We start from the raw sequence: 144179 nt of genomic DNA, 5'->3' as shown, positions 1-144179 counted from the left end.
CTGTTTTAGTTTATTGTGCACAATAGGGTACAACGGTGCCTGCATTATTGCCATTGTATGCTTTGCCTTCTGGCATGACTTACAAATAGACAACGCTCTCTGAACTCTTCTCTCTATATAATTCAAATAACAAAGTGCCCTCAGTTTTAAGAGGTACTTATGGCTCTGAAACGACTGTAGATAAGATGTAGTTGATTAAATCGTCAGGTATACATATGTTCCAATTCGAATGTTTTACATTGGTGCTGAGGTATATACACAGATGCCAGAACGAATCTCCCACATTGCTGCAACAGGTAAAACGGCCAAGTGGCTGCATTGCTTCGGTCTTTCCACTTACATTCGCAAGAACTGCCGGATCCCTGTCCTGCTCTCTACCGATGTCTTTCATAGTGGTGATCACATAATTTTCAAACGCGACTTAACACATGTAAAATAAGCTGAAATTATTTCTCTCTGTGATGGTGTTAACTTTTACTTGTGCATGTAAAGTGAAATTCAAAATGTAAGGTATCCACCTCGCTAGTCTCTTAAGCGTCAGTTTTGCTGTTAATAGGAACTCCAGTGCTTCGTCATCTGTGAAAATCCTCATCTTTCTTCCAAGCAAAACAAAAAACCTAAACCTCAGAAGCCCCCACACCTCAACCAGAACCTCCATCTCCGTGACTGAGTACTTCTTCATGCACTTTTTTAAAACTCAGCTACCAAAAGCAATCTTTTATGTACCACACTCCCATTTCCTTCGTTTTGCTACGAAATCATAACACCCAATACATCACAGGCACTGTAAGTGGCCATACAGATAAGTCCTGCGATAAAGTGGAGTGTGACTGTATTGGCGCCCTTATTAGTGCTGACTTCAGAGATTGGAGCGCATGTTCTGCCATAGAGTCCCTAACCGTCTTACATGAAAGTTGGCAGAATCGAGGTGTAGCCAGCGTGTCTACTTTTATAAATCTTTTATAAAGATTAATTATTCCAAGAAATCCTCTTAATTGTGTCTTTGTGGTCGGCATCACAAGTTCCGCATTGGTCTCCATCTTATATGGATTCTGAGATATTCCGTCCGACGTGTTTATGTGCCCCAGAAATTTTAATTTTATTACAGAGGCCCCAAAGCATGATTTTCCGATGTTACCTGTGACACTGTGTACTTCGAAAGTTCACAGAAATTAATTATGTTCCTCCCAAGACTTCTCCATTATTAGTAGTCTACTTACATGCATTTGAGAGTATCACTCAATATATTGTCTAATTTGCGTATAAAGGTAGATGACGATATATTCAAACCAAAAGGTAGCCATTTAAATTTGCGACTACTACCAAACTCCAGGATTTCTGTGTACTTCTGCACTCTCGATACAGTTCTATCTCCAAGAGACTGAATCGTAGATCGATAGATGAGAAGATACCGACTCCCTGAAAATTTTGCAAAGGTTCTTCAAGTTCTTCAGGTCTATCTGTTTCCGGATGTATTATTGTATTTATATGCTGTGAGTCTAAGACAAAAGAACTGAACCATCCTTTTCTCAGTTACCCTGAATGGACCATTACATGTCGACCTGGCAGGTTCTATTACACCATCGTCTAACGTCTTACGGATCTCGAGGCACAACTTGTACCCGTGGGCTAGTGGAGTGGCGTACGTTGGTACAAAGATTTTGTTGTGCTTTCGCCCTCTGAATAGGTATTGAAAGTTCTTTATGGTTCTAGACATAAATACGTCCGGTAATGTGCAGATGACATGATGTCATCCTCGCAGAAAAGTAGATCCTCGTTCAACAATTCACGCAGCAAAATGAAACAGATAGTGACGTCATCTTCAGTAGACAAAAAGAGCCCTGTTACCGTGAACAAGTCATGCACTGCTCGCACTGGCTTTTAAAAATCACGCTCTGTAAGCAAAGAGGGATAGATTGTGTTTATTGAAGTCTTCCCGGAGATATTTATGGAATTCATTGTCAGTGTGGCAAAAGCTCCGTAACACAATCTGCATTAAACCAAAACGTTGCATCGCATACTAGGGCACATTCACTGTGTACAGCTCGAGAAACCTATAGTAGCTAAACACTGTACTTCCACTGCCCACTCCATGGATCAAGGAAAGTCGAGATGATGAGCGCAGGCTCATCGTATTGCGATTCCACGGTCAAGGAAGCTGTGAAAATACAATCAGCATAGAATCTGCTCAGCCCCGACGAAGGTTTCCAACTCGACAAGTCATGGGAACTTTGAATTCTTCTGGACCTGCAGCGCTCTACGTGTCATGGCAGGACATTGTGTGTTTAGTAAGCCGAAACGCTGCTACGACCTTTTATAACGGTATATTTCATGCTATCAGCGTATTTCGGTTCCACTGCTATTGTCAAGCTAAATAGAAACATATAGAGCTGTTAGTGCATACACAGGCTGCGGCGCTTAAATCCGGCCAATTGAAACTTTTTAAAAAGCAACTTTTATTAAAACAAAATACAGATGAAAATGAAAATCCTTTTATATATACAGGGTGTTTCAAAAATGACCGGTATATTTGAAACGGCAATAAAAACTAAACGAGCAGCGATAGAAATACACCGTTTGTTGCAATATGCTTGGGACAACAGTACATTTTCAGGCGGACAGACTTTCGAAATTACAGTAGTTACAATTTTCAACAACAAATGGCGCTGCAAGTGATGTGAAAGATATAGAAGACAACGCAGTCTGTGGGTGCGCCATTCTGTACGTCGTCTTTCTGCTGTAAGCGTGTGCTGTTCACAACGTGCAAGTGTGCTGTAGACAACATGGTTTATTCCTTAGAACAGAGGATTTTTCTGGTGTTGGAATTCCACCGCCTAGAACACAGTGTTGTTGCAACAAGACGAAGTTTTCAATGGAGGTTTAATGTGACCAAAGGACCGAAAAGCGATACAATAAAGGATCTGTTTGAAAAATTGCAACGGACTGGGAACGTGACGGATGAACGTGCTGGAAAGGTAGGGCGACCGCGTATGGCAACCACAGAGGGCAACGCGCAGCTAGTGCAGCAGGTGATCCGACAGCGGCCTCGGGTTTCCGTTCGCCGTGTTGCAGCTGCGGTCCAAATGACGCCAACGTCCACGTATCGTCTCATGCGCCAGAGTTTACACCTCTATCCATACAAAATTCGAACGCGGCAACCCCTCAGCGCCGCTACCATTGCTGCACGAGAGACATTCGCTAACGATATAGTGCACAGGATTGATGACGGCGATATGCATGTGGGCAGCATTTTGTTTACTGACGAAGCTTATTTTTACCTGGATGGCTTCGTCAATAATCAGAACTGGCGCATATGGGGAACCGAAAAGCCCCATGTTGCAGTCCCATCGTCCCTGCATCCTCAAAAAGTACTGGTCTGGGCCGCCATTTCTTCCAAAGGAATCATTGGCCCATTTTTCAGATCCGAAACGATTACTGCATCACGCTATCTGGACATTCTTTGTGAATTTGTGGCGGTACAAACTGCCTTAGACGACACTGCGAACACCTCGTGGTTTATGCAAGATGGTGCCTGGCCACATCGCACGGCCGACGTCTTTAATTTCCTGAAAGAATATTTCGATGATCGTGTGATTGCTTTGGGCTATCCGAAACATACAGGAGGCGGTGTGGATTGTCCTCCCTATTCGCCAGACATGAACCCCTGTGACTTCTTTCTGTGGGGACACTTGAAAGACCAGGTGTACCGCCAGAATCCAGAAACAATTGAACAGCTGAAGCAGTACATCTCATCTGCATGTGAAGCCATTCCGCCAGACACGTTGTCAAAGGTTTCGGGTAATTTCATTCAGAGACTACGCCATATTATTGCTACGCATGGTGGATATGTGGAAAATATCGTACTATAGAGTTTCCCAGACCGCAGCGCCATCTGTTGTTGAAAATTGTAACTACTGTAATTTCGAAAGTTTGTCTGCCTGAAAATGTACTGTTGTCCCAAGCATATTGCAACAAACGGTGTATTTCTATCGCTGCTCGTTTAGTTTTTATTGCCGTTTCAAATATACCGGTCATTTTTGAAACACCCTGTAAGTCGTGGTATGTTTCAAGAGTAACATGTCCGCAACCCGTGGTCTAATGGCTAGAGGTGCTGCCTCTGGATCACGGGGTCCCGTGCTCGATTCCCGATCGGTTTGGGGATTATCTCTGCCGGGATACTGGGTGTTTGTGTTGTCCTCATCATTTCATCATCATTCGTACAAGTGGCTAGACTGGACTGTGGCGAGATTAAGACTCTGTACGGGAGCTGATGAAACCGCATTTGAGCGCTCCACATCGTCATCAAACATCAAGAGTAACATTACTCGATGTAATCCCCTTCAGCCGCAATGACCGCCTCCGATCTTGCCCTGAAGAGATCGCACGCACTCTTTAAAACAGCGCTTCCATATTTCCGAATGCTGCCTCTATAGCAGTGCGTAGAGATGCGACATTAGCATGCCTCGTAACTCTTTCGACTATGCTCCAAACATTATAGTCGACGGGATTCAAATCCGTGCTATTCTGGGACCAGAACTCCTTGCCCAGAACATGTCAACTTTATCCGAGAGCCAGTTAAGGACGAAATGGTTAGTATGAGATCCTCCTCTTCCACACGACGTATTGTTCGCTCGCTAACATTCAATACTGACGCCAATTTCCTCAGCAATTGCCCCCGCTCCTTCGAAATCAGGGCCTGAGCCTTTTCGGTGACCGCCGCAGTTCGTGACATGCGTTTCCTCGAATGAGGTTTCCTCGTTGGGTTAGCGGAAACTTCCCCAGACTTCTCCGAAGCATTATACTTGCCCACTGTATCGTAAACAGTTGATCTCGGGTACCCAAAGAATCCAACTATTTCATAGAGCGATCGCCCAGCGCGAAGACTTTCCATAATCGCGGCTCTTCGGTTGTACTCCGCACTTGTTTGTAACACCTCGGTCATTCTGAGGTTCTGATAGTTTACTAGATACCTATGGCCGTCAAGAACGCCAATTGCGACTCCGGCGGAACTACGATACGGCGGGAAATTCAAATTGAAATTTGTCTGGATTTAAGCGCCGCACCCTGTATCTGTGTGTCTTTGTAATTAATAGCAATATTGTGTACATTCGTCCCGGTGCTTATTCCTATAACACGTCGTTAAAATGGATAAAATAAATTTACAGGCAAAGACAGCGCCAGCGAACACCAGCAAAGAATTTACTACTACCACATGCAACTCCATAGATAAGTGAGCCAGTTATGTAACCACATAAAATCATTGAATTAGCCGTCTTTTTAAGCTATCAAACTTACAAAATATATTAATAGGTCTTAACGAACCCCACTGCTAAAACATTACATGTCTACAATTTTCTATGCGCCAAACCCACGAAACGCAGCAGTACAAGGTATCAGACAGTGACGGCGTTAACGATGTGTTGTGGAAGTAAGTACCATGGCACGTATATACAAAATTGTTTTAAGTGCAGACAGACACACATATATGCTCCAAAAACTCCATATGTTTACAGTAGCTTGATAATGGACGTGCAGTCGAAATAAACTTTTAGCGTGAAAAAATAACATCATTATAAAAAGCCTCTGAATATAGCAACGTTTTGACTTACTAAACGTATAATGTCCATAAAAGTAATGAGAACCATTCATTATACATCAGCGCTATCAGAGGGATTATTGATGTGAATCTTCGTTGCTTGGCATTGCAACACATGCTATCCATTTTTGTAATTAACCACGTTATTCGTAAGCACTGTAGATTTGGTGACTCTGCCCTTGCTATGTTTTCATCTTAGACGCAATAAGCTCTAGCTATGACTAACGCTCTTCTGACAACTATCTTATCTCTGACGCACGCTCATTTACTCTACAGTATATTTGCGTCAAGAGGCTTAAATTGAGTTACCGGCCGACCTTGGAGATGGTTGAGCAGTTATCAGCCGAAATATCGAGAGAAGAAATAATTACAGGGTGTCCAGCGAAGAAGTCTCTGATCTTAGAAATAAATAACTCGATAACTAAGATCGATAGGCCAGTCCAACAAATGTATGTTTACTCTGAAAGCTGTAAGAATGTCATACAGAAGTTTCGAAATAGTTCGGAAAGCTGTTAATAGATGGCACTGTAATCGCAATAAGTAGCGCCTATAAATACTGCGCCACAGCTCAGAGAAATCAGGTTCACCGTTGAAACTCGAAACGAGGTTAGCGCACCGAAGAAAGAAGTTGAAATCTTGTATTCCATTGAGCAACATGTTTTTCTGATGCCCGAATACCACAGGTTAGAACACAGCCCTATAGCAACAAGGCGCAGTTTTTCAACACGATGTACTCTTCCAAAATGACCTGATGCGGAAACCTTTCACAAGCTCTTCGCCAAATTCCAAATTATACAGTAAAATCCTAGGAAATCCGTCTGGGAACGACAGCAGAGCCTTCCAGCACGCAGAATTCGCTTGCACAGAGACGTACACATGTTCCATTCAATACCCAAAGTCACCAGGCCATACCTGTACGAGCTGTGAGACGGGAAGCTGACTTTTCGAACCAGATTCTCACAGTGATTGATACTGAAGAATTTGATGTTGGTTGCATCTTGTTCTCAAATGAAGCACACACTCATCTGAATGGAGTGGAATAAACACAACTGACGATTTTGGAGTTCCTAAAATTCCGATTCGTGTGAAGCGAAACGATTGCATTCTCCGCCAGTTACAGTTTCTGTTGCGGTATGCAGCAGAGGCGTTACTAGCTGTTTTTTCATGAGAGAAACGATCACTAGTGAACCTTACGTTGCAATTGTGGAGCAATTCTGTCGATACACGGCTAGTGTTGGAGTATCGACCTGGCACCGAATGGTTCGCGCAATAAGAGGCGAAACCACACCACACCAAACAGGTGTTTATCTTTATTGAGGAATAGTTTGGGAACAGAGTCATTGAGCTGAGAATTTGCAAATTTACTGGTGCAGGGACGCACTGGCCTCCATATTCCCCCGATTTGGCTACTTGTCACTACTTTTGGTGTGTGCATTGAAAGACACTATATACTGCAACTGTTCCATCACGCTGGACGAGTTTATATTGGCGATCTGCGTGACATTTGAATCCATTTCCGTTGAGACACTGCAGGATGTGATGGCAAATTTCATTGTTTGTTTGTGCCACCTCCGTATTTCAGGTGGCAGACATTTCGAAAAGATTATGATGTGATTGCAAAGAGTGTTTGCAGAGGATGTAATCCATTCTGCAGGCTGATACCGTACGAGCTGCGCAGCATGCAGCACCATCTGTTAGCAATTTTCTATTTCGAAACGTCTGGGCAACTTCTGCATAAACTTGGCATAAATTTGTTACAGCTTTCACAGTAAATATACCTTTTATTGCACTCATCTATCGATCTCAGTTTTCGACAGATTTAATTTTGAAATCTGGGACTCCTTTGCTGCATACCTGTGTGTTCTGAATGCACGCCGGAAAGATGATGGAACAAACTGGACACACACAACACATCCAATCCCTGGTAGCATGTTACACAAAAACTGGATAGGCAGCCCCATTGTCTATCATGTTTGACCTCCACAACGCCTACAACCATGTCTGGCATCCCGGGCTCCTCTTCAAACTCCAGATCTATGCTCTCCCTATCAATTTCGTCTGTCTCGTAGCTCCCTTCCTCTCCCGTCGTCCCTCCTATGTCACTATCCACAATTCCAACTCCCGTGCCTTCCATCCCTCTGCTGGCGTGCCCCAAGGCTCCATCCTTTCCCGTCTCCTCTATCTCCTGTTCACTGTTGATATGCCCAAACCTCCCCACCTGTTCATCTCCTCCAATTTGGTGATGACACCGCCTTGCTAGTAGCCCTTTATCCTACCGTTCAACAGACCCAGCGTACCCTCCAAACCCACCTTGACCACTTCACCACTTGGTGCAACCAGTGGTTCCTTCGTATCAACCCCGCCAAGACCCAGGCAATCATCACAGCCCGCAACACCAATTCCTTCCACCTCCATGACTTCTACTCAACCATTTATGGCCGTCCTATCCACCTCACTTCTACCCTCAAATACCTTGGCCTCACCCTCGATCGCCACCTCACCTGGACTCTACATCTCCTTACAGTCCAACACAAAGCCTACAACAGACTCTGCCTCCTGAAACTCCTGTCCAGCCAGACATGGGGACTGCATCCTTCCACCATCCTTCACACCTACTAGTCCTTGATCTGCCAGTGTTGCTTGGATTTCCGCCCCTCCCAGGTTCTATGACGCCCTCCAAATTCTCGAGCGCCATGCACTCCACCTCGCCTTCCGTATCCACCTTCCATCCCCCATGCACATCCTCTATGACTTCATACCCTTCCCCCACCTTCTTCATTTCTTTGAACCCATCTGCAGCCTGTATATTGCCCACCGACTCGATCCCCCTCCAATCCCATGCTGTCCCCCTTCCTCTCCACCCCCAGCCCATTGCCATGTCCTTACCGTTACGTCCCACCTTCTCTCCATCTCCTTTCCCAACGCCACTTCCAGCACCTACCCCTCCCAGATGATGAACCTCGCCCTGACTTCTACCCCTCCTACCAACTCTAACCCCACCTTCCTCCTGCCTCCTGCTTCGGGCTCCCTTTCCTCCCCCTCCCTTGTCCTGAGCTGCTTTTCCCCTCCTACACCCCCTCCCTCTCCCATGTTCCCCTTTAGTGTCTCTTTCCTGTCTTGTCTTCCCTCTTCATCCCCCACCCTGCCTGTCTCTTGACTCTTGATGCGCCCTCTGTTCCCCCCTTTTTCCTCTTCCTCCCATCCCCCATACTCCCTCCCCTCTTTTTCCCTCCTCTCCGACCTCCAGTCCCTTGACAGGTCCCTACCAGTGGTTTTTGATTCTTATGAGTGTTTCATCGTTTCCAGTGGTTTTGTTTTTTAAGTGTTCACTCTGTGTGAATTTGATACCGTGGCTGACTTTTACCTTGTGTTTGACTCCAGTGATTTTAAGTACGCAACGAACTGCCAGCTGTGTTCTTTTAACTTTATGTCGATTTTTTAATTGTCCCCCAATGTCCCCATATTAGTGCATATTTTAACTCCCATCATCTCCATTTATTGTGTTTTTATGTTCCTCTTTTTACCCCCGTTTTCTATGTAAGAGTTCCGCTTGTATTTTCTGTTAAAGCCATTTGGCTGAAGGGCAGTGTACTGTGCCACTGCCAGCCCTCCCCTGCCCATACGGGGCAGGGGAATGAATTTACAATAAAGAAAAAAAATCTATCAAATTCAATGCAGTCTTTCTAACGACGACCACACACATTTCTGAAATTGGTTTGGGCTTTTCGTAGTCCTCTAGTGCATTAACAAAGATATTTTCGCCAGAAGTATGTACAGAATTTTATCAACTGTTACAGTTTCTTTGAGTAAAGCCTTGTTCAGGGCCTCTGAGGCAGTCGACATGTCTCTGCCAATATTCATGCCTGCAACAGAATGCCCGCTGTGCAATAAGCAGTACTATTTCTTTATGGCAAGTTACATGGAGGAAGAATCCCTCCACCGTTCCAAATCTTTTTATACCAATGAGCTTTTCAGCAGCCACAGGTATCCCAGCTTAACCACTGACAAAATGGAGCCAGATTGGAATGTTCGTCGAATATTCCTGCTTTCAGGGGTCAGATGCTCCTGCCTGGATGTCATCTACCTACCTAGAGGTTCCAACAACAGAGAAATTACACAAGAGCGCTGCAACATCAAACACTGTGCCTGTCTGCAAGTGTGTCAGTTACAGTATTCCCTCATGTGTATATTAATTTGTTTTAACCAAAATGAAATTTCGTGGTGGAAGGGAAAAAATTGGCTTTAATTACCAGAACGAAATGCACAATTACATGTTTTAATGTCATTCTGCAGCGGACTGGCTATGTTCCCAGAAATCAAACACTAGTCGTATCTTGGTATGTGGCTAATATCACCCATTTTACGATAGCCACAACTCCTCTACATCTGCCTCTACATCTGCATAGATACTCCGCAGGCCACCATACGGTGCATGGCGGGAAGTATATGAGGCAACAAGCTATAAATCATTTTATTCCGATGGTTTGTTGTCCTTTCTGTTATTAAACATAGAGTGCTATTAATTTTGTGGGATTTTTGGATAGCACTGTCTTTTACAGGTGTATGAAAATTATTTGTACAGGCAGCTAGGAAGTGATGGTGAATCTTTGATCATAATGCACAGTAACTCTACAACAAAGCTCGCTGAAAGTGAAGTAAGACGTTCTAATTTTCGATTTATAAGAGAGGGGAGTCAGGTACTACAAGTCTGTACATTCAATAAAAGTTCACATGTACGAGTGATATTTTTGTAATTCATTAAAATTTCCCTATCGCGATCAGCACTCGACGTGGTTCAGAGACTACTTCTACTCAAAGTTCCAAGTATTTCTAATTATCGCCCCATCTGTTAATTTTGTATAGTTAATTGATCGCTTACAAATGGCAAACGAGCTGCACCATTTGCCTCACGGTTTCCTACATCACTACGGGCGGCACACGATACAAAACATCGATAACGAAACCCTGACTTTCCAATAAATTATTAATCCACAAAAGTTCGCTTTTACACATTTACACAGAATATGCGCTATAACTGATTCGACTGAAAACATTCAAGTAGGATGTCTTGAAAGCATGATGCACACAGTTGCAGATAGAATTCACGCTCATTCTGAAGCCTAGCGAGATACGAGTGGCCTGAAATAAGTAATGCAAAACATTTTCTCGACTAGTTTCAGTTGAAAAATGCATAATTTGTTGAGAGACATGGTGGAATATTCCCGCTTCAGCCCCTACAGTTTCCGGAAGTTCCGGTAGGCGGCGGTGCTATAGATACCCCTCAAAATGGCGTCTGTAATGGAGGTGTGTACCAAGCAGAGGGCTGTCATTGAGTTTGTCTGGGAGGAAAACCAGAATATTGAAAATATCCATAGTCTTTATACAATGTGTACGGAGATCTGAGAACGAACAGAAGCACAGCGACTCACTGGGCGAGGCGTCTGTCATCATCGCAGCAAGGTCGCACAGAACTAGTCGATCTCCCACGTGTTGGCTGGCCGCACACAGCTGGGCCTCTTACAGTACTGGAACATGTGGACAGCCTCATTCGTGGTGATTGACTGATCACAATCAAACATCTCTTTCTCTACCGGTAGTGCTCACACACTCGTCCACTGCTTACAGTACTCAAAGGTGTGTGCCAGCTGAGTTCCTAGCCACCTAACAGAAGACCATAAGGAACAACGAAGGACCACCTGTGCGCAATTGCTTGCTCGTTACAAAGCTGATCATGACAATTTTCTGTCGAACATCTTCGCATGTTATGAACCATGGGTCCATCACATCGAACCGGAAACAAAACGACAACCCATGGAGTGGAGTTCCAACTGTTTGGTCCAACGAAGGAGGCATTCCACGGAAAGCTGTACTCGGATGACTGGAGGTTGTTAATGCACCAAGACGCTGGCTGAGATGTCGACAAGCAGGGTAATACTATTCAGGCATACAGGCCCTCCCAGTACAGTAGCGAGAGGCCATCGCACTGGAGTTTATGTTGCAAAACAGTGTTTTTTAGCCAAAAGAATGGGGTATAATATAGTTTATTGGAATCCTGAATAAAACCAACCTACTTTCAGAAAAAAAGTGTTGCATTGCTTATTGAATCCCCTCATACATCATGGGTGACTGGCGATGATTGACTCACCTCCAATACATCACTACAGTGTTCCTTTTATGGCCTCAGAAAAGAGAACACATGTCCCTATTCCAATTTTTCTATGAACAAAATTGTACTCTGTTTATGTTCTATAAAACTTTGAATTATATAACTCTTAAATTACGACTCCTAGAATTTTTACAATGAAACAATGTACATTGTAACATCTGAACTGTAGTTACTCTACCATCTGTACCTCTGCAAAGTTACATGATTGTCTCGTAGTTGGGTACATTACATCATTACTTTGTACAAACGTGGTCCTGTAGTTTCATCATTGTAACTTATTTTTAAAGGCTGTTTAATATATAAACGTTTACCACTTTTAGCACAGAAATGAGGGTTTACTGAATAACTTGAAAATCAGAAGCGGTAACTCCACAGAAACATCCACACTATGTTTTTGTGTTAAATAGAGCCCAATTCCTAAAGTACAACTTTCTACATTGAATACTACACACTTTTGAAAATTCGTAAAAAAGGTGTTTTGTGAAAACAAATGAGCAGATCATGATGGAACTCAAAATTCTTCACACTTGTGTACATTTACATCATCTGGCAAATAATTGTGACATTATTTAAACATGTAATTTCACTTTAAATTTTTGTGGAAAGCTTCGTGTGGCTGCCCATGCACCTGTGGAACGCAGCCAGCTTGGCCTTGGGCCTGGTGATGAGGATGTCGCGATTTCACTTGCCCGCTACCATTAATATGGAATCACAGCAGTTACTTCCCCACATAATTCCCAAATTTATTTTGCGATTCAAGTTTTTTTCCTTGTTATTCAGTTAGTTTTAGTCACTATTCCACAAAGAGAAGAAACACACACTTCACACATGCCAGTAGTCATTTATTTCTTTAACGAGTGTAAGCACTTAAGAGAATGTCATAACGCGCTTTCATTCACTACTTACATTGGGTAGAGGGTGGCGGGGCGGACCGACACTCGAACTCAGGACTTTTGCCTTTCGTGGGCAAGTGCTCTACCAACTAAGCTCGGTCCGGCACACAGTTTTAATCTGCTAGGAAGTTTCATATCAGTGCACACTCCGCTGTAGAGTGAAAATTCCATTCTAGAAACATCCCCCAAGCTGTGACTAAGCCATGTCTCCGCAATATCCTTACTTCCAGGAGTACTAGTTCTGCAAGGTTCGCAGGAGAGGTTCTGTAAAGTTAGGAAGGTAGGAGACGAGGTACTGGCGGAATTAAAGCTGTGAGGACGGGGCATGAGCCGTGCCTGGGTAGCTCACTTGGTAGACCACTTGCCTGCGAAAGGCAAAGGTCCCGAGTTCGAGTCTCGGTCCAGCACACAGTTTTAATCTGCCAAGAAGTTTCATATCAGCGCACACTCCGCTGTAGAGTGAAAATTTCATTCTATCCCTCTAATACACTCCTGGAAATGGAAAAAAGAACACATTGACACCAGTGTGTCAGACCCACCATACTTGCTCCGGACACTGCGAGAGGGCTGTACAAGCAATGATCACACGCACGGCACAGCGGACACACCAGGAACCGCGGTGTTGGCCGTCGAATGGCGCTAGCTGCGCAGCATTTGTGCACCGCCGCCGTCAGTGTCAGCCAGTTTGCCGTGGCATACGGAGCTTCATCGCTGTCTTTAACACCGGTAGCATCACGCGACAGCGTGGACGTGAACCGTATGTGCAGTTGACGGACTTTGAGCGAGGGCGTATAGTGGGCATGCGGGAGGCCGGGTGGACGTACCGCCGAATTGCTCAACACGTGGGGCGTGAGGTCTCCACAGTACATCGATGTTGTCGCCAGTGGTCGGCGGAAGGTGCACGTGCCCGTCGACCTGGGACCGGACCGCAGCGACGCACGGATGCACGCCAAGACCATAGGATCCTACGCAGTGCCTTAGGGGACCGCACCGCCACTTCCCAGCAAATTAGGGACACTGTTGCTCCTGGGGTATCGGCGAGGACCATTCGCAACCGTCTCCATGAAGCTGGGCTACGGTCCCGCACACCGTTAGGCCGTCTTCCGCTCACGCCCCAACATCGTGCAGCCCGCCTCCAGTGGTGTCGCGACAGGCGTGAATGGAGGGACGAATGGAGACGTGTCGTCTTCAGCGATGAGAGTCGCTTCTGCCTTGGTGCCAATGATGGTCGTATGCGTGTTTGGCGCCGTGCAGGTGAGCGCCACAATCAGGACTGCATACGACCGAGGCACACAGGGCCAACACCCGGCATCATGGTGTGGGGAGCGATCTCCTACACTGGCCGTACACCACTGGTGATCGTCGAGGGGACACTGAATAGTGCACGGTACATCCAAACCGTCATCGAACCCATCGTTCTACCATTCCTAGACCGGCAAGGGAACTTGCTGTTCCAACAGGACAATGCACGTCCGCATGTATCCCGTGCCACCCAACGTGCTCTAGAAGGTGTAAGTCAACTACCCTGGCCAGCAAGATCTCCGGATCTGTCCCCCATTGAGCATGTTTGGGACTGGATGAAGTGTCGTCTCACGCGGTCTGCACGTCCAGCACGAACGCTGGTCCAACTGAGGCGCCAGGTGGAAATGGCATGGCAAGCCGTTCCACAGGACTACATCCAGCATCTCTACGATCGTCTCCATGGGAGAATAGCAGCCTGCATTGCTGCGAAAGGTGGATATACACTGTACTAGTGCCGACATTGTGCATGCTCTGTTGCCTGTGTCTATGTGCCTGTGGTTCTGTCAGTGTGATCATGTGATGTATCTGACCCCAGGAATGTGTAAATAAAGTTTCCCCTTCCTGGGACAATGAATTCACGGTGTTCTTATTTCAATTTCCAGGAGTGTATATAGGACATTTCATTTTACTTTTCACAAGGTTCGCATGAAATCAACCGAGCAAATTTTTCTCAGTCTGCCTCCATCTAAATAAGTGTCTTTAAATTGCAATTCCATTTACATATATACCCATAGAGTTATCAGTATTCACATTTGCAGTTGTCTTTCATAGCCTGTCCACCAATTTCAGACAAAAGCAGTTGATGAATTCTTCTGCCATCATTTGCTGCATGATAGCAAAACGTTTTGAGCAATGGCATACCTTCACACCACTGCTATTTAAATCATCATCATTTGCCTCAACTCCATTTGACAAGCTAGCACAAATCATAGGTCCTTTGATGTTATTACATTTGCAACCTCATTCATATGCTAACTCTTCCTCCTCAAAATTTTGCAATACTGAGTTTACTCCCTCCAGAGGGAATTTAGTATGCAGATTTTCATCGCTATCGTAAGTGTAAGCCTTTATTTCACCTTCGTTACCATCTGTTGCATTTAAACTATTTGACTCTTCTTTATGGGATATGCAATCAAATTTATAATCCACAGTAAAGAAAAAATCCATTGTAAGTAGTTTGTCCTCAGAAATGCATACCTAACAGTGGGAAGCACAGATCTATTTAAACACAGTTTCCATAACAAAGGCGAGTAATGGGTGGTGAATTTAATAAGAGGCTGTCAGAAAAGGATTTCCGGATTAATGAAAAACTAAATACAGAGTTACTTGATATTAACACCAAATAGTTCACAGAACATGTTAGGAGAAATCGGAATATGGAGACTTTTAAAGCAGAATGGCACCAGATTAAACAAGATTTACCACAGTGGCAGGAGCACATGAATAATAGAATGACAGAGGTACAATACGAACTAAAAGATGTTAGGAATATGGCACAGCCTAATATACACTCATATACTCACATGACTAACACATATCACACAAGCAATCTGCATGAATCGTCGGATTGGCAATAAATAGAGCAGAGTAATGTAGCTCGCCTGATGTTGTGAGAGTAATGAGTTCCATCTCGATAATATTAGCTGAGGAGGACCTAATAAGGAACCAACATTTTCAAGCTTTTATCCCAGAGAAGGAAAAACCCACATTCAATTGTGTTCATAAAAGGATTTAGAGATGCCTTGCCACAAAACTGGACAGAGTAACAGAGTTCGCAGTAGCATATTTTCAGGGAGACACTGCTTATTGGGCTATCAAGGTAGCTGAACGATGTTACACATTTACGTAGTTCAAGAAGCAAGAAGACTTTTCAAGCCAAATATTGGTAGACCTGCACACAAGAAGTAATACGAAAAGAAGTGTACAACTCAGAACAATACAACCAAACACAGGAAAACACCAAGCAAATATTTCGGAAACTACATAAATAAAACAAAGTAATTGAATGAACCTATCTTGTACAGAGGTGTACTAAGAATTCTGAAGGAGAAAAAACTACTTAATTTTAAAGAGAAGTTAATTAATGTATCTGAAACAAATTTGGAAAATTACTGTTCATACTGGATTCCATAGACTTACTACACAATGGTAGTGAGCAACACCATCATAATAGTAATCGTTATTTGCAGTCTTCAAGTTACAACAACGACAATCGTAAGAAGAAAAGAAACCAACATTATAGTAATAACAAATCAAACATGGACCAGGCTAGATGGTAACACCTTGCGTCTCACTTTAACAACAATTATTCGCCTAATGCAAACCACAGGCGAGGAAATGGCAATAAATAGCACCCCAGTTACAGTCCACATTACAATAACGGTAATGGTAATCGAAACTCTTACAAAAACCCATGGCAACATCAAGGTTCATAACAATGGTGACAAAATATTGGTGCATCACCCATGTAGAATGAACCTATGCAGAACCTGAATTGCAAACAAGTTGAAGTCGAGGATGACAGCTGCCAAATACATCAGCACAAACTAGATGTGATAGAATTGTGTACTGCAATGTTGGTCGTGGACTAAGTTAGGGATCACGTCCACACACATAAATCTACACAGAAAAACATTTGTGAGAATAAGAACACTAATAAAAGCTGTTTGGACAACATAGTTGTGGAGTGACAGCGATTAATATAAATTAACTTTGTATTAAGCTGCAGTCGGGGCTAGTACATGTGGTATGCCTTGGCACAATTATACTCGACACAGGAGCTACTATAAACGTAATGTATGATGTGTTTTATGAAAATATAAGTAGTGGGAATAATACACCTAACTTGTCGGTACACAATTGTAATGTGACTGGTGCTATTGGTGCCAGGTCACAGCGTGCTAAGGAGCAGACACAGGTAGAACTTAGAATGGGAAGTGGAGCCTATATGTGCACTTTCCTGGTAGAAATAAAATTATCTGTAACCTAGGTCTTGAGCACCTTATGAGAAAAGGCCAAGACTCGAATTTGTTAAGGGTAAATGTTTCATTAGAGACAGAGGTGAAGAGGCAGTTCTGGATTTGATCAAAACGCCTTTGATTTGATTAGAATGTATTCTCAGGGAACTCATTTGATTTGTTAAGACTTAATGCTGCACATAAATAGATTAAATGAGTGTAATACTAGAAACCATATGAACAGATTGTTAATCTTTTTCCATATTTTTCAACAACATATTCACTTGCAGAATTTCTGTTAAAACAGAGAGAACCAAATGATTGGTTAAACCCACTACCAAAAATACACAGAGAGCAAAATCACTGAAAAGACAAAAAGTACGAAAAGTACTTACTGAGAGGGCTAAATCTAGGAAAGTATGATATGACAGAAAACTATGTAACATTCAAACATACAAGATAAAGAGAAAGGTACTATTAAAAGCTTACCCCAAATCTTCACAGCTCAAGTATAAGTACAAGAAATGGATTTGTATACAGAACATTTTCAATTACCAATATATTGCACAATGGAAGTTATTTTCTTGTACATCCTAGAACTTTGAAGTATAAGGGGCTATACCATCACAATGACTTGAAAAAAATATTCATTAGTAATTTTTGTTAGTAGTTCTAAGGTTTTTTCATTGAGTTGAATCATTTACTTAACTAGCTAAGAGAAGTTTTTGCATTAGATATTAATATTTTTCTGAAGATAACATAGGTCAATGACCTATGATTCGAGAGAACATTTGAAAAGACAATGGAGATTTTTGTCTTGAGCAAATTAAGTTGTATGTATGTATATACTAGCTACAAAGTAGTATTTCAATGTTTCCATTTCTGGGAATTAGTGTGTTAGTTCAGGCTCATAAGTGTGCTTAAGTTTAATTCAGAAAATTATTGTGAAAGAATTTACCTAGCACAACTCATATTACAAAAATACGGTAGATACGTGCTTTATCCTCCTCAAGCTGAAGACTGATTTATAACAGAATACTGCAAGACGTATCTTAAATGAAAAACTTATGATATTTCTTTCATATTTAACTGATTAATGATGTGATGTCTATTTTTGAAGTAAAGGTCATCGACATGATTCACTGTGTTTAAGCAATGATAATGAGTTGTGATTAACTGTACTGAATTTCATAGGTACTTAGGAAACAGAAACTTGAACCATGGATTGTCTGGATCACAGCTTAATTTTGTCAAGAACACATTTATTTGGTCATTTTTGGTTCAGAGTATTATTTTCTGCTTTACTACAGAGCTCCCATAACGTGAGACTCCAACCATTTAGGGCTTTTTCCCCTCTATCAGAAGCGTGAACATTGATGCCCAGAATATCTTAAAACGATATTCATGACATAAAACAGACATTGCTCATTTGAAGGTCTTAAGCTCAAGCCAAAGTTCACGACACATGGCCAATGTCAAACCAGTCTTATACGAATACAAAATTTTGTAATGAGATTGTAATCAAGACACGAACTTTACGAAAAAGGTGTATTAATGCTTCATTTTTATAGTGATGTTTGACTGACACTCATGAATGCAGACAATTTCCATCGAAAGGGGCGATGTGAACTTTTGTGGAAGGGGACACTTGGCTGAAAGAATCCCCTATCTTTGATTGGAGCTGCCACGTTCAGGCACATGTACATTATCTATACGACAGGTAGAGACTTGGGGTGAGCATCGCTTGTAGCTTGCAGCGCAAATTCGTCACTGAAGTAAAGTAGCGTGAAAGACATTGAGTGGACTTTAAGGTGCTCATGCAACAATAGGAACAACGCTGGACTAACAGTTGCACAGGAATAGAGTGCCCATTGGTAAATTGTATAAAAATGAAAGTAATGGCGTTTCATGGATAAAGTGACTGTACAAGGACACAGGTAAGTGCATGTTCCCTCTGTAACAGTATAAAATATTTATGAGCTTGCAGAACGAATCATGAAATACATACAATAATCACACACTTGAAATTACTACATTTTTCTTGCAAAACTCAGTGTTATATCTATATATGACAAATACTAATGCACCCCATTACACACAGCTATAAACTAAACTATTAACAATGTTATTCTGCATTTTATAATGCGATAGGAGAAAAACCTCCCTACACAATGTAGATGTTTTTTGCCCAAAAGCAATCTGATATTGCTGTATGGTTTGGATGTTCACAAATCTCAGCGAGCTGCCTGTCAACCCTGATGCTGCCAACACGCCACTACTGCGAAACCTTCTTCGCTAGTGGCTGGCAGGCTGAGACGTCGCAAGGTTGTCGCCGCATCAGAGGTTCGGACGTCACACCTATGTCATGCATGTTCCATCGTACGCTCGCCAGTCCAACCAGCAACACAATGATCTACATTGAAAAAAAAACCATGTAACAATGGCAAAGCATTATCCACACATAATTGACATTGGTGTCAAAATCATTCTATGAACATTTTACTGAATAACATAACCAGAAACTAAAAGAAAATAGAATTACACTCGCAGACTCTTGAGCTGTGAGTGGCTCATCTTCCCGCCATCATGTATTTTACACCCTATTTTAACGTATTTCCACCTCATTACGTTAATTTAAATTACTACTGTCACTGAGTTGCTACTTTGCCTGACCATGACCGGCGCTAGTAGCGCGTATCGATATATCCCCTCTCGTAGTATCTTTGCTCGAGTGCTATTACTTCCCAGTCATTGTCTATCGTAAGCAAGTTTGGGTCGCGAGTTCGGGCTGCCAGTCAGTTGGAACTCTTCTGGAACACAGCCCAGACCTGCCAGTCGGGGAGTTGCAATGTGGCACTAGTGCAGTCAGGTTGGAGCAGCAGTGAGGTCTGCGTCGACATGGCTAGCCCGACCATTGCCGCCACACATCACTTGTGCTAGGCCATGGTCTTGGTAGATTGTCAGTCGGTCGTCTTACAGGAGGACGCATTTTGGGTCGCCGATCGTTCATGAGTCGGCCGTGTGTGTGTGTGTGTGCATCGACTCCAGATTTGTCTTCGTGTGTGCTTAGTTACTGTTGGGTATCAGGCCTTCGTGCAAGTGTTTGTCAGGTTGTGTGTGTAGTTGGCGTTATTTCGACTGACGACTGTTTTAGATGTTGTCGGCATTCTGCGGCGAGTCGGGAAGTTACCTCTGAGCGGTGCAGTCGGCTGGGTCCGCTGGCAGTCCCTGTGCAGTGTCAGAGCATGTGTGGAGCAGTCCAATTGCTATGAGCTTCGTGGTTCACCGACCCAGGACGTCAAAGCTGAGTAGTGGTTTCAGCTACCCAAGCTATGTACATTCATGTTGTGTGGTTCGTTTCGGTGGTTCACTGTTGCGGAGGTTTTCCTGTGAGCAACACCAAGCGTTTCTATTGCTGAAATTTAGCCGCCATGTGGTGCAATTAATTATATGGGTTCACTACAATGCGAGTGCGACAGAGGGAATTCCTGCCTTGTGGCCGTTAGTGTTCGGTTATCTGCCCTGGATATTGACATAAGTTCAGGCAGTGTTCCTTTTGGGTGAAGTTAACTATATTACTGTATTTCAAATTCAAGATTACCAGCGGAATTTTCTGCCTTGTGGGCGTTAGTGCTTCGGTTACCTGCCCTGGCCACTAACGTAATTTCAGGCAGCTTCCTTTCCTCAACTGATGTCACTGTCCAACATGGTGTATAATTTTGACAGCTAATACATATTTCATTGTGGATAATCACGTTCGTAACCTTTTGTGTTTGAATTCTCATGTACTGATTGGTGGCAAGCAAGTCGTTGTGTCAGTCGGTCCATGAGTGCCCCCTGGTTGGGTTCTGATGGATCAAGTGTAGTTGGGCTCACCACTTGTCTCACCTAAGAGAATGAGGGCAGACCAATCTCCCTGGATGCTTTTGAGTGCCATTTTCTTTATTGTCCTTCTCACTGGTGTTTAATTCTCTGTTAATAATCTATCATAGCCAATGATGTAAAATGTCTTGTTTTTACTGGACTGTATGTATTTTGAATTTTGAAAAATCAATTGTGGGCCTTAGGCCACTTGTAACTTTATTCTTGAAATTACCCTTTAAGCAACAACATTTTGGCCTTCTGCCTTAAAAGATTATGGTAATATATTTTAAAATTTTAAAATTTTATTGTGGCCCTCTGCCGCTTGAATTGCACCTTGCATATGTTGATTCTATCTACTTTGCCTTGAAGCTTATCAGCCTAGCTGTGATACCATATGTACACTCCTGGAAATTGAAATAAGAACACCGTGAATTCATTGTCCCAGGAAGGGGAAACTTTATTGACACATTCCTGGGGTCAGATACATCACATGATCACACTGACAGAACCACAGGCACATAGACACAGGCAACAGAGCATGCACAATGTCGGCACTAGTACAGTGTATATCCACCTTTCGCAGCAATGCAGGCTGCTATTCTCCCATGGAGACGATCGTAGAGATGCTGGATGTAGTCCTGTGGAACGGCTTGCCATGCCATTTCCACCTGGCGCCTCAGTTGGACCAGCGTTCGTGCTGGACGTGCAGACCGCGTGAGACGACACTTCATCCAGTCCCAAACATGCTCAATGGGGGACAGATCCGGAGATCTTGCTGGCCAGGGTAGTTGACTTACACCTTCTAGAGCACGTTGGGTGGCACGGGATACATGCGGACGTGCATTGTCCTGTTGGAACAGCAAGTTCCCTTGCCGGTCTAGGAATGGTAGAACGATGGGTTCGATGACGGTTTGGATGTACCGTGCACTATTCAGTGTCCCCTCGACGATCACCAGTGGTGTACGGCCAGTGTAGGAGATCGCTCCCCACACCGTGATGCCGGGTGTTGGCCCTGTGTGCCTCGGTCGTATGTAGTCCTGATTGTGGCGCTCACCTGCACGGCGCCAAACACGCATACGACCATCATTGGCACCAAGGCAGAAGCGACTCTCATCGCTGAAGACGACACGTCTCCATTCGTCCCTCCATTCACGCCTGTCGCGACACCACTGGAGGCGGGCTGCACGATGTTGGGGCGTGAGCGGAAGACGGCCTAACGGTGTGCGGGACCGTAGCCCAGCTTCATGGAGACGGTTGCGAATGATCCTCGCCGATACCCCAGGAGCAACAGTGTCCCTAATTTGCTGGGAAGTGGCGGTGCGGTCCCCTAAGGCACTGCGTAGGATCCTACGGTCTTGGCGTGCATCCGTGCGTCGCTGCGGTCCGGTCCCAGGTCGACGGGCACGTGCACCTTCCGCCGACCACTGGCGACAACATCGATGTACTGTGGAGACCTCACGCCCCACGTGTTGAGCAATTCGGCGGTACGTCCACCCGGCCTCCCGCATGCCCACTATACGCCCTCGCTCAAAGTCCGTCAACTGCACATACGGTTCACGTCCACGCTGTCGCGGCATGCTACCGGTGTTAAAGACAGCGATGGAGCTCCGTATGCCACGGCAAACTGGCTGACACTGACGGCGGCGCTGCACAAATGCTGCGCAGCTAGCGCCATTCGATGGCCAACACCGCGGTTCCTGGTGTGTCCGCTGTGCCGTGCGTGTGATCATTGCTTGTACAGCCCTCTCACAGTGTCCGGAGCAAGTATGGTGGGTCTGACACACCAGTGTCAATATGTTCTTTTTTCCATTTCCAGGAGTGTATTTTAATTATTTTATTTGCTATTTTAACTGCATTTTTATTTTGTTGACTTCATGATTTCATGTTTGGAGGCCCTCAGCCATGAAATAATTGCCTTTTTGAAACTCGTAGTTCTAAAGATTCGGCTATGTGCCGTTGTGGTTTAAAGGTGTTACTAATTTATAATAAATTACAATTTTGAGTGAACCTGACTGACACCTTATTTGGCCCTTCCCACAATCCTAATCAACTGTTCTGCCCTGTGGGTTTAGTGGGCGTTTCAACTCTTATGAAAAAATATCTACTATGCAATTTAATGAAAATCAAATTGAACTGTATTTTAAAATCAACTTTTCGATGAAAGATGCACTTTTAAAGCTAATTTTTCTGAAAATAATTAATATCATTGAAAAATTCATCACGTATTTCATGAAATATTGTGAATTAAATGCGGTGGGTAAAGGCTTATACCTCCATCGTGATACTTAGCTCAGGTTTTTGCAGGGACCATGCTCAAATGGGGGAATTTCTTTCTCAATCGATTTTCCTAACCAGTGTAAATATTTTTTTTACACTACCCTTCAGGCCTGGTAGTGTAATGCAGGCACATGTCGAGAAGTATATTACATGTACCTATGTATGTCTCATAAAGAGTAAATACACACATAAAATTTTGAAAAGTGAAGGGATAAATCCCAATGTGAATGACTAGTGAAGTCGACCCATAATCCAAACTTTAGCAGAGGATGCTACAGATGAGACTGATTCACAACAACGTACAAAAATATTCTTGACACATGTCAAAAAGACTGTTCACTCAAGTGCCGGCCGGAGTGGCCGAGCGGTTCTAGGCGCTACAGTCTGGAACTGCACTACCGCTACAGTCGCAGGTTCGAATCCTGCCTTGGGTATGGATGTGTGTGATGTCCTTAGGTTAGTTAGGTTTAAGTAGTTCTAAGTTCTCGGAGACTGATGACCTCAGAAGTTAAGTCCCATAGTACTCAGAGCCATTTGAACCATTTTGAACTGTTCACACAAGTATAAGTATATCATGTGCCTAAAGAAACTGAACATGTAGCAGAAGACTACAAAGCAAAGCATAATACGTGTGGAAAGACAATAATGATTAAACTTAAAATACCTCAGTCACCCAGTTTTAAAGAATTATTTATCAGTGCTTTTCAAAAATACTGTACATAATTCATTTTGGTTTGAATATTGATAGCAAGGTGTTTCATACTAATGCTTTCGTCTTTCAAGGGAGTTTTGTGGCGCATCTTGTTCAGATTTAAGTTATTTTTCGTATTTTTATTCGTGTTTCCCTCCTTATAAGTAAAAATATGTACAAACAATCTTGTTGGAGGAACATCCGCAACCAAGCATTATACCAGAGGTTGAAAATACCACTTCAGTTGTAAAGCTCTTTTGTTATCACACGACCGGTTTCGGGCTCTATACGCCCACCTTCAGGTCTCAAACTGAAATAACAAGAAACGGGAAATAATTTTTACGCACAGCAATACACATAAAAAACAAAACAGATTATAAAAATTTTAAAAACATTTCAAAACCGCTAGGTTCTGTGAAACATATGTCAGTGCGAAAGTGACACCAGACAGTACTACGGATGACTGCCTGGGTAGAGAAAGTCGACAGCTAATCGAGGCTTACATAAGATAAGAACTGAGATGCATGTTACATCACGAAAGACAGGTAAATTTTAAATTAGTGAGGACACAGATAATAATGCAGCACAATCATGCACCATAATCATAGGATAAAATGAAAATGATGCAACTTCTATTAAGAGAGGACAATTTTACAACTACGTAAAATGAACGAATGTATGGCATATGCCTGTTTCCTGAAGTGAGGTCTACAAGGTCCACCCAATTCATTTTACATACCTGTAAAATTGTCCTCTCTTAATAGAAATTACAGCTTTATCATTTTATCCTATGACTATGGTGCATTATGATGCTGTGTCATTGCCTGTGTCCTCACTAATTTAAAATTTAGCTGTTTTTCATGAGGTAGCATGTGTCTCAGGTCTTATCTTATGTAAGCCTTGTACATGTCTACCACGCATTCAGGGGCCACAGCACCAAGTGTAAGTATCCTAATATTCTTTGTATATTTCTCTACTGAGACAGTTGTCCGTAGTACTGCCTGGTGTCACTTTCGCATTGGCATAGGTTTCACAGCACCTAATGCGATTGGCAGTTTTGAAATGTTTTTAAAAATTATTATGAAATGTTATGTTCTCTTGCTGTTTCAGTATGACACCTGAAGATGGGCGTATAGAGCCCAAAACCCATCGTCTGATAATAAAAGAACTTTACAACTTAAGCGGTATTTTCTAACTTTGCTAAGAAATTGTAATTAATAATGAGCCAAAGTGCCTGACATTGTAAATTTACAGAGTAAAGAATTATTAGTTAACCAGAGACATGATGTATGATATGTCATAACAGGCTGAAATTGTTTCTTTTGTAGAAGTATAAATGTCATGAAACAATTTAAAATCATTCATCTCTCTCGAGATTTCTATTAAGACTGCTGTTGTTATGGTTCATTGTTGATTCATGTAGTATATTCAAGTTGAAAATATAATTTCAAAGTAAATTATTTCTGTAAGTCATGTGCATTAGTTAGATATCATTAGTCACGTTTTATTTTCAAATAATTACTAAAAATTGGAAGGAACACATAGAAAATGTTGTGGGGAAGGCTAACCAAACACTGCTTTTAATTGGCAGGACACTTAGAAACGTAACAGATCTATTAAGAAGACTGCCTACACTACACTTGTCCATCAAAGCAATATAAATTCCCTGGATCTGATACCGCATTGCCTTTATAAATATGTTATACAAAAATTTAACAGATTTAAGTGAAAAACAGTAAATATTTTACACAAATTGGTTATACATTAAATGACACAAATTCTTCCGTTGCAAAAATACTATATATTTTACACAGGTTTTTTGCAGTTAATGATAAGGAATTATCCCTTCTAGTAATTTGTTTGGGCTATCAAACACATAATTGTCAACACTTTCTCCATAGTAAATCACAAGAAACAATTATTTAACCTATCTCAGTTACTACTTTACTGTGCCACCTTTTCAGCAGTTCTTTTGCCATCTGCGCTATCATCACTGTTTCACTTAACCTCTTTCAGCTACCCCTTTCATGGACCATCCTTTCAGCAGGTCTATTGCTGTCCATACTAATACCACAATTTTGCCTCACTTACACCACACAAGAAAGGTATAGAGAAAATACTTCACAGTAATGGCTATTCTATTCTTATCTTTAAACAAAGTCTTAACATGAAACATATTTGGGAACAATAACTTTAATACAACAGATTATACAAATAATTGACAATGCTATAATTGCTATTAAATCGCTAATATACAAATCTGAAACTAATGTGATTGTCAAGAAATAAGTTTTCAGGAGGAACGGATATTTATTATACCATAGACTGTATTTATGTATTTTAGCAACTATTTTGCAAATAAGATGAAGATACCTGGCCATTAAAATTGCTACACCAAGAAGAAATGCAGATGATAAACGGGTATTCATTGGACAAATATATTATACTAGAACTGACATGTGATTACATTTTCACGCAATTTGGGTGCATAGATCCTGAGAAACCAGTACCCAGAACAACCACCTCTGACCATAATAACAGCCTTGATACACCTGGGCGTTGAGTCAAACAGAGCTTGGATGGCTAGTACAGGTACAGCTGCCCATGCAGCTTCAACACGATACCACAGTTCATCAAGAGTAGTGGCTGGCATGTTGTGACGAGCCTGTTGCTCGGCCACCAATGATCAGACGTTTTCAATTGGTGAGGGATCTGGAGAATGTGACCAAGAGATGAATACACTAAACAGATTCAGAAGGATGTACGTTGCAGTAGGTACTGGGAGATGAAGCAGCTTGCACAGGATAGAGTAGCATGGAGAGCTGTATCAAACCAGTCTCAGAACTGAAGACCACAACAACAACAACTGGAGAATGTGCTGGCCAGGGCAGCAGTCGAACATTTTCTGTATTCAGAAAGGCCCGTACAGGACCTGAAACATGCGGTCGTGCATTATCCTGCTGAAATGTAGGGTTTCTCAGTGATCGAATGAAGGGTAGAGCCACGGGTCATAACACATCTGAAATGTAACATCCACTGTTCAAAGTTCCGTCAATGCGAACAAGAGGTGACTGAGAGGTATAACCAATGGCACCCCATACCATCACGCCGGGTGATACGCCAATATGGCGATGACGAATACACGCTTCCAATGTGCGTTCACCGCGATATCGCCAAACACGGATGCGATCATTATGATGCTGGACACAGAACCAGGAGTCATCCGAAAAAATGACGTTTTGCCATTCGTGCGCCCAGGTTCGTCACTGAGTACACCATCGCAGGCGCTCCTGTCTGTGATGCAGCGTCAAGGTTCAAATGGTTCAAATGGCTCTGAGCACTATGGGACTCAACATCTTAGGTCATAAGTCCCCTAGAACTTAGAACTACTTAAACCTAACTAACCTAAGGACATCACACACACCCATTCCCGAGGCAGGATTCGAACCTGCGACCGTAGCAGTCCCGCGGTTCCGGACTGCAGCGCCAGAACCGCTAGACCACCGCGGCCGGCAGCGTCAAGGGTAATCGCAGCCATGGTCTCCGAGCTGATAGTCCATGCTGGTGCAAACGTCATCGAACGGTTCGTGCAAATGGTTGTTGTCTTGCAAACGTCCCCATCTGTTGACTCAGGGATCGAGACGTGGCTGCACTATCCGTTACAGCCATGCGGATAAGATGCCTGTAATCTCGACTGCTAGTGATACGAGGCCGTTGGGATTCAGCACGGCGTTCCATGTCATTGGATCTCGACCAACGTGAGCAGCAATGTCGCGATACGATAAACCGCAATCGCGATAGGCTACAATCCGACCTTTATCAAAGTCGGAAACGTGATGGTATGCATTTCTTCTCCTTACACGAGGCTGCACAACAACGTTTCACCAGGCAACGCCGGTCAACTGCTGTTTGTATATGAGAAATCGGTTGGCGACTTTCCTCACGTCAGCATGTTGTAGGTGTCGCCACAGGCGCCAACCTTGTGTGAATGCTCTGAAAAGCTAATCATTTGCATATCACAGCATCTTCTTCCTGTCGGTTAAATTTCGCGTCTGTAACACGTCATCATCGTGGTGTAGCAATTTTAATGGCCAGTAGTGTAATTATTGTGACCAGTCCTCATGCTGTTAGTTGAAACTATGAAATGGTGGAATGGCTGATAGAGGCTGTGGCTGAGGCTGCTGTGCTGCTTGTAGATTCTGCCGTTGTTGTATTAGCTGCATTATGGCTTGCAGGAAGTTGTGGATTTTCTTGCTCTGTAACTGAATAACATTGCATTAGAGTACTGTCCTGTGACACAGAAGCCATGCCTATAAGGAATTTGGATTAGACGTCACATACAAAATTACACAATCGTCTCAGTAATAGTGTCTGAGTCAAACACCCACACATTAATGTGCTGGACAAATAAAAAGAAATAGCAAGAAACAAACAACAAGTAAAATGGGTGGGTGGGTAGCCAAAAGCTAAAATTAAACCTGTAACTTGGCCAGATCCTTTCCCTCCTTGGTGCCAGTTGTTGCATTGTACTTTGGATACAATCACAGAAGGAGGCTTTACTTGTCACTACACTCAAATATTTACTGTGCGCAGAGGGAAAAACTATGAGAGGAGAAGGACACTGAAACACTGATAATGATTAGTGACAAGAACACACACATTTATTGGCGAGTACTCAACTTTGTACAAATTGCCTCAGGCAGCAGATCCTGATGTTCAATTACTATTTGAGAAACTAAGGATGGATAGTAAACAGTTCTTGCCCCACTAGAATGTTCGGTGAAGACAGGCTCGCGTGGACTCGCCAGAATCAGATTATGTGGTGAGAAATACACAACCAGAAGGTGGTCTTCTCGGTAGGCAAGCTGACTTGGAACTCCCCGCTCTGCTGTGACGCCGGTAGATATCGCTTCTCTAGGGGCGCCACTGTTGCAACTTCTTCTTGCACCAATGGTTGGCTGGACTAAACACCGTCTCTGGAGTGGGTTGTCGACCTACCGACCCCTGTGATTGTGCTTGCTGTGCTTACTATACTACATATGGCAAATAAATAAAATATTGCTTTCTGTAGTCTATCTTCACCGAAAATCATACCTTAGATGGTGAGGCAAGATGAAACGTTATTGTGCCAAAATATTTCTGCTCCTGTGATGCTTGCATCTGTCATTTCACACGTCGCTAGACGAAACTCGCCAACTATATGAAGTACTGTATCCTGTCTATTGTTAATCTAAGATTGCCATAGTCTTCTCACAGTGAGCCAAGATGAAGCACCCCCAATTAATATAATGTCATTTGTTATTAATCAAAATAGCAGCCTAGTTTTAATTTTGATGCGATCATTACCTAATGGTTAAGTGCTCATCGGATTTAACTGCTTCAGGAATTGTTTCTAATTAGGATGAGGCTGCTCAACAATTATTTTCATCATGGCAGAGACAACAGCAACCGTTATGAAATTGTCTCGACTGCTCAACAGTGTTTACACAATGATCAAGTGTGTTTCAGTAACCAATCCCAGGATGTTTTACGCTATTTGACTGAAGTATTTTGATTAAACACAATTTTGAGTCAGACACTAATTTTGTCTCACACTTATAATTTCGGTTAGTCTCACCACAGGTCAATATTTCTGACATTGCAACACACAATATCACAATGGTTAACACACACTGCAATCCAATTTGTGCCAGTGCAATTGATGTGAACTTCGATATTTGCCTCACTGTAAGCATTTAAGACGCTTATCAAAAAACATAATTTGTTGTAAATATCATCTGTCACGAATTGGTAATGTTTTGCTGAAGGTCGACCCACAGCAGCGGAGACTCTCTCAGCTAGAACGACACTATGTGTAGGTCATGCTTCAACTTGGACTCGATGAACTCCAAACTCAAACTCCACTGACACCACACACACTTAATGCTAGTAGCACTTGACAATCACTTTTACCTGTAATCGACCTGTGTGAGGCAAAAACATTTTTATCACTGGGAAGGGATAATGGACCCTTACATAAGTCATGAGTCAGGTGGGGTTTTTAAGTCTGGCCATGCTATTCAAAAGGAGTAGTCTATGTGCTGGCACAGGGTTTCACACTCTCCTTTCTGTAATCCTCATTATAGATCACAAACATAACACTACACTATTAATGCCTCCATTACACTCACCTGCACTCTAAAAATATACATGTGGGACACCTCCCTCATATCCAGCAGGGAATGGGCCAGGAGAAGAACAGTATTTCCAGCAGGCAGCTGAACCCATCCCATGAGATATCCAAGCCAACAATAGCATACAGCACTTAGGGGAGTACAGTGTCAACCCCATACCATTTCATGCTGTGTCTGAATGACACCATATGGCAGACGATGATGTGTGAAATGGTCAGAATTGTGTGGTCCTCTGGGCTGATCATGGTGTTATTTAGTTCGTTAAATACTGAATTTATTAAGTTTACTGGTTTTTCAAACTAAGATTGAGTCTTAACTATTAACATCAGGATGTAAATGTATTGTGAGACCGTTTAAAGTTAAAGTGCTTTCCTCTCTAAATAAGAGCTACCCAGATTATGACACCAGACTTAAATGAATGACAATGGGGAAAGTAAGTCAGCTGTTTGAAATTTTCATCTCTAAATTCTGTTACTATCTGTAATATGTCTTACTGAGCTCAGGCATTTGAGAAAAATCTGTAACATGTGACTTCCAGTTCAGGTTCTTGTCAATATAAAAACATCTGACATTTATGAATAATCCATTTCGTTTGTTGATTTACCCTCATACATTCTTTCAAATAATTTGGTAAAGTACAGAATTGCATGTATTGTGTTTTATATACTGTAAGTTAAGTGACAGTCCACTTGCAGGCAAGCACTTATAATTTTCAAGAAATAATAGTTATACTTGTAATTCATAAACCTTATTCATTAGGCTTGATTATAATACTTCCATCATCAATTGCGATAACTGTTTTGGCTTCTCAGGTACTTGATTGAAGATTATTTATCTGTACTACCATATAAAGGCAAGGAGTTGGTTAATGTGTTAAAACAAGTCGTCATTTAACGTTGTTACCAAAATTTCTAAAAGTTGTAGCCCAATTTACTTCACAATTTTACACAACACTCTAATAAACGTTTGAACAGACATATCAACACACTTCTTTAACGTATATGGCACACAAATACACACACACACACACACACACACACACACACACACACACACACACACACACACACATATATATATATATTTCTGACATTATTGACAGATTTACTTCAAATTTTACATGATACTCTAATAAACATTTGGAGGAACATAGGCCAAAGTTATACATATATATAAAGAGGAAAGTGCTGTTAGCAAAAATATCAGCACATTATTGACCAATTTACTTCGAATTTTTGCTAGATACTCAATTACACATATGAATGGAGATAGGCTACACACATTCAATATATATATATCTATAGCTACACACATTCTTTATATATATATATATATATATATATATATATATATATATATATATATATATATATATATATATATGGATATAATGGAGGGAAACATTCCACATGGGAAAAATATATCTAAAAACAAAGATGATGTGACTTACCAAACGAAAGTGATGGCAGGTCGATAGACAAACAAACAAATACAAACATACAAACAAAATTCAAGCTTTCGCAACCAACAATTGCTTCATCAGGAAAGAGGGAAGGAGAGGGAAAGACGAAAGGATGTGGTTTTTAAGGGAGAGGGTAAGGAGTCTTCCAATCCCGGGAGCGGAAAGACTTACCTTAGGGGGAAAAAAGGACAGGTATACACTCGCACACACACCCATATCCAACCGCAAATACACAGACACAAGCAGACATTTGTAAAGGCAAAGAGTTTCGGCAGAGAAGTCAGTTGAGGCAGAAGTACAGAGGCAAAGATGTTGTTGAAAGACAGGTGAGGTATGAGTGGCGGCAACTTGAAATTAGCAGAGGTTGAGGCCTGGTGGATAACGAGAAGAGAGGATGTACTGAAGGGCAAGTTCCCATCTCCGGAGTTCTGACAGGTTGGTGTTAGTGGGAAGTATCCAGATAACCCGGACGGTGTAACACTGTTCCAAGACGCGCTGGCCGTGCACCAAGGCAGGTTTAGCCACAGGGTGATCCTCATTACCAACAAACACTGTCTGCCTGTATCCATTCATGCGAATGGAAATTTTTTTCTGGTCATTCCCACATAGAAAGCTTCACAGTGTAGGCAGGTCAGTTGGTAAATCACGTGGGTGCTTTCACATGTGGCTCTGCCTTTGATCGTGTACACCTTCTAGGTTACAGGACTGGAGTAGGTGGTGGTGGGAGGGTGCATGGGACAGGTTTTACACTGGGGGCGGTTACAAGGGTAGTAGCCAGAGGGTTCATTCCATGAAATCCCCAAACCACCGCCCCACCCGGGTTATCTGGATACTTCCCACTAACACCAACCCATCAGAACTCTGGAGATGGGAACTTGCCCTTCAGTATATCCTCTCTTCTCGCTATCTGCCAGGCCTCAACCTCCGCTAATTTCAAGTTGCCGCCGCTCATACCTCACCTGTCTTTCAACAACATCTTTGCCTCTGTACTTCTGCCTCGACTGACATCTCTGCCGAAACTCTTTGCCTTTACAAATGTCTGCTTGTGTCTGTGTATGTGCGGTTGGATATGGGTGTGTGTGCGAGTGAATACCTGTCCTTTTTCCCCCTAAGGTAAGTCTTTCCACTCCCTGGATTGGGATGACTCCTTACCCTCTCCCTTAAAATCCACGTCCCTTCGTCTTTCCCTCTCCTTCCCTCTTTCCTGATGAAACAACCGTTGGTTACGAAAGCTTGAATTTTGTGTCTATGTTTGTGTTTGTTTATATATATATATATATATATATAGGATGTTACAAAACGGCACGGCAAAACTTTCAGGAAACATTCCTCACACACAAAAAAAGAAGAGATGTTATGTGGACATGTGTCTGGAAACGCTTAATTTCCATGTTAGAGCTCATTTTAGTTTCGTCAGTATGTACTGTACTTCCTCGATTCACCGCGACTTGGCCCAATTGAAGGAAGGTAATGTTGACTTCGGTGCTTATCTTGACATGCGACTCATTGCTCTACAGTACTAGCATCAAGCACATCAGTACGTAGCATCAACATGTTAGTGTTCATCACGAATGTGGTTTTGCAGTCAGTGCAATGTTTACAAATGGGGAGTTGGCAGATGCCCATTTAATGTATGGATTAGCACGGAGCAATAGCCGTGGCGCCGTACGTTTGTATCGAGACAGATTTCCAGAACGAAGGTGTCCCAACAGGAAGACGTTCGAAGCAATTGATCGGCGTCTTATGGAGCATGGAACTTTCCAGCCTATGACTCGCGACTGGGGAAGACCTAGAACTACGAGGACACTTGCAATGGACGAGGCAATTCTTCGTGCAGTTGACAATAACCCTAATGTCAGCGTCAGAGAAGTTGTACTGCACAAGGTAACGTTGACCACGTCACTGTATGGAGAGTGCTACGGGAGAACCAGTTGTTTCCGTACCATGCACAGCGTGTGCAGGCATTATCAGCAGCTGATTGGCCTCCACGGGTACACTTCTGCGAATGGTTCATCCAACAATGTGTCAATCCTCATTTCAATGGAAATGTTCTCTTTACAGATGAGGCTTCATTCCAATGTGATCAAATTGTAAATTTTCACAATCAACATGTGTGGGCTGACGATAATCCGCACGCAATTGTGCAATCACGTCATCAAGACAGATTTTCTGTGAACGTTTGGGCAAGCATTGTTAGTGATGTCTTGATTGGGCCCCATGTTCTTCCACCTATGCTCAATGGGGCACGTTATCATGATTTCACACGGGATACTCTACCTGTGCTGCTAGAACATGTGCCTTTACAAGTACGACAAAACATGTGGTTCATGCACAATGGAGCTCCTGCACATTTCAGTCGAAGTGTTCATACGCTTCTCAACAACAGATTTGGTGACCAATGGATTGGTAGAGGCGGACCAATTCCATGGACTCCATGCTCTCCTGACCTCAACCCACTTAACTTTCATGTATGGGGGCATTTGAAAGCTCTTGTCTACGCAACTCCGGTACTAAATGTAGAGACTCTTCGTGCTCGTATTATGGACGGTTGTGATACAATACAGGGCTGCATCAGCGCATCAGCACATCAGGGATTCCATGCGACAGAGGGTGGATGCATATATTCTCGCTAACGGAGGACATTTTGAACATTTCCTGTAACAAAGTGTTTGAAGTCACGCTGGTACGTTCTGTTGCTGTGTGTTTCCATTCCATGATTAATGTGGTTTGAAGAGAACTAATAAAATGAGGTCTGACAAGGAAAATAAGCGTTTCCAGACACATGTCCACATAACATATTTTCTTTCTTTGTGTGGGAGGAATGTTTCCTGAAAGTTTGGCCGTACCTTTTTGTAACACCCTGTATATATATATATTTATATATATTGCGTGCATTTCCACCGAATGTTTGAAACATGGTCCTATTGCACTAACTCAAGTCGTTCTGTTTCTGCACGTTTTGCAGAAGGTGCTGGATATGGATTTCTTCAACTTATATATATATATATATATATATATATATATATATATATATATATATATAGAGAGAGAGAGAGAGAGAGAGAGAGAGAGAGAGAGAGAGAGAGAGAGAGAGAGAGAGAGAGAGGGGGGGGGAGGGTACAGATAGGTTACACACATATGGCTATGGCTATGGCAAGGAAAGTGTTTCTGAAGAGAAGAAATTTGTTAACAGAAAGTATAGATTTAAGTGTCAGGAAGTCTTTTCTGGAAGTATTTTGATGGAGTGTAGCCATGTATGGAAGTGAAACATTGATGATAACTAGTTTAGACAAGAAGAGAACAGAAGCTTTCAAACTGTTGTGTTACAGGAGAATGCTGCAGATTAGATGGATAGATCACGTAACTAATGAGGAATTACGGAGTACATTTGGGGAGAAGAGGAATTTGTGGCACAACTTGATTACAAGAAGGGATTCGTGGTAGGACACAATCTAAGGAATTAAGGGATCACCTATTGGATGGAAGAGTGGAGTGTATAAATCGTAGAAGGAGACGAAGAGATTAATACACTAAGCAGATTCAGAAGTATGTATGTTGCAATAGTTATTCAGAAATGAGATGAGGAGACTTGCACAGGATAGGACATGTTCAGACACACATCATTTAAACATTTATTTAATCTATATTGTATATAAGAACACATATACATAAAAATGCATATGATTTTGCAAAAAATGTTAGAAACTTCCTGACAGAATTACTTCAGAGTTTTAAATGACACTCTGATAAATGTGCAGAGGGACTTAAGTTACATTTTTATTGTATATGTGTATATAAAATACAATGTTAGTAAAAATATAAATAAGTTCCTGATCACTCTACAACAAATTAGTACATGAAATGGTCAGATAGGCATAGGCTACAAGCTTCTGTAATATATATAGCATAGAAATATATATGGATATACTACAAAAAGGGGAAAGGTTAAAGTAAAAACTTTTTGATCGGTTTAATCGAACTCTTTATACACTCCTGGAAATGGAAAAAAGAACACATTGACATCGGTGTGTCAGACCCACCATACTTGCTCCGGACACTGCGAGAGAGCTGTACAAGCAATGATCACACGCACGGCACAGCGGACACACCAGGAACCGCGGTGTTGGCCGTCGAATGGCGCTAGCTGTGCAGCATTTGTGCACCGCCGCCGTCAGTGTCAGCCAGTGTGCCGTGGCATACGGAGCTCCATCGCAGTCTTTAACACTGGTAGCATGCCGCGACAGCGTGGACGTGAACCGTATGTGCAGTTGACGGACTTTGAGCGAGGGCGTATAGTGGGCATGCGGGAGGCCGGGTGGACGTACCGCCGAATTGCTCAACACGTGGGGCGTGAGGTCTCCACAGTACATCGATGTTGTCGCCAGTGGTCGGCGGAAGGTGCACGTGCCCGTCGACCTGGGACCGGACCGCAGCGACGCACGGATGCACGCCAAGATCGTAGGATCCTACGCAGTGCCGTAGGGGACCGCACCGCCACTTCCCAGCAAATTAGGGACACTGTTGCTCCTGGGGTATCGGCGAGGACCATTCGCAACCGTCTCCATGAAGCTGGGCTACGGTCCCACACACCGTTAGGCCGTCTTCCGCTCACGCCCCAACATCGTGCAGCCCGCCTCCAGTGGTGTCGCGACAGGCGTGAATGGAGGGACGAATGGAGACGTGTCGTCTTCAGCGATGAGAGTCGCTTCTGCCTTGGTGCCAATGATGGTCGTATGCGTGTTTGGCGCCGTGCAGGTGAGCGCCACAATCAGGACTGCATACGACCGAGGCACACAGGGCCAACACCCGGCATCATGGTGTGGGGAGCGATCTCCTACACTGGCCGTACACCACTGGTGATCGTCGAGGGGACACTGAATAGTGCACGGTACATCCAAACCGTCATCGAACCCATCGTTCTACCATTCCTAGACCGGCAAGGGAACTTGCTGTTCCAACAGGACAATGCACGTCCGCATGTATCCCGTGCCACCCAACGTGCTCTAGAAGGTGTAAGTCAACTACCCTGGCCAGCAAGATCTCCGGATCTGTCCCCCATTGAGCATGTTTGGGACTGGATGAAGTGTCGTCTCACGCGGTCTGCACGTCCAGCACGAACGCTGGTCCAACTGAGGCGCCAGGTGGAAATGGCATGGCAAGCCGTTCCACAGGACTACATCCAGCATCTCTACGATCGTCTCCATGGGAGAATAGCAGCCTGCATTGCTGCGAAAGGTGGATATACACTGTACTAGTGCCGACATTGTGCATGCTCTGTTGCCTGTGTCTATGTGCCTGTGGTTCTGTCAGTGTGATCATGTGATGTATCTGACCCCAGGAATGTGTCAATAAAGTTTCCCCTTCCTGGGACAATGAATTCACGGTGTTCTTATTTCAATTTCCAGGAGTGTATTACGACAAGTCATTGTTTAATAGTGTTACCAATATTTTGATAAGTTCACAACTATTTACTCCAAAATTTTACACAATACTCTAATTAGTGTTCAGGCTGACATAGGTTGAATATTTTTAAATGTTTGTGGTATAATAACATGTATGTACCATATAATGGTAAAAGATCGTTAGCCAAAATATCTCAAAGTTCTTAAAAAAAATTGCTTCAGTATTTAGTCAATGCTCTAACAAACATGCAGACAGATATAGCTGACACAATTCTTTTATATATATATATATATATATATATATATATATATATATATATATATATATATATATATATATATATATATATATTACTATTTAATTTGGATAGATTGTAAGCAAAAACCTTGAGAAGTTCTCAATCAATTTATTTCAAATATTTAGATGATAATAAACACATGGGCAGTCGAAGGCTGTATATATACATTGTGCCCCACCTAAACTTTTCACCACCAATTCCTCTGGAATCACTACAGATACTGACAACAGTGTTCACGGGATGAATGTATGGCAGGGACTCACGAAAGTAAATACCATGAGAGATTCTAAACTGTGTTTTCCTTTTTTATATAGAAACCCACATTATTCCATATGCAATCAATAATATGAGTAATCACGACAATAATGGCGCCAGTTGCATCACAATACATCAATTACATCCTAATAAAATTAGAATGCAAAGTTTCTGTGTGAAGTGAATGAAACACACTGCTCTTGCACTTCCTGCGATGCAAGCATGACCCACACTTTGCTTGTAATCATGATATGACTGATGTACTATGATGCAATGTTGTACTTACATATTGCTATGTACAATGTTCCCCCCCATGAACCATGGACCTTGCCGTCGGTGGGGAGGCTTGCGTGCCTCAGCGATACAGATGGCCGTACCGTAGGTGCAACCACAACGGAGGGGTATCTGTTGAGAGGCCAGACAAACATGTGGTTCCTGAAGAGGGGCAGCAGCCTTTTCAGTAGTTGCAGGGGCAACAGTCTGGATGATTGACTGATCTGGCCTTGTAACATTAACCAAAACGGCCTTGCTGTGCTGGTACTGCGAACGGCTGAAAGCAAGGGGAAACTACAGCCGTAATTTTTCCCGAGGACATGCAGCTCTACTGTGTGATTAAATGATGATGGCGTCCTCTTGGGTAAAATATTCCGGAGGTAAAATAGTCCCCCATTCGGATCTCCGGGCGGGGACTACTCAGGAGGACGTCGTTATCAGGAGAAAGAAAACTGGCGTTCTACGGATCGGAGCGTGGAATGTCAGATCCCTTAATCGGGCAGGTAGGTTAGAAAATTTAAAAAGGGAGATGGATAGGTTAAAGTTAGATATAGTGGGAATTAGCGAAGTTCGGTGGCAGGAGGAACAAGACTTTTGGTCAGGTGATTACAGGGTTATAAATACAAAATCAAATAGGGGTAATGCAGGAGTAGGTTTAATAATGAATAAAAAAATAGGAGTGCGGGTAAGCTACTACAAACAGCATAGTGAACGCATTATTGTGGCCAAGATAGACACAAAGCCCATGCCTACTACAGTAGTACAAGTTTATATGCCAACTAGCTCTGCAGATGATGAAGAAATAGATGAAATGTATGACGAGATAAAAGAAATTATTCAGGTAGTGAAGGGAGACGAAAATTTAATAGTCATGGGTGACTGGAATTCGTCAGTAGGAAAAGGGAGAGAAGGAAACATAGTAGGTGAATATGGATTGGGGGGAAGGAATGAAAGAGGAAGCCGCCTTGTAGAATTTTGCACAGAGCATAACTTAATCATAGCTAACACTTGGTTCAAGAATCATGAAAGGAGGCTGTATACATGGAAGAAGCCTGGAGATACTGACAGGTTTCAGATAGATTATATAATGGTAAGACAGAGATTTAGGAACCAGGTTTTAAATTGTAAGACATTTCCTGGGGCAGATGTAGATTCTGACCACAATCTATTGGTTATGAACTGCAGATTGAAACTGAAGAAACTGCAAAAAGGTGGGAATTTAAGGAGATGGGACCTGGATAAACTGAAAGAACCAGAGGTTGTAGAGAGTTTCAGGGAGAGCATTAGGGAACAATTGACAGGAATGGGGGAAAGAAATACAGTAGAAGAAGAATGGGTAGCTCTGAGGGATGAAGTGGTGAAGGCAGCAGACGATCAAGTAGGTAAAAAGACGCGGGCTAATAGAAATCCTTGGGTAACAGAAGAAATATTGAATTTAATTGATGAAAGGAGAAAATATAAAAATGCAGTAAATGAAGCAGGCGAAAAGGAATACAAACGTCTCAAAAATGAAATCGACAGGAAGTGCAAAATGGCTAAGCAGGGATGGCTAGAGGACAAATGTAAAGATGTAGAGGCTTGTCTCACTAGGGGCAAGATAGATACTGCCTACAGGAAAATTAAAGAGACCTTTGGAGAGAAGAGAACCACTTGTATGAATATCAAGAGCTCAGATGGCAACCCAGTTCTAAGCAAAGAAGGGAAAGCAGAAAGGTGGAAGGAGTATATAGAGGGTCTATACAAGGGCGATGTACTTGAGGACAATATTATGGAAATGGAAGAGGATGTAGATGAAGATGAAATGGGAGATAAGATACTGCGTGAAGAGTTTGACAGAGCACTGAAAGACCTGAGTCAAAACAAGGCCCCGGGAGTAGACAACATTCCTTTAGAACTACTGATGGCCTCGGGAGAGCCAGTCATGACAAAACTCTACCATCTGGTGAGCACTATGTATGAGACAGGCGAAATACCCTCAGACTTCAAGAAGAATATAATAATTCCAATCCCAAAGAAAGCAGGTGTTGACAGATGTGAAAATTACCGAACAATCAGTCTAATAAGTCACAGCTGCAAAATACTAACACGAATTCTTTACAGACGAATGGAAAAACTGGTAGAAGCCGACCTCGGGGAAGATCAGTTTGGATTCCGTAGAAATGTTGGAACACGTGAGGCAATACTGACCTTACGACTTATCTTGGAAGAAAGATTAAGAAAAGGCAAACCTACGTTTCTAGCATTTGTAGACTTAGAGAAAGCTTTTGACAATGTTGACTGGAATACTCTCTTTCAAATTCTGAAGGTGGCAGGGGTAAAATACAGGGAGCGAAAGGCTATTTACAATTTGTACAGAAACCAGATGGCAGTTATAAGAGTCGAGGGGCATGAAAGGGAAGCAGTGGTTGGGAAAGGAGTGAGACAGGGTTGTAGCCTCTCCCCGATGTTATTCAATCTGTATATTGAGCAAGCAGTAAAGGAAACAAAAGAAAAATTCGGAGTAGGTATTAAAATTCATGGAGAAGAAGTAAAAACTTTGAGGTTCGCCGATGTCATTGTAATTCTGTCAGAGACAGCAAAGGACTTGGAAGAGCAGTTGAACGGAATGGACTGTGTCTTGAAAGGAGGATATAACATGAACATCAACAAAAGCAAAACGAGGGTAATGGAATGTAGTCAAATTAAGTCAGGTGATGCTGAGGGAATTAGATTAGGAAATGAGACACTTAAAGTAGTAAAGGAGTTTTGCTATTTAGGGAGTAAAATAACCGATGATGGTCGAAGTAGAGAGGATATAAAATGTAGACTGGCAATGGCAAGGAAAGCGTTTCTCAAGAAGCGAAATTTGTTAACATCAAATATAGATTTAGGGGTCAGGAAGTCGTTTCTGAAAGTATTTGTATGGAGTGTAGCCATGTATGGAAGTGAGACATGGACGATAACTAGTTTGGACAAGAAGAGAATAGAAGCTTTCGAAATGTGGTGCTACAGAAGAATGCTGAAGATAAGGTGGGTAGATCACGTCACTAATGAGGAGGTATTGAATAGGATTGGGGAGAAGAGAAGTTTGTGGCACAACTTGACTAGAAGAAGGGATCGGTTGGTAGGACATGTTCTGAGGCATCGAGGGATCACAATTTTAGCATTGGAGGGCAGTGTGGAGGGTAAAAATCGTAGAGGGAGACCAAGAGATCAATACACTAAGCAGATTCTGAAGGATGTAGGTTGCAGTAGGTACTGGGAGATGAAGAAGCTTGCACAGGATAGAGTAGCATGGAGAGCTGCATCAAACCAGTCTCAGGACTGAAGACCACAACAACAACAACAACATGTACAATGTTAGTATGTAGCATGGGAAACATACAGTTGTCTAGTCACCCACAATGAAAACAAGGACATGGTTTAGTTGAACGTGCTTTCGACACTACTACAATGGAGATCATGGTAACGAAATGCCGATAACTACCAGCCAGTGTAAGCAAAATTAATAGCTGTCAAAGAGTCGCACAGAGGGATACATGCTATTTGTATGTAGTTGTACATCAATTACACAATGGTACATGCCACGTACAGGACATGTCACTGAAGTTCCTTAATTATTGCGACACAATTGAACCATCGTACATGGTGCAATGCATACACAAAAATACAGTAGTATCAACAAAACAAACATACTTCTCCATAATACGCAAAACGTATGCCGGTGTGCAGTCAGAAGTCCCACAGTCAAAACAATACAACATATGTTCGATGAGATCGCCATTTGCGTGGCAACACCAATGTGCGCGCTCCTCCACGGATCAACTCATGGCTTTCAGAGTTTGTGGTGTTATTGCAGAACATGCAGTGGTAATATAGGCTTTCATGTGGGCATTGTTCTTGGGACATGCTGATACACCACATTTTTCACATGTTCCCAGAGAAAAAAGTCCGTTGGGGTGAGGTCCAGCTACCATACTGGAAATCCCTGATTGGAACTGGCTCGTCCAATCCATTGATGTGTGAAACTTCCTGGCAGATTAAAACTATGTGCCGGAGCGAGACTCGAACTCAGGACATTTGCCTTCCGCGGGCAAGTGCTCTACCAACTGAGCTACCCAAGCACAACTCACGCCCCATCCTCACAGCTTTACTTCCACTGTGAGGACGGGGCGTGAGTCATGCTCGGGTAGCTCAGTTGGTAGAGCACTTGCCTGCGAAAGTCAAAGGTCCCGAGTTCGAGTTTCGTTCTGGCACTCAGTTTTAATCTGCCAGGAAATTTCATATCAGTGCACACTCCGCTGCAGAGTGAAAATCTCACTCTAGCCATTGATATGTGAATTTTGGTTTAAGACCTGTCATACCACCATTACATTATGCACAGGGCATCCATGATGTTGATGCCACATTATTTGATGTAAATTAGGGGATAGGTCTTTCATAAGTTGGAGTAAGGTAGAGCTCAGAAACCGCTCATAGTGTCGCCTTAGTAAGAGTGCCATCAATGATGTGGTGTCCTACAATACCACACTATACAGTGACACTGCCATGATACTGATATTCAACCCGGCGAATCTGATGGTTTTCTGTTGATCAGTAGGGCATATTGCGTAGGTTGATATTCCCATAGTTTGTAAACACGGCCTTATGGGTAAACAGTACCCAACACATAAAGTCATGACCTTGCCACCGAACCCGCTGATGATATTCCAGGCGATTGTGAACATCGTTGCCTCGGAGGCCATCGTGTAGCGCCACATGATATGGGTGGCATCCCTGTCTGTGCAGAATATGAATCACGTTTGTTTGAGGGGTTCCCATCTGTCTCTCCATTTCATGAATACTTGCATGACGGCTTTCCGCAATGCCCATCAGAACAGCTACCCCTGCCGCTTCATGTGTTACACCTCTGCTCCAGCTCTTGTCGTGCAATGCCTTCTAAGAATAGTCATGAAAGTAGGGGAGGTTGGATGTCATCTGTTAGGGTACCACAGGCCATTCACTTGGGCCACATGTGTGCCATTTTAGTGACATTCTCTGTGCAGTAGTATCATGTCAATCATTTTCTCATTTGTGAGTACCATGTCAAATACCTAGAATGGATGGACAGGTAAATTAATATCACAATTACAACAGTACACTAGCACCATGTACCTGTATGTACTTCCACACAGAAAACCTGCTTCGTTCCCATACACAGTGCTGATTGCTGCCTGTTCCTGTAGACAATTATAGAGGCAAAGGGTTGACTTCGGCAGAGTAACGGAGCAGCGTACACCAGCCAGTACTGTTCTGTAGTCTGTACTTAGATAAATACAGCATGCGCAAGGGACACTGTTATGTACATATCAATGTTTCTGGCAGGGATTCCTGTTCTTACTTTCAGCCCTCATGATATCAGTGAAAGTAAGAATATGTACATCAGTCACATCGTGATTAAGAGCAATGTATGGGTCACACTTGCATTGTGGAAAGTGCAATATTAGCGGGTTTCGTTTCATTTTACATGTCAATTTCACATTCCAATTTCTCGGGATGTAATTGTTGTATTGCAATGCAACAAACTCATTGTTATTCGAATTCCTCATGTTATTGATTTCATCTAGAATAATATGGGGTGCCCAGTAAAAAAATATAAGTTCGTGCTGAAACCAATATTTGCACACAGTTCAGAATGTCTCATAGTAATTACTTCCATGTCTGTCCAAATGTTGTCTAGAATATCACATAAATATTTCAAATAAACTGGTTGAGAACTTTTTGAGATTTTTACTTACAACTTTTCCATAGACACACACAAATATATATCCATTGATCATGATCGGGCCAAATATTGCATGAAATAAGCGTCAAACGAAAAAACTACAAAGAACGAAACTTGTCTAGCTTGAAGGGGGAAACCAGATGGCGCTATGGTTGGCCCATTAGATGACACTGCCATAGTTAAAATGGATATCAACTGCGTTTTTTAAAATAGGAACGACCATTTTTTATTACATATTCGTGTAATACATAAAGAAATATTAATGTTTTAGTTGGACCACATTTTCACATTGTGTTAGATGGCGCTGTAATAGTCACAAACATATGGCTCACAATTTTAGACGAGCAGTTGGTAACAGGCAGGTTTTTTAAATTAAAATACAGAACATAGGTACGTTTGAACATTTTATTTTGTTTGTTCCAATGTGATACATGGACCTTTGTGAACATTTCTCAGATCGCATGCTGTTACAGCATGATTATCTCAAATACCACATTAATGCAATAAATGCTCAAAATAATGTCCGTCAACCTCAATGCATTTGGCAATACGTGTAACGACATTCCTCTCAGTAGCGAGTAGTTCGCCTTCCATAATGTTCGCACATGCATTCACAATGCGCTGACGCATGTTGTCAGGCGTTTTCAGTGGATCACGATAGCAAATATTCTTCAACTTTCCCCACAGAAAGAAATCCGAGGACGTCAGATCCGATGAACGTGCGGGCCATGGTATGGTGCTTCGACGACCAATCCACCTGTCATGAAATATGCTATTCAGTACCGCTTCAACCACATGCGAGCTATGTGCCGGACATCCATCATGTTGGAAGTACATCTCCATTCTTTTATGCAGTGAAACAGCTTATAGTAACATCGGTAGAACATTATGTAGGAAATCAGCATACATTGTACCATTTAGATTGACATCGATAAAATGGGGGCCAATTATCCTTCCTCCTATAATACCACACCACATGTTAACCCACCAAGGTCATTATTGTTCCACTTGTCGCAGCCATCGTGGATTTTCCGTTGACCAATAGTGCATATTATGCCGGTTTACGTTACCACTGTTGGTGAATGACGCTTCGTCGCTAAACAGAATGCGTGCAAAAAATCGGTCATCGTCCCATAAAGGATATGCATAATTTACACCATACATACAACACTCAAGGGAAAAGTGTCCAGCACTCATTATTGAAGCTGTTAGCAGCTCAGAATCGAATTCAGTATGCAGCAACAAAAAATTTTGATCATTTGTCCAATAACATAAAACATCTGCCTTGTAGCAAAGGAAATTTTAAATTCCACTTAATATCATTTCTCTTGGACAACACCTTCTATACCATTGATGAATTTCGACTTAAAAGCTGGTAGTCATCAAAAAGCCTTCTTTTTAAGTGTATTTGCATGAGGAGGACTAAAAAACTAATCAATTCGTTAATGTTAACACCGGTTGGGTATACATATACTGTAAACTCACTCGTTACACATCATTTCGATAAAAGAATCATTCAAATGATTTAAATCTCGTGGCTGTTTAATCCTGTGTCAGCCTTCTCCATTAACTTAAACCACTGGATGCATTTTGACACTGAAGCACAGGAAATGACACATTGGATGCATGTGATGGTTTCAGCACTAAATGGGTTCATTCTGAAATGATCTTTATATTTATTCAATAGAATTGATGTTTCTGGAATAAGTCTCTGTATGCATGTACTTCTACAACTTCCCAGTATAACTTTGTGACAGCAGAACGTGACAGTGTTCAGAAATTGTTCGTGTCATTACAGAATAAGTTGAATGGTTATGATCTTCTCATCTAACAGACTCGTGAATTTTTTTTTAAATTTGCCTTTTCGAAAATGTGCCTTCACTTGAAACTCATAGTTTGTGACTGGACTTCTGATGTAACTGGCATATTACTGGACAGTGTTATATATGAGGAATTGGTAGGTATGCATACTGATTCGATGCTTTGCTGGGACAGGTATTCATGAACAAAAATAAGATCAGGATTTTAACCATTTTGCTCTTTGCCACTGTTGAATGATAGTGGTATTTTGTTATTATGGATAAGTGATAGCTGATGATGTTCTGCCCATCCTAGAATGGCCTCTCTATTTGTTTCATTTTGAGAGTATCCCAACGCAATGCTGTGACCACTGAAATCGACAATGACAACAGAATTTTCGTGCTGTTGAAAGTACGAGGAGTACTGAAAGAAAAGTCTTCATTTGGCCGTTTATAGATGGTTGAAACTACCAAGTTACTAAATTTGTCTCTGAGATTTCACTGTTGTTGTGTTCTGCAAATGAAGTTGATAGAATCTGGTGGTCTGATTTGCCAAAAATGGCACTACCATAGTGTGTGTGAAATCTTTCTGTGGACGACGCTGGTTATACCCCTTGCAAGCTTCTAAGATATGTGGTAGGTCAAATTTGTTAGAGTGGCACAAATTGTGTAACAGCTGTTCCTTACACTTTAATACTCCTTCAATGTTCATAGAAATGATTGTAATGCCTGACTTTATGAGGGTTTCAAAACTTTTGGAGCTCTTCATTATCTGATATATGCATTAACTACTAGTTCAGTTCTAATTATGGTATCGGGACATTTAAACCATTAGACAAAGTGTGTCTCCGATATATATTCTTTCTCCTAATATATACCTAATATATAATTTATACAAAAACTGGATACACAACACTGTGCTACTGTTTCCTTCCTTCCAGTCAGTTCTAACAGAAAACAGGAAAATCGTATTTATGACTTATCGGCTCGTTGTTAGAATATTGCCATGATATCTGAATTGTCTGAAACATCGTAATCCTACATGGTTCATATTAAAACTATGTGAAATGCTGTCGCTGGAGTTATTATCCTTATAGAGCCATCATCAGGAGAGATTGCTCTCATAGTCCATACACCAATGATCCTAAAAGATTTATCAATTCACTTTAAATACCTTCACCTCCAAATAAAAGGTTCGTTTGCAATACCAGTAAGAAAAAGGCCCAGGGCAGAAATAGGGGGAAGAGGAGATGGGCAGTGATGGGAAAAGATGAGATAGATAGAGAGAGGGGGAAGCAGGCAATGGAGACAAAGGAAGGAGGAGAAGATGGACAGAGTGAGGGGAGAAGGATTTAGGATATACATTCAACTCCTATAGATATTTAGCAATTGTGAGGCATTGCCAGCCTTGCTAGTAAATAATAAGAACAACAGACCCATTATCAATCCCTGTGATAGAAATATGGTAAAATATCTCCATCCTGAAGATGTCTGTTCATTGTGTAAACCCTCTGTGCTTCTTAATACGGGTCTCTATATGTTTTTAGTTAGACAGGATAAAAACAAGATATTAGCAACACCTCTGATAACTTAATACTGAGATTCTCTTCAAGAATAATTTGAACTACACAACCAGAAGCTTTTGGCAAACCACAGAAAAATATTAGTTAGAAATATTTTGTCATTTAAGTTTGTATAATCTGATTTATTAATTATAAATGGCATGTTCTGAGGAGAGGCCCATTTGAAATCCAAATTGACATTGACTAAGTATCTTATTTTGAGAGAGATATGTGGCAGCTCTTGTGTACATTAGCTATTCCAGTACATTCAAAGAGGCTGTTCCAAACTGTGAAATTTTTTCGTTTTTAATTTATTATAAATTTTCATATCCATGTATTGAGGAGATGAGGAGCAGAGTTTGAGTCTAAGAGCTAGCAGTATGAGTTTATCTATGTTCATTGTGTCATACACACACGTCAAAAAAGTTTTGCATCACTTCGGTTCCACGAGTTTTGGAACTTGTGCAGAAAATTGGAGTAGAGATCAACATAAACATCATTTCCGCCCTTTTTATTGCTCATGTAAACTACACTTTGCATGTTGTACCCCGTACAGCGAGAACTTCAGAGGTTCTAATACCAAGTAGCACGTCCTCTTACATTGACGCATACCTGTATTCGTCATGGCATACTATCCACAAGTTCATCAAGTCGTCCATGAAGACGAAAGCCTCGCCAATATGCTGCTGATATGGTTGAACAATCAGTCAGACGATGACATTCACATACCGTACAGCCGTTACAGCGTCTTCCACGTCCACTAATGACGTACGTCGGCCCCACATAATGCCACCCCAAAACAGCAGAGAACCTCCACCTTGCTGCACTCGCTGGACAGTGTGTCTAAGGCGTTCAGCCTGACCAGGTTGCCTCCACACATGTCTCTGATGATTGTCTGGTTGAAGGCATATGCGACACTCATTGGTGAAGAGAATGTGATGCCAACCCTGAGCAGTCCATTCGGCATGTTGTTGAGCCCATCTGTACCACGCTGTTGGTGTCGTGGTTGCAAAGATGGACATCGCCATGGGCGTTGGAAGTGAAGTTGCGCATCATGCAGCCTATTGCGCTCAGTTTGAGTCGCAACACGACGTCCTGTGGCTGCACGAAAAGCATTATTCAACATGATGGCGTTGCTTTCAGAGTTCCTCCGAGCCATGATCCATAGGTAGCGGTCATCCACTGCAGTAGTAGCCCTTGGGCGGCTTGAATGGGCATGTCATCGACAGTTCTGGTCTCTCTGTATCTCCTCCATGTCCGAACAACATTGCTCTGGGTCACTCTGAGATGTCTGGACACTTCCCTTGTTGAAAGTGCCTCCTGGCACAAAGTAACAATGCGGACGCGATGGAACCGCGATATTGACCATCTAGGCATGGTTGAACTACAAGCAACACGAGCTATGTACATCCTTCCTGGTGGAATGACAGGATCTGATTAATAGGTGCTGTTCATGTACGGCTGTTTACATCTTTGTGTGGGTTTAGTGACATCTCTGAACAGTCAAAGGGACTGTGCGTGACGCAATATCAACAGTCAACGTATATCTTCAGGAGTTCTGGGAACAGCATGTATACATATATACATGCTGATAATGGTTTTTATAAATAATTTTGGATTGATACTGACAAAGCCAAAAAGTTCACAAATGTAATTACATGGAACAGGTAAAATATTAGATCTCTGAATAAAGGTCAGCATGACCCTCTGGACTTAATATTACACATATTTTAATGGTAATTCTTTGTACTAATGATATTCTGTTTACACTATTCGCTTACCCTCAAAGGTTCAGGATAAGTTTCCTAGTGTTCAAGTCACTTACATAGGACAATATTCTCATTGCAAATGCAAGACTGTTTAGCTTTTTTGCTAAGTAGTTTATATAAGAAGATCAAGACAAATTTTGCTTTTCTAAAAATGTTCCCAGGCATTTGACAGATTCTGCCTCCCTGAGCTCAAGAATTTTATAGGTGATTTTTAAGTCACTTGATTGTGATCGTTTAGTTTTAAACTTTGTAAGTCATATTTTTTCATGTTTAGTTTTAATCCGTTTACATCAAACCAATGTTCTATGTTATTTAGGGATCAGTGATTCTTTTATGAATTTGCTCCATGGTCTCACTTTCAATGAGTACAGATGTGTCAACTGCAAAAAAACTGAGTGGGATGTTGTATTTAACGGTAAATCATTTCTAGAAAATATAAAAATGACTGGGCTTAAGATGGAACCTTGCGGGACACACAGAGAAATAATTTTCGATTGTGAGGAACAATTTCCTGTACCTGACGTTGCAACTACCCTTTGCTTTCTGTCTGTTAAATACGATGTCAACATTTTCAAAGCACTACTGTTTATTTCGTATCCTTACTAATTTATGTAACAATAGAGAGTAATTTATGCAATCAGAAGCCTTTATACAATCACAAAAAAATCGTGTGATTTTTGGAATTTATCCAGAGATAAGCAAATTTTCTCAACTAATTTGTTGATGGCGCCTATTTTACTCTCCTATAATTGAATGTGATTGATACGTCATGGTATGGGAAAACTTAACCAAAATGTAAGGTAAGCAGAGCTCAAAGGCTCCAGTGAGTGAAAGCGTAGACCCAAATGAGGTTACAGTTTCAAACACAATTTAATTTTATTAAACATTAAAAAACACTTGTTCATTGGTATATATATATATATATATATATATCACAAAACACAATAAAATTTATTAAACTTCAGGTCTGAAGGACTGCTGAACATTCGCAACCGTAATGTCAGCATGACAACCTTAAGATTCCACATAAGAAGATAATCACGGTCTGAAGGACCCAACATTTTTCATTAATTATTGACCAATACAATAAGTTACTGAAAGGAATGAGTTAAATCATTCGGCCAGAAGGGCCAATCAAATATAACCACAAATGCTGTTTTGATAATGCTGCAAGAATGCAAAACCAACAGTTTATTTACTTTGTCCAAAAGAGCAGTAAAGACCAAAAGACAAATTCATATACCAAAGGTCTTTTTTAATGAAACAAGCTAACAAGATAAAATTAATAACCAAAAATGGGTAGTGATGTCGCCACTGGGCCTGAAGGGCCTGAATATCAGTAGTAATAAATATTTGAGAATGGTTGAATTTAGTGAGTTAGCACTTAAAACCAGCCCGTGCCCCTAGCACTAGGAAAAATTTACAATCAGTTGAGCTAGGACTGCCTGCTTTAGCAATATGGCACAGACCTGCAGAACAACTATAAACTTCACCAACTTGGCGAATCGTCCACATAGGGCATGACAGCAACTCTCTATAACACATAAAATAAAAATTACTAAACATTGAAACACATGGTTCAAAATATAAGGCCTATCTAGGTTGGGACTGTTAATGATGCCCACTGGCCTTCGTAAATCTTTGACTTAGTAAATGTGACAGCCAGTACTAAATAATAATATCACTCAACAAATTGTAAAATACAAGATCGTTATTGCACTTGGATCAGAAAAAAATTTCAACCACAGATAACATTTTAGGTTCAGTTATTAAGGCACAGAGAGTTAAAACTCCTTTCTAGTGATAGTTACACTTGACAGTATAACAGCAGATCATTGAATCGGGATTTTGTGCACGCCTGAGCATACTAAAGTTGCTAAACACCATGGCACATGACCTTAGAGCAAACACACCCGACGACACGGACAGAGATTGAGTGAGACACATCAAGTCAAGAAATTCTCACCATTAGTCCAGAAGGCAGACAAGCATTCGGCGACAGGTTGCAACCAGCACCAACTCGAGTTATGTCAATCGCCCCAGTTCCGCCACAGCAACGCGAACACGCCATGCCAACAGTTGCCATGCCGAGCTTCCTTATCACACAGCCCGTCCAGAACGACTGCCGCCGTCCAGAGTACACACGCTCGTGGCAATCACGTGCATTCGCAGGAAGTTATACCACCTTTCCCGCAACATTGCGCTGCCACACAACCGGAAATTCAACTCCCCATCTCATTCCGGCAGCAGCACTCGATACTCTCGTCGTCAGCAGGTCTCTCCCCAGAAAGCAGCGCCCTACGAAATTTAAAAGCAAACGGACCAATCACGGCAGAGCAAAGCCAAAGCTCCACACCTAGGTAAAGATGAAGATGATACGGTTCAGTGATAATATTAGATTTTGCTATGAAATTTGCGATCTGGTTTGCACCAACTATTTCGAATACTTTTGAAAGTACTGGAAGAAGACCTACTGGTTGGTAGTTTCCTACATCTTCTTTTGAGCCTTACTCAAGTAGAGGCTTTACTATTGCGTATTTTAGTGATGTTCCCTCCCCCCTCGTGACCCATGGTCCTTGCTGTTGGTGGGGAGGCCTGCATGCCTGAGCGATATACAGATAGCCATACCATACGTGCAACCACAACACACAACAGAGGGGTATCTGTTGAGAGGCCAGACAAACTTGTGAATCCTGAAGAGGGGCAGCAGCCTTTTCAGTAATTGCAGGGGCAACAGTCTGGATGATTGACTGATCTGGCCTTGTAATACTAAGCAAAATGGCCTTGCTGTGCTGGCATCCTCTTGGGTAAAATATTCCGGAGGTAAAATAGTCCCCCGTTTGGATCTCGGGTGGGGACTATTCAGGAGGACGTTGTTATCAGAAGAAAGAAAACTGGCGTTCTCTGGGTTGGAGCATGGAATGTCAGATCCCTTAATCGGACATGTAGGTTAGAAAATTTAAAAAGGGGAATGGATAGGTTAAAGTTAGATATAGTGGGAATTAGTGAAGTTCAGAGGCAGGAGGAACAAGACTTCTGGTCAGGTGAATACAGGATTATAAACACAAAATCAAATAGGGGTAATGGAGAAGTAGGTTTAATAATGAAAAGGAAAGTAGGAATGCGGGTAAGCTACTACAAACAGTATAGTGATTGCATCATTGTGGGCAAGATAGATATGAAGCCCACACTTACCACAGTAGTACAAGTTTATATGCCAACTAGCTCCACAGATGGCGTAGAGACTGATAAAATGTTTGATGAGATAAAAGAAATTATTTAGATAGTAAAGGTACACGAAAATTTAACAGTCATGGGTGACTGGAATTCGATAGTAGGAAAAGGGAGAGAAGGAAATGTAGTAGGTGAATATGGATTGGGGGGAAGAAATGAAAGAGGAAGCCGCCTGGTACTATTTTGCACAGAGCATAACTTAATCATAGCTAACGCTATGGTTGGCCCGCCAGACGGCGCTGTCATAGGTCAAACGGATATAAACTGCGTTTTTTAAATAGGAACCCCATTTTTTTATTACATATTCGTGTAGCACGTAAAGAAATATGAATGTTTTAGTTGGACCACTTTTTTCACTTTGTGATATGTGGCGCTATAATAGTCACAAACATATGGCTCACAATTTTAGACGAACAGTTGGTAACAGGTAGGTTTTTTAAATTAAAATACAGAACGTAGGTACGTTTGAACATTTTATTTCGGTTGTTCCAATGTGATACATGGACCTTTGTGAACTTACCATTTCTGAGAACACATGCTGTTACAGCGTGATTATCTCAAATACCACATTAATGCAATAAATGCTCAAAATGATGTTCGTCAACTTCAGTGCATTTAGCAATACGTGTAACGACATTCTTCTCAACAGCGAGTAGTTCGCCTTCCATAATGTTCGCACATGCATTCACAATGTGCTGATGCATGTTGTCAGGTGTTGTCGGTGGATCACGATAGCAAATATCCTTCAACTTTCGCCACAGAAAGAACTCCGGGGACGTCAGATCCGGTGAACGCACGGGCAATGGTATGGTGCTTCGACGACCAATCCACCTGTCATGAAATATGCTATTCAATACCGCTTCAACCGCACGTGAGTTATGTGCCGGACATCCATCATGTTTGAAGTACATCGCCCTTCTGTCATGCAGTGAAACATATTGTAGTAAAATCGGTAGAACATTATGTAGGAAATCAGCATACATTGCACCATTTAGATTGACATCGGTAAAATGGGGGCCAATTACCCTTCCTCACACAATGCTGCACCACACATTAACCCACAAACGTCGCTGATGTTCCACTTGTCGCAGCCATCGTGGATTTTCCGTTGCCCAATGGTGCATATTATGCCGGTTTACGTTACCGCTGTTGGTGGATGACACTTCGTCGTTAAATAGAATGCGTGCAAAAAATCTGTCATCGTCCCGTAATTTCTCTTGTGCCCAGTGGCAGAACTGTGCACGACGTTTAAAGTCGTCACCATGCAATTCCTAGTGCATAGAAATATGCTACGGGTGCAATCGATGTTGCTATAGCATTCTCAACACCGACATTTTTGAGATTCCCGATTATCGCGCAATTTGTCTGCTACTGACGTGCGGATTAGCCGCGACAGCAGCTAAAACACCAACATGGGCATCATCATTTGTTGCAGGTCAAGGTTGACGTTTCACCTGTGGATGAACACTTTCTGTTTCCTTAAATAACGTAACTATCCGACGAACGGTCCGGACACTCGGATGATGTCGTCGAGGATACCGAGCAGCATACATAGCACGCGTCTGTTGGGGATTTTGATCACAATAGCCATACATCATCAAGATATCGACATTTCCGCAATTGGTAAATGGTCCATCTTAACACGGGTAATGTATCACGAAGCAAATACCATCCGCACTGGCGGAATGTTACGCGATACCAAGTATTTATACGTTTGTGACCATTACAGCGCCAGCTATCACAAGGCGACAAAAGTGGTCCAACTAAGACATTCATATTTCTTTACGTACTACACGAATATGTAATAAAAGTGGGGGTTCCTATTTTTAAAAAAACGCAGTTGATATCCGTTTGACCAATGGCAGCGCCATCTAGTGGGCCGACCGTAGCGTCATCAAGCTAGACGAGTTTCGTTCTTTGTAGTTTTTTCGTTTGATGCTTATTTAGTGAGATATTTGGCCCCTTTATAATGGTAAGACAGAGATTCAGGAACCTGGTTTTAAATTGTAATACATTTCCCGTGGCAGATGTGGATTCTGACCACAATTTATTGGTTATGAACTGTAGATTAAACTGAAAAAACCGCAAAAAGGTGAGAATTTGAGGAGATAGGACCTGGATAAACTGAAAGAACCAGGGGTTCTAGTGAGCTTCAGGGAAAGCATTAGGGAACGATTGAAAAGAATGGGTAGCTTTGAGAGGCGAAATAGTGAAAACAGCAGAGTATCAAGTTGGTAAAAAGACCAGTTCTAATAGAAATCCTTGGGTAACAGAAGAGATATTGAATTTAATTGATGAAAGGAGAAAAATGCAGTAAAGGAAACAGGCAAAAAGGAATACAAACGTCTCAAAAATGAGATCGACAGGAAGTGCAAAATGGCTAAGCAGGCATGGCTAGAGGACAAATGTAAGGATGTAGAAGTTTATCTCACTAGAGGTAACATAGATACTGTCTACAGGAAAATTAAAGAGACTGTTGGAAAAAAAAGAGAACCACTTGCACAAATATCAAGAGCTCAGATGGAAACCCAGTTCGAAGCAACGAAGGGACAGCAGAAAGATGGAAGGACTATACAGAGGTTCTATACAAGGGCGATGTTCTTGAGGACAGTATTGTAGAAATGAAAGAGAATGTAGATGAAGATGAAATAGGAAATATGATACTGCGTGAAGAGTTTGACAGAGCACTGAAAGACCTAAGTCAAAATAAGGCCCCGGAAATAGACAACATTCCATTAGAACTACTGACAGCCTATGGAGAGCCAGGCCTAACAAAACTCTACTATCTAGTGAGCAAGATGTATGAGACAGGCGAAATACCCTCAGACTTCAAGAAGAATATAATAATTACGATCCCAAAGAAAGCAGGTGTTGACAGATGTGAAAATTACCGAACTATCAGTTTAATAAGTCACTGCTGCAAAATACTAACGCGAATTCTTTACAGACGAATGGAAAAACTGATAGAAGGCGACCTTGGAGAAGATCAGTTTGGATTCCGTAGAAATGTTGGAACACGTGATGCAAAACTGACCCTACAACTTATCTTAGAAAATAAATTAAGGAAAGGTAAACCTACGTTTCTAGCATTTGTAGACTTAGAGAAAGCTTTTGACAATGTTGACTGGAATACTCTCTATCAAATTCTAAAGGTGGCAGGGGTAAAATTCAGAGAGCGAAAGGCTATTTACAATTCGTACAGAAAGCAGATGGCTGTTATAAGAGTCAAGGGACATTAAAGAGAAGCAGTGGTTGGGAAGGGAGTGAGACAGGGTTGTTGATTCTGTATATTGAGCAAGCAGTAAAGGAAACAAAAGAAAAATTCGGAGCTGGAATTAAAATCCATTGAGAAGAAATAAAAACTTAAAGTAGTAAATGAGTTTTGCTGTTTGGGGAGCAAAATAACTGATGATGGTTGAAGTAGAGAGGATATAAAATGTAGACTGTCAATGACAAGGGAAGCATTTCTGAAGAAGAGAAATTTGTTAACATCGAGTATAGATTTAAGTGTCAGGAAGTCGTTTCTGAAAGTATTTATATGGAGTGTAGCCATGTATGGAAGTGAAACATGGACGATAAATAGTTTAGACAAGAAGAGAATAGAAGCTTTCGAAATGTGGTGCTACAGAAGAATGCTGAAGATTAAATTGGTAGATCACAAAACTAATGAGGAGCTGTTCAACAAAATTGGAGAGAAATTTGTGGCACAACTTGACTAGAAGAAGGGATCGGTTGGTAGGGCATATTCTGAAGCATCAGGGATCATGGGATCACCAGTTTAGTATTGGAGGGCAGTGTGGATGGTAAAAATCGTAGAATGAATACACTAAACAGATTCAGAAGGATATAGGTTGCAGTAGGTACTGGGAGACGAAGAAGCTTGCGCAGGATAGAGTAGCATGGAGAGCTGCATCAAACTAGTCTCTGGACTGAAGACCACAATGACAACAACAGTGTATCTTGTTCAAATGACTGGTTTATTGTTTCAGATAGGGGTCCTGGTATTATGTTTTAATTACACTAGTGCATATTTCAGTTCATCGATACGAAATTTTATTCTTAAGGGAGAGTACAATACTGATTGAAACCATGCTGCCATTGATTCATTTATGTGGTTCATAATACATTTTTGTGTGACTTTTCTTTTGCTGCCTTTAGCATCCTTCTAAATACAGTTTTATATCTTTTTACGTCGTTTACAAAAATCTAAATCTGTATTGCTCTTTAGTTCATTATGTGAGTGTCTTTTTCTGGCACTTGACACTTTTATACCAGCAGTTATCCATCCCACTCTACTTGTGATTTTTATTGCAGACTGTGGGGGATAACATTTCGTCAAAAAAATTCAAAAAACTTCTCGAGAAATGCGTTATAATTTTTAGAACTTGTAATACAATGATCCACCGGCCAATTTACTTCTTTAAGCCTACAGTAAAATAGGTTCATATTTTCCTTGTTGATACATCATTTGTTGCACATTTTTCTAATGTCTGGTCCATTTATTTTTCGTAGCTCCAAAACCAGTTTCGAATGATCGGAAGTACCTTAATCAACGCATAATCGTTACAGGGTGAGGCGGAACAGTGGTTAACACACTGGACTCTAATTTGGGAGGACGGCGGTTCAAACTCGCGTGTGGCCATCCTGATTTAGATTTTCCGTAATTTCCCTAAACCGCGCCAGGTAAATGCCAGAATGGGTCCTTGGAAAGGGTACGGCCGATTTCCTTTCCTCTCCTTCCCTGATCCGATGGGACCGATAACCTCGCATTTTGTCTCTCCCCCCAAACCATAATTTGGGAGGACGGCGGTTCAAACTCGCGTGTGGCCATCCTGATTTAGATTTTCCGTAATTTCCCTAAACCGCGCCAGGTAAATGCCAGAATGGGTCCTTGGAAAGGGTACGGCCGATTTCCTTTCCTCTCCTTCCCTGATCCGATGGGACCGATAACCTCGCATTTTGTCTCTCCCCCCAAACCAATCAACAAACCAGCAGAATCGTTTCGGATCATCAAATGAATAATGTGATTATTAACTACTTTGATTACTATTATATATTGTTTGGCTGTTTTCTTTAACCAAGTAGTCCTCGCATTTCTTACCTGAGCTCCAAGTTTCGTATTGTTTATTGCTGAGGTAGATTTAATTCTATTATCTGAATTATTAACTTCAGACTGATTTGTCTTTTTAATAATGGTGATAATTAAGCGCACGCATTAGGATATACTAAGAAATTGTCCCGATATAGCCTGTATGGCTCATGCATGGTACATAATTTATTTTATTATATTGTTTCTTTCGAATTGTTTCATTTAATTAGTTGTTAATAGGCGATAATGCATTTTTCTCCAGAAAATTAAAGTTCCTGTTTGTCAATAATTATTGCAGGAGGAATGTAGAATCGAACTGAAGCCTTATAACAAAGATTTAATAACCACAGCACGAACTGTTGTTTACTTACAGCATTAAAAAACAATCGTCTATCGTCTATAATATACTGGAACGCTGTGCATCAGACGTCACGATGTTTCGACTTGTGGATAGTCATATGTTAGTGACGACTGGAAGGGCTTCCGCATCCGTAACTGTGATAATATGTAAAATGGACGGCACTGTGAGAGGAAAGGTGACAGTTTCTAATATTCACAAAATGTGAAGATAGAAGTAAGCATAATAATTATGTGTAATATGAGTTGATGATTCGTATGTAGCAGTTTATTTGTCTGTATCGTGTAAAATCGATTAACTTACTAGAAATTATCAATGTTTATGATTCTTAGCTTCTGTTTACATTTGATGTTTCTCAGTTTCAGTGAAGATAACAGGTAGTTGTAACCATGGGACTGAGCTACCCGCTAAACAACCTGAAAGGGTTCGCATCTAGTCGACCGCCGTTAGTGGTTTTCACGTTGTGTGTGACAGCATTTGCATTGACCACTCTTTCGTTAGCATACTTCATCAAGAACTCTGACTCTGTACCAAATCCTGATGCCGCAATAGTAAGTAAATATTTATACATTAATATTGTTGCTTGTCGAAAGACGTATATTGCTGTGAAACGAACATTTCATAGAGTATGTCTTGGGTACTGGTAGCCCTAGACAGTGGATGCTATTGATTTACAAGACGTCGATATACTGGCGACGGAAGTCGCACTGAAACAATATGTTCCAGAATCCGATTTGTTGGCGTTAGTGCTCGAAATTTTCCTTCGTGTTGTTGCCATATTTTAATGAGTGGTCGAATCCAGAGGGTGAAAATTTTGTTGTGACGTGCTTCCATGTTTTATTGGCCATTTAATAAAATTTTAATTTTTAGAAATATTTTGCCAGTGCTTTGATGATCCATCCAATTTAAGATTTCTCACTAAGGTAATAGAATATCTGGTCGAGTCACTGAAATTGTCCTTCAGTTTATTTCTTTCAAAGATTAATATAGCTTAATCTGGAGTTCGCACCTAAGAAAATAAAGCAGTGATGCTTTTAGTACATGTGTGTAAGACTTTTAAATGTTGATTCAATTTGTAATTTAGATTAAAATTATTTAGTATTTTTATAATAAGTCAATCACTGTCTTTTTAAAATGAATGTTGTATGTTCCAAAAAACTAAAGCCTTTGTTTATAGCCTACTTGTTTTGCCCGGGATTGCCTTCTTAGCCCGTGCTAGTCTGCTTTTTATGTCCCTTCTGCTACAGTCATCATATGTTGCAGAACGTCATAGGTAGCAGAATTCGGTCACTTTGTCTAATTGTGGTCACCAGTTTTGATAACTTCAAAATAAAAAATCTTATTTCTGCTACTCTTCATTACGTGTGTCTTTCTTGCCAGTCTGTAGTCTGTACTCGTTTGACTGTTCATTCCAGTCAATGGTTCTGTAATTCTTTTCACTTTAACTGATGATAGCAATGTCATTAGTGAATCTTATTGATATGCTTTCACCCAAATTATAATCCCACTGCTGAATCCTTTTTATTTCTGCCATTGTTTCTTTGATACATAGATTGTATACTAGTAGATCATCAAATTCTTTAAAAAGTCTTGATTTTTCTGTCTTGGTTCCATTATCAAATGCATCATCAGAACTACATCTCAGGTGCATTTACCTTTACTGAAGTCAAACTGTTCATAATCTAACAACTCCTCAATTTCAGTCGATCCAGTCTTCTATATATTTTTCTTGTCAACAACTTGGATGTAGCCTATGAGATATTAAGCTGACTGTGCAGTAGTTGTGCCACTTATCTGTCCTTGCTATCTTTGAGGATATTCTGAATGATACTTTCCTGGAAATGTGATGGTATGTCTCCAGTCAAATATACTTGTGTACAACAATGGTAGTCATCCTGGTCCCTACTGCTCACTAATGGGTGTTCTAGCTTTTATGGTGTGCAGCAGGTGGTACAGGTTTTAAAAGTATTTTAATTAGGTTTTTCATAAAATTTTGACAAAGTATTTTGTAGGTAATTATTACTGTATGCTTTGCTGTAACTCTGCTTTATAAATTTTATAAAGTGATGTTACTGCCCTACTTTATAAATCCCCATTGCTGTGGAACCAGTGCACAATTAGAAAATTTTATTACTAAGAGAGGTACAAAAGTGGGCAATAGGTAAAGGTATACACCAACGAACTGTTTTTTGAATCCCACTTTCCCTAGTGATCACAGTAATTCTGAAGTTATGGTGTGCATGTCTTCTGCCTTACATGGTCGGAAGTCGTCCAAATCTTTATTTAATTCTGACACCGAATTGGATCCCGTCTTCCTTATTGACTCTTATTTCCTTTTCTCTTATGCCATAGGACAAGTCCTACCCATCGTAAAGGCCTTTAGTGTACTCTTTCCACCTATCTGCTCACTCCTCTGCATTTAACTGTGGAATTTTCATGCTCTTGATGTTGGTGTCATTGTTTTCTAATTTCACTGAAGGTTGTTTTGCATTTTCAGTGTGCTAAAAGTCATTCAAACAAAAATTTCTTTTTAGATTTCTTCACATTTTGCCTGAAACCATTTTGCATTGGCTTTACTACACTTCCTATTTACATATTTCATTACAAAGTGACTTATATTGATGTACTTTTCCTGAAAAGTTTTTCACTTTCTTTCATAGATCAATGGAAATATTTCTTTTGTTACAAAAGGTTTTTCCGCAGGTGTTTCCCTTGTACTTATGTTTATCTGTCCATCATATGTGATTGCAATTTTTATAGCTAGCCATTCCTCTTCAATTGAATTGGCTACTGTCGTATTCATTATCATAAAACCTACAGCCGTAGAGAATATTAAACACATCTTATCATTTCTCAGTATTTCGTTATTCCACTCCTTTCCCATCTGAATCTTCTGGATGACTCTCCTGAACTTAAACCTGCTGTTCATAATTACTAAATTGTGATCCAGGTCTGTATCTGCTTGTGGATGTGCCTTACAATCCAGCATCCGATTTTGGAATCTCTGTCTGACACTGGTATAATCCAGCTGCAATCTTCCCATGTGTCTGGGACTTCAAAGTATACCTCCTCTTACTGTGATTTTTGAACAGTGTCTTTGCTATGGCTAACAAATATTTTGCAGAACTCAGTTAGTCTCTCTCCTCTCTCATTCCTGCTACCAAGCCCATAGTCTCCCGTACCTCCATTTCCTTGACTTGCTGCTGCACTCCAATCCCCCATGATATTAAATTGTCATCTCTCTTTCCCTACTTAATTACCCATTCAGTATCCTCATATGCTTTTATCTCTTCACCTTCTGCTTGTGATGTTGACATTTATACCAGATTTAGTGCTGTTTGCATTGGTTTGCTGTCAGTTCTGAATGGAACAACCCTATCACTGAACTATTCACGGGTCGACAGAAGCGTCCGATCCCACGCGTCGGCTTTGACCCATGACGTAAGAGTGTTGTCGTGTGTGACGTCATGACGGCGCGGAGTTTGGTTTGAGTGTGGCTGTCTCCAGTTCTGTTTTATCTTATTTTGTTTACTTTTCTGATCTGTGCGTTCTATCTCATGAGATTTTTTTTTTAATTTAAAAACGCTTATTACTTATTTTAATTATCTGTTTTCTCCAATTTCTGTTTTAGTTTATTATATTTATCTTTATGATCTGTTTGTTCTATCCCGTGATTTTTTTTTTTTTTTTTTTTTTTTTTTTTAAAGACAAAAAACACTAATCAGCTACTGAAGCATCTTTATCTTCTATGGGTTGCAGGGGTTACGACCCCTGGGAAGGTGGGTGGGTATTCATGCATGGCTGTCTTCACTTACACGTTGTAGCTACGCAAGGCGTCTAAATTTGTTTATATTTAGTTTGCCCCCCCCCCCCCCCCCCAAACACCCCATTTCCCGCACTTGTCCCGTTAGTGTCATTTTAGGCTTCTTGTGGAAAGTGTGTGTGTTTGTTTTTGTTTCCGCCATATTTGTGATGTCATGGGTCAAAGCAGACGGGCGGGATCGGACGCTTCCGTATTTCCCTATTCACAGTAACTCACTCTCTACCCTACCTTCATATTCATAATGAATCCTGCTCCGGGTATACTATTTTCTTCTGCTGTTTATACTACCCATATTCATCTGAGCATCCATTTCTCTTTTCAGATTTCCTAGTTTCCATGCTACAATGAAAAGTCTGATATTCCACACTCTTACTCCTAGAATGTTAAATTTTTGTCTATTAAACTATGGAAAGTCTAGCATGGAATAACAACAATATTATGAATAGATTGCGACTCACCATATAGAGAAGGTTTTGAGTTACAGACACACAATAAAAAGACTGTTACATATTTTAGCTGTTGCCCAAAGGGCCGTCTTCTGATGTAGTGTGCACCACCACCCCCTTCACCATTCCACGCCTCCCCTCCCCTCCCCCCCCCCCCCCCCCCACACACACACACACAAATAAGACCACTGTCCCTGGCTGCTGTGGCCAGATAAAGTGATTAGTGTGTTTGACTTATGCTAGTGTGAATGTGTATATCTTTTCTACTTCAGGAGATGGACTTTTGGGTGAAAGCTAAAATGTGTAGCAGTTTGTGTCTGTCTGCGACTCAACATCTCCTCTGTGTAGTGAGTAGCAATCTATCATTGTCATAATATTTTTGTTATTATTCAGTCATCGTGTTGTGGTTATCTCGCACTGGGCAATCCGTCCCTCCTGGAGACCTGGATGGAGGACTAGGCAGGAATGTTTTGTCAATGGAGATACTATCATGACACTTTTTCAGTTACAGGCCACATGCCATACAAATTGTGATGCTGTGGTTCCCATTGGCTTGTGCGTCCTTATGCCATTAATCATTACTGATTAGTCCACCTTGCTGAATGTCTTCAGCTGCTATTGCTGATGGATTTTATTCAGAATTTAAACAGTGGTTGGGTTCAAACGTGAGGCCCAGAATGTTTTGATTTCTAGTCAGACATTACTGCCAGACCACTACCCATTAGCAGTGCTATTATATAATTGCAAATGACTCACCAGTATTTATGAGGGGTGTTTGAAAAGCCCGTGCAAAAATAAAAACTACTTAAATGATTGGGGTAAACCCTTTTTATTTTTCGACAGTCTCCTTTTAGACTTATTCACTTCATCCAATTCTGTTCTAATTTGTTGATCCCTTCTGAATAATAGGAATTGTCCAAGTCTGTAAAATAGCTATTAGTTGCTGCAATCACCTCCTTGTTTGAATAAAATCTTTGTCCCGCCAGCCATTTTTTCAAATTTGGGAACAAATAGTAGTCTGAGGGAGTCAAGTCTGGAGAATAGGGAGGATGTGAATTGAGTTGGAATCCTATTTCCATTAATTATGCGACATTGAGAATAGACATGCGGTTTGTGAAAGGATAAAAATGAGTGAAACTTTTCCATGACTGTGTACACTGAGCTGCAGTGTGAAAATTTTATTCTGGATAAAAATGAGTGTAGTGTTTCTCAGTCCCGAAGTTGAGAGGGCAAGTTTTGCACAGTATGTGGTCAAAAATAGTACGATGGTAAGCACTGTGACAGATTTGGTTTAGATATGATAGGACAAAGTGAGAATTGAACATGGAGTAAGTGGAAGCGAAATGAGAAGTAACATAAAAGTGCAATTGAGGATTAGGGGTAACAGAAAAGGAGATAGGAGGAAAACATGAATGTTTCTGAGGGCGAACATTTGAAGTTAAAAAAGTAAGCTTTAATAGAGTATAATGTTGAGTAAATAGTGATATTACCAAAAGATGTCAGATCGTGAGGATGTGTTGGAGGACAAGTTCCCATCTCTGGACCAAGCAGTATAGCAGTTAGCAGACTGCACTCACATTAGGGAGAATAACTGTTTAAATCCATGTCTAGCCATCCTGATATAGGTTTTCCACAATTTCCTTAAATCTCTTCAGGCAAATGCTGGGATGGTTGCTTGGACAGGGCATGGCTAACTTGCTTCCCCACCTTTCCCTAATCTGATGTGGCCAATGACCACGCTGTTTGATCCCTTACCCCAAATCAAGCAATCCTATCTTTGGAGATCAGTGGAACTAGTGCTGGCTTGGAGGGCAGGCACACAGCAAGCAGTTATATACTTCAAGTCATGCTGCAGAGCATGTTCAGCAGCTGAGCTGTGTATTGGATGTCCCCAAGGCAGACAGTTCTTCTGTATCCTTTCATACACATAGTCATTTTAATGATAGTTATTAATATATAAAACAGAGTGGGCACATGTTCATTTATAAATGACATGTTGTTCACAAGTTACACTACCTTTGATGTTTTGCACTAATTCTTGTATTAGTGTTAACTGTATTGTGTGCGCATGAGATCAGTGATGAAGCAGTCAGTACAAAACCTGGATATTGCTCGTCTTTCCGTTTTGTACAGACCAGTGTCTCTTCTGAATATGTATGTTCAGATTTGATAGTACTTTAATACTTTACAGGATTGGCCAACATTCCTGAGGCACTTGAGCAGCTTGGATCTCTGCGTATTGCCGGATGAGACCACCTCAGTGACACATGTCACAGCAAACAGTAGTGGGAGCCCTTCTACGACAACTGCAATCTATGATGAGCAGTTGTCTGACAGCTATGGAAATGTCTCTATTGCAGTGACTGCATCTCTGAGCCTTAGGGAACAGCTGCCACAAAATGTGACATTCCTTTCTGGGTCCCTCCCACTTAGCGGTAAGTCAGTGATCTCTTTAGTCTGGATCTGTTGAACTGTATAACATGCTGTTCTGAGTTTGTCCTTTGATTTCAACACTTTGAAGCTTCGTGCAGGTACTATTTTAAGTTGTTTAGCTGAGAAATCATCAAACTACAACACACTTTCTTAAGCTAATTAATGCTACTGACATTTACCATTAATCTTGTCAGCTCTGTGACATTGACAATGCTTAATATTCTCTATATGATGGATTTAAAAATATTTTCTTTAGAACTAGTTGTTGCCCTCCAGTTCTGAGTCAGGAAGAAGGCTTGAACCAGGAACTGTGAAAGATCTGTGATGAACTAGGCTGAAACTTGGTGCATTTAACTTCATACGGTTGAGAACTGCATGGCCTATCTAAATGTGTTGACAGTGCACTACACATCAAAGGCTGCAATATAAGTAGCTGACTGTATATGCAGTGTGTACAAGTTTCTTCCCATTCCAAATAATAACAGTAGGAAATCGGGAATATTAGTGTAAGATCCAAAGAAATGCACCTCAGAAATGAAATCACAAATGCCCTGACCAACTACTACCATCTGAAACAGTATCTCAGTTTGAAACACTTCGGAAAGGCAATGCAGCTCATGTAATAGTACAAAAAAAACCTTTTTAATGAATCTCTGGGAATCGAAATACTTTTTCTTAAACAGGGGTTTTCCTTCAGTGATCTAGAGACTTATAGCTGATTGTAAAATTATTTGTGTTCAGATAAATCATTGGGTGATTGTATGTATAGAAACAGTAACTCGGTAAGTGTTTTCACAAATGATCATTCTGTTAACTCACGTGACACATGTCCAGTCTGTAGTCCAATTTGGTGCACACTCACCCAAAAAGTGTCCATGTCTGTGCCAATTGCAACTGCCACAATTAGTGCCATTACAAAGACATCCTGTTTCCTTAAAATTCTGTGCATACTCGTAAATGGATTATCTGGTAGGTGGATCCTCATTGAATGTACATAGTCCAACAAACTGCAGTGCAGATTCTCTTGCAGAACTCAGTGATACGAAATGCCTCCTTTGTTGGTCTGGTAGCCATGCTGCTGGAGATTACCGTACCAAAAAGCTCCTCAAGTTGCTGTAACCCCTTATTAATCATGGTGTTGTACTGTTCTTCCAATGGTTCACAGTTTCTATGTCCACAGCCTCAATCTCTCCACTTACTCTAAAGTGAAAGATTATTATGTTTCTTAAAATGATATAACCAGCCATTCGATGGACTGAAATTTTCAACACTGATCTTTAGGACGATTTCCTGAACCTTCTCTTGTAGCATGTTTTCACTTAACGGAAATGCTGCTACTTCTCATTCCATGAAAACATTTTAAAAGAATAGGCTCCACGTCAGTAAACGTTGACATGTGTTCATTCTTTCTCTTGCATCCAAAACCAGTAGCGGCAGTTACCACCCCCTTGTTTTTGAGAAAGGCACCCCGTACAGACTGTACCAAATAGTACTACTACTTAAGTTTGGAAAGTTTTATGCTGTGATTGTCCTTAGCATCACGGATGATCATCAGATTCTGCTGAATCGTAAGCTTTCTGTGTCTGTGTTTGCAGGCCATAACTCCACAAAAGTAAAACTGATAAATTCAACAATAACAAAGACAACTCTTCATGGCTCACGATTCGTTACTCTGCAACTGTGATGTCAAATCACATGACCAGAGTTGCACAGCAGGCAGAACGGAAATCGCTTTAAGATTTGTTTGATGCTTTTTCTGTGTCACTACAATGGAATTCAATCTAGATATCTGTCAACCAAAAGAATCGATTACTGTACACTGCCATCACTTGACACAAAGTGTATCTTTGTGAAACTGAAAGAAACCAGAAACTCACTTGCACACATTAGGAATTGTATGAGAAGTGATTTTAATTTGCAGAATACTTCGTGTTCATTCCTTAAAAATGAATTTTTTTCTTAAAGCGGGGTTTTTTAAAAGTGGGGAGCAATAACATTGATTTTATTTGTAACAGAGAGAGTTAAGCGGGTTCGTTAATTTGGATTTTGCTGTGGATACAGAAAGCTGGCTAAAACTCAAAATTGACAGCAGTAAGATGTTTGATGTAAATCTAAATGTATATTGGAATGAAAGACTGATGGGAAATACATGTGGTGTATTTGTTGGAGTATACAAGAACTTCAGTTCCACAGATACAGGTAATGGCAAACATATGGAAAGACCAGAAACACAACACATTACCACACATCATTCGCTTTAGAAAAACTGTTGGCATTTAAAACAGCTTCCAGTCATTTTGGAGTGGATAAATGCTGATAGTGTATGGTTTTTAAGGGAATCTTATACCTTTTGTCCAGCAAAATACTGTTAAGGTAGAGTATCGATGATGAAGGTAGATAGCGATCTCGCATTTTTCTCTTCAAAGTAGAGAACGAAGGCTCGGTAACATTGAGGTCTGGGGACTTTATTGGCCAGGGGAGATGTGAAATTTCATTGTCACACTCCCAAATCCAGTCCTGTTCCTTCGGAGCCATGAGAACAGGGTCCCTGTCATCCTGGAACACAGGATCGCCTTTGGAGAACGAACACTGTACCACGGGATGGATCTGATCAGTCAAAATGATCGCATAATCCTTGGCAGTAATGCAACATGCAGAATACCCGTGGGGCCAGTGGAATCGCATAATATTGCTATACAAGTCGTCACTGAATCCCGCCATGTTTCGCTCTCAAAATGTAAACTTGGCCAGAAGTTAGAAACATTCTGACATTCTGAAACAAGTCTCACGTGGCCAAATGACTTTCTTCCATTGTTCTGTAATCCAGGTTTTATGGCTCCAGCACCGTGTTTTTCCTGTTACGGACATTTGTATCATACTTTGGGAATTCCAGCTCGCCCTGCAATTCTCGGGCTACGAAGGTCCGTTTGTGTAATTTTGGGAGTGACAGGATTTCCGAGTGCGACATTCAGTTCTCTGCAGGTATTATCTAACTTATTGTCACAATCCTGTTCAATGACTGTCTGTCATGATCACTCGACACACATTTATGTCTGCATTGTAACTTAGTGGATGATGATTTTTCCATTTTCCCTCTAAGTGGTATGAATCTTCAATTGGTACCTCTTGAAACATGAAACACACTTCAGCTACCTCGGTTACAGAAGCACCCTCCATACGAGCACCTACAATTCGCCAAAACTCAAATTCACTTGCAAAGACATCACACAGGTGCCATTTGTGGCCAAATACAACAGTGCAATCTGCAGGCTCGACTAGTGTCTGCATTTATACTCCAGCACGCATTTCTTGTGGTGTTTCCATACTTTAATTTGACCCCTGCAGAAATTGAAGCCTTTCAGGATTTTTCGGCCAAGACTCCGTATCAAGCAGGTATGATTTGCAATTGGATCTTTCTATCAACCACAAGGATCGACCCGTATGTAGCCAAAAACATAACCACAAGCGTTTCCTTGCTCTCCCCCCCCCCCCCCCCCCCTTGCCTTTTTGATAGGGACAAGCAAAAGTAGTTTAATATTTTGGCCAATTTCAGTGTCGTATTTGCCCAATTTGGGATTGTACAGTGTACTCCCAATGATTTGTGTGCAGGTTATACTGTTTCTAGATTATTCACGAATCTAGAAAAAATACTATCGGACAGTAATCAATACCCTCCCCTTCCTCCTGCCATTTCCTCCAGTATCATTTCCATTGTTTAAACAACTGCCACATGACAACAGAATAATTTGTTCATTGTTTCAGTAAAATCTTCTTGGTTTACAGGAAGGAAAAAAAAAGCCACTCAAGTTTGATAGCTCTCTCTGCCATCGTCATTGAGAGTTGAAGTCACTGGTTGTAAACCAAGATTTTACTGAAGCAGTTGACATGGTACTTTGTCATGATGAGGCACACGTTTAAACACTGGAAAGTGACATTTATGGTCACACGGGTGGGAGGGGGGAGTTGTTTATTACAGTTTTATGGTAATTTTTAGATTCCTGTGTAAGCTGCACACAAATAATTGGGCAAACATAATGCGTATATTGGCTAAACTATTAAATTACTTTAGTCTGTCCCTATCAACAAGGTAAAAAATTCAAGGAAACTCTTGTGGTGCTGTAAACCGAGAAGATTTTACTGCCACGAAATATTCCATAGTTATCAGCCAGCCTGTTCTGTGTAAATCAAAAACAGACTCGATTTTCTGATGTTAATCGTCATGTAATAGTCGCCAAAGAAATTTAAAACAAATGTGTAAGATGACAGAGAAATGACAAGAGAATCAAAAGAACTATGTTGAAATTAAAACAACAATTTAGAATTAATGGAAAGATTTGATAAGATGGAAAAATGTTGCAAAACTAAGTGCTGATTATGGTATTGGGATGCAGACTATTCGTGAGATTAAAAAGAATAAGCAGAAAATAGCGAATTTTATCAGGAAATAAAACGAGTAAAAAGATCTTCACTGAAGAGCCAAAGAAACTGGTACACCTGCCTAATATTGTGTAGGGCCCCTGTGAGCACGCAGAAGTGCCACAACACGATGTGGCATGGACCCATCTAATGTCTGAAGTAATGCTGGAGGAAACTGAAACCGTGAATCCTGTGATCCCGTGGGGCTCTCTATAAATCCATAAAAGTATGATGGGGTGGAGAGCTCTTTTGAACAGCACGCTGCAAGGTATCCCAACAGATATGCTCAATAATGTTCATCTCTGGGGAGTTTGGTGGCCAGCAGGTGTGTTTACATTCAAAAGTGTTCCTGGAGCCACCCTATAGCAATTCTGAACGTGTGGGTTGTCGCATTGTTCAGCTGAAATTGCACAAGTCCATTGGAATACACAATGGACGTGAATAGATGCAGGTGATCAGAGGGGATGCTTACATACATGTCACCTGTTAGTCGTATCTAGGCAGATCAGGGTCCGTTATCACTCCAACTGCACACGCCCCATACTATTACAGAGCCTCCAACAGTTTGAACAGTACTCTGCCCACATGCAGGGTCCATGGATTCATGAGGTTGTCTCCAAACTCGTACACATCGATCTGCTTGATACAATTTGAAATGAGACAGGCAACATGTTTCCAGTCATCAACAGTCCAATGTCAGTATTGACAGGCCCAGATGAGGTGTAAAGCTTTGTGTCACGCAGTCATCAAGGGTACACAAGTGAGTGTTTTGGTCCGAAAACCCATATCGATGACGTTTTGTTGAATGGTTCAGCGTTGAAATCTGCAGCAATTTAAAGAAGGGTTGCACTTATGTCACGTTAAACGATTCTCTTCAGTCACCATTGGTCACCTTCTAGCAGAATCTTTTTCCAGCCACAGCAGTGTTTGAGATTTGATGTTTTACCAGATTCTTGATAGTCCCAGCACATACGTGAAATGGTCGTTCAGGAAAATCCCCACTTCATCACTAAACATCACTTCCAAACTCGTGTAAATCTTGATAACCTGCCATTGTAGCAGCAGTAACCAGTCTAACAACTACGCCAGACACTTTGTTGTCGTATATAGGCGTTGCCGACCACAGTGTCATATTCTGTCTATTTACATATCTATGTATTTGAATATGCACGCCTTTACCAGTTTCTCTGACACTTCAGTGTCTATATTCAATAAACAAGATAAAAAAAATGAGTAATGTCATATCTAAGTGAGGAACTTTCAGCACAGGGCAGAAGCATGTAGAAGAACTATGGCTCTAGATTAAAAGAATAATTGACCATGCACTGGATAGATATGTACCGAGTAGGAAAGTATATAATGGGAGGGAATCTCCATGGTATACAGTCACTTTAATGGAATGTCTAAAGAAATAGAAACTACTGCATAACTAGGTGTAAAAGTGTGGGGCTATAGATAGAGAGATGCTGAATGGAACAATTTTGGCTGTTAAGAGAGCAATGTGTGATGCCTCTAATGACTACTGTTGCAGAATATTATCAAATAATATTTCACAAAACCCAAAGAAATTCTGGTTTTATGTAAAGACTGTTAGTGACACCAGAGTTAGTGTCCAGTCCATAATGAAAGAGGCAGGAATTGAAATTGAGGGTAACAAAGCAAATGCTGAAATGCTTAACTCCATTTTCAAATGTTCATTTACAAAGGAAAACTCAGAAGAATTGCCCCAGTTTAATCCTCATACCACTGAAAATATGAATAAAATAAATGTTAGCATCAGTGGTGTTGAGAAACAGCTGAAATCGTTAAAAATGAATAAAGCTCTTTGGCCCAAGAGAATCCCTCTGATTCTATGCTGAATTTGAGGCTGAGTTAGCTCCTCTTCTAACTGTAATCTATCGTAGATCCCTCGAACAAAGAACAAAAGATGGGGTAATAGAAGTGATCCAATATCCTTGATATCGATTTGTTGGTAAACCTTAGAAGATATACTGAGCTCAGCAGAATAAGGTATCTTGAACAGAATAATCTCCTCACTGCCAAGCAGCATGGATTCAGAAAACATCAATGATGTGAAATCCAACTCACGCTTTCCTCACATGACGTGCTGAAAGCTTCGGACCAAAGCGGTCAGGTAGATGCAGTATTTCTTGATTTCAGAAAAGCATTTGACTCAGTACCACACCTAAACTTACTATCAAAAGTACAGTAATATCGGGCATCAAGTGAAATTTGTGACTGGATTGAGAACTTTTTGGTAGGGAGGACACAGCTTATTGCTTTGGGTGGAGAGTCATTACATGTAGAAGTAATATCAGGTGTGCCCCGGGGAAGTGTGTTGGGACCCTTGCTGTCATGCTGTATATTAATGACATTGAAGACATTATTAACATCATACTTTTTGCGGATGATGCAGTTATCTTTAAGGAAGTACTGTCAGAAGGAAGCTGCACAAATATTCAGTCAGACCTGCATAACATTTCAAAGTGGTGCAAAGATTGGCAACTTGCTTTAAACGTTCAAAAATATAAAATTTTGCACTTCACAAAAGAAAAAAAATGTAGTATCCTATGACTACAATATCGATGAGTTACTGTTGGAATCTGCCAACTCAAACAAATACCTGGATGAAATATTTTGTATGGATATGAAATGGAATGATCACATAGGTTCAGTTGTAGGTAAAGCAGGTGGTAGACATGGATATATTTGTTGAATACTGGGGAAGTGTAATCAATCTACAAAGGAGACTGCTTACAAATCACTCGTGTGACTGGTTCTAGAATATTGCTCAAGTGTGTGGGACCTGTACCAAATAGGACTAGCAGGTGATATTGAACATATGCAAAGAAGAGCAGCATGAATGGTCACAGGTTTGTTCAGTCCATGGGAGAGTCACACAGAAATACTGAAGGAACTGAACGGGGAGACTCTTAAAGACAGACGTAAACTATCCCGAGAAAGTCTATTAACAAAGTTTCAAGAATTGGCTTTAAATGATGATTCTAGGAATATGCTACAATCTCCTGCATATCACTCACGTAGGGATTGTGAGAATAAAACTAGAACAATTATTGCATGTGTGGAGGCATTCGAACAGTCATTCTTCCCGTGCTCCGTATATGAATGAATGAAACGTGAAGAAACCCTAATAATTGGTATAATGGGACATATCCTCTGCCTTGCACATCACAGTGGTTTACGGAGTGTAGATGCAGATGCAGACACAAAGGACAACATTTTGAAGGGTTCCAATTTTTGTGTACCCGAAATGTGAAAAATTTTAATACAGTGGCCACAATTTTTAATCCATTGCACTGTTTTTATTATTCTGAGGAAAAAAGCTGTCAGTTAATAGTCACATTTCATTCATGATCAACTCACTACATTTATTGTAATGAACTACATTGAAATGGTGTAATCTTACAGTACAGTAGCTACTAATGTAACTACACAATTGCATGTAAGGGGAATTAGCCCCCCACAATATTTTTGTGAAACTACATAAGTTTTTTTTTACAATACTTCCCTGGCATGTTCAACATACAGGAGTACTACACTGAAGCGCCAAAGAAACTAGTATAGGCATGTGTATTCAAATACAGAGATAAGCAAAAGGCAGAATACGGCACTGTGGTCGGCAACGCCTGTAGAAGACAAATGTCTGGCGCAGTAGTTAGATCAGTAACTGCTGCTACAATGGCAGGTTATCAAGATTTACGCGTGTTTGAAAGTGGAGTTATTGACAGCCCACGAGTGATGTGACACAGCATCTCCGCGGTAGAGATGAAGTGGGGATTTTCCCATTTGACCATTTCACAAGTGTACCATGAATATCAGAAATCCAGTAAAACCTCTGATCTGACATCGCTGTAGCTGGAAAAACAAACGTGACCAACAACGACTGAAGTGAATCATTCATTGTGACAGAAGGGCATCCCTTCCTCAGATTGCTGCAGATTCCCATGCTGGGCCATCAACAAGTGTCAGCATGCGAACCATTCAACAAAACATCATTAATATGGGCTTTCGGACCAAAAGGTTCACTCATGTACCCTTAATAACTGCACAGTAGAAAGCTTTATGCTTCGCCTGGGCCCATCAACACAAACATTGGACTGTTGATGACTGGAAACATGTTGCCTGTTTCATTTCAAATTGTATCAAGCGGATAGACGTGTACGGGTATGGAGAGTTCCTCATGAATCCATGGAACCTGCATGTCAGCAGAGCATTGTTCAAGCTAGTGGAGGCTCTGTAATAGCATGGGGCATGTGCAGCTGGATTGATATCAGACACCTGATACGTCTAGATACAACTCTTACAGGTGGCACGCACATACGCATCCTATCTGATCACTTGCGTCCATTCATGTCCATTGTGCATTCCAACGGACTTGGGCAATTCCAGCAGGACAATACGACACACCACATGTCCAGAATTGCTACAGAGTGGCTCCAGGGAAACTTTTGTAAATTTAAACACACCTAATTGGCCACCAAACTCCCCAGACATGAACATTATTGAGCATATCTGGGATGCCTTGCAACTTGCTGTTCAGAAGAGATCTCCACCCCTCATATGCTTACGGATTTATGGACAGCCCCACAGGATTAATGGTTTCTGTTTTCTCTAGCACTACTTCAAACATTAGTCGAGTCCAAGCCACATCATGTTGGTGCACTTCTGCATGCTCAGGGGAACGCTACACAATATTAGGCAGGTGTGCCAGTTTCTTTGGCTCTTCAGCATATATCTGCTTACTATAGGCCTGTCGAATGGGCAGCATATCTGATCTAAACATATTGTTCTGGAATGTGATTGTATAGTTTCCTTTTGTGAATGTGTAATTTAACAAATTTATTTATCATACCTAATTTATTGTTGCTGTTGCCATTTATAGCATAGTGAATAAATGTCTCGTACATTTAATTATGCTTTTTCCTCATAAGAGACAGGGATATTGAAATTTATGACCAAGAGGTTCAAACTAGAATGAACGTATTATCATAACGGCTTACTTGTAGAAAATATACTGGATTTCTACAGAGAAATACTTCACATTTTATGCATTTTGTGTTGGACAACAGTGATGATAAAAACAAATTAAAGTCATGTGAATTATTCTAGGTACACTTGTCATATTAATTCTCTGTGAAATCCACACTTTTGGCAATATCCACCATTGTCTTTGCAGGAGAGAACCTTATTGTTGGAGTAGTAAATGTATCACACAAACTTAGTACTACCCACTGTGATCAGAGGTCACATTAGCATGTAGAACATATGATACAGGCTAACGTGTGGATCTGAAAGAGAAGTTCACATTCATATATATAATATAGTTGACACTTAAACTGTAACATACCACTTTTTTAGTCTAGATAATATATTTATAATCTGACATATGTGATATGGCAATTGTCACTAGTAAAAAGTCATTTCTGTTCTCTCAAAACACAAAAAGAAAGTAAATTTGTAATTTTCCACCAAAAATTGGCAGTGTGAGCTTTTGAAATTCGTAGCATAACAACAAATAAGTCATCAATGAAGAACTCTTGTTCATTTCAAGTCTGTCTGATTTTGTGTTCAAATTGTTATTTATACCACTAAACAGAGTGAAAATGTTGAGTTCCACAATTTTTTTTGTTTTTTCCTCCCATGTCGGCGAAGTGGAATGGAATGTAATGGAGTACTTGGTAGTGTTGATAAAAGAATTCAGTCTTTAGTATGTGATACTCTTGCCCTTCTACCAGTCCGAAATGAAAAAAATATCCATACAATCCAATAATGAAGGTGAGAAAATAAAACCAAGTACCCTTCATTCACTCAAAATTATGTTTACAAAGTTCCTGAAATATACTCATTATAATGCATGCAAGTACAAAGTGTAATTAACACACTTCGAAGACTACCTAGAACTTCCCATTTCCGTGTATGTTTTGTTTCTCTTCAGTTACCAGTTTCCTTGGGAAAGTGTAAAACTAGTAAATAGTGTGTTGCTAGTAAGCTGTTGCTTGAGTAGTTCCAAATTTTGATAGTAATTAACTTCCGGTGGCAAACCCATGAAGACTATTTACAACACATCCACTGGGAAAGCTTGAAAAGTCATAATTAGCTTCATGGTATGAACAATATTCAGAATATTTATTTCAGAATATTTATTTGCAGTAAGTAGGCTGATGGAAAAAGTAAAATATAAGAAAACTTTCATGGTTACTTAAATCAGTGCTTCGTGTGTACTAATAACCACAGAAATACAAGGAGAAAACTGCCTGATCTTCATCAACAATAATTTTCATGTATGTAATTTTGTTATTATTTCTTTTTTGTAAATACGAGGGGGTATCCAAAAATATGAATTATTTTTTAAAAACTATGTATTTTCAAACTGTGTACAAAACAACCTTACCCCCTTCAAAATACTCTCCATTATAACTAACACATTTGTCCCACCTGTGCTTCCACTGTTCAAAACATTTTTTGTAGTCATCTTTAGAAATGGCTGACAGCTCTTAGCTCGTTTTTCTCTTGACTTCTTTAGTGTTGTCAAATAAGTGTCCTTTCATGCCCCATTTCTTGCGTGGAAATAAGAATAAGTCACATGGAGTCAGGTCAGGTAAGTAAGGTGTGTGGGGCAGCAGAACTGTGCCATTTTTTAGCCAAAAACTGTCTTAGATGACTGTGAGCAGGTGCATTGACGTGATGGAAGGACCGTCTCCTGTTTGTCACTAATAGAGCTCCAAAATAACCCACTAATCTCTAAGAGTCGATCAGTTGTCTGTCAAAGATCTGTGAGCACTAGCTATCGAATGTTTTCAATGTTTTTGTCGAATCATCGAGAAATAATGTCCAGAACAAGGTCTGTCATCAGTCGACATGTAGCCATTTTTAAATTGAGCAAACCACTTGTACACTTGAGTTTTTCCCCATACTGTCATTTTGGTAATCTGTTTTAAACATTAAAACAGTTTCAGCAGCTTTTTTTACTGAGAAGAAAAGAAAACTTTCACAGCTCACATTGTTCACTTAAACTTGCCATCATAAAGAAACAAGAACAAAACAGCCCTTGCAAAAACAATCTCTGCAGATGAACAAAATAAGCCAGGCCAACAACATAGGCCTCACTGAACTGGCAATGAGTTGCACTATACACGCCTAGCAGCAGAAATGCATACTACCATACTACACAAACTCCACCCACGACAATGTTGTTCCGGTTTTTTTGGGGTACCCCCTCGTATGTTGGCAACATTCAATGTTCAAAAGCTAATTTTTAATTTTAATTCAGATTTACTTCCTTCAAATCTCTCTCTCTCTCTCTCTCTCTCTCTCTCTCTCTCTCTCTCTCTCTCTCTCTCTCTGTGTGTGTGTGTGTGTGTGTGTGTGTGTGTGTGTGTGTGTGTGAGAGAGAGAGAGAGAGACACACACACATTCCACCTAACTGACAGATACTTCTTTCCTCTCCTCTCAAAAGTCAATCAGTTTAATTTTCTCACTGTCCAGTCACATTAGACAGAGTCATTGCCTAATGGCTTCATAATGTGTTACACCATTTTAGTGAGATTGCTGCCTTTAGTGCAGCTGTGTGTTGCCTTTGATCTGTAGTATGCCATATAATTAGATGTTGTCTCCAATGAACTAGGAAAGAAATATAATAAAGGAATTTTCACTGCAGAATGGGCTCAGTCGTGCTGCACAGGTGAGGCAGACAGCACCTTCTCCGGGACTACGAATCTCAATGTGACGGTGCTGTTGCCCCCTAATGCGGCCTCCGTGACCGCCAACGGTTCTGCAACGAACTCTCGTGAAGTCTGCGTGACATTCTCCGGCCCGCGTTCCGTGCTGCCCGCTGCCCAGCACTCGCCACCGACCTGCGGTAGTGGCGGCCTGAGTCCTTACACGGCGAGTGGCGGCACGGCGAGGCTGGTGGCCAGGAGCGGTGACCCGGCCGCCCTCGGCGAGAGGGTGGGTGACGGCTGGTGTGCGGGTGGGGCGCAGGTGCGCCTCAGCTACAGGGCTGGCCCGGGCTTCTCAGTCACACTTACTGTGGTGAGTAGCTTGCCTGCATCTGTGTACGTACATTGCTAGAATGTGGCTGAGTGCACATCTTGTCCCAGATTAATTCTTCTTCCTCTCAAATTTAGTTATTTATTTAGTTTTATGAGGAGATCCATTGGGTCCTCAACTGCTCTGCCAACGTCGTCATCTCGGAGTAGCATTAGCACCCTACATTTTCAGTTATTTGTTGAATCTATACCAATCTTTTGTTCTGCTACAGTGTCTATCCCCTACAGCTCTGTAAAGTACTGTGAAAGCTATTCCTTGCTTTCTTAATATGTGTCCTAATTTCTGCCCTTACTTCGTGTCAGTATTTTCCACACTTTCTTCAACTTGCTGTTGCTGTAGAGAACTTTCTCATTTCTAACCTTATCAGTCCACATGATTTTTGACACCCTCATATAGCAACACATCTGAAACATTCTTTTTCTTCTTTCCTCATTTTCCGCAGTCTGTGATTCACTTCCAAACAATGATATGCTCCTAATTTTTTTCAGAAATTTCTTCTGATATCAATAGACTATATTTTGTTGAGGAATACCCATTTTGCCTGCGCTACTCTGCTTATTGTACTTTCCTTGTTCTGTGTGACGAGTAAATTGTCCACAAAGATAATGGAATTACTTCACTACATCTACTCCCTAATTTAATGTGAAGTTTATTGCTAATCTCATCTCGGCTGCTCTTCATCACTGTCGGGTTCTATCTTGTGTTTACTGCAGTGCGCTCGTTAGCTTGTCCTAGAGTTAATGCGGTACCAAAATTACAGAGTAGTAGTTTTTGTACAGTACATATGTGCCCAGTAGGTTTACCAGTAACATTGGTAGCATTGGTAGGGAAAGAAATACAAATTAATATTTAAGAGAGGAACTGAGAGCCACTGACTTACCTTTATTCTTTTGTTTATTTTGCACATAATTAGAACTGCATATTGTTCAGCAATACACACCTTTGTGTATTGTATGTCCTTGAAAATATAAATTGCATGTACTAACTAATAAAAACAAGTTGACCATGTAACTTCTGTGTTTCTATGTAAGTAAAGCAGTTACTTTTGATGCAACTACAGTTTATGTGTACAACTATAAAGAGATCTATATAGTTATTGTTGTTATTTTGTACTCTATATAACATTCTTGTATCGTGATCAAAGACAAGAGTTTCCAGTTATTGCTGATATCTGCGAAAGTTTTAAGAAAATTGAATTTTCTATCGCCATATGATATTGATTTTCCTTTTTCTTCCTATTCCCCCCCCTCCCTGATGTCCCTCTGTTTCACGTTTTTAAGTAAAATCTGAATTAAACATGGATGTCTTCAATTTTGCTATATATACTATATTATTAAGTAACAGGCAGGAGGATAACTGTAGGTTACATGGCCCTTTACATATCCTCACATAGTTTCTAGACAGTTCATTGCTTCCAGTTTCTAGGGGAATCTAGTAAGACGACGATTGCATACACATAGAAAGTGATCGAAATCAAGTAGCACCCAATGGGTGTAACACACACCTAATGTAGAGGTAACGTGATTGTGATCTTAACAGACCTAAGCTACTAGAAAACTATCATGACCTGTGCTTGTTTATGGTAGGCTAAGGTACTGTTCATTCCATTCTACAAGTTCTGTAATTATTCATCACTTTCACTGGGATAGCAATGCCATCAGTGAAGCTTATCGTTGATATCCTTTCATCCTAAATGCTAATCCAACTCCTGAACCTCTCTTTTATTTCAAATAGTATGTGAGAATAGCTCAAGAAGCCCAAAATATTCTGCAAATTTATCATCGTGATTATAATGTGAGCTTTTTGTTGCAGGAAGTGCTATACTTATTGACTCCTACCAGCATGTGGATTCTAGGAATTGTACAAAAGCCGCTTTCTGCAATGCATGGTGCTTTTCTTGCAGTATCTTCTACTGGAACTTCCTTAGCCTTTCTGCTAAACTTTGTGTCCCAGATTGGCAAACAGTACCCAGCAGTCAGATGAACTCTGTAGGCAACTGACTTTACGGATTACACTTCCTGGAGGTTCTTCTGAAAAATCTTATTACTTATACAAGCCACTCATTTATGAGGCATCAAATTGCAATATACTTCTGTGTCCTTACCAGTTATGGCATTGCTGAGTTTGTATTCAAATGGTATCAACCAGTCTAATTTATTGAATATAAGAGAGGGAAACATTCCACATGGGAGAAATATATATATAAAAAACTAAGATGCTGTGACTTACCAAATGAGAAAGCTCTGCTAGATAGACACAATCAAAACCACACAAACACACACAAATTTCAAGCTTTCACAACCCAAAGTTGCTTCATCAGGATAGAGGGAAGGAGAGAGAAAGACGAAAGAATGTGGGTTTTAAGGGAGAGGGTAAGGAGTCATTCCAGTCCCGGGAGCGGAAAGACTTGCCTTAGGGGGGGAAAAAAGGACAGGTATACACTCTCGTGCGCGCACACACACACACACACACACACACACACACACACACACACACACACCCATCCGCACATATACAAGCACAGGCAGACATATGTAAAGGCAAAGAGGTTGGGCAGAGATGTCAGTCGAGGTGGAAGTACAGAGGCAAAGGTATTGTTGAATGACAAGTGATGCACGAGGGGTGGCAACTTGAAATTAGCAGAGGTTGAGGCCTGGTGGGTAACTGGAAGAGAGAATATATTGAAGGGCAAGTTCCCATCTCCGGAGTTCTGATAGGTTGGTGTCAGTGGGAAGTATTCAGATAACCAGGACGGCGTAAGACGGTGCCAAGATGTGCTGGCTGTGCACCAAGGCATGTTTAGCCACAGGGTGACCCTCATTACCAACAAGCACTGTCTGCCTGTGTCCGTTCATGCAAATGGACAGTTTGTTGCTGGTCATTTGCACATAGAAGGCTTCACAGTGTAGGCATGTCAGTTGGTAAATCACGTGGGTGTTTTCACACGTGGTTCTGCCTTTGATCGTGTACACCTTCCGGGTTACAGGGCTGGAGTAGGTGGTGGTGGGAGGGTGCATGGGACAGGTTTTAAATCGGGGGGGGGGGGGGGGCAGAGGTAGGGAAGATGGTTTAGGGATTTCATAGGGATGAACCAAGAGGTTACGAAGGTTAGGTGGACGGCAGAAAGACACTCTTGGTGGAGTGGGGAGTATTTCATGACGGATGGATCTCATTTCACGGCAGGATTTGAGGAAGTCGTATCCCTTCTGGAGAGCCACATTCGGAGTAAAAATAATCCTACTCCTAAAGATCCAACTCCCCAAGACACTATCCAAATTGAACCCTGCCTGGAACAGTTCAATCCTCCGTCACAGTGGGACCCACCTCCTCTTCCTCAAAATCACCCTCTCCAAACCTTCCAGGAATTTCTCACTTCCAGCTTTGCCTCTCAATCTTTCTTGAAAAACCTTAATCCTACTCCCAACATCACCACAGCTGAAGCCCAGGCTAGCCATGATCTGAGGGCTGACCGATCCATCGTCATTCTTCCGGCTGACAAGGTTTCCATGACCGTGGTACTTGATCGTTGGGAGTATGTGGCTGAGGGACTGCGTCAGCTTTCAGACAACACTACATACAAAGTTTGCCAAGGTAATCCCATTCCTGGTGTCCAGGCGGAGCTTCAAGGAATCATAAGAACCTTAGGCCCCCTACAAAACCTTTCACCTGACTCCATCAACCTCTTGACCCCACCGACACCCCGCTCTTCTACCTATTTCCTAAAACCACAAACCCAAACATCCCGGCCGCCCCATTGTAGCTGGTTACCAAGCCCCCACAGAATGTATCTTTGCCTATGTGGATCAACACCTTCAACCCATTACATGCAGTCTCCCATCCTTCATCAAAGACACCAACCACTTTCTTGAATGCCTGGAATCCTTACCCAATCTGTTACCCCCGGAAACCATCCTTGTAACCATTGATGCCACTTCCTTATACACAAATATCCCGCACATCCAGGGCCTCACTGCGATGGAGCACTTCCTTTCACGCCGATCACCTGTCACCCTACCTATAACCTCTTTCCTCATTACCTTAGCCAGCTCCATCCTATCTCACAACTTCTTCACTTTTGAAGGCCAGACATACCAACAATTAAAGGGAACAGCCATGGGTACCAGGATGGCCCCCTCGTACGCAAACCTATTTATGGGTCGCTTAGAGGAAGCCTTCTTGATAACCCAGGCCTGCCAACCCAAAGTTTGGTACAGATTTATTGATGACATCTTCATGACCTAGACTCACAGTGAAGAAGAACTTCAGAATTTCCTCTCCAACCTCAACTCCTTTGGTTCCATCAGATTCACCTGGTCCTACTCCAAACCCCATGCCACTTTCCTCGACACTGACCTCCATCTGTCCAATGGCCAGCTTCACACATCCGTCCACATCAAACCCACCAACAAGCAACAGTACCTCCATTATGACAGCTGCCACCCATTCCATATCAAATGGTCCCTTCCCTACAGCTTAGGTTTTCATGGCAAACAAATCTGTTCCAGTCCTGAATCCCTGAACCATTACACCAATAACCTGAAAACAGCTTTCGCATCCCGCAACTACCCTCCCGACCTGGTACAGAAGCAAATAAGCAGAGCCACTTCCTCATCCCCTCAAACCCAGAACCTCCCACAGAAGAACCTCGAAGGTGCCCCCACTTGTGACAGGCTACTTTCCGGGACTGGATCAGACTCTGAATGTGGCTCTCCAGCAAGGATATGACTTCCTCAAATCCTGCCCTGAAATGAGATCCATCCTTCATGAAATCCTCCCCACTCCACCAAGAGTGTCTTTCTGCTGTCCACCTAACCTTCGTAACCTCATGGTTCATCCCTATGAAATCCCCAAACCACCTTCTCTACCCTCTGGCTTCTACCCTCGTAACCGCCCCCGGTGTAAAACCAGTCCCATGCACCCTCCTACCACCACCTACTCCAGTCCTGTAACCCGGAAGGTGTACACGATCAAAGGCAGAACGATGTGTGAAAGACCCACGTGATTTACCAACTGACATGCCTACACTGTGAAGCCTTCTATGTGGGTATGACCAGCAACAAACTGTCCATTCACATGAATGGACACAGGCAGACAGTGTTTGTTGGTAATGAGGACCACCCTGTGGCTAAGCATGCCTTGGTGCACAGCCAGCACATCTTGGCACCGTGTTACACCATCCGGGTTATCTGGATACTTTCCACTGACACCAACCTATCAGAACTCCGGAGATGGGAACTTGCCCTTCAATATATTCTCTCTTCCCATTACCCACCAGGCCTGAACCTCCACTAATTTAAAGTTGCCGCCCCTCGCACATGACCTGTTATTCAACAACATCTGCAGGCCCAAGGATTAGAATAGGCCCGAGGTATTCCTGCTTGCCTTTCGGCCTTTATGTGATGGCCCACTGTAGGGTTTTACGTCCATTTTTCAAAATTTTCCCAAAGAGCGAGCCAGTTGGGGAAGGGCGCCTTACATTGTACATCGTGTCCATCATGCATTGAGATCTTTAGCCCACTTTCTCATTGTAGCATTGCAGTCCCGCTCATCCTCCATCTCTAGACTGAGAACACCTTCTTGGGGGCATTTTCCTCCACCCACTATGCGGTGTCATTTTCTGCTCCGACGAGGACCATGGACTTCTTTTCACTTCATATCCAGCACAGTAGCCAGTCTGGTGTGCTGGGACCGCTATGTACCCTGTTGGTTGTAGCCCCTGACACCACAGGGATTGCTCTGCTGATGCCCGCGCCATTAACTCCCCACGTATGCTGTGGAGTAGATGCCCATCTCCTTGGGACATCGGGACTCCCGGCGGATTTCCATTGTGCCAGGTGGCCCATGCTGAGGCTGGGTGGCACCCGTGGGAGGCCCCTGGTCGGAGTGGGGAGTGGGTGGCATCAAGGCGGATGACACACAATGAAGTGTAGTACGTCATCTCTTGCTGCTGGTCCACTGCCAGCAGTCTCTAAGCTGGCAAAGTCTAACTTCAGTGCTAAGTAATATGACCTCAAATGGTTCCCCTCCCTGGCCACACCATGCAAGAAACGCCCGGCCAAGAATTGCGATGAAGCTTATTTGCTCTGGTACCTCGTATGTACGAGAGTAGGTGGGGAATCTTTAATGTCCATGAAGCCTCAGTCTTTTGGGAGCATTTGGAGGACAAGTTTGGGGAGGTGGAGGGCTTGTCCAAAATGCGCTTTGGGTCAGTCTTGATAAAAACAGCATCCTCTGCACAGCCACAGACATTACTCGCTTGCACTAAGTTGGGGATGTTTCTGTTACCATCACGCTCCATACGAGCTTAAATATGGTCCAGGGTATTATATTCCACAGGGACCTTCTTTTGCAATCTGACGATGAGCTGTGCACGAATTTAGAGCAGCGAAGTGTTCATTTCGTCCGGCGTGTCCATCGGGGTCTGAGGGACAATCAGGTTGCCACCGGTGCCTTCGTCTTGGCCTTCGAGGGAGACACATTGCCCCAGAAAGTGGTCTACCGCTGTGATGCCAAGCCATATATCCCTCCCCCGATGCTTGCTTTAAGTGCTGGAAGTTCTGCCATATGTCTTCCTGCTGTACCTCCAGCGTCACATGTCAAGATTGTGGATGTCCATCACATCCCAATACTCCATGTGTCCGCCACCCCTCTGTGTCAACTGCAGAGAGCATCATTCATCTTGCTTGCCAAACTGCAGGATTTTACAGCAAGAGAGGAAAATCATGGAATATAAGGTGCTGGACCGACTGACCTATACTGATGCTAAGAGAAAATTTCAGTGCCTACATCCTGTGGTTATAACCACCTCTTAAGCTGCCGCTGCGAGAACAGTTGTTGCCCCATCAGTTCCTCACATTCCTGTTGTATCTTAGAACCAGAAGACTACACCTGCCCGCTTGATGTTGGGGGCACTTCCCTCCCTACTTCGGGAGCAACACCCCCTCCCCCCCTCCAACCATTGGGGATATCAGTCCCCACTTCTGTGCCAGAGAAGCGTGGGTCTTCCTCAGCTCTTCTCACTAGGGAGGGGTCCCTTGGGTCACTCCCTTCTCTGGTTTCTGCTAGTGGGAAAGATAGCACCCACCAGTGGCTAAAGAGCCAAAAGCAGCTGGTTGTAGGACTTCACGCTCATCCTCAGTCCCAGAGACTGTATCAGTGAAGTCCTCCCAGCCAGGGAAACCCAAGGAGCAGCAAGAGAAATCCAAAAAGATCATCCCCAAGACCAAGGGAATTGCGGTGGCACCCACACCACTACTACCTATAAGCTCTGTGTCTGCAGGTGAGGTGGAGATTCTGGCGTCCACTGAGGATCTAGAACTTGCCGGACTCTCAGACACAATGGATATAGACTGCTCAGGCAAAAAGTCGGTGACAGCAGGTTCCGTGCCTTCCCAGTCTCACGATGACGTCATCTTCCAGTGGAATTGTGGTGGTTTTTTCCACTGCCTGGCTGAACTACGGCAACTGTTAAGCTTTACAACTGCTTTCTGCATTACCCTCCAGGCAACCTGGTTTCTGGCAATGCGGACACTTGCTCTCAGTGGCTATAAGGGATACTACAGGAACCATAGCAACTATAATAGTGTGTCGGGTGGAGTTTGCGTTTATGTCCTAAACTCAGTCTGTATTAAAACTGTGCCCCTTCAAACCCTCTTGAAGCTGTGGCTGTCAGAATAAGGATGATGCAGGAAATAACTGTCTGCAATGTATTTCTTCCTCCAGATAGTGCAGTACCCCTGTATGCATTACTTGCACTGATTGATAAACTCCCTAAACCTTTCCTACTTTGGGGAGATTTTAACACCCACAACCCCTTGTGGGGTGGCACCGTGCTTATTGGCTGAGGCAGAGATGTTGAAACTTTACTTTCTCAGTTAAGCCTCTGTCTCTTAGATACTGGGGCCGCCACACATTTCAGTGTGGCTCATGGAAGCTACTCCGCCATTGATTTATCAGTTTGCAGCCCAAAACTTGTCCCATCTATCCCCGGGAGAGCACATGACAACCTGTAGGGTAGTGACCACTTCCCCATCTTCCTGTCACTGCCTCAGCGTTAGGCCCATGGATGCCTGCCCAGATGGGCTTTAAACAAGGTGGACTGAGAAACTTGCACCTCTGCTGTCACCGTTTAATCTCCCCCACACGCTAACATTGATGTGATGGTTGAGCAGGTGACTACAACCGTTGCTGTGGCAGAAAACATGATCCCTCCATGCTTGCGTTCACCAACTTATCAAACGATGGAAGCAGGCGTGTTGGGAGAGGTAAGTCTCAACAGTTGGGTGCCATACATCACCTTCCCAAGTCTGGGCAAATATCAAACATGTTTTCTGGTACCAGACCCCAACAGATGTTGCCGATGTTACCATAAATGGCGTGTTATCTACCGAGGCACACGATTGCCGAGCACTTTGCTGAGCACTATGTCTGAGCCTCTGTGCCAGAGAATTACCCCCCACCCCCTCCAGCCTTTCGCACTCTCAACCGGCAGCTGGAAGGGAAAGCCCTACGCGCCACAGTGAATCCTACAGCTCCCCATTTACAGAGTGGGAGCTCCTCAGTGCCCTTGCACATTGCCCTGACACAGCTCCTGGGCCAGATCGGATTCACAGTCAGGTGGTTAAACATCTCTCATTTGACTACAAGTGACGTCATCTTGTCACCTTCAACCAGATTTGGTGTGATGGTGTCTTTCTGTCGCAGTGACGGGAGAACACTATCATTCCGGTGCTCAAACCCGGTAAAAACCTGTGTGATGTGAATAGTGACCCATCAGCCTAACCGACGTTCTTTGTAAGCTGCTGGAACATACGGTGTGTGGCAGTTGGGTTGTGTCCTGGAGTCACATGGCTTACTGGCTCCATGTCAGGGCGGCTTCCACCAGGGTCGCTCTGCCACTGATAATCTTGTCCCTAGAGTCTGCCAGCCAAACACCCGGTTGCCGTATTTCTTGATTTACGAAAAGCGTATGACACCACGTGGTGACATCATGTCCTTGCCGCATTATACGAATGGGGTCTCCGAGGCCCACTCTCAATTTTTATCCAAAATTTCCTGTCACTTCATACTCTCCGTGTCCAAGTTGGCGCCTCCCATAGTTCCCGCCATATCCAGGAGAACGGGGTCCTGCAGTGCTCTGTATTCAGTGTGTCTGTATTTAGTGGCCATTAATGGTCTAGCAGCATCTGCAGGGCCATCCGTCTCGCCTTCTTTGTATGCAGATGACTGCTCCACCAGTACTGGTGTTGCTGAGCGGTGCCTGCAGGGAGCCATCCACAAGGCGCAGTCATGGGCTCTAGCCCACAGTTTCCAGTTATCGGCCGCAAAGTCGTGTGGTACGCACTTTTGTCAGTGTCGTGTGGTACATCCAGTACCAGAACTTTATCTTAATGATGATCCATTCACTGTAGTGGAGACATATTGATTCTTAGGACTGGTTTTCGATGCCCGATTGACTTGGCTTCCTCACCTTTGTCAGCTTAAGCAGACGTGCTGGCAGCATCTCGATGCCCTCCACTGCCTGAGCAACACCAACTGGGGTGCAGATCTCTCTATGCTGCTGCAGCCCTACAGAGCCCTCGTTCAGTCCTGCCTCGACTACGGGAGTCTGGTTTATGGCTCGGCGGCATTCTCAGCATTGCATTTACTCGACCCAGTGCACCACTGTGGTGTTTTTGCATAGTGACAGGAGCTTTTAGGACGAGTCCGGTGACCAGCTTCCTTGCAGATGCTGGAGTCCCTCCATTGCAGGTTAGGTGTGCAAAATTGCTGGCCAGTTGTGTTGCACACATTCATATTTCTCCTGCGCAGCTGAATCATCATCTCCTTTTCCCACCCACGGCAGTTCATCTCCCACATCGGCGGCCCAGGTCGGGGCTTCCAATTGCAGTTCGTGTCCAATCTCTTCTTTCCGAACTTGAGTCCTTACCTTTACCACCAATACTTGAGGTCCATTCACGTACACCTCCATGGTGAACACCCGAGCTGCGGCTTTGCCAGGACCTTTCACATTGCCCTAAGGACTCGGTTAACCCCAAGGCTATCCGTTGCCACTTCCTCTAGATTCTTGACACGTACCGAGGCCACCGAGTGGTTTACACCGACAGCTCGATGGCTGATGCTCACGTCAGCTTTGTGTGTGTCCACAGAGGACATATTGAACAGCATTCCTTGCCCGACGGCTGCAATGTTCTCACGGCCGAGCTAGTGGTTATATCTCGTGCTCTCTGGACACATCCGTTCACACCCTGGGGAGTCGTTTCTTCTGTGTACTGACTCCTCGAGCGGCCTAGAAGCTATCGACCAGTGCTACCCTAGTCATCCTTTGGTAGCAACCGTCCAGGAGTCCATCTATGCCCTGGAATGGTCCAGTCGTCGAGTAGTGTTTGTCCGGACCCCAGTTTACGTCAGAATCCCAGGCGAAGAACTTGCAAACGGGCTATGCGGAAACCGCTTACGGAGATCGGCTTCTCGTCAACTGACCTGCATTCAGTTGTATACTGCAAGGTTTTGCGGCTTCAGGAGACGAAATGGCATAACCTCGGCACGCACAACAAACTGCGTGAGCTTAAGGAGACTACGAATGTGTGGCAGTCCTCCCTGCAGGCCTCTTGCAGGGACTCTGTGGTTCTCTGTCGGCTCTGCACTGGCCATCCTCGGGTGACACACGGCTACCTCCTGCGCCGTGATGACCCACCTCAGTGTCAGTGTGGCGCCCGGCTGACAGTGGGCCATATCTTGGTGAGCTGTCCTCCTTCGGCTGCCTGCAATGCAGTCTTCAGTTACCAGACTCGTTGCCATTAATGTTAGCTGACAATGCATCATCGCTAATTTAGCTTTACGTTTTATATGTGACTGTGGGTTTTATCATTTTATATAAGTTTTAGTGCACATCCTTTATCCCTTTGTTCTGCACTCTAATGCTTCTAGGGTGGATTTTTAATGTGTCGCACTTCCTTTTTATTCTTGTGTTCGGCCAGCTGCAGTCGTCTGCTCTCTTGTTTTTACCACTTCTACCTGTTTCTTGCTTCTCTGCGTGGTTTTCTTTTCCTGTTTTGTCTGTAATAGTGTCGGTTATCCTTCTGTCGTTCTTCTGGTTCTTCCTTTCTCCTGTTATTGTGCTGTATGGAACAAGGGACCGATGACCTCGCAGTTTTATACTCCCCCCCCCCCCTACCCACCCCCCTCTTTTAAATCGACCAATAGAGTGCAGAAGGACCATAGGGTCTGACCCAACAGTTACATAATCACTGTTCAGCCTTTTACATCAGCACGACTACCACCCAGTTATCAGTCAGAATGAACAGGCATAGGCAGAGAGTGTATATAGGCAACACACAATATCCTGTTGCAGAGCACGCTCTACAACATGGCAGTCATGACCTCGGTGCCTGTTTCACCACACATGCCGTCTGGATTCTTTCCCCAGATACCAGTTTCTCAGAACGCCGCAGGTGGGGACTAGTGCCACAACGTGCCCTTGGTTCTAGCCACACACCTGGCCTTAAATTGTGTTAATTTCTTCGTTAGTAACTTCTCTTTTCTTCACACCATTTTAGTTTCCTACATCTTTCACTGTCTTACCTGCCTATTTTTCACTGCCCCCCCCCCCCCTCCCCCGCTCCCACCTCTGTTACGTACAATGCACTTAGCTTTTGACTCTTATTAATTCATGCACGATGTTTAAGCAATAATCTCTGTCTTCCATATTACCCTGTCTACCATCTTTAAGCTCTCAGGTTTTTAAATTTCGTCTGATACAGTCCACAACAATCAGTCTTTCCTTCTCATCTGATGCAGTATGTCTCCCCTGAACCAGGGTTCTGGGTGAGTTTTCCAAACTGTAGTCCTTTGTCTAAGCCTCTCCAGTCCTTTTCCTTCACCTCTCTTCCTTCCCCTTCAACTCTTCTGCTAGAAGAAGGAGCCACTGGCTCCTAAAGCTTGCATAAGGTAAACCTACCTACCTACCTACCTACCTACCTACCTACCTACCTCCCTCCCTCCCTCCCTCCCTCCCTCCCTCCCTCCCTCCGTGTGCACTGCACACATTCTGCCACTGCTTGGATTGCAGGTGGTATTTCCAATAGGACCAAAATCTAAGACTAAGGCCCAGTTAGTGATTGTAAAGGATGATCATGCTTTGTGTGAGGCAGATTTTGATTATATCCTGTGCATTTGCGCCATGTCTTGTCAGTCAGACCATCGGAACCATGGATTTGCCAGTGGATAGAACATACGTGTCACACACGCCTGCAACAGTGTAGCTGATTTGCAGTTGCTGAATATTTCCATTGTACTAGTCATCCTCTGGAACATAACACACAGATTCTGGCACGTACTTCTAGTTACTAGGATAGTTTACTTTAAGGATTCTGTTGTAATTAAACTAGCAAGTGTCCTTAGCTTAAATTCTGTCTGGAATCCTGCTCGCTCCCTGGTAAAACTACATATGGAGGGAGTTAGCATTAATTGCTCACCTATTGTGAATTACTATTTCACAGCTGATAAAATGTAACTTTGTGTGATGGTGCTAGTTGTTTTACAGTGATTATCTTTCTGCACACACAATCTTTTGTTTCCTGTTTGGCATAGCAACTGAGGGTTTAAGTTACTGCACGCAGCAATCTCATTTTGTTTGAGCCATTACTTTGCTGTATTCCAGTGAGTTTGATACACTTAGAGTACCTCAAATTTAACAAATTTAATGATGTTACACAAAGTTCCTGATTACAAAGTACTTTCCTTGCTCCTACTGCACTTGCATGCATCTCAAAAAAGAGAGCAATAACACAAATGAGAGACAGATTCTGTTACATCAGAAATGTTAGTTGTTTTTCTCCCACATTTATAATTCAGTTAAATATATCATTTCCAGTGCTTTTATATTACTGTGCACTTTTGTATTCACTGCTCCTTCTGTGACTGGAACAGTGCAACATACACACTGCTGCACACTCCACAGTGAATCTGAGAGTATATGCGTCTATTGGTTTCTCCAATTCTAACAGTTGATGTCTTACCAAATGGGAACTGTTAAATAGAAGTGTGTGTTTTCCCCTCTCAGTTTATAGGTGGTGGCTCCATCTATGAGGTACAGTCACAAAGCATATCGTTTGTAGGCCTCTGTGTGAACTGTTATTCACGTCATTTTATCTGCTCAATTGCTAAGGGGTAGATGTGTAAGAGGCTAAGGAATATTCATAGTTTCTGCTGTGAGGGTCAGTTCTAAAAGTTTTATAAACAGGTTTCCAGAGGATGTACATTCTTTGCTTCAAGTGTTTGCCAATCAAGTTTCTCAACATTTTAGTGGAACTCTTCTGCTAATCAAGCACCTTCCCTTGTATGTATTCAGTGTCCTGTTAGGCTGACCGGAAATACCGTAGGTCCCGTACACTTAAGCAATAGTTGAGTAAGGACTATATAAATGTTCACTATTCAGTTTCCTTTGTAGACATGCATAGTTTCCCAGTTTTCTCCCAACAAATTTCCTTCATGTACAACTAAATCTGTATAGTAGTTCCACTAAATATATCTACAAATTTTCAAATTTCTCTATTCCTCCTTTATTTCTTTTATTGTTTGTTCAATATACAGATTGTATAATATTGGTGATAGGCTGCAACCAAGTTGTGCTTGCTTCTCAATTACAGGCACCCCTTCCCCCAGTTCATGCCACTTAACAGTATTTTGAAAATGCAATGGTTTACAGCTCTTAGGAAATGGTGAAAACCCATGAATGCTGCACACAGCTTGCAGTGTTCTGCTGGTTCTTATCTGTGATCTGGGATAACAAAGTAAATTCTGACTGGAAACTAAGATTTTCTATTATTCAATCTTACTCGCCTTACTATTTCAGCACACTCACAACCTCTTCCAATTGAACTTCATTTCCTGAAGTGCTGCAGTTACTGCTGAAAGTTAAGTGTAAAAATCCAACATCCAATCCTCAAAATAAATACAATGCTGATGATAATCAATATATAGTATATTGTACTCATGTGTACAGTGACTCTTAATTGTAATGTTGTTTTAACATTTTAATGTTTGGAGAATCACAATTACATAGAAAAGGACTATGTTCACGAATGGTCTCTTGTTAAATGGATTCCAATTGAGTGAATGTATAATAAGTTTTCTCTTATCACTGTGACATTATAGGCATTGTCACAGCTGCTCTTCCTGTGTGGCTTGCACAATATATCGAAGGACATGTGGCATTGTGAAGGTTTCTAGGTTGGTTGTATGTTGCCATCAGTGTGTACCAATGTGCGCCATAACTTGCCACTCCAAATGACATTTTCCACATTTTCAGCACTGAATGATTGTGTTACTCCATCAAACTTATGCTCTGTGATATGACGACAAGAGGTTTGTGTGTGGTAGCACTCGATTCTGTACATCAGAAGCAGATCCAGGTGGTTACCAGTTATTGTTGTCCAGCATCTAATCAGTGAGTGATTCGCTGCTTTTCAGCTGGCCCATCAGCTGTTATTGTACTGTTATCTTACGTATCATCATTATATAGAAACAGTGAAAACAATAAATTTTTACAAAATAATTTAATTGAATGGATAAAAATTGTACTCGCCAAGTGGTGGCAGAACAAACACGTAAATGAAGGTTGTAATTGTCCAAGCTTTTGGAGCCAGTGGCTCCTTCTTCAGGGAGAGGGGTTAAAGAGTAAGGAAGAGGGGTGGCAGAAAAGGACTGGAGAGGTCTAGGAAAAGGCATAGATTTTGGGAATGTGGCTCCTTCTTCAGGGAGAGGGGTTAAAGAGTAAGGAAGAGGGGTGGTAGAAAAGGACTGGAGAGGTCTAGGAAAAGGCATTGATTTTGGGAATGTCACCCAGAACTGTGGGTCAGGGGGCACTTACCGCACGGGATGAGAAGTAAACACTGATTCTGTCTTTCCTTGCATCCTAAGCCATCTTCGGTCTTTCCTTGTAAAAAAAGTCTTTCATTTTGGCCAAACCCTTCTTAAGTCTTTCCTTCTCATCCCGTGTGGTAAGTTTCCCCCGACCCGCAGTTCTGGGTGACTTCTGAAATCTACCCATTTTCCTAAACCTCTCCAGACCTTTTCCATCACCCGCCTTCCTGCCCCTTCACCCCTTCTGGCTGAAGGAGGAGCCACTGGCCCTGAAAGCTTGGCGAATTACAACCTTCTTTTATGTGTGTGTTCTGCCACCACTTGGTGAGTAGATTGCATCATTATATATGTGTGCACAAAACATTAAACCCAATTCATAGTGCTCGTAAGTAGCTACCATAAAATTACAGTGTCAAAATTAGAGAGGAAAAAATGCATGTATAACAATTATAAACCACTATATGACTGTACAGGCCTGGTACTTACTCTATTATTCACAGTTACAAGAGGAACAACAAAATGCAATATTACATAAGATTAGAAACTCCCAAATATTAAAAAGATTAGCCCTATACTTAGAGAAAGAACACCATATGAAGTAAACCATAAATTATATTCAAAGTCTCTATATATAAATGAAGAAGGCTTAGTTTAGTTTTCGTTATGTCATGTTCCATAGATTATTTTATCAGTATGATGTGGAACAAGTCGGATTACAAGATATATACACACACATGAATAGTGCTAATATTAATATTACTGAAATTTTTAGTTCTACACATGCAACTACATTTAGAGGTATGATTCTTATTCTCTCTCTCTCTCTCTCTCTGTGTGTGTGTGTGTGTGTGTGTGTGTGTGTGTGTGTGTGTGTGAGAGAGAGAGAGAGAGAGAGAGAGAGAGAGAGAGGGAGTAGGAGTAGTTGTCCAAAAGAAATGATTTTAAGCTAGATTTAAAACCTGATCTGCTATCTGCCAAACACTTTATGTTGTTGTGCAAATGATCAAAGGTTTTTGTTGCTGAATAATGTACTCCTTTTTGAAAAACTGACATCTTCAATAATGGATAGGCAAGGTCATTTGTCCCTCTAGTGTTGTACGTATGAACATCACTGTTCTTCGCGAATTGAGATGGATTATTTGTAATGAATTTTATTAGCGAATATATGTACTCTGATGGTGCAGTTAAAATACCTAACTCCTTGAAAAGATGCCAATATGACCTTCTTGGGTGAACACCACTAATTATTCTCACTGCTCTCTTTTGTGCAATCAATACTTTGTCTAAATGGTAAGTTACCCCCAGAAAACTATTTCATAAGACATTATTGAGTGGAAATTTGCAAAGTTTGTTTGGAGACTGATCTGTTTATTACAAAGACTAGCGATTAAATGAAGAGCGAAAGAAGCTGAACTTAGTTGTTTGAGAAACTCTGTAATATGCTTCTTCCAGTTCAAATTGTCATCAATGTCAACACCCAAAAATCTGGAGAAATCTACCCTGTTAACTGAGCCCTGTTCATATGCTACATAAATTGTCCGTATGACTCTATTCGGTGTACAGAACTGGATATAGTGTGTTTTTCCAAAATTAAGGGAGAGTCCATTTTCTGAGAATCACTTAATAATTCTTTGAGACATCCTTAACAATATCTTCAACTGTTTTTTCTGGAATGGGATTTATTATAACACTCATGTCATCTGCAAAAAGTACTAGTTCTACTTGCTGAAAGTTAAGTGAGAGGTCATTCATATGAATAAGGAACAGCAGAGGACCTAAAATTGAACCCTTTGGGACTCCCTTTGTAATAAATCCCCATTCACTAGAATTACCACCCTCCCAACATTATTTGTGCTATTCAGCACAACTTTTTGCTTTCTGTTCATTAAGTATAATTCAAACCAGCTGTGTGTATAGCCTTCAGTTCCATAAAACCTGAGTTTTTCTAATAGTGTGACATGATCCACACAGTCAAATGCCTTGGAGAGATCACAAAAAAGCAACTGGCGATGATTTATTATTTAGGGCTTGTACTATTTGATGGGTAAATGTGTAGATAGCATTCTCAGTCAAGTAACCCTTCCGGAATCTGAACTGTGACATGCTAAGTAAATTATTTTCACTTAAATGTGAGACTACTCTTGAATACATAACTTTTTTCGAATATTTTAGAAAATGAAGTCAGCAATGAGATTGGTCTATAATTATTTAAGTCACTCTTGTCCCCTTTCTTATGAACAGGTTTGACAATTGTGTATTTCAATCTGTCTGGAAAAATTCCCTGTGCCAGTGAAGCATCACATATATCGCTAAGGACTCCACTTATTAAATTAGAACAACACTTCAGAATTCTGTTAGAGACTCCATCAACACCCCATGAGCTCTTGTTTTTCAGTATATTTATAATTCTCTTAATTTCAGTGGGGGATGTTGGTGCTATTTCTAAAGGCCTAAAGTCCTTCGAATGACATTTTAACACATTTTTTTGCTTCTTCAACTGAACCCTTTAACCCTCATTTTGCTGCTACATTCAGAAAGTGATTGTTAAAAATACTTGTAACTTGTGAATTATCACTCACATCCTCATCATTTAGCTTTATTGCTATGGTATGCTCTGCACTGACACGCTGCCCCGTCTCCTGTTTCACAATATTCCATATAGTTTTAATCTTATTATCCGCATTATTAATTTTGGTCAGAACACATAAGCTTCTTGACTTATTAATGACTTTCCTTAAAATATTACATTATCTTTTGTAGTAAGCAAGTAACGTAGGATCCTGACTTATTCTGGCCTGTCCAAATATTTCCCTGTTCCTCTTACACAATATCTAAATTCCGTTAGTAATCCATGGATTACTCGACTTTGTAATGGCGTTTTTGGATAACGTTTCAGGAAAGCAACTCGCAAATATTGAGGCAAATTTACAGTGGAATAAATTGAATTTGGCATCAGCATCATTTTCTGTATATACTTCATCCCATTCTACCTCTTCTAGGCTGCACTTTATAAAGCTCTCTATCCTGTTTGCATAATAAGCCTCCCTGCCTTGTATGAACCTGCCTGAATCCTGTAAGGTGCTATATGTGTTATTTCCATTAACTGTGCGTCATGATCACAGGGTGTATACGACCCGGGACAACCGGGAAAAACCTGGGAATTTTTTAGAGTTCCGGGAATTTTTCGTTGTTTTAGTTTTCAGTTAAATTTTTGTAATTTTGACTGGTAAGAACCAATACTCTGACAAAAGATATTTCTGTATCCCGCTACTGCAGAATAATACTGCAGCATTAAAATATGAACAATAGAAAAAAAAATTAAACCTAAATTGCAAAGGAAATGCACCATATAAAACAACACAGTGCTCTTACAAGTGTCTGCCAGCAGCAAAATGTCAGTGGCTTTTGGAAGACTATGCAGTGCCTCATAACACCAAATTGCTTTCAATGAGAGTGACGTCACAAACTGTTTACATTAGACTCATTTAATCAGTTACGAGCGGGCTCATGCACACAAGCAGTTGAGTCGCGTAAGAGTAGTACCTTCTCCCGCTTCTGGCTACAAAAATGTGGCTGTTGGCTGTGTAACCAGCAGTAGCAGCAACCAGCCACATGGTATCCGGAAAAATTTTACTGGCACGCCCAAGCTGCTAGATTCACGGGTTTGCTGCAGGCCCGGATCTAGTGGGGAGTGGGGGCAAACCCCGGGGTATCTGAACCGGGCGGCAATTTTGGGGGGAGGGGGCAGATTCATATTCTTTAGGGGGGGGGGGGGGGGAACCTTGTTTCACAAAGCGCCTAGCATCCTGCGCCCGTCGGTCTATAGATTATTATATGATTTTGAAACGCATCGCTGCTGCTTTTTGAAAACAATATAAGTTGATTTTTGAAAGCGTGCATAGTTTTCATGATGTCTCTGCCAGGGGAATCCTCGTCACATCTAGAAATAAACTTTCCTGCAGACAAAACGGGATGGTACTATACGAGCTGAGCAGAATTAAAGCTGAACCGGTGAATGCTAACTGCTGCTTGTTTATGTGGTTGATTTGTCTTGCGAATGTCCAGCCTTGTTATAATTACTAGTGAAATCCATAGATTCAAACTACCAGAGTGGAAATAAATTACTTACAGGCAAGAAAGATTACATATTATCTTCTTGGTGTATCCAAGAAAGTGAAATTTTGACAGAAATTTTTTGGCCAGATCGCTAGACTAGACAGGGCCAGTTGTAGTCCTGGGCTGGCAGTCGCTTAAGTTCCATTCTGGGAGTAGTGCTGAAAACGCATTGTATGAGCACTAATAACGCCTAACGGGACAATAATTGCTGGACAACTAAACTGTGATTGTGGCAGTGTTAGTAAAGTTAACTGGAGAATGAGTTTTGACAGTGGTAGGAATAGTTACAGAATTAGTGATGACAAGACTGTTCGTTAGAATGAGGGAGGAGAAGAAACAGGGACATCACACAAATTATGGAAGAATATTGACAATTCCAAATTTATATAAAAATTTCTTTCTACTACTTTTCGGTCTCATGCATGAGAAACTGGGGCATATGAATGAAATGTGAAACTATTTCCTAACGTAAAGCTTTTTGCCTGTAGTAGGCCAAATAGGTATTTCGTGAATTATATTCTGACGTATTATAAAAATGATCATTATTGCCAAAACAGTCTTGCTTATTTTGTGTGTATTACAATTGCTGCAACATTAGAAATGGCTATTTTGTTTTCTCCAGCATAGAGTGATAAAATAGGTGTAATCAGATTGAGAAACCACACAAGTCTTGGGTACTATTTGTATAACAGCTTTTTCAGTATTAGACAACAACATTTCTATTTTTCATGTAGCAAGATGTTTGGCGAACTTCAATAAGGTAATAGTTCTTTTGCAGAAAAGGAAGCACGCCATGTAAAACTGTAGCAAGATTAGAGAGAAAAATTGCTGGGACCTAAGGATTGAAGAAATGTTTACTGTCTTGCCTGTCTCTTGTCTTTGCTGGTTTTAGGTGTCCTATATTTAGTTTTATGTTGCACAGAAGAGCAAGTTATTGGCTAATAGGCAAGAAAGAGTCCAGATTTTCTGAAGAGTTCTTGTTCTCCTGGTTACAAATAATGCTATCCGGTATTAATTGCGAGGGCTTTTTTTACAACAAAAAAAAAGAGGGGCAGGATGTCTAACCGGCAGACTGGGAGCAGGAGAGACGCTACAGGACATTTTAATTTCCATCGTCCTGAAATAGTTTGATGGCATCCATTACAAAATATACACGTTTGAGTTCCACGGAGCGAAATACAGTGACATGCGGTGTGACAATGTTGTTTGAAGATGGGTGGAACCGCACTGCAGACTTAAGACCAAATAATGTGTCTTACATTTCCTCGAAGATATATGTTTTATGTATCAGACTCTTCAGAAAGATGTGTGCTACAAAATTAACTTATTTTTTAAAAGTCCTTTTTTTCCGCAGAGTAGCCTGAGTTATAGTGTGTGTGGGGGGGGGGGGGGGGGGTGTAAGGTAGTCTCCACGTGACTCTTTTTACATTTAGTGATTTTTCTGTTTCCTCGTTGTTTATTACTCTCATGTCAAATGAAAACAAGACGGATTTCTGTGGCTGGGAGCTATTAAGTGAATTAAAATACATTCACATAATTACGGAATGCTAAAATATGTTACTAGTTTCAGATTTTATTTTATTTCCACCTTTCTGACAGTCAAGTGTTAATCGCCTTGCAGAACAATGAAGTTATTTTTGTCGGTTTGATAAATAAATTTGGCTTTTATTAAGCTTTCCTGCTGAGGCAGTCAATTTATTCCACACTGTTGGCCAGTTTCAACTGTTCGCTGCATTTCAGGTGCACGTTTTCATCTTCTAGCACGTATGGCATTTTTTTTTTCCCCTGAGTATCATTTTTTAAAGTGCCGGGAAATTCTACGTTGCTGTATAAAACCATATCCTTTTAAAGGATAAGTTTTACAGTTCTAAGGGAAAGTATACTGTCACTTAACATGGCAAAAGTGTGTTTTCACCCAGGAGAAAATGTATTTTCACTTCTGAGAAAATTTATTTTTAACTGGTAGATCCTGGAAAAATCTGGGAACTTTTTTACCTTGTCCGCATATACACCCTGGATCAGATAACCCATTAACAACTGGGTACACATTAATTGTTTCTGCTTGCGCACTGCCTATGAAAATGTTATCGATAAGTGACCTACTATCCTGCTGCACACGAGTTGGAAAATTTACAACAGATACTAGATTGAAACAACCAAACAAAGATTTTAGCTAATTTTTCCTATCCATATCTTTCAAGAAATATACATTAAAATCACCACAAACCACTAACTGCTTCTTCTTGTCTGACAGGTAGCTGAATAATGCCTCAAGATTTTTCATGAATAGCTGAAAGTTACCTTGAGGAGATCTGTAGATCGTTACAATTAGTGTAGAAGTATATTGCAGTAGCAACTCATAAGCACATACTTCAAGGATCTGATCTACACAAAAACTATTTGTTTCAATATTTTTGACTTTGTGTCCAGTTTTTATATAATTAGCAACTCCTCCTTTTTCCATGTTGACTCTACATGAATAAGATGCTGATCTGTAATCCCTTAAATTTAACTTCTCCATCCCTGCAGTTACAAGGTGTTCAGAGAGACACAAAACATCTATACTTTCAGAATTTACCCCATTTTGTAGGCATACAAAAAGCTCATCTATCTTATTTTTCAGTCCTCTAATGTTCTGATGAAACACACAGATTTTATTTCTTTGGATACTGCTACAGACATCATGGCACTGTTCTGTTTTAATCTCTTTCAATACTCTCTGTCTGTAACCTGACTCTAACCTAAAAAAATGTGTCCTTCTGACTCCAGTAATCACAGGTATTTTGTCTTGTGTGCATGTGGCCCCTCTTACATTTTCTGCAAGATGATCAACTAATCTATCCTTCCCCCTCCTATTCAGGTGCAGGCCATGACTAGTGTAACCCCACCTCCCAATTGCATCAACAGGCACAGCACAGATTTGAGATTTAAGCTATTGTGCATATGGTGACAACTCTTGTGAACACCTATACTGCATTATGTGGTATAACAGCAACCAGTAACAATATGTACAGTTTGTATTTTGGTTTTCTGTTGTATGCAGACACCAGAAGATGGTCTGGCAACAACTGAAACCAGTTGTGTGATAAATTTTGGAGTCATACAGCTGCTTGCAATCATGAGTTTTAACACTACTCTGGTTTCTATACAAATTGTGGATAACATTTTCTTCTTTTGTATACCATTGCAACCTTCAGAATCTGAAAGCATGTAATCCAATAAACATTGTCAAATGCTTTTTATAAATTTGAAAGTGCTATAAATATAGGCTTTTCTTCTCAACTTCTAAGATAATATGAAGCTTCTGGTTACCAACTAAAACAATTTATAATACTCACATTTGAAATTGTCTTCAGTGACAATTTCGCAGTTTTACTTCATTTTTTATGCTGACAAAAATGATTTAATTTATTTCAGAATTTTCATATTTAAGGTAGTGTTCAGATTTTATTGCCAACTGCTATTTTACTATTTGTTACAGCGTGATCGTTCATTGATCAATCTCCACTTGATACACACGAGTTACTTCTTGTTTGTGATGGCCATGACCCTGATATGCTATGCCATTATCAAAGGAAAGCCAAAGCAAAAGACTATTATCATAGAAAAGGTAAATAAATGTCTCAGTTTAATGAGAATAATTATAGCCTGTGAAATGTTTAACATAATTTTGTAGTTTGTGCAGTATTTGAATAATTTGATTTACTAACTTCTTGTTTCTTTCTAGATGTAAAAAGTGTTGTTTTTTTATTGTGTTTGGCACAACAATGCCTTGCACTGCGTGTATTCTCTCTCTCTCTCTCTCTCTCTCTCTCTCTCTCTCTCTCTGAAATCACCAGAGGATTATGCTATTCATATTTTCTCTCTGCTGTAGTATTTTCATCCCAGCTGCATGTCATCTCTCATTTTCTTTCAATTAACAGCAGGTATTAGAGCAAAATTAAAGGAAATATAGAAAATGATAGTTCTGGAAAAAACTCAAATATAAGAGAAAATCAAACCAATGAACTATAAGAGACTTTACGCACACTAAGCAGTATATTTCACACTGATCCTAGAATTTAAATGCATTATGGTATTTGGAAGTCACTGTATTGTGGAGAAAAGCACATTAAATAACCAAATAGTCAAGCAGAAGTATTAACAGCAAAAGGAAAAATACAACTCAGTTGATTTTAAAAACTGAACAGAATTCTGAGAAACTGGGACAGTAAAAATTTAGTCTTTATTATAATAAATGTATTTCTGAAAAATTCAGTGCTATTTTTCAGCAGCATTTTCTCTGTTTTTGGTGTTACATTGAAAAATAATATATCGTTGTTTTTATGTGCAGTGAAACCCCACTTTCACATTTTTCAAGGGACTTCATAAAAATGGTTTACTTTGCAGGAAAATGTAAAATGCGTGAAATAATGTGTTAAGCTGTAAAAGTTACTTGTAGAGTAGCCCTTGCATCTTTGCTCTTTGTGTATGATATATGTACTTTTTTGTCATCAATCTTCTGACTGGTTAGATACAGCCTGCCACGAATTCCTCTCCTGTGCTAACCTCTTCATCTCAGAGTAGCACTTGGAACCTATGTCCTCAATTATTTACTGGGTGTATTCCAGTCTTGTCTTCCTCTCTCTTATCAGTCCACCTAATTTTCAACATTCGACTGTAGCACCACATCTCAAATGCTTCGATTCTCTTCTGTTCCGGTTTTCCCACAGTCCATGCTTCACTACCATACAATGATGTACTCCAGATGTACATTTTCAGAAATTTATTCCTCAAACTAAGGCCAATATTTGATATTAGTAGACTTCTCTTGGCCAGGAATGCCCTTTTTGCCATAGCGAGTCTGCTTTTAATGTCCTTGCTCCGTCCGTCATTGGTTATTTTACTGCCTAGGTAGCAGAATTCCTTAACTTCATTGACTTCGTGACCATCAATCCTGATGTTAAGTTTCTCACTGTTGTCATTTCTACTACTTCTCATTACCTTCGTCTTTCTTCGATTTACTCTCAATCCATACTATGTACTCATTAGACTGTTTATTCCATTCAGCAGTTCATGTAATTCTTCTTCACTTTCACTCAGGATAGCAATATCATCAGCAAATCGTATCATTGATATTCTTTTATTTTGAATTTTAATTCCACTTCTGAACTTTTCTTTTATTTCCATCATTGCTTCCTTGATGTACAGATTGAACAGAAGGGGCGAAAGGCTACATCCTTGGCTTACACCCTTTTTATGTTATATGACCCATCTTCCTTACAGCTTACCCCTACTTTTTTCAGAATTTCGAACATCTTGTACCATTTTACATTGTTGAATGCTTTTTCCAGGTTGACAAATCCTATGAACATTTCTTGATTTTTCTTTAGTCTTGCTTCGATTATTAACCACAACGTGAGAATTGCCTCTCGTGTGCCTTTACCTTTTCTAAAGCCAAACTGATAGACGTCTAGAGCCTCCTCAGTTTTCTTTTCCATTCTTCTGTGTATTATTCTTGTAAGCAACTTGGATGCATGAACTGTTAAACTGATTGTGCTGTGATAATTCTTGCACTTATCAGCTCCTGGCGTCTTCGGAATTGTGTGGATGATGTTTTTCAGAAAGTCAGATGGTATGTCGACAGACTTGTACATTCTACACACCAACGTGAATAGTCGTTTTGTTGTCAGTTCCCCCACTGATTTTAGAAATTCTCGTGGAATGTTATCTATCTCTTCTGTCTTATTTGATGTTAAGTCCTCCAAAGCTCTCTTAAATTCTGATTCTAATACTGGATCCCCTATCTCTTCTAAATCGATTCCTGTTTCTTCTTCTATCACATCAGACAAATCGTCTCTCTCAAGAGGCTTTCAGTGTATTGTTTCCACCTATCTGCTCTCTCCTCTGCATTTAACATTGGAATTCCCATTGCACTTTTAATGTTAGCACCCTTGCTTTTAATGTCACTGAAGGTTGTTTTGACTTTCTTGTATGCTAAGTCTGTCCTGACAATAATTTCTTTTTTGATGTTTTCACATTTTTCCTGCAGCCATTTCGTCTTAGCTTCCCTGCACTTCCTATTTATTTCATTCCTCAGCGAATTTTATTTCTGTATTCCTGAGTTTCCCGGAACATTTTTGTACTTCCTCCTTTCATCAATCAACTGGAGTATTTCTTCTGTTACCCATGGTTTCTTTGCAGTTACCTTCTTTGTACCTATGTTGTCCTTCCCAACTTCTGTGATGGCCCTTTTTAGATATTTCCATTCCTCTTCAACTTTACTGCCTACTGAGTTATTCTGTATTGCTGTATATATAGCCTTAGAGAACTTCCGTATCCCACTTCTTTGTGCATTGATTCTTCCTGACTAATGTCTTAAACTTCAGCCTATTCTTCATCACTACTATATTGTGATCTGAGTCTATATCTGCTCCTGGGTATGCCTTACAATCCGGTATCTGATTTCAGAATCTCTGTCTGACTATGATGTAATCTAACTGAAGTCTTCCCGTGTCACTCGGCCTTTTCCAAGTATGCCACCTCCTCTTGTGATTCCAGAACAGAGTATTCACTATCACTAGCTGAAATGTGTTACAGAACTCAATCAGTCTTTCTCCTCTCTCATTCATTGTTCCTAGCCCATACTCTCCTGTAACATTTCCTTCTACTCCTTCCCCTACAACTGCATTCCAGTCCTCCATGACTATTAGATTTTCATTCCCCTTCACATACTGTATTACCCTTTCAATATCCTCCTACACTTTCTCTATCTCTTCATCTTCAGCTTGCAACGTCGGCATGTATACCTGAACTATCATTGTCGATGTTGGTTTGCTGTCGATTCTGATAAGAACGACCCTATCACTGGTCTGTTGACTGTAACACACCCTGCCCTACCTTCCTATTCATAACTAATCCTACACCCGTTGTACTATTTTCTGCTGCGGTTGATATTACCTTATACTCATCTGACCAGAAATGATTATCTCCTTTCCATTTCACTTCGCTGGCCCCTACTCTATCTAGATTGAGCCTTTGCATTTCCCTTTTCAGATTTTCTAGTTTCCCTATCACATTCATGTTTCTGACATTCCGTGCCCTGACTCATGAAACACTATCCTTCCATTGGTTATTCATTCTTTCTCTCATGGTCACCTTTGCCTTGTTAGTCCCCTCCCGGAGATCTGAGTGGGGGGGCTGTTCCGGAATCTTTTGCCAATGGAGAGATCATCATGACACTTCTTCAGTTACGGACCACATGTCCTGTGGATACACGTTACACATCTTTAATGCAGAGGTTTCCATTGCCTTCTGCATCCTTATGCCATTGATCATTGCTGATTCTTCCACCTTTCTTGGCAGTTTTCCACCCCTAGGACAAGAGTGTGCCCTGAACCTTTGTCCGCTCCTCTGCCCTCTTTGACAAGGCTGTTGGCAGAATGAGGGCGACTTCTTATGCTGGAAGTCATCTTCTGCCTATGTGGATTCTTAATTAAAATTTAAGCAGCAGTGGGATTTGAACCTGGGACCAAAGAAGTTTGGATTATTAATCAAAGACGCTACCCCTGGACCATGGGAAGCAATATGTACATAATAGGCATCAAAATCCTTGTCAGGGATTTGTTTACTATCTAATAAAGGTTTATTATTTAACAAAAACTGCAGATGTAACTGGAACTGATGGCTGGCTGGGAATTAGCAACATTTGACTCAATTTCATATGTCATAATCGGTTTTTTTTTTTAAAAGCATGCAGCTGTCATTAATTATTTAAATAATGAAACACTGCAGTAGTTACCCCCCCCCCCCCTTATTATTATTATTATTATTATTATTATTATTTTTTTTTTTTTTTTTTTTTAAGCACAATGTTTTGAGAATTTTTTCCCCGTCAAGTGCAATTATGTACATAAGTATTTTCTGGGGTGTTGGCATGTGTGTTGTTCTGCGTATCTTGCACTGTAGTAGTCTTTTGAGGTTATTGTGTACTGTGCCTCCTCAGTTATGTGGAAATCCAAACATGCAAACTATCACTCACATTCTTTGTTTGTGTAACTTTAATAAAACAAAAAATAAAAATCGTAAAAACTTCACTTAACAATGAGAATAAGTTCTTGAAACATGGTTTGCTCAGCATGAAAAAATACATAATAGGTGCTGTTTAAACCAGAAACATTTGAGCAACACAAAGTGAGTGATTACGTCAGCTAGCAGTACAAGTGGCCAAATCATGACACACACTAAATATGATTCGACAAAGGTGTCACAATGATCACAACAATGACAAAACTATGTATGCACAGGAAAGACAGTTTGGAAATGCTTGGGATTGATCACAAGTTCCTTATCCAAACAAATCTAGTTACTGCCATCAGTTACCACACTGAGTAGAGCTTGAGAGTGGCAGGAGATTTGGCATGAAATGTTCAACTTTTACATGTTTATTGGTTCAAATCTGCTGAGGGAAGTGCCCTGGTGTCAAGAAACTTAATCATGTAATGTTTGTAAACACTACTTGACAGCCGATATTATACCAGCATTATTTTCTGTCAGTTTTTTCTCCAAGAATATGTTTTTATAATGTATAAATCACAGAAAAATTATAAGTTTGTTTATGCAAAATCATGTGCAAATTAACATTGTGCATGTAAGAAATTTGATAGGAGCAATAAAAAACGTTCGTAAATGGCATGGGAACTTTAATTCCAGGCATGTAAATGTGGGGTTATACTTTATTTTAACAAAATTTGTACCACATTTATCTAGAAAACTGTTCCTTACACCTAGATAATTTAAGGAAAAATAATGTAAACTAAGTAGGTCTCCAAGTTAACACTTCTGACTCTTTTCCCAAATGAAATTTTATCCTGAGAAATTGTCACAAAAATAAACTGGGATTGAGGAATTTCATGAGAACATCAACCACTTAAGCATGAAATCTTAGCTAATAGACATACTTACTTGATTTCAGCTAAAATACTGTGTGTTGTGACAGTGTGGTAAGACCTTGTACTCAGTCAGAGGAATGCGATTCAGATCATTGTCATGTTGTCCACTGTAGGTTTCCCATTGTTTCTCTAAATCACTTAGAGCAAATGCAGGGACAGTTCCTTTGAGGAGGACATACACTATGTGGTCAAAAGTATCCGGACACGCCCAGCAACATACGTTTTTCATATTAGGTGCATTGTGCTGCCACCTACTGACAGGTACTCCATATCAGCAACCTCGGTAGGCATTAGACATTGTGAGAGAACAGAATGGGGCACTCCGCGGAACTCACGGACTTTGAATGTGGTCAGGTGATTGGGACTCCTAAACATCCGTAGGTCCACTGTTTCTGCCAACAGTAAAATTCAGAGGTGGCGGTGTTATAGCGTAGTCGTGTTTTTCATGCAGGGGGCTTGCACCTCTTGTTTTTTTGCATGGCACTATCACTGCACAGGCCTACATTAATGTTTTAAGCACCTTCTTGCTTACCACAGTTGAAGAGCAATTCGGGGAGGGTGATTGCATCTTTCAACACAATCGAGCACCTGTTCATAATGTACGGCCTCTGGTGGAATGTTACATGACAATAACATCCCTGTAATGGACTGGCCTGCACAGAGTCCTGACCTGAACCCTATAGAACACATTTGGGATAGTTTGGAATGCCAACTTCGTGCCAGGCCTCACCGACTGACATTGCTACCTCTCCTCAGTGCAGCGCTCCATGCAGAATGGGCTACCATTCCCCAAGAAACGTTCCGGCACCTGACTGAACGTATGCCTGCGTGTGAGTGGAAGCTGTCATCAAGGCTAAGGGTGGGCCAACACCATATTGAATGGTGGGTGCCATGAACTTGTAAGTAATTTTCAGCCAGGTGTCCGGATACTTTTGATCACATATTGTAGGTAACTTCTTTCCCCCATCCCACACTTGTGCTGTCTGTAATGACTTCTTTATCAACTGAACTGTAAACCCTAATTTCCATTTCAGCTAATTTTGTAGCTACTGTCATTGCCAAGTAAGATAAATAACAAACAAAATAGTGAAGTGTGACAACAAAACTAAGTACTTAATGGCACACCAAGTAGTAGCAGAGCAATAATTAATTTAGACAAATAGCTAAATTTATGAGATTGACAACAAGCTCAGATTGGATGGATGGATGGATGGATGGATGGATGGATCATGTGACAGCCATAATACTCCCTCCTAACAATATTCACTATTCTTGACAGCTGTTTTCCAACATTAATTTAGTCAGACACATATGTTTCTTATAGAGTGCAATTCTTGTTTATTGAATTATTTGGTATGAAATGTCAGATGAAAATCTGCATCTAGACAGGAGAAGCAAAGATTTTCACACAGAGTATAGTATAAAGCCCATATTCGCCAACTGCTTCTCGGTCATAATTTTTTATTTGGAAACAGATGAAATGTTATGTTGCTGTTGTTAAAAAAAATATGTGAAGGTACATCAATCAAATATTTTTGCTGGACAACACAGGAAACTATTTCCTCAAAAGTTTGGAACTTCTCATATTTAGATCTGTATTCCTTTGAATTTACAGTGGGGTTGATATTCTAAGAGCATGTGGAAATTCATGATATAAAAAGGAATTGTGAGGGCTCATGTTAGATACGATAAGGAACAGTTAGGACACACAATTATAAATTTAGAAATCCCTATACAATAGTGTTAAGCAGTCATTAGTACATACAAAGATCAGATTGTTGCTCAAAATCTTAATCATATATATTTGGGTATGTAATAGTTGGTAGCTTTTGCTTGTTGATTTCATACTGCAATTTAATATGTGTAGGTAGTGTCATACCTTCTTCTCAGCATGTACCAAAATTGTGTTTGTAAATATACAATTACCTAAAGTGTATATATTTTCCTATTTGAAGATTTAGACTTATAACAAGGTTCTTGTGAATGTCATTGCAAATTGTAATTCTTACATTCCAGGTTCCGCTGGATCCGTAAGCTATAAACACAAGATGAAAAGTCATTTCTCATCAATTTTGGACAGTAACTTGGACTTTTTTGTCTCAGGACTTTGTGCTGCAGGTTCTTAGTCTACACAGCCATTTTGTTGTCTCTAGTTTGGAGATTAAGCACCAACAATGTAAGAAGTCAACAATGTGCTAGCAGTAATTATTCTTTGCGTTTAAAATGTCCTCTTATGGGCCTAACTTGGACAAGAAATTGTCAATAGAGAGAAGTGTATTTAAAGTTATTCTTGTTTAGAAACCTTAATCAGCAAGTTGTTGAACTAGATACACTTGAATAACTGTGCGAATAGTGATGGTATTATTGAGAGCTATTTATGTGAAAATTAATGGAACTGAAGAGGAGTTGCTTATCAACTTTTGTGTAAGTACATGTGTTGTATCATCCTGATTTATTGTTCAGAAATGGCCTTTGTAATCAGACTGTAAGAGCTTTAGCATTGTAAGAATACAGTGTTGGTGTGAACAGTATTACTGTCTTAAGTGGATGTCCTCATTTCTGTGCTACATTTTTAAGTTTTCATGAATTTATTACACGGCAGGGAGAGAGCCGTGCAGTGTATATGTGACTCATCATGTGTGCCATTATGAAATACAATAATAAGATAGTGTGACAAATATTCATTTCCCTAAGTGTTCCGACAAATTCTGTTACTTAATTGTACATAAAAGCAGCAAAATTATGAAATCAATGTAGAAGTTTCACCTTACTTTTTCTCCAAGTGCTGACATTAATATCCAATATGCAAACTATTTGTGACATGGAAACTAATTATCTTCGTAATTGCTGCAAATATGAATATGATGCTCAGAGTTGGTACTAGCATACATTATTGATCCAACAGTAAAAATCCTGTCTTTACAGCTCTCATATTGCCCATCATACTTCCGTTTCTTGTTCTACACATCTACATAAAATTCCACAACTGCCGACAAAAATAAAATATGTAACTAGACCAGAGGAGAAGACACGCCCATATTTATGGCACCTAAATTTCACATAAGGGCATCAAGAGCATGAGTAAGACAAGCACAAGTGCTTTATTTTGTAACTGGAACAGTAAAATTTAGCCAGGGATATAGAATGTTGGCAGAGATTGTAAAATTAAGGAGTAGTGACAGACAGGCAGGTGGATAGGGAGGGAGACAGGGAAAACAACAAGTGTCCAAAATCACAAAGTGTAAGAACAGGTTTCTTTCAACAACGTGGTCGGATATGTGTCCAGGTCACCATCACAGACCAGGAAGGATTGTAGCTAAAAATGCCTCGGAATATCGTCGCAGATTGCACTATCTCACAGTGTCCTAGGTGACCCGCAGTTGCAGCTGCGTGCAATCGTTGGGCCTATTAACATTTTCCTCGGATAAGCAATGTGACAGTGTATTTATTTGAAGTGGGTGGTACCAAGTGTTGTGGCCCAGTGGAAAGACTTCTGAACTTGGATTCAGAAGGTTTGAGGTTCATATCCTCATCTTACTACCGAGATTTAGGTTTTCCATGATTTCCCTAAATTGATTAAGCCAAATGCCAGGGTGGTTCCTTTGAAAGAACCTGGGAGGTGTACATCCCCAGTGTGAACTGGTGCTCTGTCTCCAATGACTCCATTGATGGATGGTACACTAAGCCCTAACCTTCCTGCATTCCATTTTAAGGTCAGTGGTGGCTCTAAGATATCCTGCGCGTCTGTGCCCAAACACGCGTCGAATAATGGAAAGACATGATTGGACTTTGTTTTGTCAGAAGTAACACATGCTGGGACAAACTGGCTTTTTAGTCCTAAAAAAATCACAATGCAAGGTTATCTTGCCAGAAGAGTGGTGGTGGTGGTGGTGGTGGTGGTGGTGGTGGTGGTGCAGTGGTAGGATGACTACTGTGTTACATGCACTCACATCAGTGTTCGTAGGAGTGGTTATCATAGTGAGTATTGCTAGCGGAGGTGGTTGTGATAACATTTAGACAACATTTGATGCAGCCGGATTCACATGACATAGTTGCTGTGGCCTGGCTTACATAACACAAGCGCTGCAAACAGTTATGTTTGGTTCAGATGACATTGGAGAACGGCAAAGTGTCATGATTTTTAATGGTAACTTTTACACATTACAAAATAGCAAGGCAGGCAACAACCAGAGAATTAGTGTCTGGTTTATCAAAAGAATATGTTGTGGCATATGGTCATGTTTCATAATCCATGCAACCCTCATGATGAGTGTTGCAAAAAATAATGTATTGAAAGAAGATCCAATAAATTTACTTGTACAGGCAAAGCATATTCCTCCATCAGATATCAGTTTTGTTGGTTCTTCAGTAGCAGAGAGAAAAAAATCTTAGGTCACTAAAAAGTAACAACTCTTACTGGCTAAGAATTTTATATTTCAGATATGCCCAACCATCACTTAGAAATATTGCCTTTTGGAAGACAATTTGAGAAGGAAGGTAATAGTGAAACTAGTTTATAGTTATTGATATCTTATCCTACAACTGTTCTTAAACTTCTGTCTATCTGGAAAGATAACTAGTGAAAGTGATTCATTAAATATGTTGCTCAGTACAGTAGCTTCATTTGAACAACATGATTCCACTATTTTGTTTTAAATGTTATTAACCCTATGAGCTACTTATTTTCCTGGTTTCATCAGAATAAATTCATGTTATCTCAGATTGATGGAATTCATGTGGTATTGATTATTGCATAAACTGAAGCGCTTTTTTCTTTTGAACTAAGTACAGAGTTTCTCTGTTACAATTAGAAAGATTTTGTTAAAAGGGCTTGTTATATACTGAGTATCATGGATCATTTAGTCTTTATTTTTAAATGCAAGCTTTTTGATTTTCTTAACTATTCTCAGTAATAGAAAATGCCTTCTACAATATGAAAGCCTTAGTGCATCTGTGCTTATCCTGACCATTATATGTAGCTCTCCCTTTCTGCCACATGATACTTCAGTGCCTTTTGTTAACCGCTATTTCTCTGGTACACCACTAGTGTCGTAATTCAGTTTTCATTGACAAACAGTTTTTTTTTATCATAAAACGACTTGGATCTAGATTAGAAGTAAAGTTATATGATACATGTGGTCTTGCAAGGGAAATACCAGAAGTTGGCAATGCAATAGAACTCTCCTGCCCTTCCTTTCTCATAGTTTATGTATGATGCGTATACATAATAGGAATTAAAATATTTGCTGGGGACTTATTATCTAATAAAGATTTCAGTATCTGAATTTTGTTCTGTGTTTAGCTGCTGATGAAACAAACTGGCAACTGACTGGGAAGTAGAAACGGTATTATGAAAAGAATAGATCTCTGCTCATTGTCCTAAAGATGACACAGTGAGTTGCCTGCAGGTACAACGGAAAGACTGTTACATAAAAGCTTTTAGTCAAAGCCCCATGAGTCCTGTCACTTCCTTCCAATTCACATCCCCCCACCCTCATTGTGTTCCACTCTCTGCCAATACACTCACTGGTCTTTCCCCTTCAGTGCTTCTCTTATTCCCCCCCCCCCCCCCCCCCCACACACACACACACACATTGTTTGTTTGTGAAGCATCACAAAAAGTACTTAAGTATTTGCACTTGACAATAAGAACAAAGCCTCAAAAAGTGCTATGCTAATAGAAAAAAATCGTAACCGGTGCAGTGTAAAGTTACTCCAATTAGCCACCACACCAAGTACAATGGTGACAGGAAACAAAGCAAAAATTATTCAGACTTTTACTGATTCAGATCTGCTGAATAGAGCACCTTTGTGTCAAACTTAACCACGTAACACCACCTGGAGGCCAATGTCATGCCAATGTTATTTTATGTTTACTTCACTTTTTTCCTCCACAAGCATTGTTTCATAAAGCATAAAGCACTTGAAAATTATAGGTAAGTTAACCTAAAAACAGGTTCAAATTAACGTTGTGTGGCGTTCGCTGTGTTATTCAGTGGTTTGGTATTTAACTAATTTGTAAATGTAAATGATAATCTTATTTTATTACACTAAGTAATTACTAAATAATTTTTATCCCGGCTAACGATTTGATCAAGTTGCTAAAGAACTCCAAGTTAACGTTGTGTTAAAGTGTTGTCTGTATGTTGTGTAACTGTCGCTAAATCACAGCTCATACAACAGATCCTATACAACTATTGATTATGATGGAAACAGTTATCTTCAGCAAAATGATCATTAAAACCATCGAATATCAGCTGCGCACAACACTGACGTATGTTACCTGAAACAATATTCTTCGCAACAGGTGCGTAATTAATTTCAGCTCCATACATCAGCTAGAAAAGTTTGTTATCGATCGTACTATGAGCACTGTTTTTAAAGAACCAATCTGATTCGAATCATTTTGATTAAAATGAGTTCGGGACCACCGGTGCTTATTTATTTTTACACATTTGTATTACGTTCGGCATTTATGTCTGCGGAGTTGCATAATTTGAATTTGCTGCTGAGATAATTGTTAAGATGGTGGCAGACAATTGATAGAGACTTCCTATTGTTAGAGCAAATAAGTATTTTAAGTGCTTATTAAACTTTACATAAACTCTACTTTCGTATTGTACACTATTTAGACTTCTTCAAGCAAATATTTGATTTGTTTCTAAGGAAAACACAGACAAAAATGCGATACAAATCGCTATCATCATTGGCTGCGCTCCTTGTAGCGGAAAGAAATAATTAACACAGATAATGCTTACTGAGAGAGGAATTAAAGTTACAAATAATTATTCACTCATATTTATAATAATAATGAACTCTAATTTCAAGTGATAATTAACAAATAATTACAATTTCTTAACAGACCTCAGTTTGATATGTGCCCGCAACCTACAAAAGCCAACCAACAAAAGGTAAAAACAAAAGAAGACAAACGCAGATCATAAAAGGAATTTACAATTATCATTGTCTTTGTATGATACACATCGATATGTCCAATTACATCATAGAATATTATATAAATAATTAATATTTATCATCGTTTTCACTATTTTTTTTTTCATATGTCGAATAGATAATGTTTATAACTGTTACAGGCATAATTTCCTCTCGTCACACTGTAGCTAAAATTTATCTTGTGGATGTTGCAATGCCCCTTGGGCTGAGAAAAAAAAATAGTTTATCTATTGTATAAATTTTTTATCAGTCCACGTAGATTTGCTACTCTCAAAATGCAAATGTTTAGTTTCAATGTTGTATTAGACATGATAAAATTATAGTTGAATAGAATACTTTAAATTACTTCAGTGACTGTATTATCTCGGAAACTGCTGCGGATACTTCCAGGATTAACTTATCCCCCCCCCCATTTGGGTTCACTGGATTTGGAAAACCGGGAATAAAACCGTCCAAGGGGCTTCAAGAAAATACAGACACCTACTTTTAACAGTCAGGCTTGACATGAATATAATAAAATATGCTGGAAAATGCAAATTTATGACTGTTGTAAGCATCTGAGATAATGAATGTTTTTTTCATGGTGGTATATCATAAAATTTCCAAAGTCACTCATTTATCGAATGTCATAACAATTTGCTGCTGACGTCGTAAGACCACCCCCGTGTCGAGCCGTTGGAATGCAGACAGGTAGTGGCTGCTGCTGTACCGCAGCTGGCCGAGTCGGTGGGGCGTTGGCTGCCATCGGCTGCATCGTGGTTTGGATCTGCTGCTGGCTAGAAGCCGCACTGCAGCAGGTCTTGTTTCTCCTTTCCCATGTCCCTCAGTGTAAGATGGGTACATGAAATGTCAAAATATAAGCATCAGTGACAAGATAATTACTATTCTCATTCTGTGGAAAAGTTTATTAGTGTCCATTTCACTCATATTCACATGGATGGAATTAGACTGTGTATGCTCTGTATTTTGACACTGTTCAACACAGTGTAGTGATTCACATGTAAGTTTATCACAATATGCACCGTTAATCATACAAGTGTCCATAGTGTGCTTCGTTTTCTTAAGTGGAATGTAAATATTTTCGCGACGCACTGCGTAGCCAACGTTGCATTATTGTTTTGCCACGCGGCTTCAGTACAGTCTGCCACATTAAATTTGGCACGTGGAGACGCTTCATATCAAACTACTAAAGGTCATCAGCTCAAGTTAATTATTAATACAGTCAACAGTACTCAACGTTCATAGCGTTGCTGCTAACTTTGAAACTCCAAGAGCGTTCATAAGGTTATGTGATCAGTTTTTATCACTGTTCATCATTATTCACAATGTAAATCACAGTTCTTCATGCGTCCACTAGTTCCTGTGAAACACGTTTCACTGTTCTGATTGCTGTCAGTAGTTTTCCAGAGTACTTAACAGACAATCTATATGCGTAAGACACTTTTCAAGTAATGAGGTCTGGTACACTTGCACATAAGTTCATATTACTATGACTGAATAACAAAATTTAAAATTTTACACTGTCACATAAACATGAGACAATATAAAACTTTAAGAATCTGCTGCATTATCTTGACCATGAGATCATTACTGGACTGCGCAGATAACAGTACATTTCCATTTTTATTACAGATACATATAAATATATATTTCTATTTTTTATTTGGATTGTTATTTATCATGTTTTTAGGACAGATGTCCATGTTCGGTTTATCTAACCGGAATGTTGCTCGTAAGAGCATTTTAAATGACTTCATAATGAAACCGTGTACGTAAATCAGTACACATTCAGATTTCGCTTAACTATTTATTTATTTATTTATTTTTTTTTTTCATCAGTCACACGGCTCACACACCACCAACACTCGCTACATGTGTGGGACTACATGACTCAATCTTATGAAAATATTTTTGTTATATCCATTCTTGCACACAAACAAATATATTATTTAAGCATTTTAATCATTTCTATCCTACGCGCTCAAGTGTTTATAAAGTTATTTATCCCTTTTGGAGAGAAAATACATTTATTATGGAGATTCTCTACTCCTTGTTCAAATAATTCAAGAACATTACAGTGTAATACTTGACATAAAAGCTTATAAACTAATACATACATAATATTATCAAATTATTACTGCTAATTATTTTACCATGAACATCATATTTGCAATTATGGGGTAGTGCACTTGCACTTCTGATTGGTCCTTTGTATCACTTCGTTTTTCTTAGTCCAGGGGCCGAGTAAGATGTTCTGCAATAGGTCTTGTGCGGATATATGTTAATATTATACTGGTAATCTTTTATGATTCCAGGGCGTTCAGTGAATACTTCGAGGTATCCGGATAGTAATCCTGTCAATTGTCTAGTCTCTGAAGTATTAATGCAAGTTGCCTCCTGTACTTTCTCTTCTATTGTTGTGACGATGTCACTCATGTTGCTGGGTGCATCGTTATTTCGATTTTTGTGACACATCTGTGGGTGCTTATGATCCAACACTAACAACTTCTGTTTGCTGACAGAAAGATTCATTTTTCTCAACAGCGGAAGGTTTGCACCGAACTCCTGATTCAGCATTAATGTTATGGGTCACTGTTGGTACTTAAGTGCACATGTCCCACGTGCGAGATCAATTACAGCTTGCGTTTCCCGAAGGAACTCAAGACTCAGTAGCACCGGTACTGACAAGTTATCCATTAGTAGGAATGTGCATAATAAGCGATCATTTCCCAAGAAACTTCCACCTGTGTCTGGTATTTTATACTCTGTGCCTTTTTTCCCAATGCCCCTATAACCGTACAATTTGCAACCGGCAAAATCGGCAATCTTCTTATCTCCGATACCTTCTTGAAAAACTGTGTGTTCGTAACTGATACATTCACACCTGTGTCGAGCAGAATAGTAGTTGTCACACCATTTACAGCTCCGGTGACACTTACTTGGATATTTTCCCTTTGTGGCTTATCAGAGACAGCAGGTTCATGATATAGCTCATCTTCGATCCTGTTGCCGTCCTGATACCGTATCGTGTTTATTTTCTGTTCCGTCGACCTATTGCCTTCATTGTTGGCCTCGGTCACCTGGCAAAGGCCTACAGGGACCGAAATTAGTTTGTTGGCTTCTGAGTGTTTTGTTTTGCTTCTGAAGGTACCTCCACTATTCTAACATTTTGTGAGTTTTCAGTCTGAGGAGGCCTGCTTGTATCCCACCACGGTGGATATTGATTGCTTGGTATAGGTATAGCCTGTACATAATTTATTGGCTGACCTGAATTGATAGAATTTTGCTGCGGCTGCCAATGACTTGGCCCTGGCTGTCGCCAATATTCACTGTCACCCCACATATTTTTAAGCTTGTCTTTATATGGACTGTCTGACCTATTGTCATTTCGTCTCTTTCGGTTGCTATCGTTATTGTTTGGGTTTTCATTGTGGTACTGCCTCTGATTACCATTCGGTTGTTGGTGTTCTTCGGCCTCTTGATAATTACTGTTATTATTATTAGGATAACAAAAATTTTGGTTGTATGGGTTCCTCCTCCTCCTCCTCCTACTACTACTACTACTACTACTACTATTATTATTATTATCTTCTTTCCTTTCTCAGACCTTAGGTCTGGTTAAAAATGGAAAGTGACGTGGACCTTGATCAAGCGTGACTTCCTTTTAACTGTACGGTATATGTTATATTGCATTTAGGAACTTTCGGGTCATTGAACATGTATCAATAATTACAGATTTTTGTAGTTGTATATATATGTTTGGATGTAGCTGTATTGCATTGATGTACTGGTGGATATTGTGAGGTATGACTCCTGTAGTTGATAGTATAATTGGTATAATGTCGACTTTATCCTGATGCCACATGTCCTTGACTTCCTCAGCCAGTTGGATGTATTTTTCAATTTTTTCTCCTGTTTTCTTCTGTATATTTGTTGTGTTGGGTATGGATATTTCAATTAGTTGTGCTAATTTCTTCTTTTTGTTGGTGAGTATGATGTCAGGTTTGTTATGTGGTGTTGTTTTATCTGTTATAATTGTTCTGTTCCAGTATAATTTGTATTCATCATTCTCCATTACATTTTGTGGTGTGTACTTGTATGTGGGAACGTGTTTTTTTATAAGTTTATGTTGTAAGGCAAGCTGTTGATGTATTATTTTTGCTACATTGTCATGTTTTCTGGGGTATTCTGTATTAGCTAGTATTGTACATCCGCTTGTGATGTGATCTACTGTTTCTATTTGTTGTTTGCAAAGTCTGCATTTATCTGTTGTGGTATTGGGATCTTTAATAATATGCTTGCTGTAATATCTGGTGTTTATTGTTTGATGCTGTATTGCAATCATGAATCCTTCCGTCTCACTGTATATATTGCCTTTTCTTAGCCATGTGTTGGATGCCTCTTGATCTATGTGTGGCTGTGTTAGATGATACGGGTGCTTGCCATGTAGTGTTTTCTTTTTCCAATTTACTTTCTTTGTATCTGTTGATGTTATGTGATCTAAAGGGTTGTAGAAGTGGTTATGAAATTGCAATGGTGTTGTTATTATTATTATTATTATTATTATTATTATTATTATTGTATTTTCCATTACTATAAGCTTTATTTTTATTTGGACTACCTTCGCCCTATTTCTATTATTTCCATTCCACGAATTTTTTCTATTAGGACTATTATTATTGCTGATCACGTCAGAATTTTTTCTGGCGTCTTCTTGCACTAGATCCAGAGAATCGATCAAATTCTTTCACATCGGTGTCTGTAACATTAAATAATTTTTTCCTAATATGTATGGGTAATCTAGCTTTTAACACTCGCAATAAGTCTCTGGTGGCTGCTGGCTCATCCCAGTACCGGGTCATGTTAATATATTTTTCTAAGTACTTTCTTTAAGGACCCTGACTTCGGATTGTACATTTATGCATTGTAAACAACTTTACGGAGTTGCTCTTGAGTAGACGCTGACCAGAATTGATCAAGGAACGCCTTCTCAAAGTCGTGGAAAGTCTTGCAAGTTTCTGCTGCATTTAATGCCCAGAGCGACTCATCACCAGAAATATGTGAAACCACAAACTGTATTTTCTGTTCTTCCGGCCATGATTTCAAAAGAACACTTTTGAAGTTTCGAATGAAAACTACTGGGTGTATGTTTTTCTTGCTTTCTTCGTTAAATATTTGAAACTGTCTATGCTTAATCAGGCTTTCTTCATGCATCAAAGTAGTTAAGTGCATGGAATTGCTATCATTCACAGGTGGTGTGGTTACTTTATTACAGGTACATTCTATTCCACTATTATTGTTCCTTGGTGTCACATATTGCTCTGGTAATATAGGTTGATTACCGAAATTTGGTTTTCCTTGTGGTGCATTAAAATTTGCCATTAGATTATCTGCGGTCTTTTGCCTGTCAGTACCAGTGTTGTCATTACTGCATACTGTCAGATTTTCAAAGTTTTGATTTTCAGAGCTCAGCAGCCTGGCTACTTCTGTTTGGACTTGCTTTCAGGTTTCCGAGGGAATGTCCTCCTGCATTGTTTCCACAGCGGTAGCCAAAGCTTTGAATTGGTTCTCTAGTCTATCTACTTCAGTTTGAAGGCTATTGACCTGAACTGGAATGTTTGTTAACAGTTCAATAGTGGTTTTTACTGCATCAATCTCCTGCTTAAAATGGGTAGTAATAGCATTATCACGATCGACCAACACTTGATTTATCCTATGGATAATTTCTTTATCTCTTTCCAGTAAAATATTGTTTATATTTTCCATAATTTTCTCTTTCTTCTCTTAGTCCCTGAGCTCCTGTTGCTGTTTTTCTATAAGCTTTTCCTGTCTACGTTTTTCCTGCTGACGTTGCCTTCCACACTCCTGCTCTTTAATAGTAAACTTTTCAAAAAGTGCTGTTAGCATGTCCTGTATGGACAAAGCTTGAGCATTGCTAACTTCTGCCCTTTGCCCAGAACAAATATTGTCATTAATTCCTAACTGATTGAATGCAGTAGTGTCAGTTTGTTTTGGCAACTCCTCAGTTTTACTATCACTTGGGACATCAGTTACTAAATTATCATTCATAATTAAATTTTCTAATAATTCGACAGAAATATGGTTAGATTGTGCTACCTGAGACTCTGATGTCATCTCTGCATCAGTATGCTCCTTCACTTTATTTTGTTTCTTTTGTTTTACCATTCTATCACCAATATAGCACAACAGATATATAAATCACTGACAAGTACCAATTGACACAAAATAATCTTATAACTAACACATATACGCAAATAACACTTAAAAATATTATTCTCACAGCCAGAATATTCAATTATTACTACTTATGGCTGGAGGTACTGATTTTTAATTTAAAAATTGCACACGCAGCGAATGTTGTTTGTGTGCTGCTATATAATTACTGAACATGAGCATCTGTTCCTACCTGTATTGATTGAGAGTGGTGGACTGCACTGCTTGTATGAAGTTACTGTCCACTGGCACAGATACAGATTTGTACAGCAGTTCGGTAGGAAGATGTCAATGCTCATGAAACAAGTAAATAAACAATGATTAATAGTTTGTCTTGGTACCCCGTACCTGTAATAGATCACAATTTCAATTATTAAAATGAATAAATGTGCATTGGTGGCCCCACACTTGGCGCCAGTGTGGCGTTCGCTGTGTTATTCAGTGGTTTGGTATTTAACTAATTTGTAAATGGAAATGATAACCTTTTTTGTTACACTGAGTAATTACTAAATAATTTGTCTCCCGGCTAAAGATTTGATCAAGTTGCTAAAGAACTCCAAGTTAATGTTGTGTTAAAGTGTTGTCTGTATGTTGTGTAACTGTCGCTAAATCACAGTTCATACAACAGATCCTATACAACTATTGATTATGATGGAAACAGTTATCTTCAGCAAAAAGATCATTAAAACCACCGAATATCAGCCGTGCACGACACTGACGTATGTTACCTGAAACAATATTAATTTCAGCTCCAATAATTAATTTCAGCTCCATACATCAGCTAGAAAAGTTTGTTATAACGATCGTGCTATGAGCACTGTTTTTAAAGAACCAATCTGATTCGAATAATTTTGATTAAAATGAGTTGGGAACCACCGGTGCTTATTTATTTTTACACATTTGTATTACGTTCGGCATTTATGTCTGCAGAGTTGCATAATTTGAATTTGCCGCTGAGTTAATTGTTAAGATGGTGGCAGACAATTGATAGAGACTTTCTATTGTTAGAGCAAATAAGTATTTTAAATGCTTATTAAACTTTACATAAACTCTACTTTCGTATTGTGCACTATTTAGACTTCATCAAGCAAACATTTGATTTGTTTCTAAGGAAAACACAGACAAAAACGCGATACAAATCGCTATCATCAATGGCTGTGCTCCTTGCAGCGGAAAGAAATAATTAACACAGATAATGCTTACTGAGAGAGGAATTGAAGTTACAAATAATTATTCACTCATATTTATAATAATAATGAACTCTAATTTCAAGTAATAATTAACAAATAATTGCATGTTCTTAACAGACCTCAGTTTGATATGTGTCCACAACCTACAAAAGCCAGCCAACAAAAGGTAAAAACAAAAGAAGACAAACACAGATCATAAAAGGAATTTACAATTATCATTGTCTTTATATGATACACATCGATATGTCCAATTACATCATAGAATATTATATAAATAATTAATATTTATCATCGTTTTCACTATTTTTTTTTTCATCTGTCGAATAGATAATGTTTATAACTGTTACAGGCATAATTTCCTTTCGTCGCACTGTAGTTAAAATTTATCTCGTGGATGTTACAGTTGTGAACAAAGGAAGTTTTATTAGAGCAATAAAAACTGTAAACTGTGAAAAATGTTAATTATGGGAATATAAAAGTAGGGTTATATAGAGGAGAAGAAGAAGAAGAAGAAGAAGAAGAAGAAGACTACTACTTAATAATTGTGAGGAACAGCTAGTGAAGGATCTCGGTGCCATTTGTGACAGAATGTGTGGACAGCTGTCAATGGACAAAAATTGGATAAGGCTCATTGATCACCACACTGGGCTCATTGCAGAGCGAAAATAATAACACCACCGATGATAAAAATTTGAAATATGAGTAAATAACTTCAAACTTTGAAGTAGCAGCTCCCATGTGTGAGAACGCAAAATGGTTGGCAGTTACTGATGTAATACTTAGTGACACAACTGAAAGGGGACAGGAGAGCCCACATTAGAGCTTAAAATATAATAAATAAATTTTGAACTCTTATCTGTTTGATACTGTCAAACAACGTACCAGTTACAAAGTATTCACTACAAATTGTTATTTCTTACAATAATTTGACAGGTTATTGCTGCTAAGCAGAGAGTGTACAGGTATATGTCAGTAGACAAATAGCTTATCAAGTGAGTAATGGGAAAAATGAACATAGACTTATAAAACATTGTTTACACTGGATGAACTATCCATGCAGATGTAGGCCTGTATGTCATTAATACCAGTGTAATCATTCTAATTAAATGCTACACAGTGTCTACAGTTCTGCAGTTAATAATATCCCTGTGTTAAATAGAAACTGAGCCCCTTAATACATTACAAACCGTACCACCTGCAGCACTCTCCACGGGCCTCACACCACAGGCAGGTCCCACATCTACAGTAAGTTATGGAAGTGCTTTATGTAAGAAGTCTGTCACTGTATACATATTCTGTATATGTTACTTGCCAAAAACAGATAAATGAAACTAAATTATGGGTAATGAATCAACATTGTTGGTGTATAAACTGTTCTCAGTGCACTTGGTGTATTAAGTCTATATGAAAATCAGAGCTTTCGAAAATATCCACTGTTGTTGTCCTTAGCAACTGATAGTCAAAGTAGTAATGGATTCACACAGATGTCACACTCATTGGACTAGAGATTGCACAGGCTCAAACAGTAAAATGTCACTCGCAGCACCTTCGTTTCCATCATGCTGTATAATACGGGACATTCTGCTATGCAGTCTCAGTGTCAAAAGGCCACTTTCAATACTACTAAGCATGAATTCTATATCTCTATTAAAGTTGTTGATACAAATTCTAATTTGATGATAGTATCCCAATAGCATAAATGTAGTTATAACCCATGCCCACAGAGTAACAATGTTCCAATTTTTGACACAATAATTTAATTGGATAGATAAAAAAATCTACTCACCAAATGGCAGCAGAACACACACATAAAAGACTATAAAGGCAAACCTTCAGAGCCAGTGGCGCCTTCTTCAGGCAGAAGGGTGAAGGGGAAGAAAGAGGGGTGAAGGAAAAGGACTGGAGAGGTGTAGGAAAAGAGGTAGACTTCGGGTAAGTCACCCAGTTAGGGGAGACTTACTGCATGGGATGAGAAGGAAAGACTAATTGTTGGGGTCTGTATCGGACAAGATTTGAAAACCTGAGAGTTAAAGGTGAAAGACAGGGTAATATGGAAGACAGAGATTATTGCTTAAACATTGTGCATGAAGAGTGAAAAGCTAAGTGCATTGTATGTAACAGAGGTATGAGGGGGGCGGTGAAAGACAGATGGGTAAGACAATGAAAGATGTTGGAAACTAAGGGTAGTTACCATGAATAAATACTGAGACAAAAGAAATTAATGCCAGATTGGTGGCTAGAATCGAGGACATGTAGTAGCACTATTTCCCACCTGTGGAGTTCTGAGAAACTGGTGTCTGGGGGAAGAATCCAGATGGGACATGTGGTAAAACAGGCACTGTGGTTACAATTGTCTTGTTACAGAGCATGCTCTGTAACAGGATATTGTGTGTTACCATTATACACCCTCTACTTATGCCCATCCATCCAAATTGTTAATTTGGTGGTAGTTGTGCTGATGTAAAAGGCCGAACAGTATTTACATAACAGCTGGTATATGACGTGTTGTTTATGTATAGCCAGATGCAGGAGTGCTATAGGTGATGGTAGCAGGGTGCGTAGGGCAAGTCTTGCAGTGGGGACAGTCACAGAGGTAGGAGCCATAGGGTAGGGAGATGGACACAGAAGGAGCGTGGGGTCTGACAAGAATATTGCGGAGATTGGGAGGGTGACTAAAAGCTATTCTAGGTGTGGTGGGGAAAATTTGAGACAGAATGGATCTCATTTCAGGGCATGATTTTAGGAAATCACAGTCTTGTCAAAGTAGCTCATGATCAGGCTGACCTGTTAAAAATCTTGGAATCTGTGAATACGTTCTTGCAATTAAATTTCATATGGTCCGAATCCCATGTCGCTTTCCTTGATGTTGATATCCTCATTGAGGCCAGCTACTCACTTCTGTCCTCATTAAACCTACCAACAAGCAACAGTACTTTGGACAATTGCCATCCTTTCTATGTCAAACATTCCCTCCCTTACAGCCTTGGCATTAGAGGCAAACATTTTTGTTCTGATGCAGGCTCTTTACAATGGATTTCCCAGGCCATCACATCCAGTCCTGGTACTGCTGATCCATCCAAAAACCAACATTTGAGCACACCACTGGTCACTCAGTATTTTCCTGGTGTGGAATGCATTAATCAGCTACTTCGACAAGGCCATGACTCCCTAAAATCATGCCCTGAAATGAGATCCATCCTGTCTCAAATTTTCCCCGCCACACCTAGAACAGCTTTTTGTCGCCCTCCCCATCTCCACAATATTTTTGTCAGACCCTGTGCCCATCTTTCTACCCTATGGCTCCTATCCCTGTGACCGTTCCCACTGCAAGACTTGCCCTATACACCCTTCTACCACAACCTATACCAGCCACATAACTGGCAAAACATATACTATCAAAATGAGAGCCACCTGTGAAATGATGCATGTCTTACAGGAGCTTTAACACTGTTTGGCCTTTTACTTCGGCATGACTGCCACCAAATGATCAATTAGTGTGAATGGGCATAGGCAGAGGGTGTACACTGGCAAGACACAATATTCTGTTGCAGAGCATGCTCTATAACATGACAATCGTGACTGCAGTGCCTGTTTTGCCACACGCCCCATCTGGATTCTTCCTCCATATACCAGTCTCTCAGAACTCTGCGAGTGGGAACTAGTGCTACAATATGCTGTTGGTTCTCATCACCCACCTGGCCTTAATTTATGTTAATTTCTTACATCTTAGCATTTTTTTTTCACAGTAACTACTCTTTTCTTCACTCCATTTCAGTTTCCTACATCTTCCATCGCCTTACCCGTCTATTTTTCACCACCACCACCCCTCCCATCTCTGGTATGTACAATGCACTTAGCTTTTCACTCTTATTAACTCATGCACAATCTTTAAGCAGTAATCTCTGTCATGCATGTTACCCTGCCTTCCACCTTCAAGCTGTCAGGTATCCTAATCTCGTCCAATGCAGTCCCGAACATTCACTTTCCTTCTCATCCCATGTGGTAAGTCTCCCCTAAACTGCATTTCTGGGTGACCTTCCCAATATCTAGACCACTCCAGTCCTATTCCTTCACTCCTCCTCCTTCCTCTTCAACCCTTGTGCCGGAAGGAGAAGCCACTGGCTCCGAAAGCTTGCTTAATTAAACCTTCTTTTATGTGGGTGTTCCACTGCCGCTTGGTGATTAGATTTTTTATCTATCCAATTAAATTATAGTAATATTATAGTTACATACCACGTTGATGTTATTGTCAAGTTGAGGTAATATCTTATGACTGGTGTTCGTAAAACAATTATTAATCATAGAGGACAAAAAGTGTGATACACAGCAAATACAGTGACATTTTAAAACATTAATCTCCACCTCCATAACTACTGTCATCATTGTCTGTTCCAGAGTTGCAATTGGTTGTACATGAATTCTTTGATGCAACTGTGCCAGACAGTCTTCAAAAATCATGCAAGCAAAGAAAACAACTGGAGTTTTCCACAAGTTTTAATATGCCTCGCATTTTTCACTCAAAGAGGGGATGTGAAAGCTCCTGGTTAAGTTCATCATGTTGGAGTTTCGAACTTTTGGTGCTGTGATGCTGTGACGGCTAAGTACCATGGTATGCGTCTTGCAGACATGCAGCATTGTACTGCATAGATCAAATACCCAGTCCGCCGCTCGTGGTCTCGCGGTAGCGTTCTCGCTTCCCGAGCACGGGGTCCCGGGTTCGATTCCCGGCGGGGTCAGGGATTTTCACCTGCCTCGAGATGACTGGGTGTTTGTGTTGTCCTCATCATTTCATCATCATCCAGGAAAGTGGCGAAATTGGACTGAGCAAAGGTTGGGAAATTGTACGGGCGCTGATAACCACGCAGTTGAGCGCCCCACAAACCAAACATCATCATCATCAAATACCCTGAAACCTGAATGCTGGTTTTGAGGCTTTTAAAAACAAACTGGTGGTCGCTTTTTAAAATCTTTGAAATAATGATGGGTAAATATCTTCATAATAAATGGATTTGGAGGCTTTCTGGCCTTCAGAATCCTAGCACCCCAGGTATCAGGAAGTTCAGCAGTAGTAATCTTCCTGCATTGAGCAGAAGTAAGTGAATAATCCTGGTTTTTTGGTAGATACACTATGTGATGAAAAGTATCCAGACACCTGGCTGAATATTACTTAAAAGTTCGTAGTGCCCTCCATCGATAATGCTGGAATTCAGTATGGTGTTGGCCCACCCTTAGCCTTGATGACAGTTTCCACTCTTGCAGGCATACGTTCAGTAAGGTGCTGATACAGGGTGTTTCAAAAATGACCGGTATATTTGAAACGGCAATAAAAACTAAACGAGCAGCGATAGAAATACACCGTTTGTTGCTATATGCTTGGGACAACAGTACATTTTCAGGCAGACAAACTTTCGAAATTACAGTGGTTACAATTTTTAACAACAGATGGCGCTGCAGTCTGGGAAACTCTATAGTACGATATTTTCCACATATCCACCATGCGTAGCAATAATATGGCATAGTCTCTGAATGAAATTACCCGAAACCTTTGACAACGTGTCTGGCGGAATGGCTTCACATACAGATGAGATGTACTGCTTCAGCTGTTCAATTGTTTCTGGATTCTGGCGGTACACCTGGTCTTTCAAGTGTCCCCACAGAAAGAAGTCACAGGGGTTCATGTCTGGCGAATAGGGAGCCCAATACACGCCGCCTCCTGTATGTTTCGGATAGCCCAAAGCAAACACACGATCATCAAAATATTCATTCAGGAAATTACAGACGTCGGCCGTGCGATGTGGCCGGGCACCTTCTTGCATAAACCACGAGGTGTTCGCAGTGTCGTCTAAGGCAGTTTGTATCGCCACAAATTCACGAAGAATGACCAGATAGCGTGATGCAGTAATCGTTTCGGATCTGAAAAATGGGCCAATGATTCCTTTGGAAGAAATGGCGGCCCAGACCAGTACTTTTTGAGGATGCAGGGACGATGGGACTGCAACATGGGGCTTTTCGGTTCCCCATATGCGCCAGTTCTGTTTATTGACGAAGCCGTCCAGGTAAAAATAAGCTTCATCAGTAAACCAAATGCTGCCCACATGCATATCGCCGTCATCAATCCTGTGCACTATATCATTAGCGAATGTCTCTCGTGCAGCAATGGTAGCGGCGCTGAGGGGTTGCCGCGTTTGAATTTTGTATGGATAGAGGTGTAAACTCTGGCGCATGAGACGATACGTGGACGTTGGCGTCATTTAGACCGCAGCTGCAACACGGCGAACGGAAACCCGAGGCCGCTGTCGGATCACCTGCTGCACTAGCTGCGCGTTGCCCTCTGTGGTTGCCATACGCGGTCACCCTACCTTTCCAGCACGTTCATCCGTCACGTTCCCAGTCCGTTGAAATTTTTCAAACAGATCCTTTATTGTATCGCTTTTCGGTCCTTTGGTTACATTAAACCTCCGTAGAAAACTTCGTCTTGTTGCAACAACACTGTGTTCTAGGCGGTGGAATTCCAACACCAGAAAAATCCTCTGTTCTAAGGAATAAACCATGTTGTCTACAGCACACTTGCACGTTGTGAACAGCACACGCTTACAGCAGAAAGACGACGTACAGAATGGCGCACCCACAGACTACGTTGTCTTCTATATCTTTCACATCACTTGCAGCGCCATCTGTTGTTGAAAATTGTAACTACTGTAATTTCGAAAGTTTGTCCGCCTGAAAATGTACTGTTGTCCCAAGCATATTGCAACAAACGGTGTATTTCTATCACTGCTCGTTTAGTTTTTATTGCCGTTTCAAATATACTGGTCATTTTTTAAACACCCTGTAGGTTTCTTGGGGAATGGCAGCCCATTCTTCATGGAGTGTTGCACTGAGGAGAGGTATCAATGTTGGTCATTGAGGCCTGGCAGGAAGTTGACGTTCCAAAATGTTCCAAAGGTGCTCTACAGGATTCAGGTCAGGACTTTGTGCAGGCCAGTCCATTACAGGGATGTTATCATCATATAACTAGTTCACCACAGGCTGTGCATTATGAACAGGTGCTCGATTGTATTGAAATGTGCAACTGCCATCCCAGAATAATGGGAAGCAAGAAGGTGCTTAAAACATTAATGTAGGCTGACACTGTAAGGGTGACATCAATGAAAAACACCATAACACCACCACCATCTCCTCCTCCTCCTCCTCCGAATTTCACTGTTGACACTACACACGCTGGCCGATAATGCTTACCAGGCATTTGCCATACCCACACCCTGCCACCGGATCGCCACATTGTGTACCGTGATTCGTCACTCCACACAACATTTTTTCACTGTTCAGTCGTCCAGTGTTTACGCTCTTTACACTAAGCAAGGCATCATTTATCATTTACCAGCATGATGTGTGGCTTACGAGCAGCTGCTTGATCATGAAATCCAAGTTTTCTCACCTCCCACCTAACTGTCATAGTACGTACAGTGGATTCTGATGCAGTTTGGAATTCCTGTATGATGGTCTGAATATCTGTCTGCCTATTACACATTACGACCCTCTTAAACTGATGGCAATCTCTGTCAGTTAACAGACGAGGTAGGCCTGTACACTTTTGTGCTGTACGTCTCCCTTCATGTTTCCACTTAACTTCATATCGGAGACAGTGGACCTAGGGATGTTTAGGAGTGCAGAAATCTCGTGTACAGACGTGTGACACAAGTGACCCCCATCACTTGACGACATTTGAAGTCTGGGAGTTCCACGGAGTGTCCCATTCTGCTCTCTCACAATGTCTAATGACTACTGAGGTCACTGATGTGTTGTAGGTGGCAGCACCTAATATGAAAAACGTATGCTTTTGGCGGTGTCTGGATACTTTTGATCACGTAGTGTAGCTATGACAACCAACAGAGAAAAGGTGTGTAACTCAAAATTTTTTAGAAAGTGCACCATATAGAAGAGGAAGTAAACCATTGTTTTATTTTTGTTTTGCCCCGTACAACTGTCAGTTATTAAAATCATCTCCTCCGTTTACTCTGAGTGTCGGATGCTATTTATAAAATGTATCAGTATTGAAATACCTCATTTTCTAAATATCTCTATATTTTGACGTCTGCTGTACCCAAATTGTGTATCCCAAAGATATAATACCACAACAGCGGCATGAAGTGGTAAATGAGGGAGAGAGAAATTCTGCATAAAATCATTCAAGATGCGGTTAACTTTGCCCAGTGAAGCTTTTGTAATAAATGCTTGTGTTTCATCGAAGAAATCCTCCACTTTTCTTAGATGAATAGCTTTCTGTTCCTCAAAAGCTTTACTCTCCGTATCTTGTTTAGCTGTGTTTATTTTTTGCTGAAGCAAATCACATTCTATGGATGTATCAGATGTAGGACATCCAACATGGCTGTTGAAAGTTTCGCAAATCTGACACTGAAGTTTGTAGGGCACATTTATTTGATAGACATTAAAGAAATAGTCATGCTCTCCTTGACAGTGAGGTCTTTGGCAAAGTGTCTATTGGGAATATCTCTGAGTGAATAATGGGATTTCTAAACAGGGACATACGTGATACAGGCTTCAGTAACCTGTACAAGCTGTTCTGGAGCTTGGAATGGCCACTTGGAATATTTACCACAATTTTCTGTTAGAGATCTCCCACAATGAACTATGTTATTTTGCAGTCTTCTCAATCTGTCACAATTAACTTTATGCAAACTTAAAAAGGCATTTTTGCGAACATCATCATCTCCTTTTACACGCACTCTTTAGGTGAACATTGCGACCCGAAGGATCATATTGTCTTCTTCATCCATTCTTGGTTGAAAATTCATGATATCAAACCACTGAGGTGAATATCTTGGGTGTCTTTCAGCATCATTTTGTTAAAAGTCTTTAATGATACTGTGCCAGGTTTCTTCCTCCACTTCTCAAAGCAGCGCAACCTCAATCGCCTAGCCAGAAACATAGAAAAACCTGATTAACTTTTAAAATGTAAACTGAGTGGGGACTGCAATTTCCTAAGATATGGCAAGTGTACCACAATCAAAGAAATTAGGGGAACCAACAATAACAATGACAATAATTAAGGTGACCATTCGTAATGGTTTTACCAATACAGAACTGGTACTTTGATAATCCTGGATTGCTATGAAATAAAACTAATACGGCTGTCAAATAAAGAAAAGATGGGAGCTTTTAAACATCAAATATAAATTTTGTTTTCCAAAATTACTTTCAGAAGCATAAATAAAAGTACATTTTATGGAATTCTTTCTATTAAATTTAAAAGAAAGATAAATACAGATAAAACTGACATCGGAGCTATTTCAGATGTACTAGTTTGAGACTTTCAAAAGTGGTCACCTTATGATAATGTATGCGATACCAATGAATAAATGACAATACAATAAATACATAATGCTGTGAACCTGCAGTCCTCTCCAGCTATGTTTGCTGGTGTGTTTCTCAACATGATTAATGTGTTCCTCACCATACACTTTGGCATCACAAATATTATCCTTATTTTTCATCTTATTTGCTCTCGTCCAGAGGCACTCTGGACCATTTGTGTCCATATTAATGTAAAAACTGGGAGGCAGGAGTATAACCTTGAACAACAAGGACACTTGTAAATAAAGTGTTCGTGTATGACTTGTTTATCGGAAGTTGAGCAAAGTGCAGTCATGGCAGCTGTTTGAAGCACCACTGACTAGTGGTGTTCCTACTGGCAAAAGTCCAGAATTGTGGGGTTTTTGCAGAATCACTGTATTTTTAAAGGTTTATATAGTATGACTTCAGGTGTTTTTGACAAAACCAGTTGTGTAATCGTGTGCACGATGCTGAACACTGCACGATGCTGAACACTGCACGATGGCGACCCATTTTTTTGACTAGTGAGATTTTTGCTAGCAACCCCTCATGGTTGTACTTGATATGCAGCTGATCTTCGGTACAGAGATGGAAAATTGCCCAAATAGATTGACACATGTAGCTACTGCCATATTCACATGAAAAGTTATCAATGGCTGGGGTCTCTGAGGCCATGGCATCTCTCTGGTTTTTTTGGATGTCTGAAAGACTGGGTTAATCACATGCCTGTTTCAGATTCACCTAATTTTACTTGGTTGCTGCACCACAGAATAGAAGGTATGTTCAGTGCTAATCCTCTTGAGTTACTTGGACTTGCGTTTTTTCACAGAGAGTGAACTTGATTTTATGTGGCCGATAGCCATTTCATCTGACCAGAAGTTAGATGATTTATATCCACTGTGAGTTGGTTCTTGTCCAGTATGACTCTAGCTTTGTTTCAGAATGTTGTACAGCTCTACTTTGGGGAGGATGATGGATATTGTGTCCATTGAGGTAGGAAATTCTGCAAGTGTGTTTACGATATATCTAGTGTCTAAGCCAACAAACTTTCGCTCATCTAGAATGTCTAAGAAGGGTAGATTACCTTCCTTCTCTTTTTCTGCAGTGATCTTACGTTGGGATGAATGCTGTTCATTTGATCAGTGAATTGCTGCAATGTTTCTTTACACAAGGCCAAATCGTAAAAGGATTACCATGACAGGAAAAAGCCAGATGAGTGAAGTAGTGTTTTTAAAGGCATGTTCAAAATTTTTAACTAAAAAGTTGGCCACACCTGGAGACAGAGCCCACAGACACCCATTCCACCGGTAATTTCATAATATTTGCCACTATACCAAAAATGAGCAGAGAGATTTTAGTCCACACTTCAAGCTACTGAGACCTGGTAATCAAAGGATATATGGCAGTTATAATGTGTATCAACACCTTTAATAGAGATACCAGCTATGATTTCAGCAGTGCATGAAAGTAGGCACTGATAGCAAGAGACTGCATTTGTATTATGCCCCATATTATACATCATGATGCAAATAGATGCTGTTCATGACATTTCATCATTGGTGGGAATATAACTCTGGTAATTATGGACACATCTGTGTAATGCCATTTCTTACTTAACAGCCACTTACTAGATGGACACCATTGAAAGCTCAGATTGTTCTATAGTATTAATATCTATCCATATCCGAATCCCGCTCCAGCTACTGCCGGGTCTGGTCGCTGATGAGTCCTCTCTATTTGGCTCGCTCCTCCCACCACTTTTCTTCCTCCACTTGCTGCCAGGTCACACCTCTCCTTTCTACAGATATTCTCACTCCCATTTTCCACCGTGTTCTTGGGTGCCCTCTAGGTCTTTTCCCATCCATCTTTAGTTCTTCCATAATTTTGGGGAGTCTCTGCCCATGCATCCTCTTAACATGCCCATACCATCTTAATCTCTTTCTTTCAATTTCCTCTCTCATACTTTCTTGTTTGAGGTCCTTTCTAATCTCTACATTCCTTACTCTGTCCATTCTTGTTTTTCCCTTAATTGCTCTGAAAAATTTCATTTCCACTGCTTGCAGTCTGCTCCAGTCCCTTTCTGTCATTGTCCATGTTTCTCCACCATAGGTGACAATAGGGATGTAATAATTCTTATACATAAGGAGTTTTGCTCTTTCTGAAATTTCATTATTCCAAATCAGGTGTTTTATTGTTTGGTAAAAATTGCCTCCCTTCTGTAACCTCCTATTAATTTTGTTAGTTATTCTTCCATCTCTAGATATTTCACTCCCTAAATAAGTAAAACTTTCTACCACTTTGAGGGGTTCTCCATTCAAGGTAATATTTCTGTTGATTCCTTTCTCTCTTCCAAATACCATTACTTCACTCTTATCTTTATTTATTTTTAATCCATACCTTTTCATTATTTCCTTCCAAGCATCAAGCTGTAACTGTACATCTACCTCTTTATCACCCCATATTACCATATCATCTGCAAAAATCATCTTTTTGTCTTTTTCTTTTACTATATCTTTAACTGCCCTATTCATTCCCTCCATCACAACATTAAAAAGTGCAGGAGATAGAATACTTCCTTGCTTAAGTCCTTGTCTTATTTCGAAGTATTCAGAGTTCCCCAATGGTGTTCTAATTCTACAATTGTGTCCTCTGTACATTGTCTTTATAACATTAATGTATCCATCTTCTATATCTATCTTCTTCATTTCTTTCCAGAGTCATTCCCTGTCAACTGAGTCATATGCCTTTTCTATGTCTATAAAAACCATTATCACCCTTTTGTTATACTCCCAACTTTTTTCCATCAGTTGACGGATAGAAAATATCAGGTCGATCGTGCTTCTTCCTTTCCTAAACCCATGCTGTTCTTCACTCAGCTCCTTTTCTATCTTTTCACTTATTCGATTTAGTAAAATTCATTCAAAAATCTTGGCTGTATGACTCATAAGGGTTATTCCTCTGTAGTTTTTACAAAGTCTTTTATTGCCTTTCTTGAAGAGGGGAACAATGTCTCCTGTTCTCCAGTCGCCAGGTATTTTACTATTTCTCCACACGCTTGATAGTACTCTATACAGCCACCGCATTCCCACTGGACCTGCTGCTCTTATCATGTCCACTGATACTTCATCAGGTCCTGGGGCTTTCCCCTCATTCATCTTCTTCACAGCTTTTTCCATTTCTTCCTGTGTAATTTGTCCTAATTCTGCTCCCCAACTTCTCTCAATTTCTCCATTATTTGTTGTTTCCTCATGTACCTGCTCCTCAGCGTTTGACAGCTTCTTAAAATGTTCTTTTCAGAGATCTTTTACATTCCCTGGATCTTCAGTAATGGTACAGTCCTCTGTTTCCATCTTTACTGGTACTTCAGAGGCCTTCCTTTTATTTTTCATCATTTTATAGAACATTTTCTTATTGCTCTTCACATCATCTTAAAGTTTGTTTAAACTCTTCCCATGCCTTTTTCTATGCTGTTTCCACTATTTCTTTGCACTTCTTCTTTTCCTCTCTATATCTTTTATGGCCTTCGTCATTTTTAGTTTTCCACCACTTTCTCCATGCTCCATTTTTTCTTCTAACTGCTTGGATTGTGGTATCATCCCACCAACTTGTCTGTCTTATTTTTTCCTTTCCAGATGTTCTGCCACATACTTTTTGTGCTGCTTTGACTGAAGTGTCTTTGAATAAAATCCATTCTTTTTCTTCATCGCAGAAAACTTCTTTTGGAAATTATTGTGTGATTAATTCTCTGTACTTCTCAGCACATTCACTCTCCTTCAGTTTCCAATCCCGTATCCTCATCACTTTCTTCTGTTTTCTATTTTTCACACACTGATTCATTTTCCATTGTCCCACCAGTAATCTATGGTCTCCATCTACACTCACACTTGGAATTACCTTCACATTTGTTACTCTCTCCCCCCATTCCCTATCTACTAGAATATAATCAATTATACTCTTGGTTCTTCCATCCCAACTGTATCTGGTGATAACATGACTTTCTCTCTTCATAAACCAGCTGTTTGCTATTTTCATTCCATTCCTCTGGCACAAATCCAGGAGTCTTTCCTCCTTCTTCATTTCTGCCTCCATATCCAAAACATCCCAATAGCTGTTTGCTATTTTCATTCCATTCCTCTGGCACAAATCCAGGAGTCTTTCCCCCTTCTTCATTTCTGCCTCCATATCCAAAACATCCCAATACTTGCTCAAATCCCTCTCTGTCTTTGCCTACCTGTGCATTAAAATCTCCCATCACTATATTGGCTTTCTCTATATGGTTTTTTAATACATTTTCCAAGTCCATCTTCTCTTCTTTGCTGCATCCCGCTTGAGGTGCATAAATCTGAATTACTTTTAGTGTTTCTTTTTGGAATCTCAGGTTTAAGATTGTGATCCTGTCTGATATATATCTCACATTTTCAATACAGCTTTGTACATTATTATTCACCATCACTGCCACACCATTTCTTCCAGACCTGTTATTCCCACTCCAGTACAGTTTTCCTCCTCCTCCTCTCAAATTCTTCTCACCTTTTCCCTTCCACTTTGTTTCGCTTAATCCCAATATATCTAACTTCCTCTCTGTTAGTACATCTGTCATTTCTTCCATTTTTCCATTGAGGTTTAATATATTAAGGGTGCCAATATTTAGGTTATTTTTTAGTCCAATTGGTTTCATCTTCTTGTACTGATGAATATCATCAGGTCTCCCATCATTTGCACCAGTACTTGAAGAAGCAGTGGGGTCAAATCCTGAGTGGTTCGTTCCGAGGCTCATCTGTGTTTTGAAAGCAATATATGAAGACTTTCCTACTGGCTTGCTAGGCCTAAGGCAAGAAAGGATTTTCTGTTGAGGTTGTCTCCCTTAGCCTTTGGAGTTTCTCCTCCACCACAAGGCAGTGGTTCCCTTCTCATTTAATCCCCAGAAAGGAGGGTTGCCTCATCTATCAGACAAAGAACATTCACTCCTGATTTAGTTACAGATGATTCAGGTAAGTAAATATTCACCCATACATGTTTCGGATCATTGCTTATCTCTGTAAAAAAAAAATTTGTGCCTTTGCTGGTGTGACATTCATTTGAACTAAAAGATATGTAATGTTTTCACTAGACAAAGAAGAGAGAATACACTAAGAGATATGGGCTGTTTTAAATTAGGACATTTGTTTTTTTCTCATCGTCATCATGTGTTGTGCCTATTAGCAGGTACATGACACTGTTGGTGTCTCCCACCCTCTTTCCACTTCATCCAGCATTGTATTGTTTTCCTTCCTATTTCCATCTGTCCTTCAACACTGTCTTCAATAGATAATGGTGGAAGTCCTTTTCTTTGCAGTATACATTCCGCTCACCCTGCTTTTCTTTTCTAGGTTTAGGAGAGTTCTTTCTTTCTTTACCCTTTCAAAAACACCACTGTTCTTCACATTGTCCAATCATTTTATTGTCTCCAAACCATTTTATTTTCTCCGTTCTCCTCCAAACCCACATCTCATCTGTTTCTTTAAGTGTTTCTTTTGTAGAAAACATGCCATTTCAGTTCTAGAATCTTATTTCTTTTTCAGTCATCCAGGTATCAGTTAGCATGTTTCTCAAATTTTTACACTGTGCAACCTGTTCAGTATGATCATCTGTTGTTTCGTATCTTCTTTTTCATGTAATCTTCATCACCTTAGATACCATTGTATTTCTTCAAGTGTGGATAGCAGTGGTAGTTTCTTTTCTTCTTCTTCCCCAGAAACATTGTTTTATCTGCACCTTTGTGCTCATACGGCAAAGACTACCAAATCCACCGGTTAGTCCCTCAACCGTTAGGGGTAAAACCCAATGGGACTCGGGGCAAGTAAGGCTAGCAACCTGCTTCCCTGGTACTTTAAATATGATGCTGGCAACAATCAGAGCAAAATGCCTCGGACCTCTGGAGGTGACGAAGTCCCACCTCTAACTGACAAACCAGGGACTCCTAAGATACGACTTGGCAAAGAAATTGTAATGAGATGGGGAGCTATTAATGTCAATGGGGGCTACTCTGGGAAGAAGGTAGAGCTGGCAGAGGCTGCAAGTAAGATGTGGCTGGACGTTTTAGCTGTTAGTGACATTCGCGTAAGGGGTGAGAAAGAAGAGGAAGTGGGAGAATACAAGGTCTACCTGTCAGGAGTCAAAGCAGGAATAGCACAATGGGGTGTAGGGCTTTACATCATGAAAGAAATGGAACCCGGCGTAGTTGCAATAAGGTATGTAAACGAACGACTGATGTGGATAGATTTGACAGTGTCTAGCAAGAAAATTAGGATTGTGTCAGTATATTCGCATTGTGAAGGGACAGCTCAAGATAAGATGGATAGTTTTTATGATGCACTCAGTGATGTAGTTGTTAGAGTAAAGGACAAGGACAGTGTTCTGCTCATGGGTGATTTTAACGCCAGGATTGGAAATCGAACAGAAGGGTATGAAAAGGTTATGGGTAAATTTGGAGAGGATATGGAGGCCAACAGGAACGGGAAACAGCTCTTGGATTTCTGTGCCAGTATGGGCTTAGTAATCACAAACTCCTTTTTTAAACATAAGAACATTCACAGGTATACTTGGGAAGGCAGGGGGACCAGATCTGTCATTGACTATATAATAACAGATCAGGAATTCAGGAAGGCTGTGAGGGACACACGTGTATTCAGGGGATTCTTTGATGACACTGATCACTATTTAATCTGCAGTGAAATTGGGATTGTGAGGCCGAAAGTGCAGGAGGTCAGGTCCATATGTAGGAGGATAAGAGTGGAGTAACTTCAGGATAAGGAAATCAGGCACAAGTACATAACAGCGATCTCAGAAAGGTACCAGTTAGTTGAATGCAGTCAATTACAGTCATTCGAAAAGGACTGGACAAGGTACAGGGACACAGTACTAGAAGTGGCTAAAGAATGTCTTGGTACAGTAGTGTGTAAAAGTAGGATGAAGCAAACAGCTTGGTGGAATGACACAGTCAAGGCAGCCTGTAAAAGGAAAAAGAAGGCCTATAAAAAATGGCTACATACTAGAACTCAGGTAGACAGAGAAAGTTATGTTGAAGAAAGAAACAAAGCCAAACAGATAATTGCAGCATCCAAGAAGAAATCTTGGGAAGACTTTGGAAACAGGTTGGAGACTATGGGTCAAGCTGCTGGAAAACCATTCTGGAGTGTAATTAGCAGTCTTCGGAAGGGAGGTAAGAAGGAAATGACAAGTATTTTGGACAGGTCAGCAAAACTGCTGGTGAATCCTGTGGATGCCTTGGGCAGATGGAGGGAATATTTTGAAGAGTTGCTCAATGTAGGTGAAAATACAATCAGTAATGTTTCAGATTTCGAGGTAGAATGGGACAGGAATGATGATGGAAATAGGATCACATTTCAGGAAGTGGAGAAAATGGTCAGTAGATTGCAGTGCAATAAAGCAGCTGGGGTGGATGAAATTAAGTCGGAACTCATCAAATACAGTGGAATGTCAGGTCTTAAATGGCTACACAGGATAACTGAAATGGCCTGGGAGTCAGGACAGGTTCCATCAGACTGGACAAAAGCAGTAATCACACCAGTCTTTAAACATGGAAACAGAAAAGATTGTAGCAACTACAGAGGTATCTCTTTAATCAGCGTTGTGGGTAAAATCTTGTCAGGTATTGTTGAGAGGAAAGTGCGAGCATTAGTTGAGGACCAATTGGATGAAAATCAGTGTGGGTTTAGGCCTCTTAGAGGTTGTCAGGACCAGATCTTTAGCTAACGGTAAATAATGGAGAAGTGTTATGAGTGGAACAGGGAATTGTATTTATGCTTTATAGATCTAGAAAAGGCATATGACCGGGTTCGTAGGAGGAAGTTATTGTCTGTTCTACGAGATTATGGAATAGGAGGCATACTTTTGCAAGCAATTAAAGGTCTTTACATGGATAGTCAGGCAGCAGTTAGAGTTGACGGTAAATTGAGCTCATTGTTCAGAGTAGTTTCAGGGGTACGACAAGGCTGCAACCTGTCTCCACTGTTGTTCATATTATTTATGGATCATATGTTACAAACAATAGACTGGCTGGGTGAGATTAAGATATGTGAACACAAAATAAGCAGTCTTGCATATGCGGATGACCTAGTTGTGATGGCAGATTCGATTGAAAGTTTGCAAAGTAATATTTCAGAGCTGGATCAGAAATGTAAGGACTATGGTATGAAGATTAGCATCTCCAAAACGAAAGTAATGTCAGTGAGAAAGAAATATAAACGGATTGAGTGCCAAATAGGAGGAACAAAGTTAGAACAGGTGGACAGTTTCAAGTACTTAGGATGCATATTCTCACAGGATGGCAACATAGTGAAAGAACTGGAAGCGAGGTGTAGCAAAGCTAATGCAGTGAGCGTTCAGCTACGATCTAACTCTCTTCTGCAGGAAGGAAGTCAGTACCAAGACTAAGTTACCTGTGCACCGTTCAATCTTTCGACCAACTTTGTTGTATGGGAGCGAAAGCTGGGTGGATTCAGGTTACCTTATCAACAAGGTTGAGGTTACAGATATGAAAGTAGCTAGGATGATTGCAGGTACTAGTAGATGGGAACAATGGCAGGAGGGTGTCCACAATGGGGAAATCAAAGAAAAACGGAATGAACTGTATAGATGTAGCAGTCAGGGCGAACAGGCATAGATGGTGGGGTCATGTTACATGCATGGGAGAAGCAAGGTTACCCAAGAGACTCATGGGTTCAGCAGTAGAGGGTAGGAGGAGTCGGGGCAGACCAAGGAGAAGGTACCTGGATTCGGTTGAGAATGATTTTGAAGTAATAGGTTTAACAACAGAAGAGGCATCAATGTTAGCACTGAATAGGGGATCATGGAGGAATTTTATAAAGGGGCTATGCTCCAGACTGAATGCTGAAAGGCATAATCAGTCTTAAATGATGATGATGATGCAATCAGTGCCATGTTATCAGCAAATCTGATGCAGTTGAACTTATGCCCTCCTATGCTTACTCCTTCCTTTTCTACTTCCAGTGTCTTCATTATCAAATCTCTGATATATGAAGTAAGCAGGTTTTATTAAAGAAAACCCCACAGCCTTATTCTCGTCTGATTTCAAACCACTCCACCACCTCATTTATTAGCTTTATGGTTGCTTTCTGCCTTGTCTATAACTTCTTAATGAACTTCCTGTACTTCCAATTCACCTTCTTCCGCTTTAGAATTTCCGTCATCTTGTGCCATTTTACTTGGTCAAAAGCCTCTCCTGGATCTACGAACCACAAACTTATTCTTTTTCCTGTTTTATCAGTCATTCACCAATCATCATAATTATTCCAATAGCATCTCTTGAACTTTTCACTTTTCTGGAACAAAGCTTCTCTTTCCCTACATTCTCTTCCATTTTACGTACCAATCTATGACTCGATACCCCTAATGTAATTTTGGCAGCAGGAGAGATTATATGAGTGTTCCTTAGTCTGTACATTTGTTGGTACCCAATTTCTTTATCGGTTGGAACCATCACTGTCTTCTCACCATGTTCCACTTGTGTATATATCACACTGATCAAAACTCATTTCTGTTACTCCTTAATGTAGGTGTAGTGCGTTGGGGAGAAGGCAGCCTGTGTTCACAGTCACAGAGGCACTGCCAACATGTGCGGCACATTTACCGGTCATTTAGTACAGCATCCAGATGGATGATGCACAGATACTGCCTACAAATACAGGCTGTGTGCCTGTCCTTTTGGGCTGCCCTGTACAGACCATGAAGACTGCACATAGATGCTGCACAATTACAGGCAACGAGTGCAGCCCCTCTGCCTGTCATCTTCTCACTGCCATGTTTGAAGTACAGTGCACTTGTGTGTTTTATGCTTTTCACATTTGGATGGATGTGGAAGTGACAGGAACACATTAATCGGTGTTGTGGCTGTGGTTGCAAGAGAACAAATAACGACTACACCAGTGATACCTGGGGTGAAATCATGGTCTGTTCATTGTTGGTTATGATTATCCAAGTGTCTCTTTTCCTCCTCACCCATGCATTCTGGTACAACAGTGTGACATTCCTAGAGTGTGGGTTAACTGGGTTCAAGTGACGTTGCTTTTGAGGCACTGTGCTTAGTTGGTGAACGAGTGACATTGTTTAAGTTGGCATATCATCTATTAGTGCACTGTCCTTTTCAGTGGTGTCATTTTGATCAGGTTTGTGTCAACAGTATTTTATTGTGAATTATAATATTAATTTGCTGTGAAGCTTATTACAGTATTTTAATCCACGTTTAATCACTCATTAGAAAAACTGTGTACTAAGGAAAAAGATATGGAAACATCACACCTCCATTCAAACAAATCACAATAATTATATGTTTTGACAAGACTTCAAATTGCCTTTGACAAGGTTGGTCCACATTTTCAGTATTTGGTAATGGAAAAGTAATTAAATATTAAGTGCTTGAAAAAACACAAACTTTAGTTCCTCACTGGAAGTCTGACAGTTCCACAAACACACACTATGCACTGTATCGGAGCAACATATGGTCAAACCCAGTACAACATAACAGGCATGCACGGTGGATACAAGCAGAAACAGACTCATACAAGATGATACCACAAATGCCTGAAGTGATAATTTTGCAACATGAAGTCACCCGAGCAATTAATTCTACGCACAATTGGAAAGCCCCTGGAAATGATAAAATAGCAAATTTCTGGCTAAAGAAGTTCACCTCAACACATTCACATCTAACTAAATTATTTAACATATGATATGAATATAACAGAGGGAAACATTCCACGTTGAAAAAATATATCTAAAAAGAAATATGAGACTTACCAAACAAAAGCGCTGGCAGGTCGATAGACACACAAACACACAAAATTCTAGCTTTCGCAACCAACGGTTGCCTCGTCAGGAAAGAGGGAAGGAGAGGGAAAGACGAAAGGAAATTTTGGCAACACGCAGTTTGTCTTTCACATTGCCCCCATAGACTGTGGGTTGACATTTTGAATAAAGCTTATATTATCAACTTTCATCATTATTCTTCCAAGACTTTTTCTTGCCTTTGTCTTCGTAGGATACTTTCGGTGTCGTCTAGCATCAAGTTCATGTAATTGAATCCAACAACATGGCCTTCTATATGAAGAGAGATGTTCTCGAACAACCATACTTGCTCTTGCAATCAGTTTTGCAAATATCGGAAGATAAGGTTGATGGGCTGTACCATCACCTTCTGGACTTTTTGGGTGCCCTTTGTTTGACATCTTCACAGGTAGGGTATACCTCACCACCAAACACCACACAAGAAATGTATAATAAAACAACGCACACCTTCTATTCCCTCCAACAAAACAGTCGCATCATATTAGTTATTTCTTCTATTGTTAATTCCTGTATATATATGGTAGCGTAATTGTATCTAGCTCAAGTGTTGGATTTGTTTACTATGACAATATTTTTCCTTGTCCATTCCCTATCTTAGTTAATATTAAGTTTAGATTCCCTTTTGTTCATAATGTACGTCTGAACAACTGGTGTAAGCAAGTCGTCCAAATCTGTTCATCTTATTGGCTCATGTGATAAAACGCAAATGCCTATTAAAGTGGGTCATGATTCATTTTTGAGAAAACACTCTTGCTGCTAAGTGTAATATGGCAATGCTATATTTATTAATAATGATAACTTGGAATCATGTCCAGTAAAAGCTCCACCATGTTCTGTTCCCAACCATGTAACATAAAGTACAGCAGGTCTTACTGTCACATTTCTCCCTAGGTCCTCTATATCATCACATTCTTCTATTAACCATTGCTCCCTCAGTTTTCCTGTCCCTCCTTCTCAAGTAATTATCTAGTCTTTTGTACAGCATCTGTTCTTATCTCCTTTGTTCTTATAATTTATTATCCCTTCCGTTTCCTTTATCATCTCTGTTGTTACTCATGTTTCTTTGCTCAGTTTCCTTGGAAGTGTTCTGCTACTTCTGCTGTATGGTTAGAACATTTTTAATTTTTTTTTATCTTTCCTCAATTTCTTTGTTCCTACTTTTTTTTCCATCTCATATGGTTTGACCTGTCTTCTCTCCCAGAGTTTTCATTCTTCTTCTCTTATTCTTTGCAAGGTCCATGCTTTCACATTGTATGCATTCTTCACTTTTTTCAGTGTTACACTTGTTTGCATCACGAATAATAAATGATCGCTATTATTGTCAGCTCTTGGAAGTCCACGGGTGTTTTTCATCATATTCTTGTACATGTTATCCACCAAAATATAATCCATTTAATTATGCTGCCAGGTAATATCCATTTAATGATTTAAAATATCTCCTGAAGGTAAGTACTGTCCAGCAACTCTGTTTCATCTTGATTAGTTTTCTCAATTGAATTTTCCTTGATAATAAAAATACTTTCAGTAAAAAGATGCTGTATATAGGACCCAAACTAACCCATCACAGCACTGTTGTAAGACCAAATTTGTATGCTCTGAAGATTGTGTGAACTGACAAAGTCATGGCCACTGATACTTAAAACACAGGCAACAAATGAACAGGTTTGATTGAAATACAGTAGCGAAGTACACATAAAGATGGGATGTGAGTTATTTCTAAGGGTGAGAGATTTAAGAGAGATGGCCTTGGCTACGGATAAAATAAATTCCAGGGATAGTTTCAAGACATGGCAAAAAGTTATCAGAGTCTTATGGTGGAATCAGGACCAGAAAGTGGAGCACATCATTACCAGAGGAGTCAAACAAAGTGCTGACTGACAGGCTCAAGATATACTGGCAGGATGTCAAAGCCAGCCATCTGACAGACAAGATCTAGACAATGAAAATGAAATTGCTTCTTAACACACAGTTCATAGAGGCTTGACCTGGAAAAAATATGTGTATGTATGTGGCATCAATGTGTACATGCTGAGTGAACTGAATGGTTTTAAAAGTACCTTTATTGCGTACACATCGACAATTGATACTATCGAGAAATAATTAGCTAAAATCTTTTTGAATCTGAAAAAACACTACACCAGGATGCCAAAGTAAAGAGCAACATCTCTACTGAAGTTGTTGTTGTTGTGGTCTTCAGTCCTGAGACTGGTTTGATGCAGCTCTCCGTGCTAATCTATCCTGTGCAAGCTCCTTCATCTCCCAGTACCTACTGCAACCTACATCCTTCTGAACCTGCTTAGTGTATTCATCTCTTGGTCTCCCTCTACGATTTTTACCCTCCATGCTGCCCTCCAATGCTAAATTTGTGATCACTTGATGCCTCAGGACATGTCCTACCAACCAATCCCTTCTTCTAGTCAAGTTGTGCCACAAACTTCTCTTCTCCCCAATCCTATTCAATACCTACTCATTGCATCCTATCCACCTAATCTTCAGCATTCTTCTGTAGCACCACATTTCGAAAGCTTCTATTCTCTTCTTGTCCAAACTATTTATTGTCCATGTTTCACTTCCATGCAAGGGTACACTCCATACAAATACTTTCAGAAACGACTTCCTGACACTTAAATCTATACTCGATGTTAACAAATTTCTCTTCTTCAGAAACGCTTTCCTTGCCATTGCCAGTCTACATTTTATATCCTCTCTACTTTGACCATCATCAGTTATTTTGCTCCCCAAATAGCAAAACTCGTTTACTACTTTAAGTGTCTCATTTCCTAATCTAATTCCCTCAGCATCACCCGACTTAATTCGACTACATTCCATTTCCTCGTTTTGCTTTTGTTGATGTTCATCTTATATCCTCCTTTCAAGACACTGTCCATTCCGTTCAACTGCTCTTCCAAGTCCTTTGCTGTCTCTGACAGAATTACAGTGTCATCAGCGAACCTCAAAGTTTTTATTTCTTCTCTCTGGATTTTAATACCTACTCCGAATTTTTCTTTTGTTTCCTTTACTGCTTGCTCAATATACTACTGAAGTTTTATCTGCAAAAAATGGGAAAAGGAAATACAATTGTTCAATACTCACAAGGTAATAATTGGAAAATGGAAGAACACAATTTCTGAATACACAAGTGATAAATGTGTAGCAGCAGATCTCAAACTCCTCCTTACAGTCAATATGATGTGAATATGTCTGAGAGTCATAGGAACATATACAGGGTGTTTCAAAAATGACCGGTATATTTGAAACGGTAATAAAAACTAAACGAGCAGCGATAGAAATACACCGTTTGTTGCAATATGCTTGGGACAACAGTACATTTTCAGGCAGACAAACTTTCGAAATTACAGTAGTTACAATTGTCAACAACAGATGGCGCTGCGGTCTGGGAAACTCTATAGTACGATATTTTCCACATATCCACCATGCGTAGCAATAATATGGCGTAGTCTCTGAATGAAATTACCCGAAACCTTTGACAACGCGTCTGGCGGAATGGCTTCACATGCAGATGAGATGTACTGCTTCAGCTGTTCAATTGTTTCTGGATTCTGGCAGTACACCTGGTCTTTCAAGTGTCCCCACAGAAAAAAGTCACAGGGGTTAATGTCTGGCGAACAGGGAGGCCAATACACGCTGCCTCCTGTATGTTTCGGATAGCCCAAAGCTATCACACGATCATCGAAATATTCATTCAGGAAATTAAAGACGTCGGCCGTGCGATGTGGCCGGGCACCATCTTGCATAAACCACGAGGTGTTCGCAGTGTCGTCTAAGGCAGTTTGTACCGCCACAAATTCACGAAGAATGTCCAGATAGCGTGATGCAGTAATCGTTTCGGATCTGAAAAATGGGCCAATGATTCCTTTGGAAGAAATGGCGGCCCAGACCAGTACTTTTTGAGGATGCAGGGACGATGGGACTGCAACATGGGGCTTTTCGGTTCCCCATATGCGCCAGTTCTGTTTATTGACTAAGCCGTCCAGGTAAAAATAAGCTTCGTCTGTAAACCAAATGCTGCCCACATGCATATCGCCGTCATCAATCCTGTGCACTATATCGTTAGCGAATGTCTCTCGTGCAGCAATGGTAGCGGCGCTGAGGGGTTGCCGCATTTGAATTTTGTGTGGATAGAGGTGTAAACTCTGGCGCATGAGACGATACGTGGACGTTGGCGTCATTTGGACCGCAGCTGCAACACGGCGAACGGAAACCCGAGGCCGCTGTCGGATCACCTGCTGTACTAGCTGCGCGTTGCCCTCTGTGGTTGCCGTACACGGTCGCCCTACCTTTCCAGCACGTTCATCCGTCACGTTCCCAGTCCGTTGAAATTTTTGAAACATCCTTTATTGTATCGCTTTTCGGTCCTTTGGTTACATTAAACCTCCGTAGAAAACTTCGTCTTGTTGCAACAACACTGTGTTCTAGGCGGTGGAATTCCAACACCAGAAAAATCCTCTGTTCTAAGGAATAAACCATGTTGTCCACAGCACACTTGCACGTTGTGAACAGCACACGCTTACAGCAGAAAGACGACGTACAGAATGGCGCACCCACAGACTGCGTTGTCTTCTATATCTTTCACATCACTTGCAGCGCCATCTGTTGTTGAAAATTGTAACTACTGTAATTTCGAAAGTTTGTCCGCCTGAAAATGTACTGTTGTCCCAAGCATATTGCAACAAACGGTGTATTTCTATCGCTGCTCGTTTAGTTTTTATTGCCGTTTCAAATATACCGGTCATTTTTGAAACACCCTGTATAATCATATTACTGATGTGCTCAGACCATCCACTAGCTTCAAAACTGTCTGTTCATATACTGTAATTTATATGCTACTTTCCAACTGCAATAACTGTATAGTAAGAAATCAATTAAAATGACACTGTACAAATATACAATGTAAACAGTAAGAGAGAATATTTGAAGGAATGCAGTCTAGGGCATACAGACTAAAACAACATTTAAGGGCATATTGTCAAAACAATCCTGGATTTTTGTTTGAACTGTTGTGCAGTTCCATATGATTAGCAAAGACTCCATATGGCGTGTTTCTGCATCTAGCACCCCCCTCCTGTGTATAAATTATGTTATCTGTCAATAATATGTAGGCACAGAAAAAAAAAACCAAAAATTTTGCACAGGTGTGATTTCAATTCTCACGTTTATGGGCATGAAGCAAGTGACCTACACTGATGCCCGAAGGAAATGTATGAGAAGCAGTTTTATTTAATTTTCTCCTAATTTGTTACAAAATGAGTATCAGTTTATTTACTAATCAGTAGAATCTTGAAATTTTTGTTCTTGGG

General features: G+C 40.7%; 2 protein-coding genes across 2 annotated transcripts; both read left to right on the top strand.

Annotated features, from left to right (window-relative positions):
* The first annotated feature begins 57222 nt into the window (after window positions 1–57222).
* LOC126100787 (transmembrane protein 248-like) lies at window positions 57223–106943 on the top strand. Its single transcript, XM_049911409.1, has 6 exons — window positions 57223–57380; window positions 57524–57715; window positions 63625–63868; window positions 75961–76334; window positions 98815–98943; window positions 106280–106943. Exons 2-6 carry the CDS (start codon window positions 57554–57556, stop codon window positions 106295–106297), a joined length of 927 nt encoding a protein of 308 aa, XP_049767366.1. The 5' UTR covers window positions 57223–57380; window positions 57524–57553; the 3' UTR covers window positions 106298–106943.
* Window positions 106944–133896: 26953 nt separating this feature from the next.
* Window positions 133897–134775, top strand: LOC126101540 (craniofacial development protein 2-like). Its single transcript, XM_049912179.1, has one exon. It carries the CDS (start codon window positions 133897–133899, stop codon window positions 134773–134775), a length of 879 nt encoding a protein of 292 aa, XP_049768136.1.
* The last annotated feature ends 9404 nt before the right edge of the window (window positions 134776–144179 follow it).

The sequence above is a fragment of the Schistocerca cancellata genome, chromosome 9, assembly GCF_023864275.1.
Source record: "Schistocerca cancellata isolate TAMUIC-IGC-003103 chromosome 9, iqSchCanc2.1, whole genome shotgun sequence".
Classification (NCBI taxonomy): domain Eukaryota; kingdom Metazoa; phylum Arthropoda; class Insecta; order Orthoptera; family Acrididae; genus Schistocerca; species Schistocerca cancellata.
The sequence above is the reverse complement of the archived record's forward strand: the minus strand, read 5'-3'. Positions and strand labels throughout refer to the sequence as shown.

Coding starts and splice junctions, on each gene's coding strand:
- LOC126101540 (XM_049912179.1), top strand. CDS start 133,897: ATGCCTCGGACCTCTGGAGGTGACGAAGTCCCACCTCTAACTGACAAA.
- LOC126100787 (XM_049911409.1), top strand. CDS start 57,554: ATGGGACTGAGCTACCCGCTAAACAACCTGAAAGGGTTCGCATCTAGT. Junction 63,869..75,960: donor TGGGTCCCTCCCACTTAGCG/GTAAGTCAGTGA, acceptor TTTTCACTGCAG/AATGGGCTCAGTCGTGCTGC. Junction 76,335..98,814: donor TCTCAGTCACACTTACTGTG/GTGAGTAGCTTG, acceptor TATTTGTTACAG/CGTGATCGTTCATTGATCAA.